Genomic DNA, 140,237 nt, shown 5'->3' with positions numbered 1-140,237 from the left:
GAAAATTCTCCCTTTCATGAACCCAGAAAGATAAAGCTGTTTTTGTCACGATCTCTCAATAAAGCACATGGACCTTTTGCCTTGGGTAAAAACCACTTAAAATGCTTCTTGCGAAGTTTAGAGGGGTTGTTTCCTGTTTCGGTTCATGCTTTTTACAAACAAAATGCTAAGACAGGCATCGTTTTGGCCTCCCCTCCAAGGTGCAGCCATCTCATAGTAGAGCCAGGTCATGAAGCTGGGATGTGAATCCTGCCCCTGGCTCGGGGCCCAAAGAGTGTGGCCAAGAGCGATCACATCATCACCTCTCACTCTCCTTATCTGCCCCACACAGGCCTCAAAGAGATAAAGTCGCCCTTGAAAGGACTTGGAATGGGTGACTGACATCATAGCAGGACAAAGAATTACTATTCAGTTATGGAAAGACAGGTGAATCAAGTTGAAATTTGGCCATTGCATTTCAGTGAAGCAGGTAAGTTATCAGTCCTTCTGAACAACAAGCATGGCCAGAAATCTTTCCTTTAATACAAAAGCAATTTCCAATACCGGGAAGTGGCACTATGGCTCAAGTGGTAGAGTGCTAGCCTTGAGCAAAAGCAGCTCAGGAACAGAACCCAGCCTTGAGGTCAAGCCCCAGGACTGGCAAAAAGAAAAAGAAGTGAGAACCAGGTGCTACCTTCTGGACGCTGTGGACTCAGGCCAGGCTTGGTCTGCTTCTGTGCTGCAAAGCTGAAAACAGGTCATCACCTGTCTCCTGAAGTCCCAGTAGGAGGGAGATGGCTTTTGATGGCTCTGTGGGGTGGGAGAGCTTTTGTTTGCTGATCACTGGAAAGGGCTATTGAGCCTCTAAGTAAAAGCTACTTTGATGCCAGGGGCACTGGCTTTATCTTCACTAAAGTAAATAAAACAATCCTTCTTCTATCATTATCATCAAGATGACCAAAGGCAAAATCTGATCTGGGCAGGAAAAATCAGTGTGTAGGGGGCATAATGCTTCAAGACAGGCAGTGAACTAGAGTGTTAGGGCTGTACGACAACATTCAGAACCAGCCTGAGCAGAAAACATCTGCAGACACTGTCCAAAACAACCACAAGAAAGTAGAGCTGGAAGCCAAGCAAGCATGTGGATCCAGCATGAGGCCCCAAGTTCAAACCCTAGAACCAAGAACAGCAACAACAAAAAGTGGATTCCCAGCTCCACCCATGTTCATACCATTACATTGAAAATGATGCATCCAGGATAGACACGGTACAAAGTTAAAGAGAAAAGGATGCTATCAAGGACGATGACATCTCCTGGATAGAGGAGGCAAATACCTGGCTCTTCCAGGAGTCCTCCTTGGGCCTGAGAGCTGGTCCTGTGCTGTGGGGTCAGACCAGAGGTCTTCCTAGGTCTGCTGGTGATGCCTGTGTCTGTCAAATTAGAGAAAAATTGGTATGGTCCATACTTTTGGGTATAGAAATACAAGGGAAGTGGCTAGGAGTTTGACCTAGTGACAGAGTGCTTACCAAGCAAGGTACTACATACATAGAAAAAGCCAGAAGTGGTACTGTGGCTCAAGTAGTAGAGCTCTAGTATTAAGAAAGCCCAAAGACAGTGCTTAGGCCTTGAGTTCAAGCCCCAGGACTGGCAAAAGAAGAAAAAAGAAAAGAAATACAAGAGAAAAGGGAGATGTGTGAGCATTCTCCCCACCTCAGGTCCTCAGCCCCTTTCCCACACAGCCTGTGACCCTGGCTGTGTCAGCAGAAGACCCCCCCAGCAGACCTGAAGCCCACCCCGCCCAGTGACTCCCTCCAGGAGAGATGGGCACTGCCTCTCCCCAGACCTGGAAGAGCACCTCCCACCACTAGTCCCGGGTACAGAAATCCACCCGGAGCGGGACAGAATCCATGTGTCTCCCTCTCCCAAGAAACCTCCTGATAATTCTCCTTCTGTGCGTGGGCCTTGGGGATGGCTGCTTACAGGGGGGATGTTTTAACCAGGTATGCTAACTAAGCTCAGGGAGCAGTTAGTAGAAAACCAGATTCAGGTTCCCAGTGCATGGGCCTTGAACATTCTGCCCCACTCATCTCTGACATGTGACCAGGGCGGGGCATGCCAGTCAAAGAAGTCTGTTAGATGCCCTCAGGCTAGCTTCAGATCAATCCGTCGTTGTAGCTATGGAAGAGGGACAGCAGTTCAGTTGCTTCCAGGAAACAGAGCAGCCTTGGTTGTCCAACATTATAGCTCCTGATACCCTGCACCACTGCCCCAGAAAATCAGGCCCCAGTGGGCTGGGGCAGGCCATGAGCACAGGGCAGGCAGGCCAAGTGCAACCACCCAGACAGCGTGGCCAATCGCCTCTGTCATTGGACTGCTTGGTTATAAATCTGCCCTTGTCAGAGCCAGCTAGTGACCTCACCCTGGCCCTCGTCTCAGCATCATGGAAATGGCCTAGAGAGAGCTGCAGAGTCACGTCCTCCCCAGTGTCTCCAAGAGAGCTCACGACTGCGAGATGAAATGCAATGAGACGACTGCAGAATCTCAACACAAATTCCAACCCAGCTAACGTGAACTTCCAGGGCACAGGATCACAGGTTGACATGCCATGCTTGCCCTGCGAACCCACAGATGTCAACAGGCCTCTTGCCCATGGAGGAGATATGGGGGCACCCTCCCCCACCCCAAGCACACTGCCTGCCACTGCATTTAACCCTGGGAAGTCAAACAACTCCCAACCCAAACAGACATAAAACCAATGGCTCCCCAACTGTTTGGTCTAACTCTTTGCTTAACCCCAAATTTGGTTTCCCAAAATTCTTCCCTCCCCTAACACAGCTTCTGGGAAACTAAATATTGTTTTCGCTGAGACTGGTTCTGAATAAATACCGTCATTCAAGACTCTTATCATGTTCCAAATAAACATGGAAGAGCCAGCAGCCAGTGTCTAAATCCTGCCTTATTGTTTTAAAAACAGAATTTATAGACTTTGATGCTCCATCCCCATCTTGGCCTGAATCTGCTGAGATGGCTCAGCTGATTTTCCTCTGCAAGTAGAGACAGAGGAGGAGAACTAGAGGTGAGGATGGTGAAACACCGTGCTGCAGCCACTGGAGAGGCAAGTGGATGTTCTTTAGCTGGGTGTGCTCTGAGCAAGGAGCTGGACATTACCTCAGTTGCTGTGCTTAGAGTCACAGGACACCAAGCAGGAAGTGCGGGGAGGATAGGAAGTCCCACCTTAGCCTGGCAGACAGCAGGTGCTGATTGGCTAAAGTAAAAGTGGGTATGGAAATGTTAGAGGTGGATACACAACTTGTGGTGGTCCTGAAGCTAGGATGTTTGGGAAGATCCAGGTTTTGGATGGAGATCTTTTCTAAATAAAGAAAGCAAAGGCTAGTTCCATTCGCCACTGTTTACCTCATGTATCAGTGGATGGGCTGGTCAGCCTTCCATTCCTATAACAAATACCTGCCGAAGCCAACTTATAACGTGGAAACGTTTCTGTGGCTCTGTCTTCCATCCACGTCTGGTTGTCTCTATTGCTGTGGACCTGTTGCAGTGGAGCAGATGGTAATAGATGGGAGAGAGAGAGGCTGCTCTCCTCCCAAAGAGGTGTCAGTCCCACACAGAGCAACACTTCCAAGTGTGGAAGGATGGCAACACTGCATTGCAAGGCAACCACTTCAGGGAACCCCAAAAAGGTTCTCCATCTTCATCATATCTGCAGCTGATAAGGCAGGCAGGCACCTGCAAGGGGGAACACACACACACACACACACACACACACACACACACACACACACACACACACACAGCCCTCTCTCCTCTCTGAACTGGCTTCTCTGCTGCATGGACCTATAAACTCTGAGTGGTCCAGAGAGGGAGCTAGCTAACCCTCCAGGGAGGGAGGATTCTATCAGCATCTACAGACAGAGCTCGAGCTACTATCAAATGAGAAACAATGGCTTCCACATGCTGGCATCGAAGCAAGAGGAAACAGGCATGCCTGCTGGGCAGTGCTGAGCACAGTGCCAGGGGGATGGCAGGGGAAACTCATCACCTACATGAAAAGAAGACTTTTTCAGGACATGGCCTCTGAACCCAGGTGACATAGCCAGGGGAAGATTTGACCCCAAGTAGGTGAGGAAAAGACTTGAGAACTCATCAGAACATGCTGGATGAGCCTGGGATAAGCTGCATTCAACAAGATCAGGTCATCAGGGCCAAGCGTGAGCCTGGCCAGTCTTGGGCAACTCTGACCTTTCATCGGAATTGGGAAACTCCCTGGATCTACTCCAACAAAATGAGAAGAGGCTGTGGAAGCAGACCTAGGCCTGTGGGCACGGGGGAGAGGCCACTGTCCAACAAGGAGAGGGACTTTCAGGGTTTCTTGAGCATCTCGTTCTGTTAAAGTTGCCCTGTTCCTGATTTCACCAACATTAAACCTACTTGCTCATTTTCTGTCACTGCATAGCTAAGCTAGGGTCTCATGCTTTTTCCCTGGTCAGCCTTAGACCTCAATCCTCCTACTTCTATTACCCCAATGGCTGGGTTATCTAAAAAAAAAAAATAGTATGCATAGCCCGTGACTGGCTACCCAATCTTTTTTTTAGAATGAAGAAGCATATTGACCCAGAACCAACTCTACTCACAGAAGGGGCCTTTTGACTGCAGTTCTAAGTGCAGGTCAAAATCTCCTGGGGAGCTTTCCAAAAGGCGGAAGGTGGGTGCCCCCCACCCTAGTCCTCTCTAATGCAGCCTCTGGAGAAGTTTTTGGAGCCCTTGAAATCCCACTGTGGCACAAGGCACAGCAGGGACGCTGGGCTGGACATGGCCAGCTGGTGCAGGCAGGAGACCCTATTCGAAAAATGAACTGATAGGACTGGGCAGAATGGCTCACATGGTAGAGTAGTTCACTAGCAAGGCCCTGGGTTCAATACTGTGTACTCCTAAATAATAAACAGACAAAAATACAACTCTGCAAACCAGTGTCATCTATCTATTCATAAAGTCTCCATTTCTAAATGAGCTTTGAGGCAAACACAAGCGGCCTAAGCGTGAACTAAGGAACAAGGTAAAGAGCCCCCAGGCCTCCTTCCTCTTGAATGGTAGTCCAGTACCTCGGACGAAGTGAAGAGCCAGAGCAGGGCTTCCCACATAGAAGCACAGTTGGCAAGCCATGGGACTGGGTCTGTCACTGGTCCCTTTCCCCACCACTCTGAAGACATGAGCCTCAGACAGGATAGTACCTCCAGAGGAAAGGCAGAACTACACCCTTTCTGTAGGTCACATCACATGTAGAGGCCAGTAGAGTAACCAGCCCCATGATACAGTAAAAAGCCTAGAGAAACCACCTTTGCCATGAGAAGTCCAGTCACATTTGGTCAGACTGCTGTTTTAACAGAGAAAGGTCATTGAGCTCAACCACAGCCAACGGCACTTTGTATCCAGTGCCTCCTGGGTTCCTTGCTACGTCTGCCCACACCCTTATTAGCAGTGAAGCATCATTCCATGGCAAGGCCATATCACCCATTTTTGCCTGCCGTCAGCCCTGTGCCCACAGGAACAACATGGCTTCTTGTACAGTGCCTTCAGGGTCCCCTCAGTTCACGCAGCCCCATCCTGGGCCTGAGCCTGCCTATGGGGATAGCAACCCAGATGAGTCCCAGGACCCTGAGCCACCAGGGCTCAGTTATTGTTCCAACTCGAAAACTCCAATGAGCTTCCAAAGTCACTCACTGTACAGAGAAAACTTCTATAGATAAGACTGAGTTGGAGTTAATGTCATAAACATAACACCCATGTCTATATCTTTCCACAAAGTTGGAATTTATTGGATAACAGTAAATCCCCGAGTTATGTCAATTCTATTGACTTGAGTTCACCAGGTACCGCAGGTTCTTTTCTTCAGTTTACTTTGTTATTATAGAGGTAATGTCCAGAGGGGCTCCATTTACATGAGTCAGGTAATAAGTACATTTCCTTTCCTACAGTGCCACCTGTTCCCTCACTTTCCCAGTCTCTGCCACCCATCTCCATCCTCAGGTACATAGTTCACTTTCCTTGGTGTCCATTGAGCTCCCCTGTTGCACGTCTCACCCTTTTCCCCTCAAATTCTGTGTCCTTCCCCCACCCACCCACAGATGTACATGTGAGTACACTGTATATAAGGTAAAGAATACAGAATCATCCGAAAAAGGAAAACACAAATGAAAGTACTTTGTTTCCATATCTTAGCAGTTCATTTCAGTATGTATATTATTTCATATGAATATGGAGAGGTACTTGGGCATTGCACCTTTGTGTTTCTCTCCTAAGATTATCCAAGGTCTTACTGTATGTGAGCATGTAGCATCCTGTGTAATTAGTCATATCTCAGTGTGTTTCAGGTCTAACATCCACATATCAGAGAGAACATAGGCCATTTATCTCTCTGATATTAGCTTACCTCATTTAACATGATTCGTTTTAGTTCCATCCATTTCCCTGCGAATGTCATTATTTTATTCTTTCTAAAGGCTGAATTGTAAATTACTTTATTCTGATCTTGTTTTTGTTTCTTTATTTTTATTTTCCAGTTGTGGGACTTGAACTCTGGACCTGGGCACTGTCCCTGAGCTCTCTTCAGCTCAAAGCAAAGACCCTACCCCTAGAGCCACAGCACAACTTCCTGTTTTCTGGTGGTTAATTGGAGATAAGAGTCTCACGTTAGGACTTTAGTGCTGCGGCTGGCTTTGAACCGAGATTCTCAGATCTCAGCCTCATGAATAGCTAGGATTACAGACGTGAGCTACTGTGCCATACTTATTCTTATCTTAATGACTAATATTCACTCTCAGATCACTGATAAAATATATAGCTTACACAAAGGCTGGGAAATGGTTGGAAAGGCTTCAGGGCTATGCTAGAGAGCTGATATGCTCAAGGGAGGTCTCTGCAGGGGACCAGATAACGTTTCACCAACTGTGGGCCCAGAGCAGAGTAGATGAATGCAAGGCCAGGTGTGGCAGGCAGTTTCCTGTCAGTTGCGAGTGGCTTGTGTGCTGTGGACAGGAAAGACTGCTTGAGCTGGAGCTGAGGGGCAGGCAGGTGGAGCTCCTCCCTCAACAGGCGCATGAGGAATGGCTGGTGATAGGTCTGTGTGCTCCCCCACCTCAGTCTCGGGTGGTCTTTCCTTTGTCATCTCAGGCATGGTTGGTAAGTACAAGTGTCTGGGGATTCTGATGTGATTCCATGTATCCACAGGTAGGACCAAATGTTTCTTGTCACAAATAAATGACCAGGTTGTGACTCATGGTAGGTATGCTGGCAGATGTGGTTGCTTACTTGCATAAACAAGATAGGGATAAGTCTATTACAGCTCTCAAAATGGAATAACTCAACATGGAGCAGTTACTAGGGCAAGGCCTTGCCAGAAAGCTGCCACTCTGTATGCCATAGAATAACTCAGAGCAAGCCCAGCCTGATATCCTCAGTCAAGGAAGAAAACACAAATGAGAGAAAAGGGAAAAGCTACCCACCAGTTCACATGCAACTGCTATCCTCTGCTCCCCATGGCTGGAGCTACTGGAAAGGGGCAGTGCTGCCTCTCTCCGCTGTGGGCTTCAGAGTCACTGACGGAGGACACACCCAGGGCCTGATGGGCTTTCTCTGCCACTGTGGACCAAGAGCAAATAAGGCCATAAACCTGGGAACACAAATGTCACTGAGCCCAAGTGTTGTGTCTCCCAAGACTACGAGGAGGAAGATATGTCTAGGTACTTCGTTTTTACTTATGTATTTTTTACTGGACTAAGTTGTTCTTATTTCACCTTAATCACAGAAAATGTGTGGTAAAACAAAGACCTGACCCTGTGCTTGAGCACGGGGAGGTGCTCAGGAAAACACGGCCTGTAGTGGGACCCGAGGGGAAGTGTGTTTATACACACATCCTCTTTTTCTACTGCAGAAAGACTAAGACATGCATGTGTCCTGAGCTCTGTGTTCAGTTGCAGAACTTGACCTGAAATATGGAAGTTTCGAGGTACTTACAGGGCCTGAAAAGGAAGAAGGGAGCCAATTTGAGCACAGAATAAAAATACCATCTGGGCTTCGGTGACAGTGAGTAATACAGCTGGCTCTTCTGAGCTCAGGCAATTTTTATGTGGAGAGCTGATTTTATTTAAAGTTGCCTGTTGAATAACAAGAGATGAGAGATTCCAGTTTGCACACGTTACCCTCCTCAAGTGTGAGATGCTCCTGGCATCTGGTAAACTCTGGTAGATCTAATCGAGGTGTCTCCTCTCCACACCAGCACATGACATCTCTGTCTGGAGCTGGTAGACCTGTGGACCCAGATCAGAGCGGGTGGAGAGGGGTGGAAACAGAGGCATTGTAGGTCACATGCTCTGCATTTTCTCAAAATGTTTGCAGTCTTCACTCAGGAGTAGTGGGCAGCTGTGCAGAGTGCTGGCCTCAGTCAGTTTTGGCTGCTGGCACTGTGCACAGGCTGGGTGACTTAACAGGAAACTGTCGAGAATTCTGTAGGCTGCAAGTCTGAGGTCCGTGTGCCTGCAGGTTGGGTGTCTGCAGGTGAGGGCTGCTTCCTGGCTCATCAATGGCACCTCCCCAACTGTGTGCAGTGTGAGAGCTCTTGGTTTTCTAGGCAGTTGTCCTGGGCTGAGGGTTCTATCCATGACCTAGTCAGCCCCCAAAGGTAGAATGTGGGGGACATGGGCCTGCAACTGCCCCAGATCTTGTGACTCATGGTTCTAGGTGAGCTGAGGCCGTGTGCCTCCCTGCGGCCCTGCCTGGGGTGGGTGTCTTGGATGGGATTTGGGGCAGAAGTTACTTGGGGTATCCCCAGATTGCCCTATCCAGGTTGAGAGGAACAAGAAGATTCTGTCAGTGTCTTCCTCAGGAGTCAGCACAGGGGGTTCCACGAAGCAAAGTGTGAGTCTTGGTCACCACCTGGCTGTAGAGGGCAAACAGTCTGGCAGGGTCTTCTTTGTGGCTCTGGTGGATGTGGAGACCGGTGGTGTGGTTTGGATTTCCATCATGGGTACCTGTGAGCCAAGAGGTTGTTGGACTATTACCTTGGAGAGATGATTTTGAATAATGGCTCCATCAGTCCTGGTGTGCACAAATGTGGACCTCTGTTGAGCTGCCCAGGGGTCCATGATTGTGCCTCACCACGGAGGTAGGACCTGTGCATGAAAATTGGTGATGGAGGTGATCTCCAACTGTCTTAGTGGCTAAATTTATCATGGAGGGAGGGCATTGGAGAGGATACTGCTCATCTCAAAGCCAGGACACAAAGGAAAAAGGGGTAGGGATCTCAGTCTCCATATCCTTTTTCCCCCCCAAGGCCACGCCCCCAGTGATCTCACTTCCTCTCAGTCAAGCACCATCTCTGAAAGGCTCTACCTTCTCCCAACACCCCATAGGCAGGGGCTAGGCCTTCAATAGTGGGCCTTTGAAGATACTTCTGATTCAGCTATCCTTTGAAAGCCCTATTTAAAACTCTGCATTGCAACACATTAGCTACAGGTTCAGGAGGTCCAATTTGTCCATTTGCAATTAGCAAACAGCCTTCCATTGTAATTTATTACATCAGAGTATTTATGCCCAATTTTGCATCTTTTATAGCAATGAGAACTAAAGTGGGGAAGTTTTCTGGAAGGCTAAAGTGAGACAAACACTTGTTTCCCTTGTTTAGTTACTTTCTCACACTGTATAGGAAGCAAGGCTTAAATTTAGTGACATTCTCAGATGTGGTCTGAGCTCTAGCTTTGCTTGTCTATGAGAGCTTTGTCAATTGAAACATTTTAACACAGAGTAAATTTGGGTTTGTGTGTAAAGGCCCAGTTCATGCTATTATATCCTTGCTATAAAAATGTTAGTATAAAAACTAGTATATAAACTTTCATGTTCCTAATTGGAGCTTCACTGAAATTTGGTTTTAGTGGCATATATACAATTTATCTGTTTAGCATATACAATGTCTGGGTTTTCTTCTCCCCTCCAAGGATTTGTTTTTCAGTGGGTAAGATGTTGTCTTTGTCATTTTATTAGCATATAGCTAATGTACATATCTCTAAGTACATATAGCTGTACAAAGAGATATGAATATGTAAACAAATTCTGTTATATATTTCTGTCCTTTATTTTAAGAACTAGATTACAAATGAGAGACAGCCAGGAATCCCATCCTCAGATGACTTGAGCTGCCTAACTGACCTGCAACTCAAAGAGAGGCCCAGACAGCCTCTAGCCAGCTATCACCCTAGCTGATACCTCGGCTGTCCACGTCACTACAGCTGGAGGGTGCAGGACAGACCATGTGGCTGAAAGCGCTATGAAGAATAGGAACCCCAGAGCCTGCAAACAGGAGAGGAGGCTGCAGTCTTGAGGTCTGGTGAGGGGTCCTTGGCAGCACCCTAATACAGGGCTCTCTGGAGACCCTGGGTTGGATGGCACAGCGCAGACTCAGAGGCTCAGGTGAGCACTCTCTCCTAATATTTCCTCAACCCCGCTTGGACTCAGCTCACTCAAGCTCCTCTGTGGAAGGAGATGACGGGCTTAGCACAAACAGCCAGCTTCTGCAACCAGTGAGAGATTTGGGAGGTGGCAGGAGAGCAGGCTGGGCCAGAAGAAGGTGCCAGCCCAGGTGATACCATGTCCCACCCTGAAGCAGGCTCTTGAGCTGCTACTTGCTTTAGGCTAGAATCTACCCTCACCAAACTGGATTTAAAATGCACCAGCAGGACAGCTCTTCTCACTGTGGCTAGTCCTGAAGCAGGGACAGGAAAAGCAAGAGTCTTGCCACCACTGGCAAGGCCAGGGGAGCCGTAAGGCCACAGGGGTGCCTGCTCCACTAGGTCTTGGGGTTGATGGTTGTGCCCCGCGATTACTGTGTTCAAATCCACAGGAGATTCCAAGGTGGATAAATATCATAGCTCTGAGCACCCTTGACATTTTACTTTAAAACTATTCACCCAAGCAAGTGACTGCTTTTGCGATTCACAGTTCTGCTTATAGAAATTCTCCAAAGAAAACAAGACAACCAGGAAGCTTGCCAAATGCCTGGTATTCTAACCACCTGGCTTCTAGCGGATGCAGGCAGGACTACAGGCTCAGTGACGAGCCCAGGGTCGGCCACTTGCACCAAGTCACTACAAGCTTTGTTCCCCTGGGTCCCCAACAAAAGTCCAAGAAAGAAAGACTACGGAGGGACAACTCTGAAATCCTGCTGTCGCCTGGGCTCTCAGGAGAACAGAGCTGCTTCACATGCAAAGGCCCTGGGTTCTGTCCCTAGCACTGGCTTCAAAACCATACTAAACCAATGCTAAACCCTCTAGATTGTCTGATTTAGTCACTCGCTTCCAGTGGCATTAAGTCACCAACTTGGGAGGTCACAAAGCTGAGCAATGCATCATTAATCTCACCAGCTCGGTGGTAAACATGGGCCATGTGATAATGGTGGCCTGGGCTCCTTCTCAGAGACTTGAAGGCCACTTTTGTCGAAACCACCCTGTGCTTGGGCTTGTGTAGAAGAGCAACCCCTGGGGCCGGGAGTTTGGCCTAGTGGTTAAAGTGCTTGCCTAGCATGCATGAAGACCTGGGTTCGATTCCTTGGTACCACATATAGAAAAAAGCCAGAAGTGGTGCTGAGGCTCAAGTGGTAGAGCTCTAGCCTTGAGAAAGTCCAAGGACAGTGCTCAGGCCCTGAGCTCAAGCCCAGGACTGGCAAAAAAAAAAAAAAAAAAAAAAGAAGAGCAACCCCTCTGAAGTCAGGGCTGAAAACTCCATTAAATCAGGTAGAAGGCACTGTGATCGGAAGGTGCTTGGAAACAAGAGTGGAAAACAATGCAGGCTTCGACTCTCTGCCTCCCCTGTGCCACAGGCCGTCCTGCTTCTTTGTTCAGTTAATACCCAAGCCCTTCCTCACCCAGGCAGATTCTCATCAGAACATACTGGCATGCTCTATAGTGGGTCAAAGGAACTGGCTGGGGACCAACAGGAGCTTGCGCTTTTGAAGTTCTGAAAGGACTTCGTGCTATGCTTCTTCCATTTTTCTCTTTGAGTTTATAATGGTAGACTAGGGCTCAGTTATGATGCCTTCTTCTTCACGGGTGCTGAGCTCTGGGGCAGGGGGTGAAGTTGGTGAGGTACTCATGGGAGGAGTGGCAGCCCAGTCAAGGTATGGAATACTCCCATGGCCCCCAAAGGCCATTCGCAGCCCTACCTGCCTGTGACCCATCCGCTTTACCTTGTGCGGGAGATCAAGTCAAATTGTACAGTGTACTACTTTGTTTCTAGATCCTTTCCTGGGAGTGATGCTCTTAATGTCACCCATGGAGCCTGGCTTTTCAGATAGACCTTGAGGCTGGGTGTTAAAGCTGTTCTTTGGACAACTGCTTAGGAGGGAGATTGTCAGGCTCTGGGAAATTCCTGGAATTTGCAGCTGAAAGGAGACCATGGCAGTTCTGGTTTCCCTTCTTGCCAATGGTCTGGGTCTGCTCAGTCGCTTTGCCTCCTTGCTGATGTTTGCTATTGGATTTTCATTTTAGCCATCCTGGTATGCCATGGCGTCTCATTACTGCTTTAACGTGCACTGCCGTAATCATGTCAGCACCTTTTTGTGTACATCCTTGCTGTCTGCTCCTCTTCGTTGGTCATGAATCTATTCTGTCATGCCATGTTCTAAGCTGTTAGTGGGATACGTGTGGAAGGCAGTTAGACAAATGCCTGCCATAACCGTGGTCCTTCTCATCATCCTTAGGCCTAGCTCAGCAGGTGCAACAGGACCACTGCCTCCCATGAAGGCCTCAGGAGGACAGCTCTGGCGTGACACACGTGTTGGGAGGTGCACAAAGTCCCCTCGGCAGACGTGGATCTACAGGGTAGCTTCTTCTGCGTTGTGGAATGGGGGAGCCTGCAGCTGTGCATTTAGAACTATCCAGAATCATCAGCGCCCTGCTGCCAGGCCATGGGCAGGCAGAGCCATCCATCTTATCACACTCTGGTGGCAAGAAGGTCTGCTTCCAAAAACGGCTACAGGGAACTCAGGCCTCCCTGCAGTCCCACATCCAGTACCAAGGTGGAGCAGGGAACTCCTCTCACCCAGTGTGAAGATGCAACAGGGACTCATGTTGTTGGGCAGTCCTTCATCCGGGGTGAATTATTCCAGAGCAGGGCTCAGGCCTCAGGCTGGATTCTAGGTCTCCCCCTCCCAGCACCTCATGGTCTTCCCACCCCTCGGACCCCCCACCCCAGGAGGAAGCTGGATATGGCCTATGTAACTCACTCTACCAACCCTGATGTCACACACAGACTGTGCCACGGTGCCAATGACCCATTCATCGGTGTGAACTTGCTCCTCCCTGCTCTGAACTCACCCACAGCAAAGATGCATGGGCAATATCCTGAAACTCGCGCTTCTCTCTTGCTCTCTCCTCCTCCCTCCTTCCCAGTCATCCTGTCTGTCTGTGTTACAGCGGCCCCTCCCTCCTGTTCCTTCATTCTGAGGTCTCTAACAGATGGCTTTTGTTGTCTCACCTGTGGCCCACACGTAGGTGCCACACACCTCACTCCACATGTAAAGCTATCCTGTTCGGGGCTTTCCAGACTGTGGCCGTCTTGAACAAACTAGACAATGGCTCAGACAAGACTCACAAAGATGTCTACATGTACAAACAGGCTTCCCGAGAAACACTCAGCCTCCAGAAGCAGCTGAAGAGGCACATGCGATACATCTACTCTCAGATCACCTTAGCCAGCCATGCTCATGACTGCTCTCCAGAGCCCAGGGCCAACTGTGACAGAACCATGACTGGAGCAGAGGAGTGGTTGCCTAGCAACAACCAGCCAGGCCTAGCCAGGGCCCTAGTGGCACCATTGTGACAGTCTCTATACTGCACATGGCCTGGTCATTAGCCCTGCATAAAATGCCAGGGTGGGCTTCAATGGTGCTTTCCTGGGCCTTTCTCTAAGGGGCTGGGCTGCGGGGACCTCCAGCACTTGGGGCTCTGCTTCCTACACGCTCACTATTGTGCTGGTCACGTGTGTCCCATCCACTGAACCCTTTTTGGTCTCAGCCTGGCTCTCTTGTCTTCACCTGGGTCTTAGACTGTGGTCATGCCCATCAGGTGCACTCACTGGTAGAGGCAGGGGAGCAGCTGTAGCCATGGTCTGGACTCCCGACAGGCAGTCCCACTCAAGTCCCATGCTCACCTCCATCCTGGAGCCACATTTCCACTGAGATGTGACTTCCAGCTTTCCCAGCCCATATCCCAGGTGCTGTGTTCCAGGTGGCGGGGGCCCATTCGACCATGCACCCGGGCAGCTCCCACTGAGACCTCCCGTGACTTGTGCCTTGGGAAGAGGCTTGGACAGCACCATTCCAGAAAGGTGATGTCTGTAAGCAGGTTTTGGAATCTCAGTCAAAAGACAAAAATATGCCTGTAATCCTAGCTCCTCAGGAGGCTGAGATCTGAGGATCCGGGTTCAAAGCCAGCCAGGACACAAAAGGACCTGAGACTCTTTATCTCCAATTAACCTCTAGAAAACGGGAAGTAGGGCTTGGCTCAAGGGTAGGGCCATAGCCTTGAGCTGAAGAGCTCAGGGACCGCGTCCAGGATGAGTTCAAGCCCCATGACCCACCAAAAAAAATACAATTTTGTTTAAATATCTTAACTGGTTTTATTTCCCATTCTAAAATCAAGTAATACTTCAAGGCTTAAAATGGAGTGCATGTCCTAATGAGCCCAACAAAAGAGCTCATTCATGGACAGAAAAGGTCCAGGGAAGAGAGCAGAACAATAATGAAAATATGGTGTGGAATTTGTTACTCCAAAGTTACTTTCCTTGTAAGACAGAATAGGGAGCTAATAGCTGATTAGCCAACAAGAAGTTACTTCTGGTTAGTGTTTTTGTGTAAGGAATAAGGCAGAATTTCATTACTGTGCCAGCTGAAACTGGCCCAGGAGAGTCAGTCTTAACGACTGGGCACTTTTGTTATTTATCTTAATTTCAGGAACAAACAAGTCTCCAAGTGAAGCTTTTTTTTTTTTTGGTCAGTCCTGGGCCTTGAGCTCAGGGCTTGAGCACTGTCCTTGGGCTATCTCAAGGCAAGAGCTCTACCACTTGAGCCACAGCACCACTTCTGGCTTTTTGCTATGCATGTGGTACCGAGGAATTCAACCTGGGTCTTTGTGCATGCTAGGCAAGCACTCTACCATTAGGCCAAACTCCCGGCCAAGTAAAGCTTTTTGATAGAACTATGAATGTCCATTCTCAGGCCTTAAGGTATTTCTTAAGGTATTAATATTCTTTACCTGATACAACTTTCCCCTTGTTTTTATAATACACTTGGTGACAAATAACCAGATAAGTCATCACTTATCCATGCTGTCTACATTTTTGTATGTAGCTAGTTCCATTTGAAACACTGTCTGGTGAAACCATTCTGAAGATTGCTTTAAACCTATTAAAATAGCTGGAGCTGGCCGGGAGTTTGGCCTAGTGGTAGAGTGCTTGCCTAGCATGCATGAAGACCCGGGTTCGAGTCCTCCGTACCACATACATAGAAAAAAGCCGGAAGTGGTGCTGAGGCTCAAGTGGTAGAGCTCTAGCCTTGAGAAAGTCCAAGGACAGTGCTCAGGCCCTGAGCTCAAGCCCAGGACTGGCCAAAAAAAAAAAAAAAAAAAAAAACCAGCTGGTGCTAAGCAGAGAGTGTGAAGTATGCACAAGGCCCTGGGTTTGGGTGCCATCATATTAAGAACAAAAATGCATTCATTGCAGGCCAGTCACATTTTGACATCTGAACACTGGGTAGGCCACCCACAAAACTGGCCAATATAGGACAGGAAAAGCAACTGTAACCCACCTTGCAGCACTGGCCCAGAGAGAAAGATTGTTGGGTTTTACTTTTGAAGATGACAATTGCTGATGAGATGGTGTCGATATTGCCTTGAATCAATACAGTGACATTATCAAATGTATCTTTGGTCTCAGTCCCCATTTCCTGCAACACAGCTGCTAAAGCCCTTGGACTCTTCCAGGGTGATAGCTTTCTGTACGCAGTGAGTGGACAGCTTCCCGGCTGCTCCCTGGTGACTCTAACATGGTGGCTGGTCACTAGGCCCACCGAGGCGGTGTTACAGGCTTCAGACTTTCCACATTAAGGGCCCAGGAGGGGTTGAAGGTTAGTGACCGCCAATGACCAATGTGTTTGTCAATCCTAATTAAACTGATGTTGAACTGAAACCCCTTTGTACAAGTACCTCAAGATAATAACAAAAACATTTAAAAAATGATTGTAGCAGCAAGCCAAATATTTCTTATTTTTTATTGAGTTGAAATTGTGATTCTAACACGTCTACATACAAAACACAAGTGGCATGAAAGGTCTTCATGACTGCATCACGGAAGAATTTAATTTAATAATTAGTTACTTTGGCATTCAACTGTAATGTCCATATGTTAATTTCCCCATGAGCCCCATGATGGAAAAATTTAAAGGTGAGTTTGAAAAAAAATTGAATTTCATTTATCAAGTTCTGTTAAATTGTTACATGTATGTATCTTGCTTAAGTTTCTGTTCATTAATTATATAAAGCAAATTTGGAGGGAAAAAATGATTGTGGCAAAGCCTCCATAACAACTGGAAAGGCTGAGGTGTGGAGTGCTTTCAGATCGCTGGGCACATGGCCTCCTGGAGAAGGGACCACAGAGATGGCATAGGGACTCTGCCCCTTCCCTTCCCCCACCTCACCCTCTTGGTATACCCCTTATAACAAGCTGTAGTGTGTACTGTCAGTCATCGTCAAATACATGGAGTGTGGGGAAGATTGTGGTAACCCCAAATGATAGCCAGTTATGAGAAACACAGGGCACAACTTGGGGCCTGCAATGGCATTAAAGTGGAGGGCAGCTTCGGAGACGGAACAATGAGTCTGCAGGGTCCAATGCTCTTTCCAGGAGCCAGAGATAAATCTGAGGACCCTCCCGCCTCCCAACCCTTCCTCTTCCACCTTCTGCCCTAGAGCCACAGCACAGCTTCTTCATCCCAACCCTCTATACATAGGGGTGCAGGCACAGCCGGCCAGTGCCCTAGGCGTAAGGGCTGCGGTAGCTCTGAAAAGCAAGTTGGATCTCACAGTGATACAAGGCCACTATTCGCCTTGCTCCCCTGGCATGTGCTCCCAGCATCGCATTGGCAAAGTGTAGCCCATCTTTATCATACGGCATGCTCGGGAATGCCTCCCAGTAAGTATCTGAGCATTCTAGACTTATGATAGCCATGGTGTATCAAATGAATTCAACATGTAGACTGTGAAACCACAGGTGACGTCACTGTGGTTCTCCATGGCTGGGCATCACTACCTAACAATTTCCAAAGTGCTGGAACTTTTGGCACCCATCAGCCTGCCTTGGGAAGAAAGCAGAAAAGGAGCAGAACCCCTATTTTTAGAAGTAGTAATTTCACAGATGCCGGGAGCAGACAGAGTACCAGCCCAATTGAGTCACATCTGAAAGAGAGGAAACAATTAAGTCATCTGACCTGGTTTTGGTGAAAGTGCTTCACAACCAAGTATAAGTTCTATAATGTTTCATCAGGTCCTGTCCTAAAACCAATGTACCAGGCCTGACGAGGGGAAACTTCTGATTAGGACGCTTAAAAGTGTCAAGTTTATAGCATAAGCAAGTGCACCACACCTACACATGAGGTACAGTGGCACTTTGGAAATAAATTTTCAGTGCAGTCTGATACCCTACAGCAGAGGGACAGAGGAAGGGCTAACCTCAAGTCCTTGGGTTTAAGAGCAGCAGAAGGCCTTCCTTACCTCAGGCCTCCAAGCTGCTCTGGGGAAGATTCCTTGGCATCTCTTGGCTGTTCGGTATGTGAGTGATGCCACATAGATATGGAAAGGCAAATCCATTCCCACCTTCTGTGCCTTCCCACATCCCTCTCCTTCTGTTTTACATCAATACTTCTCCAAGACATCTTCCCACTGCTACAGGCATAGAGGAAAACTGCACTGTCTGTGGCAAGCGGAGTAGTTGCCCTAAAGACAGACCCTCAACCCCAAACCTGTCATGTGGCATCATACAGGAAAAGAGTCTTTGCAGTCCTGATTAAAGACCCTGAGGTTTTTCCAAGTGGGCCCTGAATGCCTTCTCAAGTGCCCTTGTAGGAGGCAGAAAGGAGACAGGAGAGGCGCCATGGAACCACAGTGTAGAAGTTGGAATGATACCCTGCAGCCAGGGATGGGAACCACCACCAGAAACTGAGGCCAAAGGGGATTTCCCCCTCTGCCTCCATACAGGCACACAACCCCTGCAGCTACCTTGACTTTGGGCTCCAAAACTGTAAAAGAAACTAAATGTGGTACCTCAAGCCTGGAACATCAGCTTCTTGGGAGATTAATATCAGGGGACTGCGATCCGAAGCCCGCTAGGCCATCAACGTTCACTAGACTCCATCTTAATCAATGTCTGGGCGAGGTGGCACATGCCCACCGTCCAACCCCGTCATCTTCAGAGATGCTGGCAGGTGCACATAGCAGGATCACAGCCTGGTCCAGCCGGGGCAAAAAGAGAGACCCTGTGTCAAAAACCACCACACACAAAAGGGCTGGAGATACATGGCTCAAGTGGGAGGACACATGCCCAGCAAGTTCAAGGCCCTGAGTGCAATCTCCAGTGCCATCTAAACAAAACCAACAAAAAACGGGAAGACACAGTTCCCAGTCTTCAGACTCATGTGGGGTAATGCACCTCAGCAGCACAGGAAACAGGTGACATTCCCTCACATCTGCCTCATTTTTCCCCTCAACTCTGATGCTCTACCACTTGAACTTCAGCTCCATTTCCAGCTTCTCTGGTAGTTAACTGGAGGTAAGAGTCTTTTCAACTTCCATGCCTGGGCTGGCTTTGAACGGTGATCCTCAGATCTCAGCCTCCTGAGTGTCTAGGATTATAGGCGTGAACCTGTAATTAGGCTCTCGGTCTAAGTTTTAAAAGGGAAAACCACCCAGACCACAAACTTTTATCTCTGGATTTGTGTTCAGAATAGAATGTTAGGGCTAAGAATGTGATTTTGTGGTAAAGTGCTTGCCTAGCATGCATGAAGCCCTGGGTTCAACTCCTCAATACCACATAAACAGAAAAAGCCAGAAATGGCGCTGTGGTTCCAGTGGTAAAGTGCTAGCCTTGAGCAAAAGGAGCTCAGGGACAGTGCCCAGGCCCTGAATTCAAGCCCTGGGGCTAGCAAAAACAAAATGAAATGAAATGATAGTGAAGAGAATCACAGACGAGTAAAGTATCCACTTAAAATGATGAAAATGCTCTTTTAAACCCTATACAGGCTTGTTCCCCCAATTTAGAGAAAGAATGTTTGCTTGGCACAGAAATGTAGAGTTTTGCAGTGTTGCTAATACCATGGCATCCGACACCAATCATACATAACCCAGTTTCTGAGGGAAAATTCTAACTCACTATGGGGAGCAGCAGGACCAGGACCCAGCCCTAGCAACGAGCCCAAAGCTCTGGGAATACACAGGTTACTAGAGTACTCTGTCTCTGAGCAGTCAGAAAGAGACAGAACAGACGTTACAGGGCCCGAGGGAAGCGGCCTTGGTCAAACAGCAGGCTGGAAGGAGCTGGTGGAAGCACTGGACTGAGGCAGGCAGAGGGCAAAGCCTTGGGCAGCCTCACCTCAAGTGGTTGCAGTATGCCAGCTGGGAGCCACAGATGATCATACCGTATTCAGAAAGAGGGCCTGCGGGGAGCATGCCCCCATGCACTGTGTGCATGCAGGCAGACAGCACCATGAACCCCCTTCATGACGAATGTACACTCACTTGGCTAAAGGAGGATTAGACTGGGAAGGAAAGACTGAAAATCTAAAGCTGGACCATGGCTGTGGGGCTACAGTTTGGCCAGAGATCCTGGAGACCAGGACTGGCAGGAGTGAGTTGAGGAGGACAGACCTCGAGTGCATTTAAGAGGGCAACCAGCAGGGCCTGTGACAACTGAAGGCAGAAATTAAGAGAAATCAAATGTTCAGCTTGGATAGCAAAGCTGATGGAAGGGTCTTTCAATTTGCAAGTAAATAGATTGTTTAAAGGAAGGCAGCGGACAGCTTGCTGAGTGGAGGGCAATGTCTAACGTGGTAGCAAAATGATGAGCATTCTATAGAAATAAAAACATGTGCAGGAGGAGTGCTGGAGATCCTGCCTGGGATGCTATGAAGCACGCAGATCACACAACTAGAATACAGTCAGCTTCTCCTACAAGCCAACACAGGGGTAGGCACACAGCAGGCTGAGGCAGACACAATCCCCACAGGAGGGGATGGCATCCGATCATCAACACCAGAATAAGACTGAGACGGGGCTGGAATGAGATAGAGAAATGGTAGCACCCTGGAACAAACCAGGACTCAGGAAAATGGGACTGGAGTAGGAGGGCATGAAAGCTTCAGGGGAGGAAGCAATACCCTGGAAGCCCAGAGCAGGAGACAGAGCCTTCTTTAGAGAGGTGTCTGAGGAGGGTGGGGGGAACTGGGCCAAACTGTCTGGACTTCTACGTCAGGATCCAGGGAACAGCAAGATCATGCTGGCTGCAAAGTGAGGAGAGAGTGAAAGAAGGCCTGCACTGGAAGAGCCTGGGAGAATAGTTTGAAAGCTGGGGGAGGGGGAGAGGTGCACTGTGGGAGCTTTTGGAAAATAACTGAGCCACCTTCCCAGGAATGGATGGACCTGCCCAGGGTGAGTGCAACCAGAGAGCCAGGGCCACAGCTCTGGAGAAGCACCAAGTGTGAGCATGGGCAGGGGTAGAAGAACCAACATGGGAGACATAGCAGGAGAGAGTCAGGGCACCCAGAGTGATGTAACTGCAAACACCACAAGACAGAGGTCAACTGAAAGATTGAGGTTTCTGTTGCCTTTGGCAGTTAATTCAGTTTCAGTGAACTGGTGACCCCAGACTTAGAGGAGAGGCCAGCCAGCGGTCATCAAGATATGAAAACAGCAGGTAGGTTCTTCAGGTATGCAGGTAGTGAGTGGGGAATGGAGTGGAGGGAGGCTGTTTTGGGTTTAACAGTAAACTGAAAGACAGAAAAGCTAGCTTCCAGCTCAACACCAGCTTTGTATTTATTTCCTCACTGGCAAAACAGAGTTAACAGGATATAATCGCTGAGCTTCAAACCCAAAGCCCTTTGAAAGACCTAATTACTATGGTTTCTACCTTACATAGGACTCCAGACTATAAAGATATTTTTTTTGAAGTTCTTAAGTAGTTGTAGGAGAAAAGTTGAGATATTTAAGTGTTTAAGACTTACATCCTTCAAGTCAATGAAACTGAAACAACTGACAAGCCATTAATCTGAGGACAAGTTTGTTTCATATCCACCTAACCAATGCAACATTATTTCTCCTCAATCACTTTGTAAATTCCCTAATCATAGTCACAAAAACTCAACCTCTCAAAATTAGAACTGAAAACTTTACACGTGTAAAAAGCATTAAAGCTAATGTAAAACCTAGGCGTTTTTAAGGGTGTGCGCTATGATTTCCGCTTCCAGGAGGCTGCTCTGTCTGGTCCAGGATGTTCTTCCTGAGCTGGCATTTAGCTTTTGGTATTTCTGTCACCTGCTTTCGATAGAAGGTGAAGGAGCTCTGGTGTCTGAGAGACCAGAGACCCGGGATGTAACAGAAAGTGAACGGCACCTTCTCAGAAAGAAAAAAAGAAAAAAGGATTTTGTTGGCGGAAGTGACAATGGGGTGCACACTCAATCCTGAAGGGAGAGGCGCGTTCTTCTTAACCAACTCCGCATCCTGGGGCTCCCACACCCAGACTTCCAGGGCCTGCCCCCACCCCGCGTCCCAGCGCCCCGTCTCGGCCCCCCTCGAGGTCCCCGGGGTCCCGGCCCCCCTCCGGGTCCCCTGGGTCTCGGTCCCTCCTCCGGGTCCCCGCGCCCCACGGGGTCCCAGCCCCCCTCGAGGTCCCCGGGGTCCCGGCCCCCCTCCGGGTCCCCGCCCCCCTCCGGGTCCCCGGGGTCCCAGCCCCCCCTCCAGGTCCCCGGGGTCTCAGCCCCCCTCCAGGTCCCCGGGGTCCCGGCCCCCCTCCGGGTCCCCGCGCCCCACGGGGTCTCAGCCCCAGCCCCCCTCCAGGTCCCCGGGGTCCCAGCCCCCCCTCCAGGTCCCCGGGGTCTCAGCCCCCCTCCGGGTCCCCGCGCCCCACGGGGTCCCAGCCCCTTAGGAAGAGCTTCCGGCCTCCGATGTGTCCCGCCCCGCCAGAAGCCGAGCCCGGGGCGCCGTACCCGGCAGAGCCGCAGCGGCCTCGGCCAGGCGGCAGAGCGGGGACCCCCGGCTCCGCCCCCCCGGCGGCGGCGGCGGCGGCGACCCCCGGCTCCCGTCGAGCCGGCGTGGCCCCGGCCCCGCCCTCCCGGCGCCCGCGGCCCGCGCCCCGCCCCCCGGCGCCCGGCGGCCAATCCCAGCGCCGCGCACGTGACGAGCGCTGCCTGCGATGACCTCATCCCTGGTGTGGGATGACGTCAAATTCAAGATGGATGGAATCACAGCGGCAGCGGCGGCTGCGGCGCGCGCTAGCCGAGTGTGAGCGGAAAGGGGCCCGGCGCCTGCTCCGGGGTTGAAGAAGGGTGAGTAACCGTCACGCCCCTCGCCCTGGGAGAACCGCGGGGCCCTGTCGGGGGCCCCTGCCTCCCCGCAAAACGCGGCCTTCCCTGACGTAACTCTGAGGTGATTTCTCTCTTTTTTCCTCCACCAGCGGGTTACGGGCTCCAGGCGCTTGTGCGCGTGCGCGGCTCCGCGGCTCTCACTGAGCATGCTCAGACTCCCACGTAGCCGGTTGTGGCTTCACAGTGCGCATGCTCTATGCCCGCACTTGGCCTCGCCCTCGCCACTGCGCATGCCCGGCGCCCCGGCCGGCTGCGCCGCGGAACCGGGCGGGCGGTGCGGGGTAGCGGCCGCGCGGGGCCGGGGCGCGCGCCCCTCCGCGAAGCCGTTGCAACGCCTTGAAGGGAAAGAGCGCGCGCCCCCGCCCCAGGCCGGCGTCGTCGGGTCCTCGGGCCGGGGAGGGCGACCCCGAAGCGTGCGCGGACGGCGGTGGAAGGCCGCGGGGACCCCACACCTGCCGTGCCGCGCGCCTGGGCCCCCGAGGCCGGAGCGTGACGGCCCCGCGGCCCTCGACCTTCCCGCCGGGCCCTTCCCGCGGGCGCGCCCGGGCCTCGCAGCGCCTTTGCGTCCTCGGGAGCCCCCCCACCCCCACCCCCGGAGACCCTGAAGACCCCAGGGCTGGCCGCCCTCGATGGGCCAAGCCCCTCCTCGCCCGGGGAGGGCGTGCGGGGCCCGGCGCTGCGCCGAAGAGCTCTGCCAGGCCGGCCTGGCCGCCCCGGCCCCCGGGCCCCTCGGCCCCCAAGCACCTTCAGTGCCGCTCTGCGGAGACCGCCCGGGCCCGTGCTTCCCGTCCCCGAGGCTGTGGGTTCTGAAGGAAGGCGCTCACGCAGCCCGTTGGCAGGGGGTTAGCCAGGTATCTGTGGGCTGCGCGGCCGCGGGGGGCGGGGGGCGGCCGCCGCCGTTCGTATTGACGCTGGGCACCGCTCGCGTCTGCAGCAGTCTGTGGTACTGCACAGTCCCCAGTGCAGTCAGTCAGCGGTGGCTCACGACCATGACCCTGAGTCATCGCTCGGGCTTGGACTATGCTCTGTTCCTTCTAGCTTGGTTAAGTGGAGGAAGATCGTAGGTTCATCCGCTTTGGAAGGTTTCTCATCTCATTGACCACACACACACACACACACTCATTGATCACATACACGCACTCATCTCATTGATCACACACTCACACTCATCTCATTGATCACACACTCACACTCATCTCATTGATCACACACTCACACTCATCTCATTGATCACACACAAAACACTCATCTCATTGATCACACACAAAACACTCATCTCATTGATCACACACTCAACATTCATCTCATTGATCACACACTCAAACTCATCTCATTGATCACTCACACTCATCTCATTGATCACACACACTCATTGGTCACACACACTCATCTCACTGATCACATACACACTCATCACACACACACACACACTCATTGATCACACACACACACACACATACATACATACACCGGCCCCTTACATGCGAGTATTGGTGTTTGAACTCAAGGCCTCGCCTCTGTCCCTTAGCTTTTTTCCCCTTAAAACTGCTGCTCTGCCCCTGAGCTTCCCCTCCACATCCAGCTTTATGCTGGTTAATTGAATGTAAGAATCTTACTGACTTTTCTACACTGGCTGGATTTGAGCCATGATCCTTAGATCTCGACCTCCTGAGTACAGGGCCCAGCTGGAAAAGAAAAAAAAAATTCTCCTAGTAAATCCTGCTTGCACTTCTAATGATTAATAATCACTGAGTTTGACTTTACCCTTAAATGTTGATGTCAGGCAGACAGAAGAAAGTTGAAGTTTACTGCAGAGTAATTTGGGGTTTCATTCTTTTGACACTGTTGAAAGTCCAGTATACTTCATTCTGTGGAAGAAAATAGAAGCCCTTCCCTGAGGAATTTACAGTACTAGTTAGTAGGAATATTAGATGTGCACACTGAGGAAAAAGGAGATGTAGCAGAAATGGGGTTAGGTAAGCCACAAAGTCCCCAGGTAAAGAGGGAGCCGTTTTAGTTGTTCCTCATAACACAGAGAATATGGTTGGCAGTGGTATGAGTGGGCAGATGTTAGGGCTGTTTGAGGGCCGAGTCCACAAGCTGCAGTGACTGGCCAAAATGAAAATTATAAGAGCTTTGTGGCTGAAGAGAGCTGGCTGGCAATACAACAAATTAGGGAAAGTGTGAAGAAATAAGCACATGTGAGGGTGAGATGCCAAGTTGTACGACACAAGTGCTGGGGCGAACATGTGGGATGCACTAGGATGAACAGGTTCTGTTGGCACCTGAGGGGGACAGATGTGGGAGTCCTCATCCAGTCGGCTCGAAATACAAGGTGGCAAGGCCAGGTCTTGAACCCAAGTTCAGTGAGTTCTCTCTGTAGTGGTAGATGCCTGCCGGGGCCTGTACTGGGTGAAAACATGTGCAGATGCGCAGAAATCACCATGGGATTATTGAACACGTTGGAGTATGGTGGTTCAGCCGACTGAGCTTCTGACGGGTCAGAAGCTTTGCAAAAGCACTGATGTTTCAACTGGGTCTTTCTATGCAAGGTAGCCAAATAAAGGAGAAGCAGGAGATAGACTTTCAGGTGGCAGAAGCTGGATGCAGGTTTGCCAGGTGAAGAGTAAGGAGTGCCAATTCAAGAAGGGTGCAGAAGTGAGTCAGGAATCCTGTATACCACTCTACAATTTGAATTTTGCTGTGGGAAGGCATAGAGTATAATATCTAAAGAAGTGCAATGATGATACCAGCTTTATTTACTTAAGGAAAACATGCATAATGTCCCTCCCTGCATTAAATTGGAATAGAAGTTACAAAAAAATGAGTAACATGTTTACTGTTGTACAAACATGTTAAGCATTGTGAAGAGTGCCAAAAGCTGGTAGATGGTCCATCAGTCCTTGAGGAGTTGCAGGCCTGGTGGAGCAGGGGAGATAGGCAGAAAGAGGTGGTGAGTGGACAAGATGTAAATGGTGCCTGCTCTACATAGCAAAGCAAGAGGCATGCTTGTTCTAAGTGGGCGCAGCTGATGACAGTGCATTCGTTTGCTTAGGCTGCTATAATAATGTGCATAGATCATGAGTGACAGTGTCTTGATTCCTCTTCTTTTTTCTTTTTTCTTTTTCTTTTTGTTTCTGTTGGTCACAGGGCTTGAACTCTGGGCCTGTGTGCTGGCCCTGAGCTCTTCAGCTCAAGGCTAGCACTCTACCATAGCACCACTTCTGGTTTTCTAGTGGCTCATTGGAGATAAGAGTCTTGGACTTTATCGGGGGAGGAAAATGGGAAAAATACATGAGAAGGGGTATCAATGTGTGAGAAGTTATCTGGCGAATGTAACTGTAACCCCTCCATACATTACAATAAAAAATTAAATTTTGAAAAAAAAAAGTCTCGGGCTTTAGTGCCAGACTGGCTTTGAACTATGATCCTCTGATCTCAGCTTCCTGAGTAGCTAAGATTAAAGGTGTGAGCCACCAGCCCGGCTGATGCCTCTTCGTTTAAGGGCACTGGTTTTATTAGGTTAGGACACATTTTAACCTGATTTTTTTTATTTTAACTTAGGAACCTCTGTAAAGACTTCATCTCCAAATTTGATTGCTGGGTGTTAGGACTGAGGGACTGGGGCCTGTGAATGGGAGACATTGCCTGGTTCTAACAGACTGCCTGGAGGATTGGAAGTTGAGCTGAGTGAGTTATGAATTTGATGTGGTCCCGGATGCTCACATTGTGTAATGAGAGACTTAAGGTGGGCAGTTTATGTGGTAGGATCAGAGAATCAAAACAGGAAAATAACATGGAAGATAACTGAGGGAAGTTTTAAAGGTCGTTTGGAAACAAGTTTGTGGAGCTTTAATGTTCATAAAGTTTTACATTCTAGCCTGACAGAGAAGCATGTGCATTGATTTAAGCATGGTGGTGGTTGGCTCTGTTTCTCTGCCTGACAGTTCTCTGCCTGTCACATCCATCAAGACTTCGCACGTCATTAGTTATCTTCTTCGTTTGTGCCCTTGATCATCCCTTCATTACCTTCCCAGAAAGTAGGACTGTGTGTTAAGCACTTTGTTTCAGATACATGTAACCATGCCTCACACAGAAGAGGAGTTTAATAAGCTGAAAGTCATAAGAAAGAGAGAGAGTGTGTGTGTGTGTACATGTTGGATGAGTAGTCAATACCTTGTAGAAGCTTAATCTAGCAGTAAAGTATGGGTTTGGAAGGCATGACAGGAAGACTGACTACCAAGTGGAAACATATTCATCATGGTTTTTTAATAGCAGGAACAGAAACAGACCAGCTGACTTGACAAAGGAATTTGTTGTAAATATACCTTGCTTTAAGGAAAAACAAACAGAAAAAAAAAAAACCAAACATGTCTGGAAGGACAAAAAGAAACTAATTTCAGGAATGTATGCAGGAAGCCTGCATTTTCCTGCCTTCACTGTATTAAACTGCTCCTTTTATCTGTTGTCCATCTTAGGACCCTCATTCTAGGGAAGAAAGGTCTGATTGGCCTGACTCAGGTTGTGCCGGTGGCCACCTTTTGTGCTGGTGGGACCAGTGCTCTTCCAGAGCTATTTCAAAAGCTGCTTGCCTAGGCACTAGAAGGACACAGAGGTGTCGTGAGGCCCTGGGCTCAGTGCAGTCTGTTACAGCAGAGTATTCTGCTGGTTGTGGCCTAGAATATACTCTTAAACCAAATCCAGACCAGAGAGACACTGAAAATGTGATGAGTTGGTAACCTGACTCCTCATCCAGTAAGCTGGTCTAACTTGGAAATTTGAGGAGCTTCAGGATGTCTGCTTTCTCACCCAGTAAGTGATGGTGAGACTGAAATGTAGAGCTGACTTCCTGCCACCATCCAGTAGTAAGAGAGCAGCTTGGTGCTAAACTCAGAGGTAAGGGCTTGACTTCAGAGTCACTGGAGGAGTCTTGGGTGTTCAGTAGTTGTCTGCCTAGTGTTACATGTATCTTTACTTTTTCCTGTATCATGCATGGGTAAGGTTATATAAGCAGTGAACGTGAAAGACTCTTCCATGGACTATATTATTTTCTATGAGCTGTTAGTATAATGATTCTCTTGTTTCGAAGCTTCAGGAAATGATATGAAGTACAAACAGTAAGGTAGAGGTTAGAAGAATACGGAATCCAGATGGCAACCCTGTTCATAACCCCACTTGCAGGAGAGTTTCTCGATACTCTGCTGCCCAGAAGCAAGGCTTTTTAAATTCTCCTTCATTGCTTTAAAGAGCTCCAGCTCTCAGGTAGGCTTTTCTGCCATGGCCAGAAAGATACAGCTTCTTCAGCAGTGAGTCAAATGGAGAGGAGCAGTGGAGGAGAGGACCCCTGTGCCGCAGCAGCTTGCATTTGTGCATGAGATGTACAGTCTTAAAAATGTCAGAGCCTGTGACTCTGACGTGCCAGCAAAGTTACTGTATCTGGGTCGGAAAAAAATGTTTTCAGGAGAAAGTATACCCAGCAACAAAATGGCCTGTAGGGTTTTGTTGTTGCTGTTGTTGTTGTTTTTTCAGAGTGCATTTATTTTGTATTAGTTATTTTTATTATCCTAAAGGTGATATACAGAGCAATAACTGTTATTATATAAGTCAGGTAATGAGTACATTTCTAAAATGGCATTCCTTCTCTTGCTCTCTCCCAGTTCCCTGTCCCTACCCACAAGTTGTTTTGTTCATTTTCCACATAGTATCTAGTGAGTGCCACTGCTGCATTTCTCCTCCTTTGTTCCTCCATTTTGGAGTCAGTGAGTTTTAAGGACTCAATCTCCATTCCAACTGCCACTGAGGTCAGCTGGATTATCAGATGATACTCAGCAGTTGCGATTTTCCCTTTTTGTATAATTAGCATTTCACTGTTTTCAGTTAAGTTGCTGAAATCAATAAACAAAATATACTTACTGTGGTTAAAACAGAAAAAGCCAGAATTATCTCTTTGAAGCTAGATTGGGAAGGGGCCATTGTTTCCACAGTGTAATAATAGAAGTAAAATATAAAAGCAAGCACTTCAAGTGAAGAGGAGCAGTCCACAGCACCCAGTCCTTCCACTTTCTCCTTTCGCCAGATCTTTAGAGTCTTCAGGTCCTAGGGAAAACTGATGTTATTCCCTTACAATGCCTCTGTTACACTCTTTTAATGCCTCTGTTAGCCCTCAAGACCCCTGTACTTCTTATCTTACCCTTCAAGCTTATAACCTTATCCTTCTCCTTTGTGTTCTTTGTTCAAGTCAGATAAAAACACCTATCTTGTCTGAATGTTGCACATACTACACTTGTTCTGGAAGTGGCCCCCACCATTCCTGCCTGTTCTCTCCCTACATTTTCTGATTTTTCACCTGCTGTCATCTCACCATCACCTGCACTGCATCTAGACATCTGAGACAGCTGTGTGCTGCCTGTATACTGGACAACAGGTCACCTTGTCCAGTCCCTAGGTGAGATTCCAAGTTCTAGGAACTGGCCATGCTGGTCAAGTTGATACCTCTGTGCTTAGTGGAGTTCCAGCTCTCCTGTGCCCATTCTAGCTCTATAAGCTGGTGGATGCCCAGTCCACACCATCATCATACAATTATTAAGAGGGGCTTGGGGTTCTGTGCTCAGACTCAATACCATCTGTCAGGCATACCACAGGCAAATCACTGGCCTGACATATCTAGCTCAGGTAAGAATTTAGAGATGACTAGAGGCAGTAAGAAGGCAAGGTCAAGAACACTGCTCCAGCCTGGTCTGTTGCTTATCTGAATGGCCTGCATGCTTTGGTTTCCTTGTCTGTAAAATGGGGTGACTCACTTTGGAAGCTGAAATATGAAGATCAGGGTTCAAAGCCAGCCCAAATAAATCCTCAAAACTCTTCTCTCCAGTTAACCATCAAAAAGCCAAAACTGGGTCAGGAGTTTGGCCTAGTGGTAGAGTGCTTGCCTAGCATGAGTGAAGGCCTGGGTTCTATTCCTCAGTATCACATACATAGAAAAAAGCCAGGAGTGGTGCTGAGGCTCAAGTGGTAGAGCTCTAGCCTTGAGAAAGTCCAAGGACAGAGCTCAGGCCCTGAGCTAAAGCCCAGGACTGGCAAAAAAAAAAAAAAAAAAAAAAAAAAAAAGCAGTTAGAAACCAATCATTAACCTTTTGATATAAAATGAAGAAAAAGTCCTTAAGCATCTAAAAAAAAAAAAAGGCAGAACTGGCTCAAGTGGTAGAGTGCCATCCTTGTGGTGTGGGGAGAAGAACAAGAATATGAATGTCATCCCCTAGTAGTAGCACACACAAAAATAAGGCCAGGAGCTTGGCCTAGTGGTAGAGTGCTTGTGTAGCATGCACGAAGACCCAGGTTTGATTCCTCAGTACCACATACATAGAAAAAAGCCAGAAGTGGTGCTGAGGCTCAAGTGGTAGAGCTCTAGCCTTGAGAAAGTCCAAGGACAGTGTTTAGGCCCTGAGTTCAAGCCCCAGGACTGAACAAAAAAAAAAAGTGAAATGCAAACAATAATAGCACCTTAAGGACTGTAATACCAAGTTAGAACGGTGTTTGCTCTTCAGTATGCAGTAGGGTAAGCATGCAAATAGTAGTAATTTGTAAGTATGCAATTAATGTTTAGTAGAGTGGACAATAAATGTAAAGTTATTCTGCGCTGTCATGCACTGTTCCTTTGTCAGGAACTTGTACTCCTCATTTCCACAATTTTGTTCAAGAAGATAGAAGCCTGTGCTTCAAGATCATTGGTAGTAGTTACTGAAATCCAACATAAGGACCAAGAAAGGGTAAAGCAATTTGTAGAGCACACATGGTGTGTGAACTCTTATACTATGCTTTGTGGCCAGGATGTGGACAACCCCATATAGTTTGAGCCTTAATTAACTTAAGGGGTTTTAATTTCCTTTTGTCTTGGTTTAGAGCTCCTAAATAAAACAGACCATAGCAGAGGTCTGTATATGGATGTTTCACTGGGGCATGATTCTACAACATCCAAGAAGGGGAGATGGAGAGGCTGCCCGAAAGTTATACTAATAAACACATGGCTTACGCCTGTAACCCTAACCACGTGGAGGCTGAGATCTGAGGATTGCTGTTTGAAGTCAGCCTGGGACAGGAAAGTCCATGAGTCTCCTATCTGTAATTAGCTACCAAAAAGCTGGAAGTGGAGCTGTGATTCAAGTGGTAAAGTGCTAGCCTTGAGTAAACTCAAGGACAGCACCCAGGCCTAGAGTTCAAGCCCCAGGACTGGCACAAAGATTTTAGGAAAGAAAAACATTTCCTCTGACTCTTAGTCACTCTGTTAGAAATCCTGTTTTCCCTCTGCTGCTTCTACCTGGTCTTGGCCTGCTGGATTAGGGCAGTAGGCTTTTCCTGGTTTTAGTTTGCTCCCTCATCCTGTGCTCTGTGGTCTGTTGTCCACAACATAGAACTGTTATGATCATGGTTAAAATATAACTCTGGCTTTGTCATCCTCTGCTTAGATTCTTCCATTCCCTGCATGGCACCTGTTCCCATCAGCCTATCCAGTCAACCCTCCTTGCTTCTGGGACATCATTGTCCATGACTCTGGATCAGGAGCTCCATTCCTCCTTTCACCTGGGCTCCTGCCTCTACTGTGCTGTTTTCCCATTAGAACCCCTGGGCTTGTCCCTTGCTCCCTCAAGTCTTCTCAAATGTATTTTGTTGAATGAATAAATGGTGTAAGAAGTTTGTGGTACTGCTTGTAATGGTGGCAAGTATTTTTATTTGATTTTTCTTTTTTTTTGCCAGTCTGGGGCTTGAACTCAGGGCCTGAGCACTGTCTTTGGGCTTTCTCAAGGCTAGCACTCTTATCACTTGAGCCACAGCACCACTTCTGGCTTTTTCTATGTATGTGGTATCAAGGAATTGAACCCTGGTCTTCATGCATGCTAGGCAAGCACTCCTAACACTAGGCCATGCTTCCAGCCCATTTCATTTGATTCTCTCAGCAGTGTATGGTGGGAAAGATGCTAATGATCTTGACTCTGGCTCCCAGGGATGGGTGCACGTTTTATCTCATACATCCAAATGTGGTGCGCACTTGCATGTGCAAATATGCCCAAGTGAAACAGGCTTCTCAAGTCCTTACTGCATTTGGTACATTCCTATATTTTTTTACTCTATCCTAGTTTTATCTGTTTGCCTTGCTAGTTTCAAGCCTTCACCAAGAGCCTGGGGTGGAAGTTGCAGGTGTATTAGGAGCCTATGATTTCAGCTATATGTTAACCACTTAATATATTTTAGATTCTATCTCATCTAATTGTTGCTGCAGGTGTAGTTGCCACACCAAGGGGTTTGCACACAGGCTAGCAGCCATTCCAAGGAGGAGCTGCCACCTCAGCTGAGTGTGGCCCCAGTTCTCACTCCCACAAGGCCTCCTTGGCATGGTTTTAGACTTAAAGAGAATTTTGGTGAAACTTTAGTCTAACTTCATATGCTACTGGGGCTTAAACTTTGCGCTTTTCACTGGGCTTTTTAGCTGAAGATTGGCATTCTATCTATCACTTGAGCCGCTGCCACATTGTTGACTTTTTGCTGGCAATTGCAAGTGAGTGGTCTCAAGGAGACTGCTAGGTGAGGTCCAAACCATGACCACAGATCTCAGCCTTCTGAGTAGCCCTAGCTACTCAGCCTGAGCCACCAGTGCCCAGCCAAGCCAGAGGAATTTTTTTCTATCTGTTTTTGAAAGTACAATTCAAAAGATTTTAAGGTAAAGAATGGAAAGGCAAGGAAAGGGAGTTTTGGCCTAGTGGTTAAAGTGCTTGCCTAGCATGCATGAAGACCCGGGTTCGATTCCTCGGTACCACATACATAGGAGAAAAAAAAAAGCCGGAAGTGGTGCTGAAGCTCAAGTGGTAGAGCTCTAGCCTTGAGAAAGTCCAAGGACAGTGCTTAGACCCTGAGCTCAAGCCCAGGACTGGCAAAAAAAAAAAAAAGAATGGAAAGGAAAGTATGAAAAAAGCAAAGAACTAACCTTATGCTTCTCAGCTTTGTTAAACACTTTGATTTTGTAATTATCAAATTATTTTCTCTTTGCAAATTACGTTTCATCCCTTGTCAACATTTACATTGTGCTTACGTGTGTGTGTGTGTGTGTGTGTGTGTGTGTGTGTGTGTGTGTGTGTAGTAAAAGTGATGGAGAATCACAGATCTAAGAATTGGAATAATCTCTTACGTGGTATTCTCTGAACACAAAGTGTAGCTAAGCATCAAATGCGTAAAGACCCTAAGAAACAAACCCTCATTTTCAAATCTCACTTCTGCATCTACTTGCCATGGACTAGCAACCTTTTGATAGTATAAAAATAATTGTAATTGTTCTCTGGTTTCTGATATTCTCCAATTTTAGTGGCTACAGAAGCCATTTTTCCATGTTCTGTAAACAGAGTTGTTGAGATACCCTGTGGAACTGCCCCAGAGGAGCTCTCCCTCACCACCGAGCCCTTTCTCAGGATCTTAGTGATGGCCTCGCCTTCTCTCTTGCAGATAAGCCAAGCGATGGAGGGACTCCTGCATTACATCAACCCAGCACATGCCATCTCTCTGCTCAGTGCCCTCAACGAGGAGCGCCTCAAGGGACAGCTGTGTGACGTGCTCCTGATTGTTGGGGACCAGAAGTTTCGAGCTCATAAGAATGTCTTGGCCGCCAGCAGCGAGTACTTCCAGAGCTTATTCACAAATAAGGAAAATGAGTCACAAACTGTCTTTCAGCTTGACTTCTGTGAGCCAGATGCTTTTGATAATGTGTTGAACTACATTTACTCCTCTTCCCTATTTGTGGAGAAGGGCAGCCTGGCCGCGGTGCAGGAGCTGGGCTATAGCCTTGGTATCTCCTTCCTAACCAACATTGTCTCCAAAGCCCCCCAGGCCCCCTTCCCAGTATGTCCCAACAGAAAGCGGGTGTTGGTAAGTGAGGACGATGAGACCAGCTCCCAGAAGAGGAGTGTCATTGTGTGTCAGGGTAGAAGCGAAGCACAGGGGAAAGCCAGCAGTCAGAATCCCCCCGACCAGAGCCCAGCCCCCCGGCCTGCACCCAGCACTGTAGTCAAGACCAGCACCAGCAGGCCATACGCTGCTAAGGCAGTGGAGCCCCTTCACAGCCTGGCCCTCACTGACAAGAACTGGCCCAAAGAGCCTGCTGCCGGGTATACAAAGTCTCTTGAGCATTCGGGATCCTCGGATGATCCTAGTAGAAGCAGTTTGGTGAAAAGAAATGCAGTATTACCCTCCAAGCCTGCTTCAGACAGAGATGCCGTGGACGATAAGCCCGGGGCAAGCAGTCAGCTTCCAAAGGGAAGAGCTATAGAGATGGCTTTGAAAAGGCCACGGCCACCAGTTCTGTCTCTTCGTAGCTCCTCAGAAACTCCCTATCTGTTGAAAGAATCTAACAAAGGAGGTGGTCAAGGGGAGGACAGAAACCTGTTGTACTACTCCAAGTTGGGCCTTGTTATCCCCTCCAGTGGGTCTGCCTCTGCAAACCAAAGCATTGACAGGAGCGGCCCACTGGTGAAGAGCCTCCTCAGACGGTCGCTGTCCATGGACAGCCAGGTTCCTGTCTACTCGCCCGCCATAGATCTGAAATCACCCCAGGGATCACCCTCAGTGTCAAACAATGCACCAGGGAATGTGTTCTGTGCTATAGCTCAAAAGTCAGCTTTAAAAGACTGTACCGAAAAGCCAGCCCTAGATGACAGGCCTCAAGTGCTGCAACCACATCGCCTCAGGTCCTTCAGTGCTTCTCAGTCCACAGACAGGGAGGGCGCCTCCCCTGTGACCGTGACCGTGGCCGAGGTACGCGTCAAGACAGAGCCCAGCAGCCCACTGTCGGACCCGGCAGACATCATCAGGGTGACGGTGGGGGATGGGGCGGCGGCTGCGAGAGACCTGCCTGTGAAAACAGAGGAGGACCCCAAGGACATGAGCAGACTGCCCGCCAAGAGGAGGTTCCAGGCGGACAGAAGGTCACCCTTCAAGAAGGCCAGGGCAGAGGAGCGCGGGCCTCCCGTCTCAGGGGACAGCTGTGAGGAGAACACCAGCCCTCCTGCCCTTGACGGCAATTTCCCCGATTCTCACTTAAACAAGGAGGAGTTTGGTGAGTTGGAGGGGACGAGACCAAATAAAAAGTTTAAATGCAAACATTGCCTTAAGATCTTTAGATCAACCGCGGGTCTTCACCGCCATGCTAACATGTACCATAATCCCGAGAAGCCCTACGCCTGTGACATCTGTCACAAGCGCTTTCATACCAACTTCAAAGTGTGGACCCATTGTCAGACCCAGCACGGCATAGTGAAGAACCCGTCGCCAGCCTCTAGCTCCTATGCAGTGTTGGATGAGAAATTCCAGAGAAAGCTGATTGACATAGTAAGAGAGAGGGAGATTAAGAAGGCCCTGATCATTAAGCTGAGGCGCAGCAAGCCTGGCTGCCAGGGCCCCGCTAGCTGCCCAGCACAGCAAGTCATCAAGAGGAACTTGCGCTCCCGAGCCAAAGGGGCGTACATTTGTTCTTACTGTGGAAAGGCCTACCGCTTTCTCTCTCAGTTTAAGCAGCACATAAAAATGCACCCGGGAGAAAGACCCCTCGGAGTAAAAGTTGCTAAGCCAAAAGAGCGTGTTCCTCTGACAGGTGCGGTAGAGAGCAAGGAGGTTTACCCGTGCCGCCTCTGTAATGCTAAGCTCTCTTCTCTTCTAGAGCAAGGCAGCCACGAGCGCTTGTGCCGGAACACCACCGTTTGCCCTTACTGCAGCCTCAGGTTCTTCTCGCCCGCGCTGAAGCAGGAGCACGAGGACAGGTGTGAGTACAAGAAGCTGACCTGCCTGGAGTGCATGCGGACCTTCAAGTCCTCCTTCAGCATCTGGCGGCACCAGGTGGAAGTGCACAACCAGAATAGCATGGCCCCCGTCGAGAACGTCTCCCTGCCCTCCCAGGACCACAACGGCGAAGTGCCGGCAGCACCCCGGCCCCCACCCCCGCCCCCGCCCCCACCCCCGCCCGAGCCTAACAAGGTAAACCACGTTGCCACACCAAAAGAGGACACTGCATTCAGTGACTCTTCAGAGCAAGTGAACTTCGATTCAGAGGATTCCACTTGCCTCCCTGAAGACTTGAGTCTGTCTAAGCAGCTGAAAATCCACGTCAAAGAGGAGCCCGTGGAGGAAGCCGAAGAGGATGTGCCCGAGGCCAGCTCAGTGCCCAAGGAGGCGGGCCCCAAGGAAGCAGGCCCCAGCAAGGAGGCCGGCCTGTGGCCCTGTGAGAAGTGCGGGAAGATGTTCACAGCCCACCGGCAGCTGGAGCGGCACCAGGAGCTGCTGTGCTCCGTGAAGCCCTTCATCTGCCACGTGTGCCACAAGGCTTTCCGAACCAACTTCCGCCTCTGGAGTCATTTCCAGTCCCACATGTCTCAGGCCACAGAGGAGCCCGTGCAGAAGGAGGCCGAGGTGTGCCCGGTGCCCACAAACTCCCCCTCACCACCTCCCCTGCCTCCCCCACCACCTCTGCCCAAGATCCAGCCCCTGGAGCCTGATAGCCCCACAGGCCTGCCCGAGAACCCCATCCCGGCCACGGAGAAGCTGTTTACACCGCAGGAGTCGGACACCCTCTTTTACCATGCCCCGCCCCTCTCAGCAATCACATTCAAAAGACAGTTCATGTGCAAGCTCTGCCACAGGACGTTCAAGACCGCCTTCAGCCTCTGGAGTCACGAGCAGACCCACAACTGAAGGACCCACACTCTTAACCGCGGGAGGCCCCAACTTACTTATGGACTGTGTCCTAAGACGCTGAGGATTTTTTTTTTATAAAAGAATAATAAAGGTTGGGAAATTGTTATGCTTGAATTTAGGTTTGAGATAAACTGATATTGGTTAGAAATGTCCTCACTAGGCTTTAGAAGTAAATTTGGGAATGTTGAAGTTTGGACCTCACAGCAGCAGGGGCTTGATTTTAGTACTGTTGAACTTTGACTGAACATCATGGGTTCCAGGGTGGCAGTGTAATCCTTTCATTGAGGTTTTTGCTGTGGAAGTATTCCTTCTTTGGGTTATTCAGACACCTAGGCTCCAGCAAATCTTAGCCATGTTCTTAAGGCCAAAAATGCACCAGGACGAAACAGAACCGTTTGCAGTATTGACTTAGATCCTAGACTACCTTAGCAATAAAAAGATACACCTCAACTCTAGCAAATTATCCTGACACTTGAGAAAGACAAATATTTGGTTTTTTGTGGTCACGTAGAACTTTGTTTTTGTATGAAAATTGTGAGATTTAAACGAGCAATAGTCACACTTAGATTTTTATAAAATAACTTGCTCTCAGTATAATGAGTGATGGTCTCAGCTTGGAACCACGACTTAGGTGATTTTCTTTCCAGGGTCCTCACAGCAGCTTACAGGAGGTTCGGTAGTGGCAGGAGTTCCAACGCCTCCACCGTGGTAGGTGAATTCTGAAGGACTGCAGATGTTTGATCTCTGCTTATGTCATCACAACTTGATGACCTGACTGTGATTGGGACAAAACACCATGCTAGAAAAAGGCATTCCTTTGAATTTGAGATTAGGGTAATAGGCAAGGTTTAGGTAGACCACAAGCAGTGCAGCTAGGTCAGGTCTAGACCAGCAGAGACCAGGAGCAGAAGGAATGACCTCTTGCAGCCTCAGTCCACTTGCCAAGACACTGTATACCATAAAACCCAAGATACCTGTGTTGATATATATATATATATGTATATGTATATTATACACACATACATACATATATATATATATATGATTTTAATGCCTCTCTATCCTTTTGAAGACTTCTGTAAGGTGCCCTGGAGTCTGCTCACAGCAGAGTGAGCCAGCTCGGATCACTACTTACTGCTCACACATATGCAGTGGAAACCATGAAGGGTCCCAGATTCGTTTTTGCTACTTATTTGGGTCTATAGTGTCCGGGCTTCTTTTCTTCCTTTTCTAGAAGTTGTAACGAAGAACCTTTCAATAGGTGTTATCTAGAATTTACTGAAGTGTTTTCAAAAGGTAAAACTTACTTGGTTTGTGAGGGGATAGTTGGCATATAAAAAGTTACTGAAACTGCAGAGGCCTTCTAAGATGGTGAGAGATTTGAGTTTTTTGCAAACTGTTATTTCAGGTTTTAAAAGTCAGCTACTGTGACTGAGAACTTTTTTTTTTTTTAAGTTTGCACTCCAGCAGAAAAGCTCATTGCTTTCTATACCAGCACCTCACCCCAGTGGAGGAAAGGTTTTGCTAATATGGAGACATCTTAGTAAAACACTGACTGGCTTTAATATGAAGTTTTGCCTTTTACAATTTCACTTGAAAAACAGAGAGTTCCCCCTCCCCCAGTACTTGAGTAGTTATCCTTTCTGTTTGTGAACACAATGGAAATGGGAAGATGGAATTGAGTTACAGCTCTGATCTGCCTCTTCATATTTTCTTGAAATCTACATTTTAGAGATAACACATAAGTAAGTATATGCCTTTAGACGCAAGGCCCATCAGACGACCCTGTACACTGCCTCCCTTCCACCACTCACCCCGTTTCTTATGAATACCTGAGTGCGCCATGTGTGGTAAGCCTGTCCCCCACTTGTCCCAGCCACATGACTGTGAGTGTCTGAAAATGTCATATACGTACCATCTTGGAACTCGAACCTTTATGCTACAGTTTTGAAGATTTTTGAAATCATATTGCTAATCAGTAAAAACTATTTTTGATTTAGAAAGCTCTGCATATCTGTTAAGAGTTTTAAATTTACCAGTATTTTGTCCTGTTCACTGTTTTTGTCTAGGCAAGAAATAAAAAGATTTCAAATAAAATTTTGAACCAAAAACATTTATAATGCAGTTCTGGTTTTTCTATTGCTTTTTATACTGTACCTTATAAGCATTAGGCTGAGAGAGTTTATTTTGGTGGTCAAAAAAAAATATGCTTCCACTCATGTAACTATTTTAAATGGTAAGAAGTAAAATAATGAAAGACATTTATTGCTTTATTTAGTAAGCAGTTTTCTAAAAGAGTGTTTATCTCAGCCAGTGGGCAAATATTTAGTGTAAAATAAGTTGGTCTTACATTGTTGCCAATCTTTAGATAGTAAAAATATTCTTGTAAATGTTTTTCTGATTGTAATTAATTTTTGCAAATGTAGAGAACCCATTCCTTGTAAGTATTCAGGATGCCTGCTTTTTTATGCAGTTATGGAAAGAATGTAAAATGTTTAATATATTCTTTGTTAATCTGAGAACTAGCTATTAAATCATTTTCTTTATGTGGGGGAAGGAAAGAGTAATATAGAATTTTTTTTTTACCAGTAAGCAATGGAGGTAACAAATACTGTGTTTTATAGTATCTCAAGATTTATAGAGTATTTAGCTTTAAAACTTGGTATGCATTTGTAAAACTCATTGATAGTGTGTGAATTGCATTTGAGTGGAGATTGTTGTTCTCTCAGTTTTCTGTTTTAGAAAGTCATTGATAACCTTCTCTTTGTAAAGCTTTGCCCAGCACTTACCTGGTGATCAGAGTCCATGTATGGCCCCTGTGGTGCTACTTGAGAATAGCTGTGAGGTGAGAGGTGGTCTGGGCTTCCAGGCCGCTTGCATGGTCAGGGAAAGGAGGAGTAGAACTCTTGGGCCTGAAGCTAGTCTTCTCTCCAGTTGGGGTGCTATGCAGATGCACACATGTGTACAACTGTAATCTGGAATTTTAAAAAGTGAAATACGCGCATTTATTGTACACTAATAATTGTCATTCCTAACAGATTTCTTCATAAATTTCATCCAGTTAACTTATTAGAATATTTGTCCATTTCTGGTGGCTCACTGAGGTGTTTTGTTTTGTTTTTTTGCAATAATTGTGCAATGCATTATTGATTTTTGGATAATGCTTTTCCACATTTTTTATTGTGTTCTTCAACACTGACTACTTAAACTCTTAAATTTTAAGAATACACTTTCAGCTGGGTGGTGGTTTACCTTTGTAGTCCCGGCTACTCTGGAGACTAGTAGCTTGAATGCAGGCACTGACGATGAGCCTGTACAACACAATGAGTCCCTGCCTCAAGGAAAAAAAATGGATTTTCTTCTTGTGGCTTTAGCACTTTAAACAGTTCAATGTTTGCATAATTTTTAATGTGTTCCTCTAGAGTAAATCTGTGAGTTTCCCAGGTGGGGGAAAATACTGCTGTAATTTTCTCTGAGGAAGTGAAGTCGTCGGTTAGGCTCTGCAGACTAGTGTAAGGTGTTGTCAGTTTTCCTTCAGAGGCAGGGTGTTTTACTGTCAATCCTTGAAATAACTACATTCAGTACTCTTAGTTATTTGTTAATGCTCTCTGAATTTCCACAGTTATTCTTGATTGATACTAATTCTCAAAAGTTGCCAATTTGTTACTGGCATCAATCCAAAATGATCTTGTTTTTTACTGACTGCTTGTTTAAAGGTGAACAAGTGAGTGGTGGTGATTGTGTACTTGTTTTGTTCCAGATGCCTTTGCCAAGCAAATCCATTTTTTTTAGGAATAAGGTTTTTTTGGACAGAAAATTCATAGTAAATTAGAATACCTAATGTTAATCCATTGCTTACTTGTATTCAATTCTATTGTCTGTTTACTTTGTTTAAATCTTGACTAAGAATGATTGGAGACAATAAATTTGTACTGTATTTTGCTTTGTGTCCTGTTGGTCTTGTGTTTTGCGTGTTGATCTCAACACAGAGAGAAAGCCCTTCTTGGGAAAGGGATGGGAGTGGCCACTGAGGAATCATAGGAGATTGTTATTTTTCCCAAGTTGCAAGTTGCTTCTGGTGTTTGTTAAAGCCTTGGTTATTTGGGCATGGAAAATAGATGATCATGAAAACCAGACAAGCAGTGATCTTTGTCCACATTTGTCAGTCCTGTTCATACTAGTTTTCAAAACCAACTTTGTCTCTCAAAAGTGGTTGTGTGTTGGAGAGAACCTTTAAATGCATTTAAGGAAGCATTTTAAGCACTGAATAGTTCATTTAAAGGCTTCAGCATTGTAACATTTTGCATTCTGATGAGAGGCTCTTGATATGTTTATGAGGGAGGTATTCCCCTTTTTATCAGATTGGCTTTCCCTGTAACTGGGAGCTGAGTTAGGTATTTGAGCAACCTGGCAGAAACCCAGGCACTGTAAGGGAGAGAAGGGGAATCTGCACCCACTACAAGAGCTGATGGATCAATGCCTCTTGTTCTCTAGTACAGCCTCCTTGCTGGTTAGAGATGGGAGTGCTGGGGACTTTTCTGCCCAGTCTGAACTTCCGTTCTCGAATCTCAGCCTCCTGACTAGTAGGTAGGATTACAGGCTGGAGCAATGCACTGATGATACAATGTTTAAAGTCTTCCTCCTGCTTTCATCCGACTGTTCACTTTGCTAGCAAAGACTATTTAAAACTCTTTCCTTCCTTATAGTAAAGCAATAGGTTTTCTACTTTGGGTTTCTTGGGCCTCAGCTCCCTTTTCCTTGCTGTTCTAGTTGCTCAGGGCTCAGAGTGTACATCCCTACCTTCTAACCTACCCTCAGGTGAGGATATGCTCTGAGCCCCTCCCTCCCTGCCAGCCCTGCTCTGGTTCTCAGTTCTGTGAGGAAAATGCATTGTGATTATTTGTGCTTTGTCAGGTATCTTTAAACAGAATAAGAAACCAATTCTTTAGATTTCCTAGTCTCCTTAGGGTGTGGACATCAACCTTGTGGTGGTCCAATGGCACAGAACTCTGAGTGTGTGTGTGTGTGTGTGTGTGTGTGTGTGTGTGTGTGTGTGTGCAGCAAAATACCCACTTTGACAACTTTGAAAAGTATTTTTAGCCAGGAACCAATGGCTCATGCCTGTAATCCTAGCTGCTCGGGAGGCTGAGGTCTGAGGATGACAAATCAAAGCCAGTCTGGGCATGAAAGTACAAGTGCATGAGACTCTTTATCTCCAGTTAACCACTAGAAAACTAGAACTGGTGCTATGGCTTAAAGTTAGCCTTGAGCTGAATTGTTCAGGAACAGTGCCCAGGCCCAGAGTTCAAGCTCGGCAAAAAAGAAAGTATCTTTTTCTGTGCAGAGAATTCTAGATTGACAATTCAAAGATAATTGGACCTCTGCCTCTAGCTTAAATAATTTCTAGTAAGAAACCTGCTCTCTGGACTTTGCTCCTCTGTACATAATGTGTCTTTTTTCCTCTGGCTGCTTTTAAACTTTGTTACTGGTTTTATGCAATCTGACTGTGACCTTTTATATGATGTCATTTCCATGCTGTGTGTACTCTTGCGTGTGCATGAATGCACTTGGGTTTATTTAGCTTGGATTTTTTTTAAGGTTATAAAGCTTTTAATGCAAAGTTAAATAGTTTTAGCTATTATTTCTTTAAATACTTCTTTTTCTTTCCTGTTCCTTTTTTCTATTCCTTCGAAGATTCAATTATGTTTTGCATATATTGTCTATCTATATCTATAACAGTGATCTTGTCCAACAGATAGATCACTGTTAGATTTCTCTCCTTTTCTTCTATTTGATTTAGAGTAAATGGTAAAGTTTGTATAGATGTCTTCCTGTGCACTAACCTTCCCCCTCCCCTGCAACTTTCATCTTCCACAACCACAGCTACTGTGTTCTATCTCCAACATAGTTTAAGGTTTTTTTTTGGGGGGGGGAGTGTTTGTTTTTCTATGTCTGGAAGTCTGCTTTGGATCATCTCCGCTTTGTTCAACAAATTCTGTGTTTCTGCTAGGCCTTGTCCTCTGAGTCTAGCTGTGATAACCTCCAATGCCCTTTACCATATCCTCCATAATGTGTTCTGTGTCCTTGTTCTCTTTCCACCGGTTTCAGTCTCTCATTCCAGGTACCATTTCATTGCCTCTTGGCATTTCTGGTGATCTCTATTTGGATAGCGGGCATTGTGGATTTTATTTGTTGAGTACTGCTTATTTTGTCCATCCTTATAAATTTGCCAGAGTTTTGCTTGGGGGTATGATTACCTTACTTGAAAATGATTATCTTTCTGGGGGTTTGTTTTTAAATGCTATTTAGTAAGGTCAGAGCAGCATTTAGTCAATGGTTAATTTTATTCATTTACAGAGACAGACACATCCCCGCCCAGGACCCTGGGACTCATTCTGAGCAGGAGCTGTCTCCCTGGATGCTTCTGGGTGGTTTCTACCAGTCTCAGGAAGTTTCCTCTCATGCTGAAGAGCAGAGAGACTTCTTTTAAGATGTGTAAGTTGTCTGCCCGCTCTCTGCCTCTTCCCACTCTCCACCTTTCATGCGGCTGGCACCCACCAGTGTGAGAGCCCTGGCTACCTCGTCCCCCTGTGCCCTCACTCTCCACCTCCTCAAAGCCAGGGACGCTGCTGGTGTGTCTCGTCTCCCACTGTTCTTTAAAACGTCACTCTTGATTTAGTCCAAGGAAGTGGGCTCACACCTGTAATCCTACTATTCTGGAGACAAGATCTGAGGATTGTGGTTCAAAGTGCTAAGCAGGAAAGTTTGTGAGACTCATCCTCTAGTTACCCACTAGAAAACCAGAAGTGGTGCTATGGCTCAAAGTGGTAGAAATTTAGTTTTGAGCAAAATTGCTCAGGGATGGTATCTGGCCCTGAGGTCAAGCCCAGAAACAAAAACGTGGCAAGTAGAGCTGTGTCTCAAGTAATAAGGTGCTAGTCTTGAGCAAAAAGTTCAGGAACAGTGCTCAGGCCCTGAGTTCAACTCCCGTAGAAACAGAAATAAAATAAATGGCCCAATGAATATGGTTGTGGGAGGGGGAAGAGAAAACAAAGCCAGTCAGATTGGTATTGTATCTGTTGTGATAAACACATAAAAGAAACAAAAAATATCTTGGGCTGGGAGTTTGACCTACTGGTAGAGTGCTTGCCTAGCATGCATGAAGCCATGGGTTTGATTCCCTGGTACCATATCCTCAGAAAAAGCCAGAAGTATTGCTGTGGCTCAAGTGGTAGAGCTCTAGCCTTGAGAAAGCCCAAGGACAGTGCCCAGGCCCTGAATTCAAGCCCCAGGACTGGCAAAAGAAAAAAAAAGTTTATTTATTTGTAGGTCATGGGGCTTAAAGTTGGCCTGGACATTGTCCCTGAGCTCTTCAGCTCAAGGCTACCACCCTATCCTTGAGCCAAGTCCCACTCCCCATTTTCTAGAGGTTAATTGGAGACAAGGTCTCCAGTTCTTGGGCATGGGCTGGCTCTGAACCTTGATCCTCAGATCTCAGCTTCCTGAGTAGCTAGGATTACAGGTGTGAGCCACCGCACCCCGCAATATCTTTAATTTAAAAAAAAATCACATTCTCACATAATTTTGTTGTCTCTTACAGATGAGAAATCCAGTCTCTGTTACTCCATGTGGGCCACAAATCAAACAGAAATGCAGGATTTCATTGCTGATAGGTAAGCTACCATGTCCTAAAGCACCACGCCCTGGATGTGCAGGGACACTCTGACAAGCTCCAAGCAGCTTATATGAGAAGTGGTTTAGTAGAGGTGTGGATTTTTCCATGAACTTGGAAAAAAAATCACATAAAACTCTCACTTGGTCCAAAATCGATTCACATCCCCTCTCCTCAACTCAGCCACCCCCCCCCCGACTCCCCTCCTCAACTCAGCCACAGTCCAGTTCCAACAGCCTGTGGTAACTTCACCATCATCTTGCCATGGAGGAGACCGTGATGGGAGAGGGCAGAATGGAGCCGGCCTGTGCACAATCACAGTGCCGTGACCTTACCAAAGGAAGCTAGTAAGACTGGGCAATTCCCTACACCCTGGAAGCTCCAGGAGCCTCACTGTAAATCCCTACACTGACAGAGCATTCCAGCCTGTCGTCAGCTGATTCTTTGAGGTCCTGGGGGCAAGGGTGCATCTCACAGGAGGGATGTCCACCACTTCTCTACATCCTCAGTGACAGAGGTGACCTGCAGCTAAGGGTTGGCATGTGGAACTCTTCCTCTCACGAGGTGAGGACACAGGTGCCAAGGGGCCACTTCTGCCTTTTGATCCTCGGAAACATGCTCGTGGGGAAGGAGACCGAGCTTTTGCTCTGAGACGCTCAGTGATGACTTAGTTCTGTGTTCTGGCCACTGAAGTTAAGCTCCAAGTTGATTTCAGAGCAGTTATCTCTGTCCACCAGATCAAAGACAAGAGTGTCGAACAATGCAGAGAGTGTATGTCGTTTTTGTACAATTTCTTGGAAAGGTGAAAGAGCAGAGTTCAAAGTATCACACTGGCCTGCCCTTCATTTATAGCAGAATAACTTACACACACAGCTGTGCTATCTGAGAGGCCTGAGCTCTGCCAGCTTATAACAGACATGCTGTGTTAGAAATACCAGTGAAATGCCCCACTCCGAGTTTTCAGTGAGAGAGTACAGTATGGTCACGGTCACCAAGAAGAGCCTTGGGATGCAGGCTTCCTAAAAGGCTTCCATAGAAACTCATTTGTTTCAAGTGACAATGTGAGAGCATTAGCAAAGCTCAAAACTAGTCTCATGTCCAGTGCTGGTGGCTCCCACCTGTAATCCTAGCTACTTTGGAGGCTGAGATCTGAGGATCAGAGTTCAAAGCCAGTTGGGGCAAGAAAGTCCACTGGACTCATCTCAAAGTAACCACAAAAACCTGTGAATAGATCTGTGGCTCAAGCGCTAGAGCACTAGCCTTGAATAAAACAGCTCAGGGACAGTACCCACACCTAAGACTGCCACACAAAACAAAACAGTCTCAGAATTTATACAACTCAGAAATTTTCTTCTTTGGAATAATCGTATCTCCAATGTAGCATAAGACACAGAGCTAGGAGCAGTTTGTATCCCCAATAAGTGGCGTGTGTGTATGTGTGTGATTGTAACAACGAAAAGAGGGCTACAGTATGACTTTGGGGGACACATTAGAGGAACTTTTTACCCCCTGAAATCACGTATTTAAATTATATGTTATGACTGCATTTATACATTTATTTGTTAAAACCTGGGCCCCCATCCTAGGTTGTAAAAGGACTGCCTCTCTGGGCCTCTCCAGGCCTCTTGAGTCTCCTCCAAGCCTCCTGAGCCAGTCTCGGGTAAACACACTTTGTGCTGACTTTGCCAGTCACAAATAGTGGATATTCCCAGGCCCCTTGCAGTCCATTGGAAGCAAAGCTGGGGCTCAACTACAAAAAGGGGTGCATTCCCAGCCCCACTTTTGGCCTACATTGAGCCTTAGTCAGGGATGAGGGACCCTTCTTGGGTAGTACTAACAGTGAACAGAAAAGAAGTTTCTCATGGGCCAAGACTGTTATGCCAGTAAGCATACCAGCTGTGCCCTTGCTTGGCACCTGGACACTTGGATTTCAGGGCTCCTCAGAATCACTGACGATAGCAGCGCTCTGTGCCTGAGAACTGTTCAGACTATGCAAACAAATTGTTGAGACTCTAATCTTCAATAAACCAGCAAAAAGCCAGAAGCAGAGGCATGTCTTAAGTGGTAGAGTGCAGAAAATAACAGTGAGAGCTTGAGTCCCTGAGTTCAAGCCTCAGTACTGATTCTGAGGAATGAGTGAATGAATGAATGAGTGAGTGAGTGAGTGAGTGAATTCCAGAAATGTGCCCCTTTTGTAGTACTTACTAAGCTGGTTCCTAATTGGAGACACTGTTCTCTGTCTCACTTGGCCTTGACTCCTGTGCCCCCGTGATGCTGGTGAATAACCAGATCTCTGCAGTAGCTTCTGTGGGAAGCCAGATCAGAGCCCAGGAGAGGCAGAGCAAGGGATACATGCCAAAAAGGTATGTTGTGAAGCTGTTTGTGCTGTGGGGAGCGGGGCCTCCCTCCCAGGGACCCTCCGAGGAAGCATCTCTGCACTGGCAAACAGGAGGCAGGCATTTGTCATTTTTCCTTCATCTCCTGCCACTGGCTGGTCTAGGTCTGCCCTAGGGGGATACTGTCCTGTCATTTCAAGTGGAGGTTCAACCCCAGGCAGAGGCAGTAGAGAAACTAAGGCAGGAGGTGGCAGACACAAGGTATGGTAGAGGCACAGGTGCCAGGGCCCAGCTGTGAAGAACCTGTGCCAGAGAGAGGCTGAGGCCTCCAGGTAGGTCAGGAGATACCAGGCGAGGCCTCAGGCAGATGACAGCACTTCTCAGGTGTGACCAGAATGGGGACACTGCAGGCCACCAACTGTGACTTAGGGCATGACGAAGGACTCTGTGAGGGAAACAAGGAGCAAGTCAGTTCCGAAATCAGGAAGGATCACGGCAGGACACAGCAGCTGGCAGGGAGTGGCAACACCACTCGTCTGGTCAGCCTTGGCTGGCCAGCTGACCTGTTCTCCATGTCTCTCATGCCTTCCACACTGATGTCCATTCTGGACGAAGTCACATAGATGCTGATCAAATTTGTGGATAGAATAAAAGAAGGAGCACTAGAAGGAAAGCTAGGAGAATATCAAATATCTCAGAGGCAAAGCTTAACTTGGGAAGAAAGAGAACTTAGTAGGGAGCCAGGAAAAGACTCTACAAATGGAGTGGGATGTAGGGAACGGGAGGGGCAGGGAGCTAAGACCCTGAGGTCTATTGAACTATGCACAGTCTAGAGCAGAAGAGCAGCAATTCTGCGTGTGTGTGTGTGTGTGTGTGTGTGTGTGTGTGTGTGTGTGTGTGTGTGCATACACATGTGCGTGCATGTGGGGCTTTAACTCACACCTGGGTGTTGTCCCTAAGCTCTCTCTGCTCAAAACAGGTGCCATAGCTCCACTTCCACCTTTTTGAATTTTGAATTCTTTCCTGAATTTTATTTTCATAACAACCCTGAGGTTTTTGTTTGTACATTTACTTCTTTTTCTGCACCTCCAGAGGTAATTCCCTTCTTATCAGGGGCTCTATTGATGTCCTAACTTAAATTCAAGTCACAATAATTGAAAGTATCAGAACCAGATCTATAGTGGCAGCCACGGAGTCCAGTGTCTGGAGGCAGCCTGAGGTCGCCTAGCACCATGACACGGCAGGTTAAAGCAAGGACACTGATGTGGGCTAGTGTAGAAGTTTAGTACACATGTTGAAATCAAAAGTAAATAACAGTCCCGGATGGGGGATGGGGGGCTTAAACTCAGGGCCTTGGCACTGTCCTTAGCTGTTTCCTCTTAAGGCTAGCATTCTAGCATTTGGGGCACATTTCTACTTCTGGTGGTCAATTGCCTAGCCTGGCTTCAAACCTTAAGCTTCAGATCTCAGCTTCCTGAGCAGTGAAGATTAAACCCATGAGCCACCAGTGCCCAGCTTCATCTGTACATTTAACATTTTTAAGTTACTATAAAAGTGATATCAGAAGAGTTAGAGTTACATAAGTCAAGTAAAGAGTACAATTCTTGCTTGAGCTCAGGGCCTGAGCACTGTCCTTGGACTTTCTCAAGGCTAGAGCTCTACCACTTGAGCCTCAGCACCACTTCCAGCTTTTTTCTATGTATGTGGCACCAAGGAATCGAACCCGGGTCTTCGTGAATGCTAGGCAAGCACTTTAACCACTAGGCCAAACTCCTGGCCCCGAGTACAATTCTTTTTATGCAATGTCACCTCTTCTCATGCTCTCTCCCAGTTTTCCCCTCCCATACTCACCCACAGTTGTATAGTTCATTTTGAACATAGTGTCTAGTTAGTACCTTGCTACATTTATTCACCCTTTCCCCCTCCATTTTAGTGTCCATATGTATGTATATATGTATGTATATATATGTGTATATATGTATACATGTATATACATGTATATATATATATATATATATTTTGCCGATCCTAGGGCTTGAACTCAAGACCTGAGCACTGTCCTTGGGCTTTCCTCAAGGCTTAGCACTCTACCACTTGAGCCACAGCACCACTTCTTTTTTTTTTTTCATTGTAATGTATAAAGAGGTTACAGTTACATTCACCAGATAGTAGGTGCATTACTTCTCATACATTGATACCCCTTCTCCTGTTTTTGTCCCCATTTCCCTTCCCCCACCCCTCCTAGTCATCTTGTTTCCCCCCTTCCCTTTCCTATTTCAAATAAACATATATATAATATACCAGATACAGTAACAATATGAGATTAACCAAAGGGCAACAAAAGAGAAGAGAAATAACATAGTACAATAAGAACAACAATCACACAAGATAAAGCTCTTATTTCTATATCCTGGAGATCCTTTCGTTTATCCTCATCCTATATGACCTTATGTATCTAGGTTTTGAGCTATTGAAGTCCTTTGCTGGGAGAGTCCTGGGTGTGTACTCATTATTACAAATGAGGGAAACCATTGAGCCTATGCTCCTTCTACAGCACCACTTCTGGCTTTTCTATGTATGTGGCACCAAGGAAGGGAGTTTGGCCTAGTGGTACTGTGCTTGCCTAGCATGCACGAAGACCCGGGTTCAATTCCTTGGTACCACATACATAGAAAAAAGCCGAAAATGGTGCTGAGGCTCAAGTGGTAGAGCTCTAGCCTTGAGAAAGTCCAAAGACAGTGCTCATGCCCTGAGCTTAAGCCCAGAACTGGCCAAAAAAAAAAAAAGTCCTCAAAGCAACAGATTTGGGGGATGGAGCCTTACGAGGTGGTGAGACATGGGGGCTGGCCGCTCCCCTGTGCAGGTGCAGAGGGAGTGGGCTATTTATGGTGGTGGGGGTTCATTATTAGGTAAGTTCAAGCACATCTCATGCACAGCACGGAGCTTGAGGCTGGCCACCAGAGCCTTGGGAGGGAAAAGAAAGCAGACAGCAGAACCCATTTCCAAAGATGGCAGAGCCAGGTGGAGAGCAAGTGCCAGGCTTCCCATCCACAAAGGCATGGCTGACTCATGCTGCCTGACCAACCTTTCAGCATGCTGCATTCTGACCTTAGACCTCAGCCTCCAGAACTGTGGCTGTAAATGTCTGGAGTTGTTGGGTGCTGTGGCTTCCGTTGGTCATTCTCGCCATTCAGGAGGTCAAGATTGAGATCAGCCTAGGCAAAAACACTGGCAAGACCCCCATTTCAATCAATGTAAAGCTTGGTACAGAACCCCGTGCCCAGGATATCCCAGTACAGACAGCAATGACGGACCAGCCCAGTCATAAACACCATGCACAGACATGAGACCCTATCTGAAAAACAATGAAAGCAAAAAGGGCAGGGGCATGGATGCCTCAAGTGGTAGAGCACCTGGTGGTTGGAAAGTACAAGGTGCTGAGTGCAAACCCCAATACTGCCAAGGAAAAGACCTATTGTAAGGGAATCGATATTTGTGAAGTAATGCACCTTCTATCTGGTGAATATAATGTAACCCTTCTATTACTTACAATAAAAATATATGAAAACAAAAAAACCCAAAAAGATCTATTGTTTGTCACATACTCAGTGACTGCCAGTCAGTGTCCTTGACCTTGTCCTTTGTCCTTGGCAGTTCCTGATACCTCCTGCTCTAGCTTCCCCCTTGCTCAGTGTGAGTCTTGTTCCTACCTTCTCAGTGTTTGTTCATCGGCTTCTGGGGTCTTACACCTCCTGCTCCTCAGTGACCAGAGACCACCAGGCCTACCCCACCTTCTCTGCCCAGAGCAGTAAGGATGCAAGACCCCAGAAATCACGTTGTCTATCTTTGTCTTATTCCATCTGTGGGGCGGAGGGGCGGCACACGGGGGTAGAGGGAGGGAGCCTTGAGACTTCCCTTTTACTCATGAGGCTGAGCATGCATTTTTGTAAGGCTGCTGGCTAGATTCTGTGCAGTCTCTGGGTGGGTGGGAAAGTACAGTCCTCAGGTTATTTTGCCCAGCGTCCTATTGGACATACAGCTATCAGGTCCACACAATGCCAGTAAAAAAACAATAGTGGCACAGTGTTTTATATAAAATGTCACAATGTGCTTTGGCACACTCTCTCTAGAGTCATTGACCACCTTCTTCCTATCACCTGGGTCTCCATGACCTACAGGACCAATCTAGATGAAGAAGCCCACACCACTTCCCTCTTGAGAGGCCTGGCTTTGTTCTGGTTGCTCCATAACTCAAAGGGAGTCTGGAAGACAGATGGGAAAGAAGAGGTGAAGGTCTTAATAGGGTCTTCCTCTGCAGGGCACCCCCTGCTGGCCTTTCTGAGGGTGACTCTGGGCAGTGATGCTCCAGAAGGCTCAGCCTGCTCTCAAGTACTCACAACACAGCCACACCTCCTGCTCAATGCACCTGGGAAGATGCCCAAGGGTACCATTCCAGAAATCTGCACCCGAGCTCTTCTCCTTTGCACGAGAGCATAGGGCATAGAGCATCATACTGACTGACAGCAGGTTTGGAATGAAGGCTCATGCAGGGAAACTCAGATTCCAGGGCTGGCTGCTCCAGGTCTCTCAGCTCCGCCCACATTCCTTGATGAGGCGGAAATTCCCTCGCTTGCCTGCTGTGGGAATTACTGCAAAGCACTAGCAAATTGGTATTTACCTAACCAGTGAAACTGTTCCCTTTGTCTTATTCTTTGGAAAAGCATAGAATACATGGTATTGTTTGTAATTAATGTATTAATCACTTGTAGGTAAATGGGAACTTCCTGGTTGTTTGGAAAAGAACTTTAATAGTAGCTGCTGCTGCTTTTCTCCTTCTCCCGCTCCTCCTCCACTCTCCTCCCCTTGTTTCCCCCACCACCACTTTTCCTCCTCCTCCTCCTCTCTTCCTTCTCCCTAGTATTAGGGCTTGAACTCAAGGCCCGGGTGCTATCCCTTAGCTTTTTCTCTCAAGGTCCTACACTTGAGCCACAGCTCACTTACAGTTTTTTTTTAATTAAAGATAAGAATCTCATGGATTTTCCTGCCTGGGCTGGCTTTGGACTGTGATCTTCAGATCTCAGCTTCCTGAATAGCTAGGATTACAAGTGTGAGCTACCAGCCCCTGGCTAGGTTTTGGTTTTTGGAGATAGGGTCTTACTAGGTAGCCTGGATTGGCCTTGATAGCTTCATCCTCCTACCTTTCCCTCCTGAAGGCTGGGATGACAGGAATACACCACCATTCCCAGCTTTACCTTTAACTCTTAAAGAGAATATATGTCCCTTCAGACCTGTGTTAATTCTGTTTATAAGGCTTTAAAAATAGCCCCATGGAAAACTTCAGGCCAGAGCATGGGTAAAGCATTAGTGACAAGAAATTTGCATGGTCTGGGAATGAAAGATGCTACTCTATGTCCTACCCTGGGTGCTTAGCCTGGTTAATCCAGCCTGTGGGGCTAGGGCCTCTCTAGCAGAAATCATAGCCAATAAATGGAGGAATGAAGTCAAGCTGGGGCTTTTTGTTTGTTTGTTTTTTGCCAGTCCTGGGGTTTGAACTCAGGGCCTGAATACTGTCCTTGGACTTGCCTCAAGGCTAGCGCTCTACTACTTAAGCCACAGAATCACATCTGGCTTTTCTACGTATATAGTAGTGAATTGAACCAGGGCCTTCGTGCATGCTAGGCAAGCACTCTACCACTAAGCCAAACTCCTGGCCCTGTTTTGTTTTATTTTTTTAATTTAAATTTTATTATCAGGGTGATATATAGTGGGGTTAGCTGTTTCATTTTGAAGCCAGGACAGATCAGCATTTTTTTTTTCTGCAGATGATTACTCTATCCCTTCTAGCTTTTTTAAAAACAGCATTTTTATCTTTAAGAAGCTGTATAGTTTATGAATACAATGTGTCTTGATAATTGTCACCCCTTTCAACTTTCTCCCCTATCCCTGTCCTACCCACCTCTTCCCTCACTCTTTTAAAAACGTCATCAATAAGGTATTGCACGGAAGGGTTACCACTTCCTAGGTCAGGCAGTGACCTCATTCATTTTGCACAATGTCCCTGTTCCTTTGCTTTCCCCCAGTTTTCTCCTTCCAGTTCTTAATATTTCTAAATAGAATGCACTTGCTTTTAGCTTTATAAAAGGAGCTGCCATTTTCTTGCTAGGTGGCCTTGAGTAGATCCCTCACTCTCTGGATTCAGTTTCCTCTTGGTGTGTGTATATGCATGTGTCACATATGTGTCAGGACATACTGGAACTTGAACCCAGGACCTGGACACTGTCTCGTAGTTTTTCATTCAGGACTAACAGTCTACCACTTGAGTCATTGCTCCAGTTCTGGCTTTTTGTTAGTTAAATGGAACAAAGTATCTCAAAGACTTTCCTGCCGGGGCTGGCTTTGAACCCCAATCCTCAGATATCAGCCTCCTGAGTAACTTGGATTACAGACATAAGTTGGTGGCTAGCTTTCCTCATTTTTAAAGTGGGGGTGATTCAAATCCCAGCATGGCTCCAGGTAATAATAATAAATAAAATGAGACAAGTAAAATGAAGACAGCCCAGCACTTGACAACGTGTCTGATGGTGTAGGTACTTAGTACATATGGTCTTCTCTTCTGGGAATGCCTGCCAGGGGCCTGCTGTGCCTGTACACCTGTAGGGACATGGAGTGGTCCTGGTAGAAGGGGCTCACTTCAGGTCACCCCACTCCTGATGGCAGTGCCTGCAAGGACAGCTGGCCTCTCTCTTCCTCCTCCCTCTGGTGCTTCCTTAGTTATGCGGGTAATTATCATTTGCTTCCTCTCAGGAAAGGTGGCAGAGGAAGGAATGCAAGTACTAGGCAGTGACCTGCAGGGGTCTGATGGGGGTGACCTCTGCTGGGCTGGCTGGCTGCCTGTGTACAGGCTTGACAGGAAACTGCCATGCAGGATGCAGGAGGCTGGGGCCAAATGTCATCATGGCCTGGAGGGTGGCCCTCTGTAGCACAGCCAGGGGTTCTGCGGAGAGGGAATTCTTAGGAGTAAAGTGGAGGCCCAGGGAGGGGAATCTGCTAGACAGGTGTCATATTTGAAGCCTGGAAAGTGACCTCCCCGCCCTAGGCGAGTCCACTCAGGCAGAGCAGTGGGAAAGGCTTGTAAAGAGGACAAGAAACTTAAACCACTTCAGAGTGACCAGGAAACTTTGATACTGTGAGACTAGAAACTTTGCCTTTCTCCTGGTAGTTTTTGTTTTGTTTTTTGGGTCATGGGGCTTGAACTCAGCCTGGCCCCTGTCACTGAGTCTCAAAGCTACTGCCCTACCCTTGAGTCAAGCCCCACTTCCCTTTTTCTAGAGGTTAATTGGAGATAAAAGTCTCAGGTCCTTTTGTGCCCAGGCTGGCTTTGAACCTTGGTCCTCAGATCTCAGCCTCCTGAGTAGCTAGGATTACAGGTGTGAGCCGCTGCTCCGCATCTGGCTTCTCCTGGAACTTTAAGATAATTATATTGGAAAGTGTAACAAAAGTCCCTGCTTTTTGTTTTCATTTTGATGAAGTATGTTTAAAAATCTGTAAGATTATCAGGGATAAGGGATATTCTCACTTGAATAACTATAATTTTTTTCTAGGCAGGACAGATAGCAGACATATTCACTTCTGGAACCACCACATCACGCCAGCTCCTGGCCTTGGTGGGGAAGGAGAGTGGCACTGAGGTAAATACTTCCAGCCTGGCTGCACAGGGGTAGAAATGGCACTGAGACCAGGCGACTCAGTAGAAAGTACCTGCAGCAGATCTGGTCCACATGAGGGGCAAGAAAAAAATGTTTTAAAATGTAAACAGAATGTGGGATCTTTGCCATAAGCTCTGGGAGTTGCTTCCTGTGAAGAAAGTGGAGGGGGATTCAGAAGGCAGCTTTTAGTGTGTGTGTGTGTGTGTGTGTGTGTGTGCGCGCACGCACATTCTCGTGTCTATGTGCCAGTATTTTGGGAGTAGAACTCATGGCCTTGCATGCTTGTTTAGCTTTTTCATTCAAAGTTGGTGTTCTACCAGTTGAGCCATACCTCTATTCCAGATTCTTGTTGGTTAATTGGAGATAAAAGATCATGGACTTTTCAGCCTGGGTAGGTTCAGACTTGAGCCTTAGATCTCAGCCTCCTGAGTAGGTAGGATTACAGGCGGGAGCCACAATGCCCAGCTAAAAAGCAGCTTTTGTATCTCCATTCTGTCAAGAGCTTAACCCAGGACTGCGTACAGCTCTGATATGGGTGCAGAGGCACATGCTCCGACAGACAGCATGGATAGCTCAGGCTATGATCAGCTTGGGACTTTTTCATCTGAGAGTGGGCAGTGCTACGTCCCGTGGGCTCCTCCTGTTGCCCCTAGAGCTCCAGCCCACTCTGGCCAAGCTCAACCTGAGCACAGTGAGAGAATCTACAGTCAGAAGGTTTTCCTTCAAAGACTGAATAAACCTAACAAATAGCTCAGAAGAATGGGATGGAGAACTCAACCCACCTGAAGGTGAGGGTAATGCCCTTCCTGGGCACAGCTGCAGTCTGGCTTCCCACATCAAGGGAAGGGTGCAGAAGAGCACAGGGAGCAGTCAATGTCACCACGGGGAGCGGGGGGGGGGGGGCAGTGAAGTGCCACTCTTCTGTGTGTATGAGGACAAATAAGACTGACTCCAAGGATTGACAAATAGGATAGATCAAGCAGGAATAAAAGTAGCCTATTTTTTCTTTTAATTAAATTTTACTGTAAATGTGATGTCCAGAGTGGTTACAGTTGCATAAGTAAGGCAATGAGTACATTTCTTTTTGAACAGTGTTACCCCTCCCTCACTTTGTGGTACCCCGACTATCTTGGTGGATTACAAGGTGTCCCCCTCCTGTCACACAGGCCACCTAGCCTATGCGATCCCTCATTTCCCTTCAGTTTGTTTCTACAAGCAAATGTTGTCATCCTGTGTGCCTACATGTTGGCATTCCCTATGTACAAACATATGGAGATGTGACAAATTCCAGACTCGGGCTTAGTTGTTAGTTCACAGTTTACTGCAAGTCTGTAAATGTGCCACTGGGGTGAGCAGCCTCTGAGGCATGTGGAAGGAGGAACAAGACCCGTCCTGCCAGTTGCACAGGCTGGGTGCCTGGCCTCCGCCCACAGAGAGAGATCCTGTGAAGGCTGGTGTAGACGTGAACTCACGTGGAGACAGGTGGACACGGGCCTGCACTTCTAGTTACCCCAGATGTGCTGGCAGCAAGTCCAGGAGGACTTGAATTATTCAACTAGTTAGAGCTAGCTACTGATAGGAAATAATTAATTTTTCCCCTCCAGATGAGAAGGGATTTCTTTTGTTTTTACGTGAACGAACTCGGATGTAATCAAAGTAAAGGAGCAATTCACTAAAAGAGCAATTCCTGCATGAACACCCAGGGAGCATCCGGACTGTCCTTATTTGTATGGTCCAACAACAAATCTGCAGAGCAAGGCTGGTCCCCTGCTAGCTGGCCCCCTCAACCCGATTCCACCTCTGCCAGCACCTGCTCTGCCCCCTCGAAGTCTGCCTAGCTGTCTCCCAAATCCTTGCCCAGGATGGACCCTTGAATGCCGGGTCAGGAAAATACACAGCTAGGTGAACCTTGCAGACAGGGGGAGGCTGAATGCCCAACTGCAGGGTCAAACCCACTAACGCAGCCACAGGTACACAGTGAGCCAGTCCTGGGCCCTGGAGGAGCTCTGGCATTTCTCTGCAGGGTGTGAGGAAGGAGAGTGTCACGCATCGCACCATCATCACACAACCATGCGCACACACCCTGTGCCATTCCCACATACACTGCACCACACTGCACCACACCGGGCGAGAAGGGGCTGGGCTTGGCTGAGCCCCTGCTGGGACCTGGCAGAGGACTTGGGCCGGGTCCACGGCCCCGCGGCCCCCGCGTTCCCCGCTGGGTCACAGGAGCCTGAGGATTTCCAAGGACGTCCACTGTTCTGTCGGAGGGAAAATGACACTTCCAGGAATCGCCCTTGAGCTGTGCCAGGCCCACACTCGTGCCTGCACCGCGCTCGGGCGCACTCCGGTCCCCGGGAGCCACTGGGCTCTGGCTGATGGGTCCCCACCACTGCGCAGCCCGTGGGCCCCGGGCGAGCAGCGGCCTGGCGCTCCTCTCCAAAGGAGGCGCGGGACGCGCGAGGCCTTTAAGGGGGCGGAGGGCGTCCCGCCGGCCGGCCGCGTCCAGTCCGGGCGCTCCCCGGCCCCGCCCCGGCCGCGCCCCGCCCCGCCTCCCCGGGCGCCCCGCCCCGCCGGGGCCTCCTTCAGCCACTGCCCGGCGGCGGGCGGGACGCCCGGGCTGGCGCGCGAGGAGGAAGCGCGCCCCGGCTGCGCCCCGAGAACTTCCCAGACGCGCGGGTCCGGAGCGCCCGCCGCCCCGCCGCTCCCGCGTCCGGGCGTCCCAGGTGTGCGGGGATTGGGGCGCGGAGCTGGGCCGTGGCCGCCGCGTGCGCGGCCCGGCGTTTCCTCGGAACGCGCCCCGCCCAGCCTCGGGCCTTGGGGCTCCGCGCCGGGCTGGGCTCCGGCCCGCCGCGCCCCCTCCGGCCCCCGGCCGGCCGCCAGCGGATGTCCTGAGCCCGCCGCCCGCAGGCTTCGCTCCCCGGCCCGGGGGCTGCGCGGGGAAGTTGGAGCCGGCTTGGCCGGGTATGCGCCGTCGCCATGGGCCGGCTGGGGTGGTGGCTCGGTGAGGTGCAGTGGTTCGCCTTGGTGTCGCTCTTCGTCGCCGCCCTGGTCACGGTGGGCCTGTACCTGGTCCAGTGGGCTCTGGCCAGGGCCCGAGCTCCGGCCCGGCCGCAGGCGGAGCCCGGCCAGGCGCAGCGCCCCGAGCCGGACGCGCTGCTCTCCTGGATCCTGACGCTGGACAGCTGGAGGAGCCAGTGGCAGGCGGCCTGGGTGGCCGCCCTGAACGGCGAGGCCCGGAGGAAAGGGGTGAGTTTCTGGCGAGCCTCGGAGCTCTGGGTGGGGGCGGGGGGCGGCTGATGCAGGTGGGGACCCTCGGGGCCGAACTCTCCGGAGGCGCCCCGCTGCCCCCGCCAGCCAGCCCGCCGGGGGCTGGGGAAGGTGGAGGACCCCATGGGGTTCCAGGACAAAGTCAGGAGCCGCGACCGGGCTTCTCAAGGCAGAGTTGCTGGGGGACGCTCAGAGAGGCCACCCCCTCCCTTCCCTTCCTCCCCCCCCCCCCCCCGTCTGCCCAGCCTCCCTTCCTGGCCACTCCGTGTGTGCGTGGGACACTTTCTGATCTTGCACCTGATAAATGAGTAACTGTGACCCAAATATGCTTCCGTCTCTAATCAAGCCGAACTCTGCCAGGCGTTTATTTCAAAAAGGCTTGCTTTTCTGGGCATGTAAAAATAGTACCCATTTGTGTGAGGGCCAGCCACTCGGCCAGCCATTTTGATGAGGGTTTAGGCTTCTATGTCATCTCTGAGTCAGCACAAGACCATTTTACAGGTGGGGAAACTGAGGCCTAGAGAAGTTAAGGCCACACAGCCTGTGGGGCGAGCCTGGGTATGAACTCAGCTGCTTTGACTTGAGACCCTGGGGCTTGTTGCTGACTCTTGTGCCTCACACTCCTTGTTTCTTTCATCGTTTATTGCTGGTGACTTATTTTTTACTTTTATGACATTTTAGCTTAATGACAAACTCTTGGCGTCTGCTATTTGGAGGTATTCCGAGGTATTTGGGTTTAAGGCATAAGCATCTTCTAGCACTGCAGCTGCTTCTTGCCTTATGGTGCCCCCCCCCCCGCCCCCCTTGTTGAACCGCTGGGAGACCCTGCGGAGAAGTCTGGGGCTGCTGGCCTTGGAGACAGCCAGTGCCCCCAGGCTAGACCATCAGCCTTCAGAATATACCACAGCAGGCTCGCAGTCTGGTCTTTGTGCCCTGGCCTTGGCACATGTGACCACAGAGTTTTAAAAAGCCAATGAATCCAACGATCCAATAGACTTTGTTCTGAACCCTTGGAAAAAATAATCATACCTTTTGGTACAGTTGGAGATTTCGGGGTCATCTAGCTGACATCTATCTCAGTACCTAGAATTCAGGTCCAGCAACTGAGAGCTGGACACCAACCAGGGTCAGCAAACACAGGAGCAAACATGGTTTTTCCCCTGTGAAACTGCTGTTCTGGATCTGACTGTCACAGGTCTTACTTCTGTGCTGAGCTGACTCGGGGCTGGTAGCCTGAGTGGATGCGGGTCTTGTTCACATTCCCTGCAGAGTACCAGCAAAGTCCTGAGCCAAACGCTCCTGAGGGAATCTTACGCCCAAAGGCCGTACCCATCCTCTCTATAAATTTAGGGGTGGTTGGCGTCATGTCCAGTCATTTCCTGACTGGCTTCCAAAAAGCTGACCATCTTAGACAAAATATTCCTGGCTTTCCTTGAGCCTGGAGCGTTAGTGAAGAGCGGGACATCTCTGGCCCTGGCATGGGTCTTGCTCGAGGGTTTGGGGTGAAAACCTGTCACCTGAATAACCAGCATCCTCGGGGGTAATGTGGGATGAGGGCTGGGAGAAGTACTCAGGGCGTGGGAGGAGATGTGTTTTTTTGCATTTCTCTGTCCTCTGCTACTGGCCAGGAGTGGAGGTCAGAGATATCACAGCTGTAAGGTACTGAGTTCAGGTTCCAAGCAGCCTGGCATCTCAGAGCAGCCACCGCACGTATGGCCCTACATGGGCTCTGGATATCCGGTAACACTCCCGAGTGTGGCCATGTCCTGTTTTCTTGGCATAGAACCACCCTAACCGGGAGGGGTGGTTGATTTGAATTGAAATGGATGGTTTTGCAGGTAGATAGCATCTCTGTAAGTGGCCTCCCTGCTGTTGACTTGTCCCTTCATTGTGTCCTGGGCCATCTTGTTGTGAGAGTAATGACGAGTAGGGGAGTGGTGCTGGTGTTTGTGCCACTGGGAACTGGGCAGCCACGCCTGCCTACAGGAGTTTCTCCCTGCACCCCCCTCACCTTAATTCCTACTAATCTGAGATTAAGGCTGACACTCCCAGCCTGCACTCTGCACAGAGAGCCACCGCTTAGTGGTCCTCCCCCCCACTGTCCCATCACTGTTCATCGGGGAGGAGGGGACCTTGCAGCCTATCACTAGTGGACAGAGAGACACTCGTAGCTCCATTATAGAATCAGCACTGCAGAGTGGTGTCTTCTATCCACTGGAGGTAGTAACCTCATCCATTTTAGGCTCTACCACAGTTCCGTATTTTAAGATGCTTAGGAACCCCAAACTTCTGGGTGTGTATGCCAGTCCTGATGCTTGAACTCAGGCCCTGCTGGCTAGTTGAACATAGAAGTCGCACAGACTTTTTTAACTATGAGGCTGGCTCTGAACTTTGATCCTCAGATCGCAGCTACCTGAGTAGTTAGGATTATAAATGTAAGCCACATGTTTAGGGTTGGAATCCTCAACTTTTCTGCTAGAGCCACTTCCTGCTCCAGAAGTGGGGCTGAAGCCTGAGCTGGGGGAATTGCGGCAGCTCATCTAGAACTGGGTTGGCTTCCTCAGGATCCATTCACTGGTGGCTGCAGCCACTCTGTCCTGTGGGAACCATGTCCAGCTCCCAGAGCCAAGTGTGTCTTCTGGGGGAGACCCAGCAGGACGGGCCCAAGGGTAAGGTCGTCTAGTCATCTTACACACAAGAGGCTCAGCTCTTTTGGGATCTGAGGACCGAGCTGTGGCTCTGGTACCGATCCCAGGGTCTTCTCTATATTCCAGTGACCAGCAGTTGCAGCAGTGTAAGTTTGGGGTGTCAGAGAGGGTCCCAGATTCCAACCCTCATTCCAGAAAGACTTACATGTTATATGGTGGTGAGGTGTTCAGGTAGGAGAGGAGACCTCTGCAGAGCTGCCAGCCGACTTAGAGATGTGCAGATGTGCAAAGAGCCCAGAGAACCCCCACGCCCGTCCCCCCCTCCTGGTTCACACTTAGAAGCCCTGCTCTGAGGGAGTGTGATTTTCACAAGTCCCTCACGTGCTTTCCACGGGCCGAGTCCAGCCCTGTCCCTTCACACTCGGAGATCCTCCATGGAGGGTCAGAAGCACTGTCTCTCATGGGTCATCACACGGCCAGGTGTTACAAACACCCAGATTCCATCCATGGCCTCACCCGTGCTCACCCAGAGCAGGTCTCAGTGTGTCTCAGCTACCCAGGCCGCCCCAGCTCAGAACCCTCCTGTCATCTCAAGGAGCTGCTCAGGTTTCCCCTTCTGCCTGTGTTTACACGAACTGTACAGAAGAACTGGTGATAATCATCAGTTTCACCAGTGATGGTCCACACCCGCCACCCACCTGGGAGCCCTGCGATTGTTTCCACTGCCTCGCTGGCTCCCAGAGCCTGTGTGCTAGCAGGGGGTGGCATCGCCATAGACCAAGGCCTCCTCCCTGAGCTGATGTTCCTTGTGACAGCGCTGGTCCCTGCGCGAGGGTGGGGTTTCATGACCACGCATACCTGGTTACTCCCCTGAGCCCCGCTGGCAGTGGACCTAATCAAGAGGGTCCCTAAAGCTGTTGGTTACTTTATACTACACACACACACACACACACACACACGCATGCATGCACGCTCATGATTTTTTTCAGTACTCAGGCTTGAATTTAGAGCCTTAGTCCTTTAAGTTTTTTGCTCAAGGATTGGCCTTTTACCACTTGACCGCTCCACCTCTGGCTTTTTGGTGTTTGATTGGAGGTTAGAGTCTCCTAGGCCTTCCTGCCTGAGCTGACTTTGAACTGCCGTCCTCAGATCTCAGCCTCCCGAGTAGCTAGGATTACAGATAGGAGACATTGGCTCCCAGCCAGCCTGGGATTTCTTCAGAATGTTTTGATGAAAGTTAACCAAGGCTGTGTGACAATATGCAGTCTTGGTGGGAACAGGATACTGTGTGACCTTCTTAGAACAGGATACAAATGGCTTTTACTTGTCTGTCATTTTCTACAAACTACATGTAAACAAAACAGAGTTTTCTCCTCACATAATGACCTTTGAGTTGTGCTTACAAAACCCAATGACAGTGACTGAGGTACAGCAAATCCATTGGAGATATTGTGGCAGCTCTTCTGTGTAGGGCCCTGAGTCTGCCCTTCTCAAAGAAGAAACTGAGCAGAGGGGAAGGGGCTTGTAGGGTTGCTAACTCTGTACCCTCCCCTCATACCAGCTCTCTCCTGCTGGGGCCTTCTGCAGGTGGTTGTGCCTCCATTTCTTGTGATGCTTGTCTGCTTTCTCCTTATTTACCTTCTCTAAGTCTTTTAGCTCTCAGCCCAAAGGTCCCTGACTCCTGCTGGGCTGCACTGACCGACGGTGGCCCCCTGCGCTTCTCCCCTAGCTGGCACCTGGTGGTTATTTGTGCTTCCTGCCTTGTGTACCAGGGCAGAGCTCCAGTCCCAGCACCCAGTGCACAGCTGGCTTGGAACAGGCCCTGGTGAACAGCAGGGTGAGAGGGACAGGCCTGGCGGAGGGGCCGTGCACATCGGACGTCTGGACCCTAGCCCTCTGGCCTGGCAGAACAAGCTGTGTAATGGGCTTTGTTTTTCACTTCTGAAGAGTCAACATGAAAGGAGCTGGCCTGTAACTTTGCAGATGTCCCCGGAAAGCCCAGCATCAGTGCTCTCAGCACTCAGCCCTGCTCCCAACAAGACAGGGATTCAGGAGAGTGCGTGGAGGGTCACTGCCAACCAGAATTCAGCCAAAGCTCACTGTGTCTCCCGCTGGCCCGCTGCAGGATGCTGAGGAGAAAGGAGACTTCTTTAGCCACCTGAGAGCTGTGTAAGGCAGCCCTTGAGGGGGCTGCAGGGGTTCAAATCCAGAACTTGCTAGCTTCACAAGCCTGGCAAGTCCTGACTCTGTGAATGGGGTGACTTGGCTTCGATCCAGGAAGCAGAGTGTGATCCCAGAAGGATGAGAGGAGCCTTGTGTGGGCCTTCCAACAAAATGTCTGACATATAATGAATTTGAAAGGTGGGCTGCTCTTTGCAAAAGTCTCCTTGGTAAACTTTTTGTTTTACATCGGCAGAAAAGTTGAAAAATAATTCAAGAATATCTACATACTCTTCACCAACCTTCTAGCATCACAACTCAATGGTTAGAACCAAGAATTAACCTTGGTACAATGTTACCGTAATTCATATTAGAGAAATTAGCATCATACAGTTCAAGAAGTTAACTCTGGTACAGTGTTGCTGTAATTCACAACCCCATGAAATTAACATTTTAATGGAGCACAGACGTTAACATTGTCAGGGCACCTTTAATAATAGACTGGAATGGAAGCCCTCAGGAGTCTAGGAGACATGCATTTGGTAATTGGTAGCTCCAGAGTCTGGGTTCTTCTTTACCTTGTGTTTTATGACCTCGATGGGGCTTGAACTCAGAGCCTAGATACTGTCCATTTGCCTCTTGACTGAAAGCTGGTGCTCCAGCACTTGAGCCACGCCTCCACTTCTGGCTTTTGGCTGGTTAATTCAGAGGTAAGAGTCTTAGGGACTTTCCTGCACAGCTTAGAGCCAGGATCCTCAGGTTGCAGCCTCCTGAGTAGCTAGGGTTACAGACATGAGCCACCAGTGTCTAGCCGCTGATCATTATTTTGATGAATGCCCCTCCATTTTTTGAGTGCTTCTCCCCCGTTGAACTGAGGGTACCCAGCTGCAGCAGTGGCACCCCTGTAAATGCAGAGCCCGTGGTGCTGGGGTGACTTGCAGCCAGGAAGTTAGACAAGGTGCTGTCTGGCAGGCTTTTCCTCATGCTTTGCCTGCTGCTTCTCCCCCATATTGAATGCTTGTTATAGGAAGCCGCTTTGGGACTACGATCCCTTCTGCTCCTTGGTGAACTTCGGGTTGTTGGTGTATCGTCCACAGAGACTTCCCTGGAGTGTGTTTAGGGATGGATTTTCCTTCTGCTCTCCTACATTTGTCATCCTGTAAGAAGAAGCAGTTATTTCTCCTTTGATATTTTTAACTGGTTATTTACATCAATGTAGATTCATGAATATTTGTTTTATTCTGTGGTTTGTAATCTAATCCCATGGCAATTTATCGCTTCGAATGCTCTCATGTGAGCTTGAGACAGTATATCCTTCTCTCAACATGCATGGTTTGCATTCCGCTTCTTGCTTGAAGTTTGTCCTGTGTTTTTCCCCTCCTCTGGCCCCAGATCCAGCCATTCCTCTGAGCACCCTTGATTGCAGCTTTTGGACAGGAGTCTGCGATCTGGGCGTGCTCATTTGCTTGGCTCTTGTTCCTTCTGGATGCTTCTGTGGACGGGGCACAGCTGTGCATGTACTCGTGTCTGTTTTCCTGTCTTTAGCTTCTGAGCAATGACTATAGGTTCTTTTCTTCCTGCTAGGTACGTTGTCGACCAATGCAGCCGTACCAAGAACCTCTTAGCCTTCTCTTTTTCTCATTTTTAACTTTCTGGTCCCAGAGAAGACATTGGAATGAAGACACGGGGGTGTGATACTGTTTTCTTTTTTGATCAGTCTTAGTTTATGCTGGTGGTTTCCGGATCATGGAGCCACCCTCATCCTGTCAGCACTTACTGTGCATTTTCACTGTCTGTGTATAGTCGGAACTTTGTTTCCTGAAGCTTTCTAGGCCAGACCTGTCATCCCAGCCCCTTCAGGGCAGTTATGTTATTTATTCGTCGTGTCAGGCTCATGTGTTAGTGTTGGTTTCTCTCTGGTGTTTTCTTTCTAACACTGTTTTTTAATAGCAGGACTAGGGCCTGCACTCAGGACTTGGGTATTGTGCCTTACCCTTTTCACTCAAGGCTAACACTCTGCCATGTGAGCCACAGCGCCACTTCCAGACTTTTGCTGGTTATTCAGAGAGAAGAATCTCACAGACTTCGCTGCCAGGCTTTGAACCATGTTCCTTAGATCACAGCCTCTTGGTAGCTAGGTTTACAGGCATGAGCCACCACCGCTTAACTTATCCCTTTTTTTTTTCGCCCGTCATGGGACTTAAACTCTGGGTTTGGGCACTGGCCCTGAGCTCTTCAGCTCAAGGCTAGTGCTCTACCATTTGAGCCACAATGCTACTTCCAGTCTTCTTGTGGTTAATTGGAGATAAGAGTCTCATGGACTTTCCTGCCCGGACTTGCTTCGAACTGAGATCCTCAGATCTCAGCCTCCTGAGTAGCTAGGATTATAGGTGTGAGCCACCAGCACCTGGCTGAATGCTTTGGTTTTTTGTGCCTGGCCTCTGCACTTGGAGACTTTTTGCTCAAGGCTAGCACTCTGCCATTTGACCCATGACACCACTTCCAGCTTTTTCTTGTATGTGGTACCTAGGAATTGATCCCAAGGCTTCTTGCATGCTAGGCAAGCACTCTGCCATTAGGCCACACTCCTGGTTTCTGTCTTTAAATGTAATAATTTACACCATGCCTCATGCTCAGTCCCCAGCACTGATGGCCACAATGGCTTACACTGTAGTCCTGCATTCTTGTGAGGGTGACATTGGGGTGCTTGCCGTCCTAGACCAGTGGGGCAGAAGAGTTTTCAAAGCTCCTTCCCAACAGAGTTGTGTGTGGTGATGTGTGGCTGTGTCTGTCATGCTAGCTACAGCAGGCGAATTGTGCCTGGGCTCACACCTTGGCAGGAAGCAGGACCTGTCTTAAAATGAGCCAGCAAGACACGGGGCTCAAGGCATGACTCAGTGCTAGAATGTGTACCTAGAGAGCAGAAGCCCTGAGTTCAAACCTCACTACTGCCAAAATACTACTACTGCTAATACATTTGCGAGTAAAACATTGCATGTTTTAAGCAGAGGCCGGCCAGGTTGAGAGGTGCATCTGCGCTGCTCACAACAGGCACTGCACAATTTGCTGGCCTAATAGCTGGTGCCTGACACTGGCTCTGTGCTGGGTGCTTCCCTCTGAGCCACAGAGGCACTTCAGACAGTTCTGTCTGTCCTCTCCGGGAGCCTCTGGCCCGCAGCCCCCACCAGAACAAACTCCAGCCAGGGGCGATGCCACAAGAACAGCCAGAAACTGATTTCATCCACCTCGGTGCTGGATTTCATGACATGTGGGGGTGAGGTTAGGAGCACATAAATCAAAGTGGTCCTCGCCGTTAGGCCCGCCTTGGTGATTGGGAATTCCCCAGACGCCACGGGTGGTTACCTCATTGCTGGCTCTGCACTCTGCTGACCCCACAGCTTGGCACGGCTTGTGCTGTCTCTGCCCCCCACCCTTGGCCACCTCTCATCCCTGGGACTAACTCACCACCAAGACCCTGGAGTGGAGCCCACAGAGGCGAAGGTGTGGCCCGCATCCTTACCCATCCTCAGAAGGTGTGTCAGGAAAGGATTCTGAAAGATTTTTAGCTCTGAGCCGTCTTGCTTCCATGTTTGGAAGCCTCTGTGGAAAGCTCATGTTTAGAAGATTGGCTACTGCAACCCTCACTTGCTCTTTTATAAAGGGTTCATCTTATTGTCTGTGGCCATATTAATCTCATTTTTTTAATGTGTGTATTAGAAGTAGGGCTGAACTCAAGGCCTCACATTTTTACTTGGCTTTTCACTCCAGGCTGGCACTTGAGCAATGAATGTACGTCTAGCGCTTTGCTGGTCTATTAGAGATTGAATGTCTTGGATGAAATTTCCTGCCTGGGCTGGCTTTGAACTATGCTTTTCAGATCTTAACCTTCTGAGTACCTAGGATTAAAGATAAGAGCCACTATGTCTTTCGGAGATTTTTTTTTTTTTTTTTTTACTTGCAAGAACCAAAATGGACACAAGGTAATTTAAGCTATGGGAAGCCTTTTTTTTTTTTTCTTTTTTCTTTTGGTGGCTCTTGGGGCTTGAACTTGACCTAGGCTTTGTCCCTGAGCTCTTCAGCTCAAGGCTACCACCCTACCCTTGAGCCAAGTCCCACTTCCCATTTTCTAGAGGCTAATTGGAGATAAGAATCTCAGGTTTGGGGCCGGGAGTTTGGCCTAGTGGTAGAGTGCTTGCCTAGTATGCACGAAGACCCAGGCTCGATTCCTCGGTACCACATACATAGAAAAAAGCCAGAAGTGGTGCTGAGGCTCAAGTGGTAGAGCTCTAGCCTTGAGAAAATCCAGGGACAGTGCTCAGGCCCTGAGCTCAAGCCCAGGACTGGCAAAAAAAAAAAAAAAAGAATCTCAGGTTCTTTTGTGCCCGGTCTGGCTTGATCCTCAGATCTCAGCCTCCTGAGTAGCTTGGATTACAAGGGTGAGCCTCTGTGCCCGGCTCTATGGGAAGCCTTTACCAGGAGGAGCTGAGGTATAAACGGGGCTGGTGGTGGTGGTCTTGAACTATGAGGCCAGAGGGTAGAAGCCAGACAGCTCAGGAGAGGCAAGACCCTGGGGGTTCTTCCCACCCCTTGCCTGGGCAGTGGGAGAAGAGATGGGGCAGTTGATAAGTCACAGTGTCACAGCAGCCTCACGCAGCAGGGAAAGGCCATTCCTCAGACCAGAGGAGCTGACTGCCACAGAAAGGTGGCACCGCTGTGCCGGCCAGCAGCGCTGGCGGTCCCTCAGAGGGTCATGAAGAGCCCGTCAGTTGTGTTCGACTTAGCGTTCCACATACCTCTTCTGCTTTCCTGCTGCGCGTTCTTGGGTTGCTGTTGTTTGCTGTCCTTTCCCCCTGCCCGGGCCTGCCCACCAAGGGCTGCTTCTCAGGGTTGTGACCCTGCTGATATTTCACCGTTGCGGTGACTTCATGTTGGGTTTTCTTAAATGTAGAGTTTTATAGAGTGTAACATTTTTCCAAAGCATACCACTTCTCTTCCAGGACCCTCCGCCACTCTCCTTCCGGCAGGACCCGCAGCCACAGCCCCTGGAGCTGGCGGTTTGGGAAGTGTCCAGCCTGGTAAAGTCGGCAGAGGAGAAGGTGAGCCGGGAGCCAGCATGTCATGGGCGTGCCCTGCCAGACCAGGTCGCCGGCAGGCTGGGATGTTGTGTTTAGGATCACTGAAAATGCAGAACTGGTCAGTGAGTGGACAAATAGACAGACGAAATGGGCTGTGCCCATGGGTAAAAAGAGTATTCGGCCTTTCAGAAGGCAAGCAGCACTGACTGGTACTACGCCATAGTAAACCTTGAAGACATGCCGCCACGTATGATGTCGTGATATGAAATGTCCAGAATATCCAGAATAGGTAAGTCGGTAGATACAGAGAGTGGGTAGAGTTGCAACACAGTGGTAGTCTGGAGTGTGGCAATGAGGACCAACGGGCACAGATTTCTTGTTGGTGAGACAAAATGTTCTACAAGTGGTGGTGGTTGTGAAACCACAGAGACACCAAAGGAATCACAATACAGAACTTAAATGGAAGAGTCAGTGTCGGCGAGCGCTGCTGACGTGGGGTCTCTGATGTGATGTCGCATTTGAACCCTGAAGGAAGTCATAGAGTTCCTGTTACTTCCAGTTCATGGATGAGCCTCATTGCATTCCACAGGTCCTAAGAGAGCTCTGGGCCAAGCCCGGAGAACAGTTTTCTCAAGTTCGAGGGTTACCTTGTCTGTCCCACGTCATTCTTACATGATATTGTTTTAGTATTGCTGTAATTACTAGTTTGCATGGTTGCTCTGACTTTTTCAATTGCCAGATACTCAGGCTATCTACCAAACCCTGCTCTGAGTGTGTGGAACGCCCTGGCCCCTCGGGGCTCCAGATTCTGGTGTGCATTTCCAGTGGACGTGAGGTACCACGCCTCACTTTGGGAGACATCACCTAATATCCTCTGTCAAGTGAAGATAAGACACTGATGCCTCTTCCTAATTAATTTAGTTAGTGGCCAGGCTCTCTGTGTAGACCACCCATCTCTCCCTGGCTTCTATACTTCCATTGAAGTCCTAGCCAGCACCCCCACATGGCCCCCCCATTTGTGTAATTCCTGAGAAAGAATTACGAGCTAGGATGGGGACAGGCCCCCCATCTCCAGGGTTCTGTGGGACAGTGGTGAGCTAGGATGGGGACAGGCCCCCCATCTCCAGGGTTCTGTGGGACAGTGGTGAGCTAGAATGAGGACGGGCCCCCATCTCCAGGGTCTGTCCAACAGTGATACTTGGAGCCAGTGGAAGTGCATGGTGACCTCTGTCTGTGAGTCAGCTGTAGCCAGCCCTCTTTGGACCCTCAACAGATCAGAGCCAGCCCAGCCTGGATGGGGTGCCCTGAACTTTGAGCCATTGCCCTACTGCCCACATAGCATAGATTCCGTGAGGCTGAGGTCAGGTTTAGGATGCCTACTCTGCCACCTCCGGCCAAGTCAGGAGCTGCTGGGACTCTGCTCCTTGCCGGGACTCTAAACTCCTTGCTACCAGCTGTCCTGCAAGTCAAGTCCCTTCTGACCCCAGCTTCTGGCAGCTGTCACCCATCTCCCAGTTACAGGTTTAGTCTCTTCTGATTGGCTGGCACTCAGTCGGGGCGTCTGTTCTGTACCTTGTAGAAGGGGCTCATGGAACTCTGTTTCCTTGCTACGTGCAGTTCACGATTAGAGGGTCTGACTCAAGACCAGCCAAGTGGAAGAGCAGGCAGGGTGGGGCTCTGCCCTTCCAGGGGTGGGGGCAGTGTTTATGTTTAGGCCCACCACCTGGCAAGGGGCTTCATTGCTTTGACTGGACACGACACTGCCCAGTTGGTCATTGGATTTGACCCTGGGTTCAACTCCCTCCAGCTGTTTAGAGGTCATCTTGTTAGCACACAAGATGACCCATCACTTGGGAGACACCCAGGGTTTGGGGGCTTGCGTGCCAGGAGCCAGGGACAAAGGTGGAATGTCGCTGGTTGCCGTAGCTCCCCCACGAGGATGGTGCCCTTTTCCAGTCCAGCTTCCGAGCTTGCCTCCGGCTACCTTTTCAGACGTGTACAAGAACGGCCGGGCGCAGCCGGGCTCAGGCTCCAGCGGGCCTGGGCAGGAAAGGCTCTTCCTGGCGGCGTCTCACACAGGAGCCTGGTCTGCCTGGAGCCTGCCGCTGCCTCTGCTAGTCTCAACAGGCAGTGAAGGCGTTTCTTCTTGCCAGACTCCAATTACACTCTTACATAAGGGACAGGGTTCTACCTACGTTCTCTTCCCGCACATCCCGAGAAGAGTCTTTTCTAGAAGGTTCCATCAGAAGACAGCAGCCTCGCTTAGCACTGGAGTGAGTGGCCCTAGAGCCAGCCTGTCCTCTGCAGGGTGCCTGGGCCCTTACAGGCCACACGATTGGTTCTGTGTATCTGACATGCTCTGGCAGAAACTACTGTGACGAGAGAGCTGGAGGCCTGCTACCCCAGACTGACTGCTGAGGGAGTCTGTGTTTTCTGAGCAAATGGGATAAGTGTCTCTGAGTGTCATGTGTGCTCGGAAAACTTGCTGGTGTAAGTAGGGTCCCACCAGGAGGGGTCTGGAGACGTTGTGTAAGCTGCTTACTCCAAGCAGCTTTGGTTGGCTCCATTTCTAAATAAACCAAGGCTCCTACCTGTGTAAGGACCAATTAAAAGTGGTTTTATTTGTTTGGGGTGCTTCTCCTGGGGCTTGAACTCAGGGCCTGGACATTGTCCTGGAGCTTTTTTGCTTCAGGCTGGCATTCTACCACTTAAGCCACAGCTCCATTTGTAGGTTTCTGGCAATTAATTGAGGAGGAGAATCTCACAGACTTTCCTGCCTGGGTTGACATTGAACTGGGATCCGCAGATCTTAGCCTGTGAGTGGGACTTGTGCCCGTCTTCATTCACATGTCTTCTGCCAGAAGATGAATTGTACAGCTTGGAAACTGAGGTGGAAGATGTCAAGAATGAGGCACACAGCTGCCCAGCAGGGTCCATTTTTGCTCTCATCCACTCACTGACGTGCCTGCTGCCCTCTCTGCTGTAAGAGAGACAGGAGGAAGAAAAGAGAAGTCAACAAAGAACTGAAGACACTCGCCATCCCCGTTCCTGTGAAACCATAGCAACCCACAAAGACGTGGACACTCACAGGGATCCCCTGCGATTCAGAGTCCACGGTCTGTGCCGGGGTGTGTGCATCTGTCTCTGCCTGTAGAGACTGTCCTTCCTTCTACCAGCCCCGCGCTGGTCTGGAAGGACAGTGTAGTTCACAGTTGGGCATTTTTGTTTCTCTAGTTACAGTCAGGAAGCTTAGGACTTTATTTTTTTTCTTCATATGAGTTAAATGCCAGGTATTCTATCAACCTGATATTTAAGCTAATATCCTCATGCCAATAGTCTGTGAAACAGTTTTGAACTGGCATCATTTCCCGGGCTGATGGTGGGGGCTCCACAGGGGAATCCTGTCTTCTGAGGTCCAGTGGAGCTGCTGGCTCCTCCCCTCCCCTCCTTTCCCCTCCCCTCCTTTCCTCTCCCCCTTTTCCCCTCCCCTCCCTTCCCCTGCCCTCCCCTCTACTCCCCTGCCCTGCCCTCCTCTCCTCCCTTCCCTTCCCTTCCCAGGAACTATGCCTCCTAAAAAGTCAGCACCTGCTGGCTGGTTGGCTGGGGTCAGCCTTTTGGCACAGGCTGACTCTGGAAGGATGCAGGGTGAAAGGATCCTTGGGGGTTCCAAGGTTTGGTGTGGTTCTTGGAATATATAACATTAGGGGTAGGTGACAGTAACCTGGCCCTGAATAGGAAGTGCTAACTGCCAGTCCAGAAAAGACCCAGTCCCGTTCCCCCCCCATCCATTTAGAGGAAAATCTCTTTCCCTCCCCCATCCCTCCCTCCGCTCTCTCTCGCTCCCTCCCTCCCTCCCTCCTCCCCTTTCTCCTACAGAGTCCATAAATGAAAATAGCACATTCCCTAACATCTTTTTAAGATATAAATTGCCCACATTAAGCCACATACCATATGCATAGTACCTCCTTGTAGTGTCACTGAAAAGCTGCCCTGTTCATTTCATAGTATCCCAGCCAGGGAGGGGATGGCAAGCACAGAAAGGGACACTTCAGGGGCAGGGGGTTGGGGGGAAGTAGCCTGTTGGTGCAGACATACCCATCTACCTAGCATGCCTTGAGGTTGGCTGCCATCTTGTTTCTGACTTTTTTTTTGGCGGGGGTTGCGGGGGGAACCCTGGGGCTTGAGCTCGGGGTCTGAGCACTGTCCTTGAGCTTTCTCAAGGCTAGAGCTCTACCACTTGAGCCACAGCACCACTTCCAGCTTTTTCTGTGTATGTTGTACTGAGGAATCAAATCCAGAGCTTTGTGCACGCTAGGCAAGCACTCTACCACTAGGCCACACTCGGGGTCCCGTTTCTGATATTTTTTATTTCAGCCACATGTGATGACTTTGCTGTCAAATGGGGCAAACTTTGTAGATGTTCTGATAGTATTTAGCTCTAGTAGATTTTACTTTTTAAAATTGAGGATTCAGGGCCGGGAGTTTGGCCTCGTGGTTAAAGTGCTTGCCTAGCATGCACGAAGACCCGGGTTCGATTCCTCGGTACCACATACCTAGAAAAAAAGCCAGAAGTGGTGCGGAGGCTCAAGTGGTAGAGCTCTAGCCTTGAGAAAGTCCAAGGACAGTGCTCAGGCCCTGAGCTCAAGCCCAGGACTGGCTAAAAAAAAAAGAGTGAATTTAAAATTGAGGATTCATGTCCTGTTCTTATTGTCTGAGCATATTTACTGAGGTGAGCATAGGTTGCAGAACCAGGAAAGATATCTAATTGGGAGCCACAGATGATTAGTTCTTACATAGTGTGACTTAAGAAAAAGCATTCCACCACTTAACTCTTTAAGATGCATTTTCCCAGCGTGTTCCTAGTTCCTTTGGAGATAAAGGGAATTAAATCACTTCCATTTCTCTAGATTCTAAGAGAATGAGCTGAGGCCACTGTACCACACACTTAATTGACGAAGAAAGTGAAAGAGAGCCATGGGGCTTGCAGGTGTTAGGGATCTTGCTGGTTGGCTAGCAAGACCAAAACTTGGGACTCAGCCTGAAGTCCCAACGGTTGGGTTCCATGTGCAAAGAAACGGATGAATTCCAAGAAAAAAGGGAGATGTGAATGAGAAAGCACATGTGGCTTCTCGAGTTTAAGGCCTTGCAGCTGGAGGGAGGGCAGAGAGGAATGGCAGCTCCCCTGTCTGCTCCAGCAAGGAACTTGGGCTTGGTGCTCTCCTTCAAAGCTGTGTGCTCTCATCTGTAGGCAGTATCCTGCTCCTTTCCCTGGGGCAAACCATCCCCTTCCACCACAGCTTGGGTGGGGGGCCCTCCTCTACGGAAGGAACCGAGCAGACTGGGAATCCCAGATTAGCCTTCTGCTGATTTGGAAATGAATGGTATATAACATTTAGGATCCTTGCTTCCCTTATGGGAGAAACATTAAAGAAGGAAGCAGGTCCCTGGCTGGTGGTTTAGCCGGGTGGGGGAGAAGGATTTGTTCCTGGTCTCAGCTCTGTGGAGCCCTGATGGTGGGGACTCTCCTGCCCTGGCCTCCAGATACCTGGACCCTGCTGGAGGTGACTTTCCAAAGAGCCAACACTGGTATCTGGCATTTTAGATGGTGACGCTTAAAACCAAGTCAAATTGTCCTTCAGCACCTCCTTATAACCCACACTTCTGGAAGGCTCCCGGGAAAGCAAGAACATTTCACAGGCAGAGTTGGGCTGGGGGAAGTCTAGTCCTGGCTGGGGTCTGTCATTTGTAGGTATTGAGGTTGGCAGTGGCTCTTGGTATTCTGCTGGCCCCTCAGGGAGAAGACCCTGTCTGACAGTGAAGCCTTGGTCTGCGTGGCCGGGAGAAGTTAATCCTCCCTGTGGATAACACCTTAATACACTAAAAGAAGCTTACTTGGTTTTTAAACCTCTTTTTCATTTGTGCTTGTCCATTTGCAAATGGGACATTCTTGCTCTCAGGCATCAAGGCAGAGTTGTTCTGGCAAAGAGCTGGGCCCTGATGGCTGTCCCCTGTCAGGACAGTGGAAGAGGTTTCTTGGGGTGCAGCCACATGTTGAGGTGGTTTTGCATGGTTTTTTAGTGAGTTTCCCTGCTGAGTACCGAAGGTGGCTGGCTTTGTTATTCAGAGAATGAGAGTGGGCCCTGGTGGCACACGCCTGTAATCCTAGCTACTCTGCAGGCTGAGATCTGAGAATCGGGGTTCAAAGCCAACCCACATAGAGAGAAAGTCCATTTAACTAGCAATTAACTACATCAGGAAGTAGAGCTGTGACTTGAGTGGTCGAGTGTTAGCCTTGAGTGAAAAAAGCTCAAGGAGAGCATCCAGACCTTGAGTTCAAGCCCCGAGTCTGGCACAGAGGAAAAACAAAGTGAGAGCCCATAGGGAAGGGGGAACCACCCCTACCCGGGGGACTGGAAGAATGAGAGCCAAGCCTGTCCTCCTGGCTTTACTGGTGTGTCTTGAGAGGTTGGCTATCACAGGCTTTGCAGTATGGTATGTAGGCCTGAAGTTTTAAAGTCTTTTTATTTGAGTTCTTTATTGACTTATTTATTTGCTTCCTTTTAACTAAGTGCTTGAGTGTTCTGTGTTTTCAGAGAATGAGTGATGGGAAGCATTCTGTCCTGGAAATCAAAGCTGCTTATAGGAAAGTCAAGGCACAAACTAAGTCTTCCCCTACACCCCTGCCAGCATGCCAGTACTGAGTCTTGAACTCAGGACCTTGCTTGGTTTTTTTCTATTCAAGGCTGGAACACTAACACTTGAACCACACGTCTACTTCAAGCATTTTGCTGGTTAATTGGAGATAAGAGCCTCAGATTTGTCCGTCTAAGCTAGCTTCAAACCTTAGTTCTCAGATCTCAGCCTAATGAATCCCTAAGATTACAGGCATGAACGGTCAGCACCTAGCCCAAGACGTTTTCTGAGTTAAGTTGAAATTCATTTGAAGATTCCCAAGACATGACTGTCAATATCTGTTTCGTTGTGGCTTGACTTTTCAGCAGTAAGAGGCCTGGGCCTGGGTTGAGGGATAGTCACTGGTCCCATAGGTGCCTGGAGCTCATGTGGCCTTAAAAATCTATATCTCCGATGGAATTGTTTATAGAGCATTTATTTTTAACCTGAATAGGTGACACTCCTTATCCAAACATGTTTTGTTCCAACACTTTGTGAACTGGGAGATGATGAATGTACAGCATGGGTTCTGACAGCATGGGCAAATAGGAGTTGCACAACTTTCTGCCAGGATGGGAGAGAGGCAAGATTTTCTGAGCACCCCAGGCTCCGTTCCTGGATGCCAGATGCTTCCATGCCAGGGCTCGGTGCTGGTGGGGTGGGCTGGAGTTGGAGAGGTGGGTAGAGGGGACAGAGCTGGATGTGGGCTGTGGGTGGGTGAGTGGGTGTGGGAAGTCAGGGATGAGAAAGGAAAAGGCAAAGGGCCTAGCCCTGAACTTTGTGTCATAGCCCGCCTTGGCAAAGTAATTATTTTGATAATCTTTCCTCTTAGTATTTTCGATTCTGATAAATCCACCAGAGATTTAAAGAATTTTCTCTTCCTCCCTAAGTGAATTCCCAGCAGCAGGGTCAGCTGACGGGCTGGGGAAAGTGGAAACTCTTCTTGTATCACCCCAGACTCCCTGCCGCTCAGCTTGGAGCAAACCCTTTGGTAGCCCACTATACTGTTTCACTAACCTGCTCTCCAGGGCCCAGCCTGCCTGACCACACGGACAGCACCCACCCGGCCCTGTGCTTGTTGGAATCCTGCCTGAAGATGCTGGGATCATTTTAGAAGATCTATTCCTATGGGGTCCTGTGGCAGAAACTACCCATTTTTCTGGGCCGTGATGGCAAAACAAAACAAAAACCTCTGAATGCTTGATGACCTGTCAGTACTATAGCTTATTAGTTTATTCTTAATATAATTACTTGTCTCTGCCTTTAGATATTTATTTTGGAAAACATTTCACTGTGAAATTCTGTTATTGGTACAGCTATGTAATGCTGCAATCATTTAATATTTCATAGGTGCTTTAAATTACTTCCACATTTATGAAAAACAGTGCTATATTAAAATTATTTAGTCGAAGCAATTTTTTTTAGCTTCTGGGTAAATTTTTTTACTTGTAACACCTGTGACTTATTTTCTTCCTAAGACTTATTTTGAGGAAGAGAAAATTGCTTATGGTTTTTATTCTGCAGGAATAACGACAATGTTTAGAGAAGTTTAGTTCAGCTGCTGTGGAAAAATAATACCAGAATTTTAAAGGAGAAACTGCTCTGCATGTAGAGTGGTCGCAGCTAGATTGTATCAGGGCAGAGTTTAGCTCCTGAGAAACTGATCAGGAAGCAAGGCTTCTAGTTTCCCAGGCCCCCTGATCAAAGGAAAGAAGGAACTCTGAATTCTTATCTAAGTTTGAAACCCTTTGGGTCTTGTCTTTATAAGAAGAAAAGGTCCAGGCTGCACTGTTGGGAAGGCAGATGTTTTCTGTGAGGTCTCACCTGTCGTTGTGCCTTCTCCAGGTGGTGATGTGCCATGTGGTGGGCCAGGCCCTGCAGTTCTTGGTCACCACAGAGTCCACTTCGACTACCAGCCCAGGGCAGCAGCTGTATGATGTGCACCTGTCTCCGTTTCACTTACAGGTAAGACTGAGTAAAGTAGCCAGACCTGGAAAAATGGTTCCCACAAACCTGTCACCCTCTGGTTTCTCTGGTGAGTTAGGGACCATGAATGTCTGAGCTTTTACTAATTACCTATTGTGGCACTATCTTAGAGAGACAGCAGAGCATACAGGCTGGGCATTGCTTCCTTAGTTTTGGGAGAAGTCAACTTAAAAAGAATAACAACACACCAAGCTAGGCATGATGGTGGTACACCTGTAATCTCAGCCACTCAGCAGGCTGAAGCAGGAAGATCACAAGTTTAAAACTAGCCTGGGCAATTTAGGAAGATGACAAGTATCTCAAATTTAAAGCCTGGCACTGGTGGCTCCTCCCTATAATCCTAGCTACTCAGGATGCTGAGATCTGAAGATTGTGATTCAAAGCCAGCTCCGGAAGGAAAGACTGTGAGCCTCTTGTCTCCAATTAACTGAAAAGCCGAAGTGAAATTATGACTGATAGAGTGACAGCCTTGAATGTCAAAGCTACTGAACCATGCCCAAGCCCTGAATTCAAACCCAGGACAGGTACAAAAAGTAAATAAAACTAAGATAAGCAGTGATAAAGTATCTAGCATGTTTCAGTGCTAGATTTACTCTCCAGTACCACACACAAAGAAAAAGAGCCCATACCAATGACTTACATCTGGAATCCTAGCTACTCAGAAAGCTGAGATCTGAGCTTACTCTTCAGAACCTGCCTTGAATGGAAAGTCTGGGAGATTCTTAGCTTCAGTAAACTAATAAAAAGCTGAAAATGGAGCTGTGGCTCAAGTGGTAAAGCTAACATTTAAGACAAAGGCTCACAAGGCAGCACCCAGGCCTTGAGTTCAAGCCCCGGGACTAGTACAAAAGAAAGAGAGAAAAGAAAAGAAAAAAAGACTCCTTATTCTTGTATGCTAAAAAAATTCAGGTTTCTAGCTACTCAGGAGGCTGAGATCTGAGCATCAGGGTTCAAAGCTGGCCCAGGCACTAATGTCCATGAGACTCTCATCTCCATCCAGTTAACCACTAGAAAACTAGAAGTGGCCTTGTGGCTCTAGCGGTAGGATGGTTGCCTCGAGCTGAAGAGCTCAGGGACAGCACCCAGGCCCAGAGTTCAAACCTCATGACCAAAACTAGAGTCCCGTCTTAGTTTCTGTAATAATGCCAGTAGAGTATACACAAGAAGAAAAAGTATCTATACTAGATCCTAAAGATGAGTGGACCATTTTTTTTTTTAAACCAGTCCTGGGCCTTGAACTCAGGCCTTGAGCACTGTTCTTGTGCTTTCTCAAGGCTAGAGCTCTACCACTTGAGCCACAGCACCACTTCTAGCCTTTTTTGTTTTTTTCCTATGTATGTGGTACTGGGGAATCGAACCTGGGTCTTCTTGCATGCTAAGCAAGCGCTCTACCATTAGTCCAAACTCCCAGACCCGTAGAGTGGACCTCTGTCTTTTTTTTTTTTTCTCTCCAGTCCTGGGCTTGAGCTCAGGGCCTGAGCACTGTCCTTGGACTTTCTCAAGGCTAGAGCTCTACCACTTGAGCCTCAGCACCACTTCTGGCTGTTTTCTATGTATGTGGTACCAAGGAATCGAACCTGGGTCTTCGTGCATGCTAGGCAAGCACTCAACCACTAGGCCAAACTCCCGGCCCCATGGACCTCTTTCTTAATGTCCATTGTCCTTAAGATTCGGGGCAATATGCTGGTATAAATAAATTTTTGGTGAGATGTTGAAAATTAAATGCTATCTTTTCTTTGAAGTACTTTTTAAAAATCATGTTACCTTTCTATATAGTATATAGTACATCCATCTAGTTTTAGAGAAAAACACATATATCTATAATAGACAGAGAAATTTCTAGATGCTCACGTTGTCAGGACTGCACGTCTCTTCTGTTAAGCAGAACATTCTCCAAATGCTTCCGTTTAGCCAGTGTTTAGACACTGCACATTTCTGGGCTTGTTGTAGAAGTCACCACTGACTTGACCTCATATTTCATCTCCTCTGTCCTTAAACCTGATTTCTAATGTTGAAGATGAGTTCCCACTACAGGCTTTGCTTTCAGAGGCACCCTTAAAAACATCCAGCTCCCACAGACTTTCTAAGTGGCTTTTGTCTGAACCCTACCCTAGCCCTACCCCTACCCAGTTACTCCTTTTAGGGAGTGGAAGACCTTGTTGAGATCTGACACTACAGGCTTGTCATGTGTTCGTCCCACGTGCACCCCCACAGTTTTGGGGCAACAATGCCTGAAACATTCTTACCCAACATTTTTTTTTTTGCCGGTCCTGGGGCTTGAACTCAAGGCCTGGGCACTGTCCTTGGACACTTTTTGCTCAAGGCTAGAGCTCTGCCACTTGAGCCACAGTGCCACTTCTGGCCTTTTCTGTGTATGTGGTACTGAGGAATCGAATCCAGGGCTTTGTGCATGCTAGGAGAGCACTCTACCACTAGGCCACACTCCCAGCCCTTACCCAACATTTGATGTATGCTTCCAAACTGAGTGGGTCTGGTAGGGTTGCACACAGGCTGGGGGTGTCAACCTGAGTCTATTCATTGCACCCAAGCTTCGGTGCCATGGCAGCGGCAGGTGTGTCAGCATCAGGTGTGTCCGCACAGTCTGGAAGGGCTGTGTGGATCTCCCCTACCCACCCAGCAGGCAGCCACACAGAGTGGACGAAGGTTTCATGTCCCAGCGGGGGGCGGCCTCTGCTGCTGCCTCAGCCTTGTGGTGCATGGAGGTGCTCCCCGCCAGAACCAGTGCCCACACCTGCCCAGTAGAGCCGGGAACACTGTGTAGTTCCTTGTGGCAGTGAAATTAGAGTACACTGTTTCTAGAACTGTCTGCAATTGCAGGGCAGTGGAAGCCTTATTCCCTCCCTGCTTCTGGACACAGCTGAAGCCATGCTTCCCTCCCCCCTCCTTCCCTTCCCCCTCTTCCCTTCCACATCCTCCCCACTACCTGGGATGGGCCTGGGGTGGAGATGTGGCCCAGACGGGGTGCCACCCAGACAGCACAGGAGGCTGTCCCAGAGGCCAGGGCCATGTCTGCAGCCACAGTGACGCTCGCGTCCTGGCTCAATGCTGGGCCAGTCCCCTGAGGTGCAGGACGCCACTCACAAACTGCTTCCAGATCACCATGCTCCTTGGCCTGTGGTGCCTTCCTCCTCCTCCCTCAGCCACAGTGGGGAGAATCTTCCAGCCAGGCCTCTGGGCCCTCTCTGCCATCTTCTTCCATTTTTAAAGGCTTTAGTGACTGCTTTGGGTCACCTGAAGAACCCAGAGGGCAGAGGGCTCTGTCCACCTCAGGGTCCTGGCTGAGTCCTATGCTGTGTCTGCCCGTGCTTAGGCTCCAGCTTTAGTGTGGGCTTCTTCGGGGAGTTCTTCCTCCCCCAAATACATTGGATCAGACGGGGCTTGAGTAGAGATGAGGCTCACGGGGTCCAGGAGGGAAAAGGGCTCCACTGTGTCCAGGCACAGCTCTGGGGAGGTCTGTGTTTGCGACTGGATGGACAGCTGGGCTCCCTCCTCTTCCTCCTGTCTTGGTGAAATGTCCAGAAAGAGAAATGTGAAGCACAGTGAAATGACCCATATCAACAGTGAGCCACCAGAGCTGAGGGAACTGGGGCTGAGGAAGAGGCCAGAAAAGAGTCGAGGTCCTCTTTGCATTTTGAAAGCACACAGGAGGCCAGGAAGGGGGGCTGAGCGTTTGTCTGAGAGTAAGTGAACACAGTGCCAGCACAGGCATGCCTCTGGGGAAGACAGCCGGCCGGCCAGTGACCTTCTGCCTGTTTGTTTTCCTAGCTGGAGTTCCATGTGAAAGAGAAGAGAGAAGACATCCAGATCAGGTGGTCCTTCAACCATGTGCCAGAAACAGCCATTAGGATCCAGCCCCGGGGTCTGAGAGAGGTCAGTCCTTGGTCTCTGCGGTTCTCCCTCCGGGAGAGCTCTGTGCACGTTAGGACAATCTCCAGGGAACTAGGCTGGACTGCCGCAGGCTGTGGCTGGCCTTGGCAGCCCTGGCAGCGCTGGCGTGCCTCCACAGCTGAGAACCACTGCTGGGGCTCATGGCTACACGCCCCTTGGCATTGCCACTGGCTGGTCTCCTCCCCACCTGAGCGTCTCCCTCCTACCCAGAGGCGGACCACAGGCGGCTCTGCTTTTCCTGTTTTTTCTGAAGGATGCTCCCGAGACCAAGGGCAGTTTCTCTGGGTCTTAAGGTTTGAGGGAGAAAACTGAGGAGCAGAACGTGGGCATGGAGGTGGCAGTGAGGAGGCACTGGGTTCACACTGGGGTCCCCCTTGCTGGGAAGTTCAGAAAAGCAGTGATTAAGACTTGGCTTGTCGGGAAGTTGCTTTCTGGAGGCTTTCATGGAATTTTGTTGTAACTTGATTCTGTTTTTAGACTCTAGTTCGGGTACTGAGCTCAGCTGAAATATGTGAATTTAAGCGTGTAATTTCTCCCTTTGGTGGTCCTGGAGATGGAACCTAGCTAGGGCTTCTGAATCTAAGTGTTCTACCATTAAGCCTCATCCCCAGTCCTGTCAGGAAATATTTTAACCTTTATGTCTTCGTATTGTTGTGGTCTTCTTCCGCATAGTGTGTTGCCACTGGTTCATTGCCCTGTTCAGGGGTGTGTCTCCCCTCTCCTCGTTGGTAAATGAAACCAATGAAGTGATGGCTAATGGGGTGAGGTCTGGGGTTGGCTTTTTGGAGTGCTGAAAATGTTGGTAACATCTTGCAGACATTGCAAGTGTACTGCCTGCCAATGGAATGTGCATTGTAAAAAGCTGACACTAGGTCCCATGAATTCACTGGATTTGAAATAAAGGGTGGATTGTCAGGGGTCTGTCTGGTGGGGAGAAGAGGATGGTTCTGTCTGGACTGGACTCCAGGCTCTGCTGCGAATGAGCTGTAGGACCCGGCCTACATTGTGCCCTGGTTCAAGCTGTTGAAAGGATTGATGCATGTAACTATACTAACACATTAATACTTGTAAATACGTAGAACCCAGCCATGGGCCAGACGTTTTGATTCTTACTATTTTAGAGATCCTGGCCAAGAACCAGTTTTAATAAGTGGACTGAGCTGGGCTCGGTGGCTCACGCCTGCAATCCTAGCTACTCAGGAGGCTGAGATATGAGGATCAAAGTTCAAGGCCAGCCTGGGAAGTGGGGCTTGGCTCAAGGGTAGGGCAGTAGCCTTGAGCTGAAGAGCTCAGGGACAGAGCCCAGCCGAGTTCAAGCCACCAAGAAAAAGGGGACTGACTTTGTTATAAGAAGTCTGGTGGAGAAGGAGACCGGCCAGCCAATTCCAGGGGACCGCACAGACTGGCTGCAGACTAACTTCTGAAAGCTCAGGGAACCGGATTGAGTGATAGACCGCCGGGCTCCGAAGCCGGCCTGGGATTCATACTGACTTCAGGGTTGTCTTGAGCTACAGTTCCAGGGATGGCATGGCAAAATACATAAATAGATCCTGCATGACAAAAAATTGTCTTGAGATCTGACCTGTGCCTGAGTGGTGAGCACCCTGCTCAAGCAGTGGCATGGGCTGGTGCCCTGTGACCCCTTCACACGCCCCTCCAGAGCACCAGGACCCTGACTGCTTCTGTGTAGGAGTCCTCGCAGACCCACAGACGCAGCAGCTGAAGGCAACACCGGTTCTCTCCAGAACCTGTGTTCTCAGCCTGGCTGCAGCCCTCTACGGCTTGTGTGTTTATTGGCCAAACGTTGCCGTGTCTGTGGATGACAGAGTGTGGTGTTGGATTTCTCTCTGGCTGAGAGCTGTGCTCAGTGCTTTCCCAGGCCTGTGGAGAGCCGCAGTCCCGGATGAGAGCCAGCTCTGCCCTGGCTGTGGGTAACGTCAGGTCTGCCTGGCGGCAGGTGCCCGGCACGTGGTAACGGATAGATTCTGACTCCCTCCTGGGCCCCGGCTGTGAGACAGACACCATATCTGAAGTCAACCTCAGCTTCTCTTTCTCATCTCCCAGGCCCAGGCTGGGGAGGCAGATACCATATCTGAAGTGCTGAAGGACATCCTGAAGCAGCTGGTCGGCTCTGCCTCTCCGTCCGTGGTTCTGAGCGCCAGGCCCACAGATGTACAGGAAGTTCAGGTAAGTCCAGCTGGTCTTGGGGCCCAGGGCCTGGCTTCTGAGCTCTGCTGGGATACAGCTGCAGTTCTGGGGACTGTGCATTTCCAGAGCTTCCACCTCCATGCTGAAGCCAAGGCTTCACCAAAGGTGCCTGCGAGCCACCAGCCAAGGCCTTTGGAGGAGGGGGTCAGGAGTGAGGCTGAGGCTCCCAGAGTTCCCTGGGCTCAGAGCGGCAGGCACCAACATTGTCTCCCCCCGAGCCATCGTGGTCTCCTGCTTTGCATGGCTCATGGGACAAATGCTAGTTGGTTGGAGAGTTTGGGCTATGTGCGGGGTACCAAGGTCCTGGAAATATGGGACAACATTGTGCCCCTATTTCACTTCTGGGACAGGACAGCAGGGGCGTCCCAGCCCTACAGGGAGGGCTGTCGACATTCACTGGGGCCTCAGTTTTTCTAAGGAGCAGGGCCAGCCACACATCCCCTTAGGTCAGGGGGTGTCCCGGTCCCTTCCAGGAATCCTGTCTTGGGGGATCTTTACAGAGCTGAGGGGCCTGAATAGCCCTGAAGGTCAATGTTGAGATGTGTGAAAGTACACAATTATTTTAGAGTCTATGAATTAGAAACAAAAGGTTCAGGCTGGGTGCAGCTGACTCACGCCTGCCATCCTATTTGAGAGACTGAGACTGGGAGCAAACAGGGCAGGGAAGTCCATCTGAGCACATCCATCATGCCAGCTTTGGAGAGAAGCTTCAAATAATCTATGGATCGCGCTGCCCTCCTGGGCAGGAAGTGAGACTCCACCTCAGAGATGACCAGCACAAAATGAGAGGAGCTGGAGGCATGGCTCAGCAGGAAATCTCCTGCCTCACCAGTGTGAGCCTTCCTGAGTTCAAACCTCCCTGCCATCCTAACTCAATCAGTGAGCACTCCTGTGGAGTTTGGCAATGCTTTAAAATGTATTTTCAGAATACTGTAAGAATAGCATATGTATTGGTCAGGGCTCTTCAGGAAAACCAGTTGTGGGGGAGGATGGCGATTGGAGAGTGAAGAGAGGAGAGAGGAGGCCTTACTCAGACCTTCAGCTGATTGGATGAGGCCCACCCTACTCATGCAGTTTACATCCACGTTGTCCTCCCATGAATCCCCACAATAGAGTTTATAAACGAGCACCTGAGCAGACCTGGCCCAGTGAAGTGGACACCCCAGGCTTGTGCACTGGCACACACACCTGGATTTGAAGGATATTTGTAGTCACTTCCAGCCTTCTCACACCCCCAGCTCATGACTGGTTCAGAACAGCATGTGCCAGGTGGTACCTACAGAACGTGATGTCCCCGGAGGCATTAGGGCCTGTCCCCCTCCAAACTCCTGGTCCAATCAGCACCCAGGAGTGCCACCTGGGCCTCAGCTTGAGTCCAAGGAGGCCTTCTGAGGAATGTTGATACCTGCCCGTGCCCAGTGGGACTGGCTGGTCCAGCACAGGGGTGCAGGCTGCCTCCAGATTCACGATGCCTGCCGTTGGAAACACCTTTATGCCCCTTTGAGGATGGGTGCCTGCCTGGGGCACCCATCTCTGCCCTTTGTGTAGTGCAGAGATTCCCAGAGGAACTGCTGCAAGCAGAATAGGGCTCTGTCTGAAGTAGTCCTGAAGGGCTGGTGGTTGTCCATGCACGATCAGGAGACCTCCTGGCCTGCAGGGGTCCTTGCTGTGCGAGGGTGCCGCTGATCTCCGGCCACAGCTAGAGCCTCTTGGGCTGGTTATGCAGCCTTTTGTGCATGCTTGAGGATCAAAGACTCCCAGGCTGGGGATATGGTTGCAGCCCAATGGTGCCCTGACTTCCTGTGAGACAGGTGTGTTGATACAGAGCTGACCTGGTGCTCAGGTTCCCTGGGCAGGAGTTTGTGCAGACTCTCCCCTGCCAAAGCCCACGGGTGCTTCCTTGGGACCCCTGCCAGCACCGCTCTTTGTTCTTACCTACAGAATCTACGACACACCCCCTCCGCTGCTCAGGAATCCTGCCCGCCCAAACCGCCAAGGGCTCACAAACTAAAACTCCAGGTGAAGAACCTCCGGGCCTCTCTGCCCAGACATCCTGGTGCTTCAGGTGGGTAGGCTCTGGAAGGGACTGCCCCGGGCTCTGAGCCCGCCAGGTCCCGGGGACCTGGAGGCCTCCTGGGCCGCACTGGTTGGGTCTCCAACGCCATCTCTACCTCTGTTGATAGACACCTGAGGGGCATAGTGATGCAAAGTTAAAAGTGCACGCCTGGGTGCTGGGGCCTGGGTGAGGAGGCCCGAGAGCTGGGGCCAGGGTGATGTGGTTGATGACAGCGACACAGATATTCCTCAGTAGATCGGAGAAGATTCTGAATGTGATAGACGCAAAGGAGCCAGAGCTACCTGAGGTGACCCTTGTGCCAGCTGCCCTGCAGGGCCTGCCTGCAGCCAGGACTGGTGGGGATATGAGTCAGTCTGGGCCTGTTGCCATCAAGTTGTGTGTGTGTGTGTGTGTGTGTGTGTGTGTGTCTGTGTCTGTGTCTGTGTGTCTGTGTCTGTGTCTGTGTGTGTGTCTGTGTGTTTGTGCGTGTATGTCTGTGTCTGTGTCTGAGTGTGTGTGTGTGTGTGTGTGTCTGTCTGTCTGTCTGTCTGTCTGCTGATACCTGGCTTAAACTCAGAACCTAGTATTCTTGCTTGACTCTTTTTTGCTCAAGGCTGGCACTCTACCACTTGAGTCACACCTTCCCTCTGGCTCTATACCTGTAAGATTAAAAAGAACCTCGTGGACTTTTGTCCTCCAACTGGCTTCAAAATGTAAATCTCAGCTTTCTGAGTAGCTGGTGTTACAGCTCTGAGTGCCCTCAGAGCCTGGCATCAGGCGCTGAGGTTGAAGGTTTGTAAATGGACTCTCAGAAGTGGGTAGGTCAAATTGTCTAGTTTAGTCTTGCGTATGTATGCACGCAACATCTTAAAGCATCTTGGAGAAGCCAGTATGATGTCGCTGTCTTTGGTTGTAGGTAGCTTTAACCTGGTATGCACCGCCCAGCTGAACGACCCTGCTCAAAGCTTCACCAGTGTCCTAGCAGAAAACACTATTGACCTCACGTGCCAGGAAGAATTCACCTTGTGAGTACCGCCCATGTGCTTGGGGCCACAGCTACTTCTGCTCAAAGCCAGCAGAGTTCGAACCAAAACCCTCCACAGAAAAGAAAGGACAAACTTCTGAAGCATATTAAAGGTAGCTGTAAGTTGAACCTGGATTTCACTTTTTCCTGTGGCTCATGAGGGTATCTAGGGCTCCCCACCCACGGAAGCCACAGGGCAGAGCAGCACGAGCTTTCTGCTGCTTCCAGAGTCCAGGAAGATAAGAAAAGGGAGAATGCAGACCCCTTAGGAATAATAAGGCAAGGATTATAAATCCTGTGTTTTTTTTGGCCGGTTATGGGTCTTAAACTCTGGGCCTGGGCACTGTCTCTGAGCTCTTCGGCAAAAGGCTAGCACTCCACCACTTGATCCACAGCACCACTTCTGGTTTTCTGGTGGTTAATTAGAGGTAAGGGTCTCATGAACTGGACTCTCCTGCCCGGGCTGGCTTTGAACTGCTATCCTCAGATCTCAGCCTCCTGAGTAGCTAGGATTACAGGCCTGAGCCACTGCGCCCGGCTCACTAGTTATGTCTGTGATAGGTTGCTAACCTATCTGGACATGTCCCTGAGTCACCCTCTGCCTGCCTGTGGGCCCTGTAGGCCCTGAGCTCTTGGGCGCGGCGCCTGGCTGTACTCAGGTTTCCTTCATGGCCGTCAAGTCTACCACCTTCCCCATCTTGGCCTCACAAGCAGTGTCACAGGACAGGCAGGCACCACCACAGGCAGATTTGTGATGTCAAATGGTGGTTCTCCCACTCTCAGCCTCGGGAGTGGCTGGGATTACGGACAAAAAGTGTGTGTGTCTGTCTGTCTGTCTGCCTTTTTTTCCCTTTCATACAAAAGAACTCAGAATTACTGGTAGTTAAGAAACGACACATATAACCAAGAAGGAAAGGCTGTGGACAGTCTGGCCGTTCTGCATCTGTCCATGTTAGACCCCTGGGGCCCTGCCTCCAGGAGCTGACCAGCGGGGCTGCCTTCTAGATGAAGACAGGGCTAGACAAGTGCTGTCCCGTGGCAGCCACGGGACAGGTAAAGCGCATGTGTGTGGCCAGGGCAAACGGGGTCTGGATTTAAGTCTTAGTAAACTAACGAGCCATGGAGGAGAACAGATTGAAAGCAGAAGTGCATCGTGTGCTGAAGGTGGCTCGTGGACAGTCCCCTCCCGCCACGTCCCTCCTCTGTGTGTCTTTCTTTTTACTTAAGATGTCATTCGTTTATTACATATCCTTGATTATTCCTGATGGTTTTAGTGGATTTCCTCAGTCATCGCAGGCATCTTGCTACGGCAATTGCTACAGAGCAACATCCTTATTTACAGCCATTTAGTTCTCTGCTCTTTGCCAATTGATAATCAATGCTTACTGGATTCATCGTTTCTAATATTTCATGTTTGTCAAGAAGCTGAGATGAACATCCTACCTATATATTTCTGCATCTTACATAATCATCTCAGAAGAACTATACATTGCTGGCCAAAGGGCAAAGATATTTAGGAGACTTTAAATTATATCTTTTAGAAGTATCCAGAATATTTATTCCAATTTATGCCTCCACTAGATGTTGTCCCCCTCTCCACTGTCAAGACAGCCTCTGGCTATGTGACTGAGTCTGGCTTGGAACTCACTGCAGTTGACATGGTTCTCCTGAATTAGCCTCCTGATTTACTGTCGTTACAGACACATGCCACTGTGCCCAGCTCTCCTCTCCTCTCCAATTCCAGACTCTGAAGTGAAAACCTACCTCTCTCCAGAAGTTTCTGGCCATTGAAGGTTCTTGCCTCTGTATTTCCGGTTTGGAAACTTTCACTAGTTTCCTAAGGAACTGTTCCTATTTTCACTAGCAACTCATAAACTACTTTGATGTGTGTACCACACATACACAGGACATTTTCTTCTGTTATCGCTTATAACTGCTTATTGTTTAAACATTAAAAAGTGATTTCTCTTTTTATAGTGGGTACATTACAGAATTATTACTCCTACTACTTTCTAATCGCTTGTCTATCTTACATTCATTATTAGCTCTAAGAGCTTTGGTCCATGTCTTTGAGGTTCAATAACAGCTGCTCCAAGAAATCATTTGCTTTGTCCCTTTCTTTCTGGTTTTTTCCATGCCATTAATGGGGTTTGAACTCTGTCAGGCTTGGGTGTTGTCCCTTAACTGAAGGTACTCTGCCACTTTAGTCACAGCTCCACTTCGGGTGTTTTTGGGGGGTTTTTTTTTTGGTTAATTGGAGTTAAGAGTCAGACTTTCTTTCCTTTGTTGGCTTTGAACCACCATCCTCAGATCTAGCTAGGATTACAGATATGAGCCACCAGCACTCTTTCTTTCTCTCTGATCTCTTTTTCTCCTGTACCAGGCACTGAGCCAAGGGGCAGGGCCCAACTTCTTTTCTCATTGCTGTTTTAGTTCTTAGAGCAAAGCAAAGAACGTTTCTTTCCTTTTTTTAAACTTTAGTTGGCTGTCACTGGCATTTACCACTGATAGTTGTTCTAGACCAGTGTCCTTCCAGTTGTACCATACGCTCCCAGTCTTTACATTTTTTTTTTTAATTTTATTAAATAAGTATTTGTAAATTTTGTTCTAACTAAGTCTTTATTTTTAAATTTTTGTGCCAGTCCTGGGGCCTGCACTCAGGGCCTGGGTGCTGTCCTTGAGACTGGTAGTCTATCACTTGAGCCACAGTTCCACTTCTGGCTTATTTGTGGAGACAAGAGTCACATAGACTTTCCTGTCTGGCCTGGCTCTGAACCATTATCCTTAGCTCTCAGCCTCCTGAGTAGCTAAGATTACAAACGCAAGCTACCAGCACGCAGCTCTAATTATTTATTATTATTTTTTTGCCAGTCCTGGGGCTTAAGCTCAGTGTTAGGGTCCGTGATCAAAGGAACGAGGCTGACACAAAAGTGGAAGTTGGAAGTTAAGTTAAACAGAGTTTTATTCCGCCCCTAGCATCAAGAATCATACTGACCGGTCAGGGCCTCCTCTAAGATGTGAGTGAGAGAGCGACCCCGCCTGATCTTACAGGCTACTTTTATAGGCCCCAGCCGTGTGGTTGGGTTGGCCATACACAGGTGGCCAATGGAATTCAACATGGTTGACTGATGGCTGGTGCAACCACTGACACCTTTGCTGTTTGAACGGACCTATCCTCTTGGTGGGCTTCTGGCACCCTGCTCTGACAACAAAGGAAAGGGAGGGAGTTTCCTGGCAGGCCAAGGGGGGTAAGGTGGGGAGGAATTGGGGAAGTCCCTTTCATTCCCCCCTCATTTTGGAAAATGAGTCAAATCTTTGACTCTTCCTCCCACCCTATGTTCTCCTGTCATAAGGGCCATATTGAGTCCTCAGCACTGGTCTTTAACCACCCCAATTCTCCTTTGTACAAATGATCATTATACTGTTTACAATGCAGGGGCCAAGAGCAACATTAGTAAAGCTAAGGATTCTGCAATTGCAGATATTTGGGATGTCATCATGGAGACCAGCTGGATAAGCTTTTATACACCATCCTTGCGACCCCTGCTTCTCTCGTGCTCAAGTCTCCTTTTATATCTGCCAGGTTATCTTTCATCAGTCTATCATGGTTTGTCCAAAGTGACATTCTCATGCTGTCTCCATCTGGGAGTGATGAATCCAGTAGCTCTTTCCTGCTCCTTTCACAGTGGAGACCTGGGTATCACAGTGCAGGTACACTTGAGTGCCAGGCTGTTAGAAACCAGATGATGAACATGTCCCCAATCAACCTGTAAGCCCTGTAAGAACTGCATTGAATCATGGTTAACACTATCAGCTAGTTCAACTTCCCCAAGTTTTAGGGGAAGGTCTCCCTCCGACGGGGAGAACTTTACATGTGGAGAGTTCCCATTATTAGGACATGCTTCATACCATCTGCTACATGCTCATACTCTCTGGATCTGTCGTCCTCCCTTTTTAGAACATGTAAGACAATTCCTTTCAGATCCTTTCTTTTCTGGAATAATCCATTTCTTTAAAAATTCCTTTCCCAAGGTTTCTTTACTGCCCTTTCTCTTCATTTGACCATAGCCCTCATTCACATTTAGCACCTCTCACCCCTAGACTTCTCATCACAGGGTGAGGAATTCCCCTCACTAAGCCATAGACACCAAGATGGCTATGACTGCAAAAGGCTAGGGGCAGCCTCACTTTATTTTCTCTCCCATGACCTAGGGGACTTTGAACTTAGTACAGATACAGTGTCCCACCACCAAGGGTTTAGTTCCAGTCAGGAAGCAGCTGTAGAGTTGTGGAGCCAGGCTGGACAGGATGTATAGCAGCAGCTTTGTCTCTCGCAGCAGCTCCAACAGAACATCACACCTCCTAAGTTGCCTCAAAATTCCTGCATACTGGATAAAGAAGCTTAACCTAAGGCCTGACTTTGGTGAACTCTCCCAATGGTCTCCTAATTGCTTTCCCTGAGCACACTTGTTTTTGCAGGCTGGCACCCCATTGGTTTTTAGGGCGGTATAGGGTTGAGATTTTGAAGTAGTAACCAGATTTCCTTTAAATGAGGATAGGATTCTCTAGACAGGTATAGAAGACTTGAACCTGTAGCCATTCCCCACAAGTGCAGTCTCCACTCTTGCACATCTGTTACTACTCTTTCCATACCTCTAATTTATCCTGTCTCACTTTCCAAAAGTGACTCTGGTCCCTTCATCTTAAGGGGAGTTGATGGGCGAAGATCCATCCTCTATAACTTCTTCAAGCTGACTCAGGGGCGTTGTCTCTGTACTAAACCAGGGACCTTAAAAAGCTTAGCCTATTTTACCAAGGAGTTGCCAGGATTAGCTATCAGGAACAATGATTTGCTCTAAACTAGAGATCATTTAACAACTGCACAGACCCTCTTTGGCTACAATAGTTTAGCTTACTTAGCACCCATTTGCAAAGGCATTTTCCTGATTTTCTGGGAAGCTTAACTATATGCTTCAGTTGCCACTGTAGGCCTAGACAGATCAGTAGGGACACAGCCTCAGGTCCACAAACTTCTTTCCTGAATTTGTGGCTGGTATCAATTCAAAATTCACTCAGTTAGGGCTTTGAGCAACCATGGGGTTCAGGATTGTAAATTACCCACTATTACAGATGACTGACAAGTTCCTGCCCAGTTATGGAGTAAATGAACATGCACATTAGTAAGGCATGCTTACAAACTATTCTATGACCTCCCGGATCTATTAATATTGAATGGCCAAGCACAAGTGACTCTAGGATCTGACACCATCTCTGCCATCCAAGCAGAGGGTTTCTGCATCTGGATGCTTAATTTTTTTTGTCCCAGTAGTGTCTCTCCACACAGGGATGAACATCCCATTGGCATTTCACTTTGTTGGTTGCTGGATTTGAACTCAGGGCCTGGGCACTGTCCCTCAGCTCTCCAGCTCAAGGCTAGCACTCTGCCACTTTGAGCTCCAAAGAAACTGTCTCAATAGCACTCTGCTGCCAGATTAGACACCACAGTCTCACAGGGACCTTGCTTTGCCCAGGCTGGCTCAGAACTGCGGCTTTCAGATCAATGAGTCCTACAAAGGCCACTTTATTCCAATTAGAAGCAACAAGGTAGTCAACTCTGAAATAGTCTCTAAGCATGATCTTACCTGGAACTTGGCGAGGGCCAAAATTACATCTGAATGAGGATCTGCTGTCCTTCTCCATGGACCTGCTGGAGATTGCTATAAAGTAACTTACAAGAGGGCTGGGAGTTTGGCCTAGTGGTTAAAGTGCTTGCTAGCATGCATGAAGACCGGGATTCGATTCCTTGGTACCACATACATACAAAAAAGCTCGAAGTGGTGCTGAGGCTCAAGTGGTAGAGCTCTAGCCTTGAGAAAGTCTAAGGACAGTGCTCAGGCCCTGAGCTCAGGCCCAGGAGTGGCAAAAAAAAAAAAAAATCTAAGAAAGTAACTTACAAGAGTAAGCTGAAATAGCAATTAAGCAACCATTTTGGTAGTCCTAATTTTCCTTGTTTTCTTTTTTGAAATAAACCTTTAGGGCAACTTTACTTTTGTTCAGAAACCCATTTCTAATTTTCTTTAAAACTTTTACTGATATTTGCTTAAACATTTTAGCGTTTATTTGCATTTGAAAAACCTTTATGGGCTCAAGGCACTTCCTTACCTCCAGGCTTCCTAGGGCTCAAGGAACGCCCTTTGCCTTCAGGTCTCCTTTTAGAAGAGGCAGGTTTGTTTGTCTGTTTGTTTTTGTTTCCTGCAATTTAGGTTACTGCCTAGAACTCCAATAACAGTTTAAACTCAAACAAGTTTTTCCTCAATGCAAGAATTACATCAGTGCGCCAAAGGTCTAAGTCTGGACTTAGTTTCCTTCTTTTTCTAAAATACGTCCAATTGCAATCCAGTAGCATGAAACCAAATCATATGGAGATAAACTTTTAAACATTCCTTTAAAATACTAATCGCATTCCCCACATTTTACCATCAGATTTTCAGTGTCAGTCTGCAAGGAAAAAGGACGAAGATGTGGATCTTAGTCCATCTGTTTAGTGCACAGCTTTCATGCCAGCTTCCAGAGCTGCACTTTTGCCAGTTCACCTCTTACCCCCAAAGATGGTCATACAGGACTATCCTAAGTTTTCCCGTTCTTTCTGTTTGCATTTGATTACCTAAACAGTTTTAAAAGACAGGCAAAGTTTCTGACATTGGTAAACAAATTTACATTTAAATCTCTAATACATATCTCCAAACTTTAACTTAAGGAAATAAATTCCAAATTCCCTAACACCTCTGGGCTAAACAGGACACAATGTTTACAATGTAAACAGCTCTATGCATTACAATACCAGATTTTTAAAATGCAGATTTCAGGATCTTTAGAAAAATACTTTTTACCAGTTCCTCTTTAAAACAATGCAGTGATCCTTTGAGATGTTTGAACTTCTCAAACCTAATGATTTTCTTGAAGTTTAGACTTAGATTTACCCAATTGCATTTCAAGTTTAAACTCACCCATTGTTTTCTACAGCATGCTGACAATTTAACCTTGAACATGTTCACTCACTCATTCACACACATTCATACTCAAAGATCTTAAAGCGCGCAAAATTAATATCGGCCGTTCGTTTTCCAGAAGCTTTAGTGTCAAGAGAGTTTTGCCAATCTTACTCTTGCAGGTGAGAACCAGGTTCAAAAAAACTTTTACAAGGCAATTTAGTTGAAATTATTATTTGGTGGGAGTCTTCCAGTGCCAGCCCACCTTCTAGGCCATCTCACATGACAGTCTATAGGACCAAATTTAAAGCTGGGGGAACCAAGACTGATGCCTGTGTCCAGCCACCAATTGTCTCCAGATTGTGCATCTGAGTGGGAGGAGCCATACCAGGCCCCCAGGAATTTCCAAATGGCTAGAGGCAAAGACACAGAAAACAGGAACACATTAGGACTGGTACAGATTTCAAGAACAGGACCAGACAATCACGTTAGGGAACCATACAACAGAGGCAGAGAAACAGAGACCTTTTAAGTGAACCCAAATTTTCTCTTTAGAACCTTTAAAACATTGCAAAATCAAGTCTAGGGGAAGATCCTCCGTGGATGCTGCATGGTTCATCTCTTTATATGCACCAAACACAAAACTTTGGGGAGGGACAGATAAGGAGTGGGGGGGTGGGTCGAGTTCTCCAAGTCAGACTCCCCTTTCTCCTTTTCTGATCCTGAAGATGTGACCTGCTTTAAAGGGAGAGAAACAGTTTTTGTTAAGCAGGGGAAGGTTCCTTCGGTGGTCATCCTGTAAAGAAAGTGGTCCATGTCAGCTGGCAGAACATTTTAAGTTTTCCTGGGTAAACTTTGTCACTTGACTGGGCGACCTTGTCTCGGAAGTCCCTGAAACGTTGTAGGATAAGGTTTAGGGGCATTGCGAGCTCCTTACTCCCTGTATGACCCATTTTCCTATCAGACGGTAAAGAGAAAGACCCAATAAGGGGTCAGAGGCGGACGATCCTATCAGACGATAAAGAGAAACACAAAAATGGCAACTCCTACAAGACAAAGGACCAGCTCCAAGATGCACAAATACCAAAACGAATACAACTGCTGTACAAACACAAAACTGCAGTAACACAACCGTCGTACCTGGGAGACTCTCGCTCCCTAATCTCCAGATGTCGTGGCCGGGAGACTCGAACTCCCTATTTTTGTGACAACCCTCTTTGTCGTCCCCGGGAGACTCGAACTCCCTATTTTGCAATGACCCTCTGGAGTGATGGGGCGTCCCCGCATCCACTCTGGCCCTGGGGAGCTATACTGCGTCCAGTTTCTCCCCGGTGGGCCACTCCCCTAGAGCTCCCCAACAGAAAGGACAAAACATAAAGACCAAAGACAAAACTAGCGCTCAAGATCTTACCTCCGGAGGTTTTGTTCAAAATTCTGATGCTGGCTCAGTCCTCGTCTTTTGATCCCGGATGAGCCCCCAAATGTTAGGGTCCGTGATCAAAGGAACGAGGCTGACACAAAAGTGGAAGTTGGAAGTTCAGTGAAACAGTTTTATTCCGCCCCTAGCATCAAGAACCATACTGACCGGTCAGGGCCGTCTCTAAGATGTAAGTGAGAGAGCGACCCCGCCTGATCTTATAGGCTACCTTTATAGACACCAGCCATGTGGTTGGGTTGGCCATACACAGGTGGCCAATGGATTTCAACATGGTTGATTGATGGATGGGGCAACCACTGACACCTTTGCTGTTTGAAGGGGCCTATCCTCTTGGTGGGCTTCTGGCACACTGCTCTGACGACAAAGGAAGGAAGGGAGTTTCCTGGCAGGCCAAGGGGGGTAAGGTGGGGAGGAATTGGGGAAGTCCCTTTCAATCAGAGCCTGAGCACTGTCTTTGGGCTCTCTCAAGGCTAGAGCTCTACCACTTAAACCATAGCACCACTCCTGTCTTTTTCTGTGTATGTGGTACCAAGGAATCGAACCTGGGTCTTCATGCATGTTAGGCAAGCACTCTACCACTAAACCAAACACCCGGCCCTTAAGATATTTTTTGCCAGTCCTGGAGCTTGAACTCAGGGCAGAGCATTGTCCTTAGGCTTTCCTCAAAGTTAGCGTTCTACCACTTGAGCCACAGCATCACTTCCAGCTTTTCTATATATGTGGTACCGAGGAATTGAACCCCACTCTTCATGCATGCTAGGCAAACACTCTACCACTAAAAAAATCAAACCTCCCACACACACACACAAAAAAAAAAAACTAGTGAGGAACAGGGCTGGAGGTGTAGCTCTCAGTGGTAGAGAGTTAACCTAGCAAGTTCAAGGTGCTGAGTTCAAACCTCTCAGTGCAATATCCTGAAGAAGCCATGAAGCACTCTGTTTTGATGGATTCCTGGTGTTGTTCCTTTCCTCAGTGAGCTGAATGCCAAGTCCAGGGAGTTACGGCTGCAGATCGCAGAGGACGGGCAGGCCTCTGAAGGTAGGTGCCGTCACACCAGGCACACTCCCCTGCTGAGCTGTCCCCGGCATCCTGGGTGTTTTAGGTCTCCATCAGCATATCAAAATCAGGAAGATGGGTGACCCTCGCTCCGCTTGTCCGGCAGGACAGTCTAGTAACTTGGCTCCCTTCAAGGTACGAGGCAGTTATTTCTAACTAGCTAGTCATGGCCTGCTCAGCAGCAAGAATGCTCTGTCTTCCTGAATTCTAGTCATGAGCTGCTTGTGCTGGCCTGGGATCTGACATTCCCGGAGAGGGTGAAAGGGACTCCCAGGGTGGGAGTTTCCCCCACTACACACACGCACATACACATGCACACATGCACACGGGTAGATTGTGCCTCTTCTCTTGCTCTTTCTTCCCCTACATTTTACAAGATGTATTTCCTAAGTGTATTTTCTCATGCCCATTGCACAGTTAGCATCTTTCCGTTGATACCAGTCCCATTTTCTGATCTACTGTCTCATTCCAGTTTTCAGATGTTCTGAGCATGGCCCCTCTCCTCCACAGGGCGTGGTCACACTGTCACCCCTGACTGTCCTGGGGCTGAGCCGCCCTGTGGCCCGTCAGCCTCTGATGACAGGAATACTTTGCAGGATTCTCTTGGGACACTCCTGGAGCTGTGCTGGAGGTGGCTGTCTGAGGCACCATGGCTACATTTCCTCATCTTCTGCTCCCTAGGTCTGTTGGCAAGCACAGCCGTCCCTCTGGACTTGTTCAGGAAGCAGCCTTCGGGACAGCAGAGCTTCCCGCTGAGCAGCCAGCTGGCCTCCCACAGCAGCAGCAGCACCGAACTGGGTTCGCTCACAGCCGAGGTACGGTCGGGCTCATTCCAGGAGCCTTAGCTCCGGTCTGCAGGGCGTCCTACTGCCCCCGGGAGAGCCTGGGGGGGGGGGGGGCATGGCATCCTGCTGCCCCTGTGGTGGGGGGGCCATGGCGTCCTGCTGTCCGGGGGGGGGGGGTGGCCATGGCGTCCTGCTGTCCGGGGGGGGGGTGGCCATGGCGTCCTGCTGCCCCTGCGGTGTGGGGGGTGGCCATGGCGTCCTGCTGTCCGGGGGGGGGGGTGGCCATGGCGTCCTGCTGCCCCTGTGGTGTGGGGTGGCCATGGCGTCCACACTGGCGCGCACCGTCCACGTGTCCGCGTCCCGCTCGCATGGCCGGGCGCAGCAGCTCTTCTTTTTAAACACTTCTTTGGTTCGTACCTTCCCGAGCTGGGGTCAGCCTTCATGGTCCTGGGCCCTTTCCACCGAGGGCCCCGAGCCTCCCCGGTAACAGGCTTCCCCGCAGTTCTCCTACCTAGAGCCCGGGGAGGGCAAGTCCCAGCCAGCGCCGCCCCCGGTGCCTGCCGCGAAGATAGAGAAGGACCGCACCGTGATGCCCTGCGGCACCGTGGTCACCACCGTCACCGCGGTCAAGTCCAAGCCTCGCTTCGAAGTGGGCAGGGCGTCCCCGCTGAGCTCCGGTGAGACGCGGAGGGCGCGGGAAGTCTGCGCATGCTCGGTGGGGGGGGGGGAAGCTGTCCTGCGGGAAGTGTGCGCATGCTCGGTGGGGGGGGCTGCCCTGCGGGAAGTCTGCGCATGCTCCCTGAAGGCATTTGCCCTGTAGGAAGTCTGCTCTTACGCATAGGCTGCAACTGACGCCCAGGAAGAGCATGCATGCTTCTAGGGTGCACTCATCCTGCGGGAGGCCTGCGCGTGCCGGGGAGGTCTGTGCATGCTCCCTGCGCTGGACACTGCCCAGCACCTCGTGTTGTAAGGTCTCGTGGGCCAGGGAGAATTCACGAGACTCGTGCATGCTGGAGGTTCGATCGGTGGTAGTGTATTCTGAAACACAGGCGCTGGCACGCAAGTAGTGTGATAGAGCCGGTTAGACCCAGTACCCCCGGCGTTCATGTAGGGGCAAAGCGCCGTCTTGGAAAGTCAGCACAGGTATTTGCATGGAGGTTAAGAGTCGTTGATAAGCCAGGTTTGGTGGCAAATGCCTGTAACCCCAGCACTCAGGCTAAAGTTAGCCGGGCTACATATTGAAGCCTTGCTTCAAAAACCAAAACAAATGCTGGGCAACAGATCCATAAGACTCAGATCTCCAGCAAAAAACCAGACGTGGAGCTGTGGCCTTGGTCAATAAGCTCAACACAGCTCCCAGCCCCTGAATGCAATCCCAGGACTGGCACACACCCACCACTGATAAGAAGTCTGATAAGATTTATGTATTCAGATCCACCTGAATTCTGTACCTGGCCCCACAGCCTCAACCTTGAAGAAACCTTCTTATGGTGTCTGATATATTTTTGTTTTATTTGTATAGTTCCTATGCCTGCAAAAACATTACATGACTAGATGCCTGGGTACACACAGGTCAGAAATGCAGTTCTGGTTTCATTTAAATGACTCTAAAGCCTGGATTTCCAAGCCCTACTTTGATCTGAGGCTTGGCTCAGACTGGTGCCCAATACAGGGTCTAGCAGCCTAGTGAATGTCTCCCTCCCAGCCCCCAAAACCCTCCACTCAGTGCTGTTGTACTCTTGGTGCTGACAGAGTCTCCTGTGAGGACACCAGTGAAGGTGAAGGTCATTGAAAAGGACATCTCCATCCAGGCTATCCCGTGCCACAGCATACCCGTCAGCAAGACATTCTCTTCCTCAGACACAGGTAGGGGAGACCTGCTCTTTCCTCTCTCAGGTTCTGTACTCTTCCAAGGAAAGGTAGTAAAGATTTCCAAGTTTGGGAAGAGGTTTCAGGAGTTTGGAAGTGAGGAGGTAGGGGCTGGGAGGGACACTCTCCCAGCTAGTTTGAGAAAGACTTTAACAAGATGTGTAAACACTAACGAGGCATTGCTCTGCAACTTCCTCAACACTGTGTTTCTTGTCTTTAACACATCAGTAACTTTAATGTCATCAGATGAGAGCAGGACCAGAGACAACCCCCGCCCCAGGCACAGCTTCTGTCCTGCTCACCTTTTGCTGCCCACCCACAATGGCCAGCCTTCTGGGTACCAGTTCTCATATTTAGGGTTGGGGGGAAGGGTAAGGCACATCTTTAAAAAGATGTCTTTCTGTTTGTAAATCACAGCAGGGTCTGAATAGAGAACTAACTTCCTGGGTCGTGGAGAGCTGGGGCATCCGCCTTCCTGCAAGTGGGCAGCTTCTTGCTTCTCTCCTTCTGTTCTCTGATCTTATCCCGGTCAGAACTGGGACAAGGCCTTCTCTGGGAGTTTCTGGGGGCAGTCTGTTTTCTCCATGGCACTGCTGCACTTCTCTAGAGGGTTCCATGGCCTATTTGGACACTGCCCTGCTGCCCTCCTGAGAGGACGTAGGCCATGCACCCCTCTGCCTGCAGTGCCCTTTTCCCCCACACCCCACACCTTCCTTCCACACTGCACCAGGCCCTTCTCCTTGACAGAATCCTTTTTTTTTTTTTTTTTTTTTTTTTAAGGATCCTAGCTGGTATTTCATGGTGGAACCAGCTCTTGGGCCCCGGTCTGCTGTGTAGCAGGTTTCCCAGGCTTCCCTGAGAAGCCCGTGACCTCCACCCACCCAAGACTGCTCAGAAACCAGCCTCCCTCCTAGATGGGACTCCCCTGTCCCTCCCACTGGAGCTTTCCTCTAGGCCCTTCTCTCCTCTCGAGAGGGTCAGGGCTGGCTGAACACAACATCAGCTTCTGCCCTCGCTTCCAGGACTAGCCAAGAGATTCCAGATGTCCACAAGTAACAAATAGGAGTCCTGCAGTTTGGTTCACTTGTAGCAGTAACCCTCCCTAGTGCAAGCACCCTGGCCCCAGTGGTCCCTGCTGGGTCTGATTTTACACACAGGGCCCCTGGCTTTCTCTTCCCAGGTCTCCAGGGTTTGGTGTTGGCTCTGTCTTTCAATGCAAGGCAGCCCTCCTGGGGTTTGCCATTCTCTTAGGAGGTGTGTCTGTGGACAGCCAGAAAAAGAGGGATGGAGGGCAAGGACTGTGAGGGTAACAAGCTGGTGCTTTTGCTAAGGCTTAGATGCACCTCCCTCATGTCACTGGCTATGGTGGCCGCTCAGAAACTCCTAAGTCTGCCACTTGGGGATTTAGAGCCCTTCCATTAACAGAGAATAATTTCTGAAATCGCTGGTCATTAGAGATTGAACTCAGCCTCCATTTTCTCTTCCTTACCTCTCCCTTACAAGGTGACAGTTCCTAATCATTGAGTTTGTTTCCTTGGCAACCAGGCCCCATGTTCATTAGCATAAATGGGGTGTGGTTTTAAGAGCTTATGATTCTTAATAAAATGTCCCTGGGTTCCTCAGGACCTGAAGAAAGGCCCGTGTTCCTTCCCCCCGTGCCTGTCAGTGCTCCAGCCAGTGCTCCCTGCCCCGCCCCTTCGTTCCCCTTGAATATGGCCAGAGTTGAGACAGAAAAGGCTCCTTTTAACCTACTGCTCTGACATCTTTTTTTTGGGAGGGGGAGGGTCAGTCCTGGGGCTTGAACTTGGGGCCTGGGTGCTGTCCTCAAGCTTTTTTGCTCAAGAATAGCACTCTACCTTTTGAGCCACAGCACTACTTCTGGGTTGGGTTTTTTTTTTTTGGTGGTTAATTGGAGGTAAAAGTCTCAAGGACTTTCCTGCCTGGACTAGCTTTGAATCGCTACCCTCAGATCTCAGCCTCTTAGAAAGCTAGGATGACAGGTGTGGGCCACCCGTACCCAATCTGATCTGCCATCTTTAACTGCCTTAGCAGAATGCTGTCAGCTACAGGGTAGGCTGTGGCAGTGCTTTTGCCTACCTGGTTGCCTAAATGGAGGGTTTATTTTTTACTTTAAGCAGGAGAATCTGCTCTTAGGGCCTGGAGAATAACAACTCTTCCATTAGTGATAGGTCCACAAAATGTCTACAGAAGATGACAGCCAGTGTGGGTGAAGTGTGACCATTTGTCAGCTGGCTCTTCCTAGCTCTGATTGCCATCCAGTGTTTCAGCACCCTTGGGAGGGAGAAGGAAGAGCTACATGCCTTTTAAAAATGAAAACCTTGGGGCTGGGAGTGGCTTAGTGGTAAAGTGCTTGCCTGACGTGCATGAAGACCCAGCTCAAGTCCTCAGTACCACATATGTAGAAAAATCCAGAAGTGGTGCTGTAGCTCAAGTGGTAGAACTCTAGCCTTGAGAAAAATCCAAGGACAGTGCTCAGGCCCTGAGTTGAAGCCATAGGACTGTCAAAAATAAATCCAAACCTTATAAAATTCTGTAGATTTAGTGATCCTTTACTTTTGTCGTTTTCATCAACCCTGTGGATGGAAACCTCCAACTTGCCTGCGACAAAACCCATGAATCTCATGTGGAGACTTTCATGAGGACCCACCTGGGAGATTGCAGTTGTAGATCAAGCTGGGTCCCAGCTCACTTGTGCGCTGTCAGTTTTACGCCTACAGTTTCATTGACAGCTAGCCACGCGTGTTCATTCCGTGTGAACCCTTGCTGCTTTCACTGCCCAAAGCGTGATGGGTGTGTTGTTTCAGAGACCGATAGCCTGCAAGGCCTGAACTACTCACTCTCCGGCCCATTGCAGAAAGTATTTGCCAGCACTGCTTATAAACCATTTCTCCTGGCCCCCAAGCTTTTCTTTTCGCTGTGAGTGAAGCGCCACCTTTCTCTGGCAGAGCTGTTGGTGTTGAACGGCTCAGACCCAGTGGCTGAAGTTGCCATTCGCCAGCTCAGTGAATCGTCAAAGCTGAAGCTCAAGTCACCTCGGAAGAAAAGTACTATCATCATTTCAGGGATTTCCAAGGTACGTCAGCCCGGTCCTCGCGGCCTGACCACACATCCCATCGACACGCACAATCCTCCTGTCCCAGGATGGCAAATGTTGTCCCTGCAACAAGGCAGATTGGTGGTCTCACGATGGCATACGTCATCCTGTTCCTGAAGGAAATGTGCAAGGTTCGCCCCCGTGGTGCTTTGCGTGTGGATGGGGCGGGGGGTGGATCATTTCATACCACACTCTGCTCCCGGCTCCACCCACATCCCCACTCAGTCTCAGAGAGCTGCCACTGTTTTACCCATTATCCATATCGAAAGCATTTGTTTTTTTAATGCATGTGTATTTCTTTTGTTATCCGAGACAAGGAAAAGTTATTGTCCATAAAGTCCCCACTCCTCTCTTCCTCCAGCTTGTGGTGTCTGTGGGTGTACATTGCTCCCCAGTGGGGCACAGCCAAGCTGCAGGGCAGGCTAGCTCTTGAGACGAAGGGCCACACAGTAAATAGACCTGGGTTCTGTCTGTCTTGACCCTTACACATGTACACTGAGAGGTTTTGTTTGCAGTGAGACAAAGAAATGTTGCACTTGGACTGTCAGTGAAAGGGTGGGCAGGAGAGATACTGACTGAGAACCAACAACAAAATGCCCAAGTTGCCATTGTACCCTTGATGCAAGCTCAAGCCTAGCCTGACTCACCAGGGGCACTGCAGCAGGCAGCAGCAAGCTGGTCTCCGGAAGCACAAGGGTCTCGGTGCTGATTCCAGTCTTGGCTAGATAACAAGGCCGTGGTGACAATCCCCTCTGTACTTTCTCTAGGGCTTCGTTGTCCGTGCATAAACTTGTCCATCTTAGTCAGTCATGTCTCGTCCACCCTACACTTTGTCATTGACACTCAACACATCCCCATCTGGTTGGCCAGCACTGTCCAAGACTCACTGGTGTCAGAGTCAAGAGCAGAGTGGCCACCCCCCACAGCTCTCCTCCCCAGCCACCAAGTTCCCACTGAAGACCCCGACTCCACCCTGTGGGTCCCTTTAGCGCCTGGATGTGTCTGCACAGGAACATAATGTGAAGTATCTACTGATTAGTACCACCTGAAGGCAGCATAGGAATGCTGTAGGGACAACGACGAAAAGACCAAATCCATGATGCCTGTAATCCTAGCATCTCAGGAGATCTGAGAATCCAGGTTTGAAGCCAGCCTAGGCAGGAAAGTCCACGAGACTCATCTCTAATTAACTACCAAAAAGCCAGAAGTGGAGCTGTGGCTCAAGTGGTAGAAACCCCCAATAACTGAATCTGAAACAGCAAAGTTTACACCTACCCTGGGTGACCTGTGCTCTGTCTTTTTTGTAGGAGAAGCTGTCTTGCATTTCCCATTCAGAGCTTCTTGAGCAGGGCTGTTCTGGAGAGAGACAGGAAGAGAGCTCCCTCAGCCTGTGGGCTCCAGTCAGGATTGTACTGTGCATCCAGGCTCTGATTTATTTTAGTGTGTGTGTGTGTGTGTGTGCACATGTGTGCACGTGCCAGCACGTGCCAGTACTTGAGCTTGAACTTGGGGCCTTGACTCTCATCTACTCAAAGCTGATGTTCTACCACTTACATCTCAGCCTCTTAAGTAGTTAGGATGACAGGGTGACCCACCCCAGCATTTATTTTTTTAAACTTTATATTAAAACAGAGATTTTACATCATATTTCAAATGGCACGTTCTACAATCAAGTATTCAAGAAAAAATCTCTATATGCAAACACTGGCACATAAATTTAAGAACATAGTTAAAATTAAGCTGAATCTTTATACACATCAACCTATGTAATGTACCAATATATGTCTATAGAATCTATATTTTATCACAGACCTGTATGTCTATATAGATAATATCTCCAAATTCATGTCAGTGACCTGGAGTACCTGAGTATTGTGTCATCATCGATCTTGTTTAAATCTAATATCCACATATCAAGGAGACCATGCGCCTTTTGTTCCTTTGGTCTTGGCTTATCTCACTCACTGTGATTCGCTCTAGTTCCATCCACTTTCTAGCGAATGCCATTATGTCTTGTCTGGTGGCTATGTAGAGTCCCATTGTGTATGTGTACCACATTTTTTGTATCCATTCATCTACAGTGGGGCATCTGGGTTGTTTCCATCTCTTGGCTATTGTGAAGAACATAATGATGAACATGACTGTCCAGCACCTGTTTTTATAAATAAGATTTTATTAGAACCCTGCCGTGCTTGTTCATATGAGCATATGAACAGCTGCCTTCCGTATACAGCGCCTTCTTGGAGGCCTAGCGATGCCTGCTGGGACTTTGCTATTCCGAGTCAGAGTGTCTTGGATAGTGATTTTTCAGGTGGCTTCCTCCTGCCTGGGCGGCATCCCCTCTTCCCCTGGCTTGGTGTCTGCCATGGCCTTAGCCTCTCATGGTGTGTTCTCCTCCGCAGACCTCACTATCTCAGGACCACGAAGCTTCCCTCATGCTGGACTATGCGGCTTCCATGGATACCGCCAGTCAGGAGGACGCCAGCCCCGAGCCAGCACCCCTAGAGGCAGCAGCCTCTGCCCCGCCCGTGCACGACGGGCCAGCCCAGGCCCCGCCCGAGCCCCAGGAGAATGAACTGGACTCCTGGGACCTGGAGAAGGACTCTCAGGCAGCAGCGTGGCGCAGCCCAGCCCTGCTGGAGACCGAGGGGGATGAGCTGTCAGAGAGCTCCCTGAGCACCTCAGAGCTGGGCGCTGCCAAGAAGCCTAAAGGTACCTGTCCAGGAGCCCTGGCTTCCACTTGGTGGCTTTGCCCTCATCAACCTCCTTCCCTTCCTCCTCCATGAGCCCATGCAGTCTCCACCCCTCCTGTCTATGTGGAGTGTGCAAGCCCCCCCACAAAGCTGCAGAGCATACTGTGTGTGTGTGTGTGTGTGTGTGTGTGTGTGTGTGTGTGTGTGTGTGTGTGTGTGCATCTGCATCGTCTTTCATTTGAGGCTAGTTTACGTTCATGCCAAGAGGTACCTCTGCTGCCTGGCTCACTCCAGAGCCAGCCAAGGTGTTTGAGGGTCACCAGGTCAGGTGTCAAGGTAGCCACAGGCTCTCAGGGGAACCAGGCAGGGGCTGGGGCGTTTGTACCTGCTCAGGTTTTTCTTGCAGCTTGAATCACGCTGAGCCTCACTACTTGGACCTCACAAGATCTACAGGAAAGGAAGGCCCTAGAATAATGGTCGATCAACCTAATATGTCTGTAGTAATGAGCTCCAATTAACCACCAATTTATATATGTGTGTGTCTACATATACACATACATGTAAACACACACATATACATATTTATACGTCTATCTATCTATCTATCTATCTATCTATCTATCTATCTACATGATTCACAAAACAATTTCCTCCTCTCCACTAGTCTTTCCTCCCAAGTGTCCCTGGGTCCTGTCCTCTCTGGTCCCTGGCTGCCCAGAGCCTTTCCTTATCCAGCAGGTGAATGGATGCCTTTGGGGTGTTGGGCTGCCTGGCTGGGCTGGGCTGGACTGGGGCCCCCAGCAGTGACAGGACTGCCTCTCCACAGGGGGGCGGTTCTGTCTTGCCTGGGAGCTTTGCGCTTCTGAGAGGCAGGGCCCAAGCAGCTCACTCACTCTTGGGATGTGACTGCCTCCACCCAAGGTTTTCTATGAGGAAATATTTGGCAGAGGTTTGACTCCATTGTTTTTCATTCCAGGGTTTTCCCGAAGATTCTTGTTGAGCATCTCTTGAGATGTTGGCAGAATTTTAGATGAATCTGTATTGTGGTTTCCAAGTAGTTTTCACAACAAAATCTCTTTGGAAACTAGCACCATGAGGAGTGATTTGTGGGGTTCATGTTGTTTCTGCCTCTCTCTCTCTGTCCAAGTTTTGGGGTATGTGGGCAGGAGAGGGGAAGGGGGGAGCTGCAGACAGGGTCTACTTTGTACCCAGGCTGGCCCTCAAACTCTTAGTTGTCTTGTCCACTTCCATAAAGATTGGGACTGCAAGCGTGCCTTCCATACCCAGATCCCTTCCGTTCCCCCCCTCCCCCCCCACCCCGTCAGTACTGGGGCTTGAACTCAGGGCCTGGGCATTGTCTCTGAGCTTACTCAAGGCTGGTGCTCTGCTACCACTTGAGCCACAACTCCATTTTTGGCTTTTTAGTGGTTAATTGGAGATGAGAATCTCCCAGAATTTTCCTTCTAGATAGCTACGAATCACAATCGTCAGGTCTCAGCCTCCTTAGTAGCTATGATTACAGGAGTGAGCTCCGGGTACCCCAAACCAGTGTTTATTTTCATGTTAGCATGCCACCCGCACCTTCTGTCTTAGCAAGGATTCTGTATGAGGCTTCTGTTTGGAATCCCCTGGAATTTGGCAGGCTGGCTAGAAATCTATGTACTGTAAAGCTACAAGGAAGATTTCAAAAAAAAAATAAGTTCCTGTTTTTGTCTTGAAAAGAATTGGCAACATTGTTCAACACTAAGAATGGACTTGATACCTCTATACTTCACATACAGAAATGCTAAGATAGTAAGTCTTAACATAGTTGCATGGTTTATCACAACAGCATCAGAGGAGGTTTTGAAAAATAACTTAGAAAGGAAAAAAGCCTGCCAAATGACCTGTGTTAGCGTCTTTGCATGTGCATATGTGTCTGTCTGTGCCTGTCTGTGCATGTGTGTGTCTGTGTGTATGCACGTATGAGCATGTGTGGAGGCGTGTACATGTGCGTATGCAATGTGAATGTTCCCAACTCTTACTGTCCTGCATTCTGATGGTGCTCGTGCCTGCTTTTCTTTTTACCTCCTCTGTCTCTGCATCTCGTGCTCCTTCCTTTCACCTAAGAGGATCGCTATGCCTACCAGACTTAATTGCCTACACAGTAAGTTATTTTCTCCTTATATTTTCACGTTGCGTGTCACTGTACTATGAGGAAAGTACGCAGCACACCTGTGACAGTGCACGTCTGAAGTCCCAGGTTGCTGTCTGCACGTCTCTCTGGGGGTGGAATGGGTCCTTGTGGTGCTACGACTGGAGTCACGGTGGAGTGTGCCTCGTCAGGGGCCCTGTCCTGGCAGATGGTACTGCACACTCCACCCATTCATTTGAAATCGAAAGCTCTTTAGAGACAGCCACCTTGGCTTTGGCTGTGGTTTTCTTCTTTTAACATATTTAAAGATATTGGTTTGTTTGTTTTGCTAGTGCTGGTGCTTGAACTCAGTGCTTTGCATTCTCCTTTGGCTTTCCCGCTCCAATTGGCACTCTCCCACTTGAACTACATCTCCACTGCTGGCTTCTTACTGGTTAATCAGAGAAGAGTCCGTGGACTGTTCTGCCCAGGCTTGCTTTCTCACCTCACACCTCAGCCTCCTGAGTAGCTCTTGAGTAGAGCTGGTGCCCAGTTTCAAACATTCTTCACTTAGCTGTTTATAGCCATTTGGGATTGCACAGACAAGCAAGATAGAAATACATGTAACACTGCAGCAGTCATTCAGAAGAAGATTTCTTTCTGCTGGGAATTTTTCTTTTCCTTTTCCTTTTTTTTTGCCAGTCCTGCAACTTGAACTCCTGGGCGCTGTCCTGTCCTTAGACACTTTTTTGCTCAAGGCTAGCAGTCTGCCACTTGAGTCACAGTGCCACTTCTGGCTTCTGTGTATGTGTACCCAGGTTGAGCACTCTACCGAGAGGCCACATTCCCTGCCTGTTGGGAATTTTTCCATATCAGCCTTTGTGTGTGTGTCTGTGTGTGGGTGTGTCTGTGCCTGTGTGTGTCTGTATGTGTGTATCTGTGTCTGTGTCTATGTCTGCGTGTGTGTGGGTGTGTCTGTGTGTGTCTCTATGTGTGTATGTTTTAAACAGTACGTGGGTTTTGAACTCAGTGCCTTCTGCTTGCTAGCAGGGGATTTAACAACGGAAAAGTTCTTTCTCTCCACCTCTACCCCTTGTCTAAACATCTTGGTTATTTTTTTTTTCATTTTATTTTTTATTGTCAAGGTGATGTGTAGAGGGGTTACAGTTACATTCGCCAGATACTAGGTGCATTACTTCTCAGACAAAATCTTGGTTATTTTATACTAACATGAGCCTCATATTTCACACAACTTCACTCTAAATCATATTGTTATTATCTCCATTTTATCTTTTATTAATTTTTCCCTTTTTAGTTTCTAAATTCAAGACCTCCAACACTTGCTTGCTTGTTTTTTTGGTTTTCTTTTTGTTTTTTCTCTATCTTGAGGCTGGCACTCTTATCACTTGGATCCATGTTCCATCTCTGGTCTCTTGCTGGTAAATTGGAAATGAAGAGTCCCTCAGGCTGTCTGCCCAGGCTGCTTCCACCCTCCTCCCTCTGCCCACACCTGGACCTTCTCCACCTGGCCTCTCCCTTCCCAGCCTCCCTCTGCACATGACATTGCTCACTCTTCTGTTGCATGCAAGGGAACTGAGGTGAGGTGTGGCTCTGTGGGAGGGAGCTGAGGTGAGGTATGGATCTGAGGAGGAGCTGAGGTGAGGTGAGGATCTGAGGAGGAGCTGAGGTGAGGTAAGGTGTGGATCTGAGGAGGAGCTGAGGTGAGGTATGGAACTGAGGAGGAGATGAGTGAGGTGAGGAGCTGAGGAGGAGCTGAGGTGAGGTGAGGATCTGAGGAGGAGCTGAGGTGAGGTGAGGATCTGAGGAGGAGCTAAGGTGAGGTGAGGATCTCAGGAGGAGCTGAGGTGAGGTGAGGATCTGAGGGTGAGGTGAGGTGAGGATCTGAGGAGGAGCTGAGGTGAGGTGAGGATCTGAGAAGGAGCTGAGGTGAGGTGAGGATCTGAGGAGGAGCTGAGGTGAGGTGAGGATCTGAGGAGGAGCTGAGGTGAGGTGAGGAGCTGAGGTGAGGTGAGGATCTGAGGAGGAGCTGAGGTGGGGTGAGGATCTGAGGAGGAGGTGAGGTGGGGTGAGGAGCTGAGGTGGGGTGAGGATCTGAGGAGGAGATGAGGTGAGGTGAGGAGCTGAGGTGAGGTGAGGAGCTGAGGTGGCGTGAGGATCTGAGGAGGAGAAGAGGTGAGGTGAGGTGAGGATCTGAGGAGGAGATGAGGTGAGCTGAGGACACGAGGAGGAGCTGAGGTGAGGTGAGGACCCGAGGAGGAGCTGCGGTGAGGTGAGGACCCGAGGAGGAGCTGAGGTGAGGTGAGGATCTGAGGAGGAGCTGAGGTGATGTGAGGATCTGAGGAGGAGCTGAGGTGGGGTGAGGATCTGAGGAGGAGATGAGGTGAGGTGAGGATTCGAAGAGGAGCTGAGGTGAGGTGAGGATCCGAGGGGGAGCTGAGGTGAGGTGAGGATCTGAGGAGGAGCTGAGGTGAGGTGAGGAGCTGAGGAGGAGCTGAGGTGAGGTGAGGATCTGAGGGGGAGCTGAGGTGAGGTGAGGATCTGAGGGGGAGCTGAGGTGAGGTGAGGATCTGAGGAGGAGGTGAGGTGAGGTGAGGATCTGAGGAGGAGGTGAGGTGAGGTGAGGATCTGAGGAGGAGGTGAGGTGAGGTGAGGATCTGAGGAGGAGATGAGGTGAGGTGAGGATCTGAGGAGGAGCTGAGGTGAGGTGAAGATCTGAGGAGGAGCTGAGGTGAGGTGAGGATCTGAGGAGGAGATGAGGTGAGGTGAGGATCTGAGGAGGAGCTGAGGTGAGGTGAAGATCTGAGGAGGAGCTGAGCTGAGGTGAGGATCTGAGGAGGACCTGAGGTGAGGTGAGGTGAGGATCTGAGGAGGAGCTGAGGTGAGGTGAGGACCTGAGGAGGAGCTGAGGTGAGGTGAGGATCTGAGGAGGAGCTGAGGTGAGGTGAGGAGCTGAGGAACTGAGGTGAGGTGAGGATCTGAGGAGGAGATGAGGTGAGGTGAGGATCCGAAGAGGAGCTGAGGTGAGGTGAGGATCTGAGGAGGAGCTGAGGTGAGGTGTGATCTGAGGAGGTGAGGTGAGAGGAGGAGCTGAGGAGGAGCTGAGGTGAGGTGAGGATCTGAGGAGGAGCTGAGATGAGGTGAGGATCTGAGGAGGAGCTGAGGTGAGGTGAGGATCTGAGAGGAGCTGAGGTGAGGTGAGGACCCGAGCAGGAGCTGAGGTGAGGTGAGGATCTGAGGAGGAGATGAGGTAAGGTGAGGATCTGAGGAGGAGCTGAGGTGAGGTAAGGGTCTCAGGAAGAGCTGAGGTGAGGATCTGAGGAGGAGCTGAGGTGAGGTGAGGATCTGAGGAGGAGCTGAGGTGAGGTGAGGATCTGAGGGTGAGGTGAGGTGAGGATCTGAGGAGGAGCTGAGGTGAGGTGAGGATCTGAGGGTGAGGTGAGGTGAGGATCTGAGGAGGAGCTGAGGTGAGGTGAGGATCTGAGGAGGAGCTGAGGTGAGGTGAGGAGCTGAGGTGAGGTGAGGATCTGAGGAGGAGCTGAGTTGGGGTGAGGATCTGAGGAGGAGGTGAGGTGAGGTGAGGAGCTGAGGTGGGGTGAGGATCTGAGGAGGAGATGAGGTGAGGTGAGGTGAGGATCTGAGGAGGAGATGAGGTGAGGTGAGGAGCTGAGGTGGGGTGAGGATCTGAGGAGGAGATGAGGTGAGGTGAGGTGAGGATCTGAGGAGGAGATGAGGTGAGGTGAGGACACGAGGAGGAGCTGAGGTGAGGTGAGGACCCGAGGAGGAGCTGAGGTGAGGTGAGGATCTGAGGCGGAGCTTAGGTGAGGTGAGGATCTGAGGAGGAGGTGAGGTGAGGTGAGGATCTGAGGAGGAGGTGAGGTGAGGTGAGGATCTGAGGAGGAGGTGAGGTGAGGTGAGGATCTGAGGAGGAGATGAGGTGAGGTGAGGACCTGAGGAGGAGCTGAGGTGAGGTGAGGTGAGGATCTGAGGAGGAGATGAGGTGAGGTCAGGTGAGGATCTGAGGAGGAGATAAGGTGAGGTGAGGACCTGAGCAGGAGCTGAGGTGGGGTGAGGATCTGAGGAGGAGCTTAGGTGAGGTGAGGATCTGATGAGCTGAGGTGAGGTGAGGATGTGAGCAGGAGCTGAGGTGAGGTGAGGACCTGAGGAGGAGCTGAGGTGAGGTGAGGATCTGAGGAGGAGCTGTGGTGAGGGTCTGAGGAGGAGCTGAGGTGAGGTGAGGATCTGAGGAGGAGCTGAGTTGAGGTGAGGTGAGGATCTGAAAGGAGATAAGATGAGGTGAGGACCTGAGGAGGAGAAGAGGTGAGGTGAATTGAGGATCTGAGGAGGAGATGAGGTGAGGTGAGGGTCTGAGGAGCAGCTGAGGTGAGGTGAGGATCTGACCAGGACCTGAGGTGAGGTGAGGTGAGGATGTGAGGAGGAGATGAGGTGAGGTGAGGATCTGAGGAGGAACTGAGGTGAGGTGAGGACCTGAGGAGGAGCTGAGGTGAGGTGAGGACCTGAGGAGGAGCTGTGGTGAGGATCTGAGGAGGAGCTGAGGTGAGGTGAGGACCTGAGGAGGAGCTGAGGTGAAGATCTGAGGAGGAGCTGAGGTGAGGTGAGGTGAGGATCTGAAGAGGAGATGAGGTGAGGTGAGGACCTGAGGAGGAGATGAGGTGAGGTGAGGTGAGGATCTGAGGAGGAGCTGAGGTGAGGTGAGTACCTGAGGAGGAGATGAGGTGAGGTGAGGTGAGGATCTGAGGAGGAGATGAGGTGAGGTGAGGACCTGAGGAGGAGATGAGGTGAGGTGAGGTGAGGATCTGAAGAGGAGATGAGGTGAGGTGAGGATCTGAGGAGGAGCTGAGGTGAGGTGAGGTGAGGATCTGAAGAGGAGATGAGGTGAGGTGAGGACCTGAGGAGGAGCTGAGGTTGGGTGAGGATCTGAAGAGGAGCTGAGGTGAGGTGAGGATCTGAGGAGCTGAGGTGAGGTGAGGATCTGAGGAGCTGTGGTGAGGTGAGGTGAGGATCTGAGGAGGAGCTTAGGTGAGGTGAGGTGAGGATCTGAGGAAGAGCTGAGGTGAGGTGAGGATCTGAGGAGGAGCTGAGGCGAGGTGAAGATCTGAGGAGGAGCTGAGGTGAGGTGAGGATCTGAGGAGGAGCTGAGCTGAGGTGAGTATCTGAGGAGGAGCTGAGGTGAGGTGAGGATCTGAGGAGGAGCTGAGCTGAGCTGAGGTGAGGATCTGAGGAGGAGCTGAGCTGAGGTGAGGATCTGAGGAGGAGATGAGCTGAGGTGAGGATCTGAGGAGGAGATGAGGTGAGGTGAGGATCTGAGGAGGAGCTGAGGTGAGGTGAGCAGCTGAGCTGAGGTGAGGTGAGGATCTGAGGTGGAGCTGAGCTGAGGTGAGGATCTGAGGAGGAGCTGAGCTGAGGTGAGGATCTGAGGAGGAGCTGAGGTGAGGTGAGGATCTGAGGAGGAGCTGAGCTGAGCTGAGGTGAGGATCTGAGGAGGAGCTGAGCTGAGGTGAGGATCTGAGGAGGAGATGAGCTGAGGTGAGGATCTGAGGAGGAGATGAGGTGAGGTGAGGATCTGAGGAGGAGCTGAGGTGAGATGAGGATCTGAGGAGGAGCTGAGGTGAGATGAGGTGAGGATCTGAGGAGGAGATGAGGTGAGGTGAGTATCTGAGGAGGAGCTGAGGTGAGGTGAGGACCTGAGGAGGAGCTGAGGTGAGGTGAGGACCTGAGGAGGAGCTGTGGTGAGGATCTGAGGAGGAGCTGAGGTGAGATGAGGATCTGAGGAGGAGCTGAGGTGAGGTGAGTATCTGAGGAGGAGCTGAGGTGAGGTGAGGATCTGAGGAGGAGCTGAGGTGAGGTGAGGATCTGAGGAGGTGGTGAGGTGAGGTGAGGATCTGAGGAGGAGCTGAGGTGAGGTGAGGATCTGAGGAGGAGCTGAGGTGGGGTGAGGATCTGAGGAGGAGCTGAGGTGAGGTGAGGACCTGAGGAGGAGCTGAGGTGAGGTGAGGATCTGAGGAGGAGCTGAGGTGAGGTTAGGTGAGGATCTGAGGAGAAGATGAGGTGAGGTGAGGATCTGAGGAGCTGAGGTGAGGTGAGGATGTGAGGAGGAGATGAGGTGAGGTGAGGATCTGAGGAGGAACTGAGGTGAGGTGAGGACCTGAGGAGGAGCTGAGGTGAGGTGAGGACCTGAGGAGGAGCTGTGGTGAGGATCTGAGGAGGAGCTGAGGTGAGGTGAGGACCTGAGGAGGAGCTGAGGTGAAGATCTGAGGAGGAGCTGAGGTGAGGTGAGGTGAGGATCTGAAGAGGAGATGAGGTGAGGTGAGGACCTGAGGAGGAGATGAGGTGAGGTGAGGTGAGGATCTGAGGAGGAGCTGAGGTGAGGTGAGTACCTGAGGAGGATATGAGGTGAGGTGAGGTGAGGATCTGAGGAGGAGATGAGGTGAGGTGAGGACCTGAGGAGGAGATGAGGTGAGGTGAGGTGAGGATCTGAAGAGGAGATGAGGTGAGGTGAGGATCTGAGGAGGAGCTGAGGTGAGGTGAGGTGAGGATCTGAAGAGGAGATGAGGTGAGGTGAGGACCTGAGGAGGAGCTGAGGTTGGGTGAGGATCTGAAGAGGAGCTGAGGTGAGGTGAGGATCTGAGGAGCTGAGGTGAGGTGAGGATCTGAGGAGCTGAGGTGAGGTGAGGATCTGAGGAGCTGTGGTGAGGTGAGGTGAGGATCTGAGGAGGAGCTTAGGTGAGGTGAGGTGAGGATCTGAGGAAGAGCTGAGGTGAGGTGAGGATCTGAGGAGGAGCTGAGGCGAGGTGAAGATCTGAGGAGGAGCTGAGGTGAGGTGAGGATCTGAGGAGGAGCTGAGCTGAGGTGAGTATCTGAGGAGGAGCTGAGGTGAGGTGAGGATCTGAGGAGGAGCTGAGCTGAGCTGAGGTGAGGATCTGAGGAGGAGCTGAGCTGAGGTGAGGATCTGAGGAGGAGATGAGCTGAGGTGAGGATCTGAGGAGGAGATGAGGTGAGGTGAGGATCTGAGGAGGAGCTGAGGTGAGGTGAGCAGCTGAGCTGAGGTGAGGTGAGGATCTGAGGTGGAGCTGAGCTGAGGTGAGGATCTGAGGAGGAGCTGAGCTGAGGTGAGGATCTGAGGAGGAGCTGAGGTGAGGTGAGGATCTGAGGAGGAGCTGAGCTGAGCTGAGGTGAGGATCTGAGGAGGAGCTGAGCTGAGGTGAGGATCTGAGGAGGAGATGAGCTGAGGTGAGGATCTGAGGAGGAGATGAGGTGAGGTGAGGATCTGAGGAGGAGCTGAGGTGAGATGAGGATCTGAGGAGGAGCTGAGGTGAGATGAGGTGAGGATCTGAGGAGGAGATGAGGTGAGGTGAGTATCTGAGGAGGAGCTGAGGTGAGGTGAGGACCTGAGGAGGAGCTGAGGTGAGGTGAGGACCTGAGGAGGAGCTGTGGTGAGGATCTGAGGAGGAGCTGAGGTGAGATGAGGATCTGAGGAGGAGCTGAGGTGAGGTGAGTATCTGAGGAGGAGCTGAGGTGAGGTGAGGATCTGAGGAGGAGCTGAGGTGAGGTGAGGATCTGAGGAGGTGGTGAGGTGAGGTGAGGATCTGAGGAGGAGCTGAGGTGAGGTGAGGATCTGAGGAGGAGCTGAGGTGGGGTGAGGATCTGAGGAGGAGCTGAGGTGAGGTGAGGACCTGAGGAGGAGCTGAGGTGAGGTGAGGATCTGAGGAGGAGCTGAGGTGAGGTTAGGTGAGGATCTGAGGAGAAGATGAGGTGAGGTGAGGATCTGAGGAGCTGAGGTGAGGTGAGGATCTGAGGAGGAACTGAGGTGAGGTGAGGATCTGAGGAGGAGCTGGGCTGAGGTGAGGAACTGAGGAGGAGATGAGGTGAGGTGAGGATGTGAGGAGGAGCTGAGGTGAGGTGAGTATCTGAGGAGGACCTGAGGTGAGGTGAGGTGAGGATCTGAGGAGAAGATGAGGTGAGTTGAGGATCTGAGGAGCTGAGGTGAGGTGAGGATCTGAGGAGGAGCTGAGGTGAGGTGAGGATCTGAGGAGGAGATGAGGTGAGGTGAGGATCTGAGGAGGAGCTGAGGTGAGGTGAAGATCTGAGGAGGAGCTGAGCTGAGGTGAGGATCTGAGGAGGACCTGAGGTGAGGTGAGGTGAGGATCTGAGGAGGAGCTGAGGTGAGGTGAGGACCTGAGGAGGAGCTGAGGTGAGGTGAGGATCTGAGGAGGAGCTGAGGTGAGGTGAGGAGCTGAGGAACTGAGGTGAGGTGAGGATCTGAGGAGGAGATGAGGTGAGGTGAGGATCCGAAGAGGAGCTGAGGTGAGGTGAGGATCTGAGGAGGAGCTGAGGTGAGGTGTGATCTGAGGAGGTGAGGTGAGAGGAGGAGCTGAGGAGGAGCTGAGGTGAGGTGAGGATCTGAGGAGGAGCTGAGATGAGGTGAGGATCTGAGGAGGAGCTGACGTGAGGTGAGGATCTGAGAGGAGCTGAGGTGAGGTGAGGACCCGAGCAGGAGCTGAGGTGAGGTGAGGATCTGAGGAGGAGATGAGGTAAGGTGAGGATCTGAGGAGGAGCTGAGGTGAGGTGAGGTGAGGTGAGGTGAGGTGTGGATCTGAGGAGGAGCTGAGGTGAGGTATGGATCTGAGGAGGAGATGAGTGAGGTGAGAATCTGAGGAGGAGCTGAGGTGAGGTAAGGGTCTCAGGAAGAGCTGAGGTGAGGATCTGAGGAGGAGCTGAGGTGAGGTGAGGATCTGAGGAGGAGCTGAGGTGAGGTGAGGATCTGAGGGTGAGGTGAGGTGAGGATCTGAGGAGGAGCTGAGGTGAGGTGAGGATCTGAGGGTGAGGTGAGGTGAGGATCTGAGGAGGAGCTGAGGTGAGGTGAGGATCTGAGGAGGAGCTGAGGTGAGGTGAGGAGCTGAGGTGAGGTGAGGATCTGAGGAGGAGCTGAGTTGGGGTGAGGATCTGAGGAGGAGGTGAGGTGAGGTGAGGAGCTGAGGTGGGGTGAGGATCTGAGGAGGAGATGAGGTGAGGTGAGGTGAGGATCTGAGGAGGAGATGAGGTGAGGTGAGGAGCTGAGGTGGGGTGAGGATCTGAGGAGGAGATGAGGTGAGGTGAGGTGAGGATCTGAGGAGGAGATGAGGTGAGGTGAGGACACGAGGAGGAGCTGAGGTGAGGTGAGGACCCGAGGAGGAGCTGAGGTGAGGTGAGGATCTGAGGCGGAGCTTAGGTGAGGTGAGGATCTGAGGAGGAGGTGAGGTGAGGTGAGGATCTGAGGAGGAGGTGAGGTGAGGTGAGGATCTGAGGAGGAGGTGAGGTGAGGTGAGGATCTGAGGAGGAGATGAGGTGAGGTGAGGACCTGAGGAGGAGCTGAGGTGAGGTGAGGTGAGGATCTGAGGAGGAGATGAGGTGAGGTCAGGTGAGGATCTGAGGAGGAGATAAGGTGAGGTGAGGACCTGAGCAGGAGCTGAGGTGGGGTGAGGATCTGAGGAGGAGCTTAGGTGAGGTGAGGATCTGATGAGCTGAGGTGAGGTGAGGATGTGAGCAGGAGCTGAGGTGAGGTGAGGACCTGAGGAGGAGCTGAGGTGAGGTGAGGATCTGAGGAGGAGCTGTGGTGAGGGTCTGAGGAGGAGCTGAGGTGAGGTGAGGATCTGAGGAGGAGCTGAGTTGAGGTGAGGTGAGGATCTGAAAGGAGATAAGATGAGGTGAGGACCTGAGGAGGAGAAGAGGTGAGGTGAATTGAGGATCTGAGGAGGAGATGAGGTGAGGTGAGGGTCTGAGGAGCAGCTGAGGTGAGGTGAGGATCTGACCAGGACCTGAGGTGAGGTGAGGTGAGGATGTGAGGAGGAGATGAGGTGAGGTGAGGATCTGAGGAGGAACTGAGGTGAGGTGAGGACCTGAGGAGGAGCTGAGGTGAGGTGAGGACCTGAGGAGGAGCTGTGGTGAGGATCTGAGGAGGAGCTGAGGTGAGGTGAGGACCTGAGGAGGAGCTGAGGTGAAGATCTGAGGAGGAGCTGAGGTGAGGTGAGGTGAGGATCTGAAGAGGAGATGAGGTGAGGTGAGGACCTGAGGAGGAGATGAGGTGAGGTGAGGTGAGGATCTGAGGAGGAGCTGAGGTGAGGTGAGTACCTGAGGAGGAGATGAGGTGAGGTGAGGTGAGGATCTGAGGAGGAGATGAGGTGAGGTGAGGACCTGAGGAGGAGATGAGGTGAGGTGAGGTGAGGATCTGAAGAGGAGATGAGGTGAGGTGAGGATCTGAGGAGGAGCTGAGGTGAGGTGAGGTGAGGATCTGAAGAGGAGATGAGGTGAGGTGAGGACCTGAGGAGGAGCTGAGGTTGGGTGAGGATCTGAAGAGGAGCTGAGGTGAGGTGAGGATCTGAGGAGCTGAGGTGAGGTGAGGATCTGAGGAGCTGTGGTGAGGTGAGGTGAGGATCTGAGGAGGAGCTTAGGTGAGGTGAGGTGAGGATCTGAGGAAGAGCTGAGGTGAGGTGAGGATCTGAGGAGGAGCTGAGGCGAGGTGAAGATCTGAGGAGGAGCTGAGGTGAGGTGAGGATCTGAGGAGGAGCTGAGCTGAGGTGAGTATCTGAGGAGGAGCTGAGGTGAGGTGAGGATCTGAGGAGGAGCTGAGCTGAGCTGAGGTGAGGATCTGAGGAGGAGCTGAGCTGAGGTGAGGATCTGAGGAGGAGATGAGCTGAGGTGAGGATCTGAGGAGGAGATGAGGTGAGGTGAGGATCTGAGGAGGAGCTGAGGTGAGGTGAGCAGCTGAGCTGAGGTGAGGTGAGGATCTGAGGTGGAGCTGAGCTGAGGTGAGGATCTGAGGAGGAGCTGAGCTGAGGTGAGGATCTGAGGAGGAGCTGAGGTGAGGTGAGGATCTGAGGAGGAGCTGAGCTGAGCTGAGGTGAGGATCTGAGGAGGAGCTGAGCTGAGGTGAGGATCTGAGGAGGAGATGAGCTGAGGTGAGGATCTGAGGAGGAGATGAGGTGAGGTGAGGATCTGAGGAGGAGCTGAGGTGAGATGAGGATCTGAGGAGGAGCTGAGGTGAGATGAGGTGAGGATCTGAGGAGGAGATGAGGTGAGGTGAGTATCTGAGGAGGAGCTGAGGTGAGGTGAGGACCTGAGGAGGAGCTGAGGTGAGGTGAGGACCTGAGGAGGAGCTGTGGTGAGGATCTGAGGAGGAGCTGAGGTGAGATGAGGATCTGAGGAGGAGCTGAGGTGAGGTGAGTATCTGAGGAGGAGCTGAGGTGAGGTGAGGATCTGAGGAGGAGCTGAGGTGAGGTGAGGATCTGAGGAGGTGGTGAGGTGAGGTGAGGATCTGAGGAGGAGCTGAGGTGAGGTGAGGATCTGAGGAGGAGCTGAGGTGGGGTGAGGATCTGAGGAGGAGCTGAGGTGAGGTGAGGACCTGAGGAGGAGCTGAGGTGAGGTGAGGATCTGAGGAGGAGCTGAGGTGAGGTTAGGTGAGGATCTGAGGAGAAGATGAGGTGAGGTGAGGATCTGAGGAGCTGAGGTGAGGTGAGGATCTGAGGAGGAACTGAGGTGAGGTGAGGATCTGAGGAGGAGCTGGGCTGAGGTGAGGAACTGAGGAGGAGATGAGGTGAGGTGAGGATGTGAGGAGGAGCTGAGGTGAGGTGAGTATCTGAGGAGGACCTGAGGTGAGGTGAGGTGAGGATCTGAGGAGAAGATGAGGTGAGTTGAGGATCTGAGGAGCTGAGGTGAGGTGAGGATCTGAGGAGGAACTGAGGTGAGGTGAGGATCTGAGGAGGAGCTGGGCTGAGGTAAGGATCTGAGGAGGAGATGAGGTGAGGTGAGGATGTGAGGAGGAGCTGAGGTGAGGTGAGTATCTGAGGAGGAACTGAGCTGAGTTGAGGTGAGGATCTGAGGAGGAGCTGAGCTGAGTTGAGGTGAGGATCTGAGGAGGAGCTGAGCTGAGGTGAGGATCTGAGGAGGAGATGAGGTGAGGTGAGGATCTGAGGAGGAGATGAGGTGAGGTGAGGATCTGAGGAGGAGCTGAGGTGGAGTGAGGAGCTGAGCTAAGGTGAGGTGAGGAACTGCGGAGGAGCTGAGCTGAGGTGAGGACCTTAGGAGGAGCTGAGGTGAGATGAGGATCTGAGGAGCAGCTGAGGTGAGGTGAGGTGAGGATCTGAAGAGGAGATGAGGTGAGGTGAGGACCTGAGGAGGAGATGAGGTGAGGTGAGGTGAGGATCTGAGGAGGAGCTGAGGTGAGGTGAGGATCTGAGGAGGAGCTGAGGTGAGGTGAGGATCTGAGGAGGAGCTGGGCTGAGGTGAGGATCTGAGGAGGAGCTGAGGTGAAGTGAGGATCTGAGGAGGAGATGAGGTGAGGTGAGGATCTGAGGAGGAGCTGAGCTGAGGTGAGGATCTGAGGAGAAGCTGAGGTGAAGTGAGGATCTGAGGAGGAGCTGAGGTGAGGTGAGGATCTGAGGAGGAGCTGAGCTGAGCTGAGGTGAGGATCTGAGGAGGAGCTGAGCTGAGGTGAGGATCTGAGGAGGAGATGAGTTGAGGTGAGGATCTGAGGAGGAGCTGAGGTGAGGTGAGGATCTGAGGAGGAGCTGAGGTGAGGTGAGGATCTGAGGAGGAGCTGAGCTGAGCTGAGGTGAGGATCTGAGGAGGAGCTGAGCTGAGGTGATGACCTGAGGAGGAGCTGAGGTGAGGTGAGGTGAGGATCTGAGGAGGAGATGAGGTGAGGTGAGGATCTGAGGAGGAGCTGAGCTGAGCTGAGGTGAGGATCTGAGGAGGAGCTGAGCTGAGGTGAGGATCTGAGGAGGAGATGAGGTGAGGTGAGGATCTGAGGAGGAGCTGAGGTGAGGTGAGAATCTGAGGAGGAGCTGACGTGAGGTGAGGATCTGAGGAGGAGCTGAGCTGAGGTGATGACCTGAGGAGGAGCTGAGGTGAGGTGAGGTGAGGATCTGAGGAGGAGCTGAGGTGAGGTGAGGATCTGAGGAGGAGCTGAGGTGAGGTGAGGTGAGGATCCCAAGAGGAGATGAGGTGAGGTCAGGTGAGGATCCCAAGAGGAGATGAGGTGAGGTGAGGACCTGAGTAGGAGCTGAGGTGGGGTGAGGATCTGAGGAGGAGCTGAGGTGAGGTGAGGATCTGAGGAGGAGCTGAGGTGGAGTGAGGAACTGCGGAGGAGCTGAGCTGAGGTGAGGTCCTGAGGAGGAGCTGAGGTGAGGTGAGGATCTGAGGAGGAGATGAGATGAAGTGAGGATCCAAAGAGAAGGTGAGGTGAGGTGAGGATCTGAGGAGGAGGTGAGGTGAGGTGAGGATCTGAGGAGGAGGTGAGGTGAGGTGAGGATCTGAGGAGGAGATGAGGTGAGGTGAGGATCTGAGGAGGAGCTGAGGTGAGGTGAAGATCTGAGGAGGAGCTGAGGTGAGGTGAGGATCTGAGGAGGAGATGAGGTGAGGTGAGGATCTGAGGAGGAGCTGAGGTGAGGTGAAGATCTGAGGAGGAGCTGAGCTGAGGTGAGGATCTGAGGAGGACCTGAGGTGAGGTGAGGTGAGGATCTGAGGAGGAGCTGAGGTGAGGTGAGGACCTGAGGAGGAGCTGAGGTGAGGTGAGGATCTGAGGAGGAGCTGAGGTGAGGTGAGGAGCTGAGGAACTGAGGTGAGGTGAGGATCTGAGGAGGAGATGAGGTGAGGTGAGGATCCGAAGAGGAGCTGAGGTGAGGTGAGGATCTGAGGAGGAGCTGAGGTGAGGTGTGATCTGAGGAGGTGAGGTGAGAGGAGGAGCTGAGGAGGAGCTGAGGTGAGGTGAGGATCTGAGGAGGAGCTGAGATGAGGTGAGCATCTGAGGAGGAGCTGACGTGAGGTGAGGATCTGAGAGGAGCTGAGGTGAGGTGAGGACCCGAGCAGGAGCTGAGGTGAGGTGAGGATCTGAGGAGGAGATGAGGTAAGGTGAGGATCTGAGGAGGAGCTGAGGTGAGGTGAGGTGAGGTGAGGTGAGGTGTGGATCTGAGGAGGAGCTGAGGTGAGGTATGGATCTGAGGAGGAGATGAGTGAGGTGAGAATCTGAGGAGGAGCTGAGGTGAGGTAAGGGTCTCAGGAAGAGCTGAGGTGAGGATCTGAGGAGGAGCTGAGGTGAGGTGAGGATCTGAGGAGGAGCTGAGGTGAGGTGAGATTCTGAGGGTGAGGTGAGGTGAGGATCTGAGGAGGAGCTGAGGTGAGGTGAGGATCTGAGGGTGAGGTGAGGTGAGGATCTGAGGAGGAGCTGAGGTGAGGTGAGGATCTGAGGAGGAGCTGAGGTGAGGTGAGGAGCTGAGGTGAGGTGAGGATCTGAGGAGGAGCTGAGTTGGGGTGAGGATCTGAGGAGGAGGTGAGGTGAGGTGAGGAGCTGAGGTGGGGTGAGGATCTGAGGAGGAGATGAGGTGAGGTGAGGTGAGGATCTGAGGAGGAGATGAGGTGAGGTGAGGAGCTGAGGTGGGGTGAGGATCTGAGGAGGAGATGAGGTGAGGTGAGGTGAGGATCTGAGGAGGAGATGAGGTGAGGTGAGGACACGAGGAGGAGCTGAGGTGAGGTGAGGACCCGAAGAGGAGCTGAGGTGAGGTGAGGATCTGAGGCGGAGCTTAGGTGAGGTGAGGATCTGAGGAGGAGGTGAGGTGAGGTGAGGATCTGAGGAGGAGGTGAGGTGAGGTGAGGATCTGAGGAGGAGGTGAGGTGAGGTGAGGATCTGAGGAGGAGATGAGGTGAGGTGAGGACCTGAGGAGGAGCTGAGGTGAGGTGAGGTGAGGATCTGAGGAGGAGATGAGGTGAGGTCAGGTGAGGATCTGAGGAGGAGATAAGGTGAGGTGAGGACCTGAGCAGGAGCTGAGGTGGGGTGAGGATCTGAGGAGGAGCTTAGGTGAGGTGAGGATCTGATGAGCTGAGGTGAGGTGAGGATGTGAGCAGGAGCTGAGGTGAGGTGAGGACCTGAGGAGGAGCTGAGGTGAGGTGAGGATCTGAGGAGGAGCTGTGGTGAGGGTCTGAGGAGGAGCTGAGGTGAGGTGAGGATCTGAGGAGGAGCTGAGTTGAGGTGAGGTGAGGATCTGAAAGGAGATAAGATGAGGTGAGGACCTGAGGAGGAGAAGAGGTGAGGTGAATTGAGGATCTGAGGAGGAGATGAGGTGAGGTGAGGGTCTGAGGAGCAGCTGAGGTGAGGTGAGGATCTGACCAGGACCTGAGGTGAGGTGAGGTGAGGATGTGAGGAGGAGATGAGGTGAGGTGAGGATCTGAGGAGGAACTGAGGTGAGGTGAGGACCTGAGGAGGAGCTGAGGTGAGGTGAGGACCTGAGGAGGAGCTGTGGTGAGGATCTGAGGAGGAGCTGAGGTGAGGTGAGGACCTGAGGAGGAGCTGAGGTGAAGATCTGAGGAGGAGCTGAGGTGAGGTGAGGTGAGGATCTGAAGAGGAGATGAGGTGAGGTGAGGACCTGAGGAGGAGATGAGGTGAGGTGAGGTGAGGATCTGAGGAGGAGCTGAGGTGAGGTGAGTACCTGAGGAGGAGATGAGGTGAGGTGAGGTGAGGATCTGAGGAGGAGATGAGGTGAGGTGAGGACCTGAGGAGGAGATGAGGTGAGGTGAGGTGAGGATCTGAAGAGGAGATGAGGTGAGGTGAGGATCTGAGGAGGAGCTGAGGTGAGGTGAGGTGAGGATCTGAAGAGGAGATGAGGTGAGGTGAGGACCTGAGGAGGAGCTGAGGTTGGGTGAGGATCTGAAGAGGAGCTGAGGTGAGGTGAGGATCTGAGGAGCTGAGGTGAGGTGAGGATCTGAGGAGCTGTGGTGAGGTGAGGTGAGGATCTGAGGAGGAGCTTAGGTGAGGTGAGGTGAGGATCTGAGGAAGAGCTGAGGTGAGGTGAGGATCTGAGGAGGAGCTGAGGCGAGGTGAAGATCTGAGGAGGAGCTGAGGTGAGGTGAGGATCTGAGGAGGAGCTGAGCTGAGGTGAGTATCTGAGGAGGAGCTGAGGTGAGGTGAGGATCTGAGGAGGAGCTGAGCTGAGCTGAGGTGAGGATCTGAGGAGGAGCTGAGCTGAGGTGAGGATCTGAGGAGGAGATGAGCTGAGGTGAGGATCTGAGGAGGAGATGAGGTGAGGTGAGGATCTGAGGAGGAGCTGAGGTGAGGTGAGCAGCTGAGCTGAGGTGAGGTGAGGATCTGAGGTGGAGCTGAGCTGAGGTGAGGATCTGAGGAGGAGCTGAGCTGAGGTGAGGATCTGAGGAGGAGCTGAGGTGAGGTGAGGATCTGAGGAGGAGCTGAGCTGAGCTGAGGTGAGGATCTGAGGAGGAGCTGAGCTGAGGTGAGGATCTGAGGAGGAGATGAGCTGAGGTGAGGATCTGAGGAGGAGATGAGGTGAGGTGAGGATCTGAGGAGGAGCTGAGGTGAGATGAGGATCTGAGGAGGAGCTGAGGTGAGATGAGGTGAGGATCTGAGGAGGAGATGAGGTGAGGTGAGGATCTGAGGAGGAGCTGAGGTGAGGTGAGGACCTGAGGAGGAGCTGAGGTGAGGTGAGGACCTGAGGAGGAGCTGTGGTGAGGATCTGAGGAGGAGCTGAGGTGAGATGAGGATCTGAGGAGGAGCTGAGGTGAGGTGAGTATCTGAGGAGGAGCTGAGGTGAGGTGAGGATCTGAGGAGGAGCTGAGGTGAGGTGAGGATCTGAGGAGGTGGTGAGGTGAGGTGAGGATCTGAGGAGGAGCTGAGGTGAGGTGAGGATCTGAGGAGGAGCTGAGGTGGGGTGAGGATCTGAGGAGGAGCTGAGGTGAGGTGAGGACCTGAGGAGGAGCTGAGGTGAGGTGAGGATCTGAGGAGGAGCTGAGGTGAGGTTAGGTGAGGATCTGAGGAGAAGATGAGGTGAGGTGAGGATCTGAGGAGCTGAGGTGAGGTGAGGATCTGAGGAGGAACTGAGGTGAGGTGAGGATCTGAGGAGGAGCTGGGCTGAGGTGAGGAACTGAGGAGGAGATGAGGTGAGGTGAGGATGTGAGGAGGAGCTGAGGTGAGGTGAGTATCTGAGGAGGACCTGAGGTGAGGTGAGGTGAGGATCTGAGGAGAAGATGAGGTGAGTTGAGGATCTGAGGAGCTCAGGTGAGGTGAGGATCTGAGGAGGAACTGAGGTGAGGTGAGGATCTGAGGAGGAGCTGGGCTGAGGTGAGGATCTGAGGAGGAGATGAGGTGAGGTGAGGATGTGAGGAGGAGCTGAGGTGAGGTGAGTATCTGAGGAGGAACTGAGCTGAGTTGAGGTGAGGATCTGAGGAGGAGCTGAGCTGAGTTGAGGTGAGGATCTGAGGAGGAGCTGAGCTGAGGTGAGGATCTGAGGAGGAGATGAGGTGAGGTGAGGATCTGAGGAGGAGATGAGGTGAGGTGAGGATCTGAGGAGGAGCTGAGGTGGAGTGAGGAGCTGAGCTAAGGTGAGGTGAGGAACTGCGGAGGAGCTGAGCTGAGGTGAGGACCTTAGGAGGAGCTGAGGTGAGATGAGGATCTGAGGAGCAGCTGAGGTGAGGTGAGGTGAGGATCTGAAGAGGAGATGAGGTGAGGTGAGGACCTGAGGAGGAGATGAGGTGAGGTGAGGTGAGGATCTGAGGAGGAGCTGAGGTGAGGTGAGGATCTGAGGAGGAGCTGAGGTGAGGTGAGGATCTGAGGAGGAGCTGGGCTGAGGTGAGGATCTGAGGAGGAGCTGAGGTGAAGTGAGGATCTGAGGAGGAGATGAGGTGAGGTGAGGATCTGAGGAGGAGCTGAGGTGAGGATCTGAGGAGAAGCTGAGGTGAAGTGAGGATCTGAGGAGGAGCTGAGGTGAGGTGAGGATCTGAGGAGGAGCTGAGCTGAGCTGAGGTGAGGATCTGAGGAGGAGCTGAGCTGAGGTGAGGATCTGAGGAGGAGATGAGTTGAGGTGAGGATCTGAGGAGGAGCTGAGGTGAGGTGAGGATCTGAGGAGGAGCTGAGGTGAGGTGAGGATCTGAGGAGGAGCTGAGCTGAGCTGAGGTGAGGATCTGAGGAGGAGCTGAGCTGAGGTGATGATCTGAGGAGGAGCTGAGGTGAGGTGAGGTGAGGATCTGAGGAGGAGATGAGGTGAGGTGAGGATCTGAGGAGGAGCTGAGCTGAGCTGAGGTGAGGATCTGAGGAGGAGCTGAGCTGAGGTGAGGATCTGAGGAGGAGATGAGGTGAGGTGAGGATCTGAGGAGGAGCTGAGGTGAGGTGAGGATCTGAGGAGGAGCTGACGTGAGGTGAGGATCTGAGGAGGAGCTGAGCTGAGGTGATGACCTGAGGAGGAGCTGAGGTGAGGTGAGGTGAGGATCTGAGGAGGAGCTGAGGTGAGGTGAGGATCTGAGGAGGAGCTGAGGTGAGGTGAGGTGAGGATCTGAGGAGGAGATGAGGTGAGGTCAGGTGAGGATCCCAAGAGGAGATGAGGTGAGGTGAGGACCTGAGTAGGAGCTGAGGTGGGGTGAGGATCTGAGGAGGAGCTGAGGTGAGGTGAGGATCTGAGGAGGAGCTGAGGTGGAGTGAGGAACTGCGGAGGAGCTGAGCTGAGGTGAGGTCCTGAGGAGGAGCTGAGGTGAGGTGAGGATCTGAGGAGGAGATGAGATGAAGTGAGGATCCAAAGAGAAGGTGAGGTGAGGTGAGGATTTGAGGAGGAGCTGCGGTGAGGTGAGGATCTGAGGAGGAGCTGAGGTGAGGTGAGGATCTGAGGAGGAGATGAGGTGAGGTGAGGATCTGAGGAGGAGCTGAGCTGAGGTGAGGATCTGAGGAGGAGCTGAGTTGAGGTGAGGTGAGGATCTGAAAGGAGATGAGATGAGGTGAGGACCTGAGGAGGAGAAGAGGTGAGGTGAATTGAGGATCTGAGGAGGAGATGAGGTGAGGTGAGGATCTGAGGAGCAGCTGAGGTGAGGTGAGGATCTGAGGAGGACCTGAGGTGAGGTGAGGTGAGGATCTGAGTAGGAGATGAGGTGAGGTGAGGATCTGAGGAGGACCTGAGGTGGGGTGAGTATGTGAGGAGGAGCTGAGGTGAGGTGAGGACCTGAGGAGGAGCTGAGGTAAGGTGAGGATCTGAGGAGGAGCTGAGGTGAGGTTAGGTGAGGATCTGAGGACAAGATGAGGTCAGGTGAGGATCTGAGGAGGAGCTGAGGTGAGGTGAGGATCTGAGGAGGAGCTGAAGTGAGGTGAGGATCTGAGGAGGAGCTGAGCTGAGGTGAGGATCTGAGGAGGAGCTGAGGTGAGGTGAGGATCTGAGGAGGAGCTGAGGTGAGGTGAGGATCTGAGGAGGAGCTGAGGTGAGGTGAGGACCTGAGGAGGAGCTGAGGTGAGGTGAGGACCTGAGGAGGAGCTGTGGTGAGGATCTGAGGAGGAGCTGAGGTGAGATGAGGATCTGAGGAGGAGCTGAGGTGAGGATCTGAGGAGGAGCAGAGGTGTGGTGAGGTGAGGATCTGAAGAGGAGATGAGGTGAGGTAAGGACCTGAGGAGGAGATGAGGTGAGGTGAGGTGAGGATCTGAGGAGGAGCTGAGGTGAGGTGAGGACCTGAAGAGGAGATGATGTGAAGTGAGGTGAGGATCTGAGGAGGAGATGAGGTGAGGTGAGGATCTGAGGAGGAGCTGAGGTGAGGTGAGGTGAGGATCTGAAGAGGAGATGAGGTGAGGTGAGGACCTGAGGAGGAGCTGAGGTTGGGTGAGGATCTGAGGAGGAGCTGAGGTGAGGTGAGGATCTGAGGAGCTGTGGTGAGGTGAGGTGAGGATCTGAGGAGGAGCTGAGGTGAGGTGAGGTGAGGTGAGGATCTGAGGAAGAGCTGAGGTGAGGTGAGGATCTGAGGAGGAGCTGAGGTGAGGTGGAGATCTGAGGAGGAGCTGAGCTGAGGTGAGGATCTGAGGAGGAGCTGAGCTGAGGTGAGGATCTGAGGAGGAGATGAGGTGAGGTGAGGATCTGAGGAGTAGATGAGGTGAGGTGAGGATCTGAGGAGGAGATGAGGTGAGGTGAGGATCTGAGGAGGAGCTGAGGTGAGGAGCTGAGCTGAGGTGAGGACCTGAGGAGGAGCTGAGGTGAGGTGAGGTGAGGATCTGAGGAGGAGATGAGGTGAGGTGAGGATCTGAGTAGGAGCTGAGGTGGGGTGAGGATCTGAGGAGGAGCTGAGGTGAGGTGAGTATCTGAGGAGGAGCTGAGGTGGAGTGAGGATCTGAGGAGGAGCTGAGGTGAGGTGAGGACCTGAGGAGGAACTGAGGTGAGGTGAGGATCAGAGGAGGAGCTGAGGTGAGGTGAGGATCTGAGGAGGAGTTGAGGTGCGGTGAGGATCTGAGGAGGAGCTGGGCTGAGGTGAGGATCTGAGGAGGAGCTGAGGTGAGGTGAGTATCTGAGGAGGAGCTGAGGTGAGGTGAGGATCTGAGGAGGAGCTGAGGTGAGGTGAGGATCTGAGGAGGAGGTGAGGTGAGGTGAGGATCTGAGGAGGAGCTGAGGTGAGGTGAGGATCTGAGGAGGAGCTGAGGTGGGGTGAGGATCTGAGGAGGAGCTGAGGTGAGGTGAGGATCTGAGGAGCTGAGGTGAGGTGAGGATCTGAGGAGCTGTGGTGAGGTGAGGTGAGGATCTGAGGAGGAGCTGAGGTGAGGTGAGGTGAGGATCTGAGGAAGAGCTGAGGTGAGGTGAGGATCTGAGGAGGAGCTGAGGTGAGGTGAAGATCTGAGGAGGAGCTGAGCTGAGGTGAGGATCTGAGGAGGAGCTGAGCTGAGGTGAGGATCTGAGGAGGACATGAGGTGAGGTGAGGATCTGAGGAGGAGATGAGGTGAGGTGAGGATCTGAGGAGGAGATGAGGTGAGGTGAGGATGTGAGGAGGAGCTGAGGTGAGGAGCTGAGCTGAGGTGAGGACCTGAGGAGGAGCTGAGGTGTGGTGAGGTGAGGATCTGAGGAGGAGCTGAGGTGAGGTGAGGATCTGAGGAGGAGCTGAGGTGAGGTGAGTATCTGAGGAGGAGCTGAGGTGGAGTGAGGATCTGAGGAGGAGCTGAGGTGAGGTGAGGACCTGAGGAGGAACTGAGATGAGGTGAGGATCTGAGGAGGAGCTGAGGTGAGGTGAGGATCTGAGGAGGAGTTGAGGTGCGGTAAGGATCTGAGGAGGAGCTGGGCTGAGGTGAGGATCTGAGGAGGAGCTGAGGTGAGGTGAGTATCTGAGGAGGAGCTGAGGTGAGGTGAGGATCTGAGGAGGAGCTGAGGTGAGGTGAGGATCTGAGGAGGAGGTGAGGTGAGGTGAGGATCTGAGGAGGAGCTGAGGTGAGGTGAGGATCTGAGGAGGAGCTGAGGTGGGGTGAGGATCTGAGGAGGAGCTGAGGTGAGGTGAGGACCTGAGGAGGAGCTGAGGTGAGGTGAGGATCTGAGGAGGAGCTGAGGTGAGGTTAGGTGAGGATCTGAGGAGAAGATGAGGTGAGGTGAGGATCTGAGGAGCTGAGGTGAGGTGAGGATCTGAGGAGGAACTGAGGTGAGGTGAGGATCTGAGGAGGAGCTGGGCTGAGGTGAGGATCTGAGGAGGAGATGAGGTGGGGTGAGGATGTGAGGAGGAACTGAGCTGAGCTGAGGTGAGGATCTGAGGAGGAGCTGAGCTGAGCTGAGGTGAGGATCTGAGGAGGAGATGAGCTGAGGTAAGGATCTGAGGAGGAGATGAGGTGAGGTGAGGATCTGAGGAGCAGATGAGGTGAGGTGAGGATCTGAGGAGGAGCTGAGGTGGAGTGAGGAGCTGAGCTAAGGTGAGGTGAGGACCTGCGGAGGAGCTGAGCTGAGGTGAGGACCTGAGGAGGAGCTGAGGTGAGATGAGGATCTGAGGAGAAGCTGAGGTGAGGTGAGGTGAGGATCTGAAGAGGAGATGAGGTGAGGTGAGGACCTGAGGAGGAGTTGAGGTGAGGTGAAGATCTGAGGAGGAGCTGGGCTGAGGTGAGGATCTGAGGAGGAGCTGAGGTGAAGTGAGGATCTGAGGAGGAGCTGAGGTGAGGTGAGGATCTGAGGAGGAGCTGAGGTGAGGTGAGGATCTGAGGAGGAGCTGGGCTGAGGTGAGGATCTGAGGAGGAGCTGAGGTGAAGTGAGGATCTGAGGAGGAGCTGAGGTGAGGTGAGGAGCTGAGGAGGAGCTGAGCTGAGGTGAGGATCTGAGGAGGAGCTGAGCTGAGGTGAGGATCTGAGGAGGAACTGAGCTGAGGTGAGTATCTGAGGAGGAGGTGAGGTGAGGATCTGAGGAGGAGCTGAGCTGAGCTGGTTGAGGATCTGAAGAGGAGCTGAGCTGAGGTGAGGATCTGAGGAGGAGATGAGATGAGGTGAGGTGAGGATCTGAGGAGGAGCTGAGGTGAGGTGAGGATCTGAGCAGGAGCTGAGGTGAGGTGAGGATCTGAGGAAGAGCTGAGGTGAGGTGAGGAGCTGAGCTGAGGTGAGGTGAGGATCTGAGGAGGAGCTGAGCTGAGGTGATGACCTGAGGAGGAGCTGAGGTGAGGTGAGGTGAGGATCTGAGGAGGAGATGAGGTGAGGTGAGGTTCTGAGGAGGAGCTGAGGTGAGGTGAGGATCTGAGGAGGAGCTGAGGTGAGGTGAGGTGAGGATCTTAGGAGGAGATGAGGTGAGGTCAGGTGAGGATCTCAGGAGGAGATGAGGTGAGGTGAGGACCTGAGTAGGAGCTGAGGTGGGGTGAGGATCTGAGGAGGAGCTTAGGTGAGGTGAGGACCTGAGGAGGAGCTGAGGTGAGGTGAGGATCTGAGGAGGAGCTGAGGTGGAGTGCGGATCTGAGGAGGAGCTGAGGTGAGGTGAGGAGCTGAGGTGAGGTGAGGAACTGCGGAGGAGCTGAGCTGAGGTGAGGTCCTGAGGAGGAGCTGAGGTGAGGTGAGGATCTGAGGAGGAGATGAGATGAAGTGAGGATCCGAAGAGGAGGTGAGGTGAGGTGAGGATCTGAGGAGGAGCTGCGGTGAGGTGAGGATCTGAGGAGGAGCTGAGCTGAGGTGAGGATCTGAGGAGGAGCTGAGTTGAGGTGAGGTGAGCATCTGAAAGGAGATGAGGTGAGGTGAGGATCTGAGGAGCAGCTGAGGTGAGGTGAGGATCTGAGGAGGACCTGAGGTGAGGTGAGGACCTGAGGAGGAGCTGTGGTGAGGATCTGAGGAGGAGCTGAGGTGAGGATCTGAGGAGGAGCAGAGGTGTGGTGAGGTGAGGATCTGAAGAGGAGATGAGGTGAGGTGAGGACCTGAGGAGGAGATGAGGTGAGGTGAGGTGAGGATCTGAGGAGGAGCTGAGGTGAGGTGAGGTGAGGATCTGAAGAGGAGATGAGGTGAGGTGAGGACCTGAGGAGGAGCTGAGGTTGGGTGAGGATCTGAGGAGGAGCTGAGGTGAGGTGAGGATCTGAGGAGCTGAGGTGAGGTGAGGATCTGAGGAGCTGTGATGAGTTAAGGTGAGGATCTGAGGAGGAGCTGAGGTGAGGTGAGGTGAGGTGAGGATCTGAGGAAGAGCTGAGGTGAGGTGAGGATCTGAGGAGGAGCTGAGGTGAGGTGAGGATCTGAGGAGGAGCTGAGCTGAGGTGAGGACCTGAGGAGGAGCTGAGCTGAGGTGAGGATCTGAGGAGGAGCTGAGGTGAGGTGAGGATCTGAGGAGGAGCTGAGGTGAGATGAGGACCTGAGGAGGAGCTGAGGTGAGGTGAGGTGAGGATCTGAGGAGAAGATGAGGTAAGGTGAGGAGCTGAGGTGAGGTGAGGATCTGAGGAGGAGCTGGGCTGAGGTGAGGATCTGAGGAGGAGCTGAGGTGAGGTGAGGATCTGAGGAGGAGCTGGGCTGAGGTGAGGATCTGAGGAGGAGCTGAGGTGAGGTGAGGATCTGAGGAGGAGCTGAGCTGAGGTGAGTGTCTGAGGAGGAGTTGAGGTGAGGTGAGGATCTGAGGAGGAGCTGAGCTGAGCTGAGGTGAGGATCTGAGGAGGAGCTGAGCTGAGGTGAGGATCTGAGGAGGAGATGAGGTGAGGTGAGGATCTGAGGAGGAGATGAGGTGAGGTGAGGATCTGAGGAGGAGATGAGGTGAGGTGAGGATCTGAGGAGGAGATGAGGTGAGGTGAGGATCTGAGGAGGAGCTGAGGTGAGGAGCTGAGCTGAGGTGAGGACCTGAGGAGGAGCTGAGGTGAGGTGAGGTGAGGATCTGAGGAGGAGCTGAGGTGAGGTGAGTATCTGAGGAGGAGCTGAGGTGGAGTGAGGATCTGAGGAGGAGCTGAGCTGAGCTGAGGTGAGGATCTGAGGAGGAGCTGAGCTGAGGTGAGGATCTGAGGAGGAGGTGAGGTGAGGTGAGGATCTGAGGAGGAGATGAGTTGAGGTGAGGATCTGAGGAGGAGCTGAGGTGAGGTGAGGAGCTGAGCTGAGGTGAGGTGAGGATCTGAGGTGGAGCTGAGCTGAGGTGAGGACCTGAGGAGGAGCTGAGGTGAGATGAGGATCTGAGGAGGAGCTGAGGTGAGGTGAGGTGAGGATCTGTGGAGGAGATGAGGTGAGGTGAGGATCTGAGGAGGAGCTGAGGTTAGGTGAGGACCTGAGGAGGAGCTGAGGTGAGGTGAGGACCTGAGGAGGAGCTGTGGTGAGGTTCTGAGGAGGACCTGAGGTGAGATGAGGATCTGAGGAGGAGGTGAGGTGAGGTGAGGATCTGAGGAGGAGCTGAGGTGAGGTGAGGATCTGAGGAGGAGCTGAGGTGAGGTGAGGATCTGAGGAGGAGCTGAGGTGTGGTGAGGATCTGAGGAGGAGCTGAGGTGAGGTGAGGACCTGAGGAGGAGCTGAGGTGAGGTGAGGATCTGAGGAGGAGCTGAAGTGAGGTTAGGTGAGGATCTGAGGAGAAGATGAGGTGAGGTGAGGATGTGAGGAGGAGCTGAGCTGAGGTGAGGATCTGAGGAGGAGCTGAGCTGAGCTGAGGTGAGGATGTGAAGAGGAGCTGAGCTGAGGTGAGGATCTGAGGAGGAGCTGAGCTGAGGTGAGGATCTGAGGAGGAGCTGAGCTGAGGTGAGGATCTGAGGAGGAGATGAGGTGAGGTGAGGATCTAAGGAGGAGATGAGGTGAGGTGAGGATCTGAGGAGGAGCTGAGGTGAGGTGAGGAGCTGAGGTGAGGTGAGGTGAGGAACTGCGGAGGAGCTGAGCTGAGGTGAGGACCTGAGGAGGAGCTGAGGTGAGATGAGGATCTGAGGAGGAGCTGAGGTGAGGTTAGGTGAGGATCTTAGGAGAAAATGAGGTGAGGTGAGGATCTGAGGAGCGGAGGTGAGGTGAGGAACTGAGGAGGAGCTGAGGTGAGGTGAGGATCTGAGGAGGAGCTGGGATGAGGTGAGGATCTGAAGAGGAGTTGAGGTGAGGTGAGGACCTGAGGAGGAGATGAGGTGAGGTGAGGTGAGGATCTGAGGAGGAGCTGGGCTGAGGTGAGGATCTGAGGAGGAGCTGAGCTGAGGTGAGGATCTGAGGAGGAGCTGAGCTGAGGTGAGGATCTGAGGAGGTGCTGAGCGGAGGTGAGTATCTGAGGAGGAGCTGAGGTGAGGTGAGGATCTGAGGAGGAGCTGAGCTGAGGTGAGGATCTGAGGAGGAGCTGAGCTGAGGTGAGGATCTGAGGAGGAGATGAGGTGAGGTGAGGATCTGAGGAGGAGATGAGGTGAGGTGAGGATCTGAGGAGGAGCTGAGGTGAGGTGAGGAGCTGAGCTGAGGTGAGGTGAGGATCTGAGGTGGAGCTGAGCTGAGGTGAGGACCTGAGGAGGAGCTGAGGTGAGTTGAGGATCTGAGGAGGAGCTGAGGTGAGGTGAGGTGAGGATCTGAGGAGGAGATGAGGTGAGGTGAGGATCTGAGGAGGAGCTGAGGTGAGGTGAGGACCTGAGGAGGAGCTGAGGTGAGGTGAGGACCTGAGGAGGAGCTGTGGTGAGGATCTGAGGACGAGCTGAGGTGAGATGAGGATCTGAGGAGGAGCTGAGGTGAGGTGAGGATCTGAGGAGGAGCTGAGGTGAGGATCTGAGGAGGAGCTGAGGTGAGGTGAGGATCTGAGGAGGAGCTGAGGTGAGGTGAGGATCTGAGGAGGAGCTGAGGTGAGGTGAGGATCTGAGGAGGAGCTGAGGTGAGGTGAGGATCTGAGGAGGAGCTGAGCTGAGGTGAGGATCTGAGGAGGAGCTGAGCTGAGGTGAGGTGAGGATCTGAGGAGCTGAGGTGAGATGAGGATCTGAGGAGGAGCTGAGGTGGGGTGAGTATCTGAGGAGGAGCTGAGGTGAGGTGAGGACCTGAGGAGGAGCTGAGGTGAGGTGAGGATCTGAGGAGGAGCTGAGGTGAGGTTAGGTGAGGATCTGAGGACAAGATGAGGTGAAGTGAGGATCTGAGGAGCTAAGGTGAGGTGAGGATCTGAGGAGGAGCTGAAGTGAGGTGAGGATCTGAGGAGGAGCTGGGCTGAGGTGAGGATCTGAGGAGGAGATGAGGTGAGGTGAGGATGTGAGGAGGAGCTGAGCTGAGGTGAGGATGTGAGGAGGAGCTCAGCTGAGCTGAGGTGAGGATCTGAGGAGGAGGTGAGCTGAGGTGAGGATCTGAGGAGGAGCTGAGGTGAGGTGAGGATCTGAGGAGGAGCTGAGGTGAGATGAGGATCTGAGGAGGAGCTGAGGTGAGGTGAGGTGAGGATCTGAGGAGAAGATGAGGTGAGGTGAGGATCTGAGGAGCTGAGGTGAGGTGAGGATCTGAGGAGGAGCTGAGGTGAGGTGAGGATCTGAGGAGGAGCTGAGGTGGGGTGAGGATCTGAGGAGGAGCTGAGGTGAGGTGAGGACCTGGGGAGGAGCTGAGGTGAGGTGAGGATCTGAGGAGGAGCTGAGGTGAGGTTAGGTGAGGATCTGAGGAGAAGATGAGGTGAGGTGAGTATCTGAGGAGCTGAGGTGAGGTGAGGATCTGAGGAGGAGCTGGGCTGAGGTGAGGATCTGAGGAGGAGATGAGGTGAGGTGAGGATCTGGGGAGGAGCTGAGCTGAGATGAGGATCTGGGGAGGAGCTGAGGTGAGGTGAGGATCTGAGGAGGAGCTGAGGTGAGGTGAGGAGCTGAGCTGAGGTGAGGTGAGGAACTGCGGAGTAGCTGAGCTGAGTTGAGGACCTGAGGAGGAGCTGAGGTGAGATGAGGATCTGAGGAGGAGCTGAGGTGAGGTGAGGTGAGGATCTGAGGAGGAGCTGAGGTGAGGTGAGGACCTGAGTAGGAGATGAGGTGAGGTGAGGTGAGGTTCTGAGGAGGAGCTGAGGTGAGGTGAGGACCTGAGGAGGAGATGAGGTGAGGTGAGGTGAGGATCTGAGGAGGAGCTGAGGTGAGGTGAGGACCTGAGGAGGAGATGAGGTGAGGTGAGGTGAGGATCTGAAGAGGAGATGAGGTGAGGTGAGGACCTGAGGAGGAGCTGAGTTTGGGTGAGGATCTGAGGAGGAGCTGAGGTGAGGTGAGGATCTGAGGAGCTGAGGTGAGGTGAGGTGAGGATCTGAGGAGGAGCTGAGGTGAGGTGAGGTGAGGTGTGGATCTGAGGAAGAGGTGAGGTGAGGATCTGAGGATGAGCTGAGGTGAGGTGAGGTGAGGATCTGAGGAGGACCTGAGGTGAGGTGAGGTGAGGATCTGAGGAGGAGATGAGGTGAGGTGAGGATCTGAAGAGGAGCTGAGGTGAGGTGAGGACCTGAGGAGGAGCTGAGGTGAGGTGAGGACCTTAGGAGGAGCTGTGGTGAGGATCTGAGGAGGAGCTGAGGTGAGATGAGGATCTGAGGAGGAGCTGAGGTGAGGATCTGAGGAGGAGCTGAGGTGAGGTGAGGTGAGGATCTGAAGAGGAGATGAGGTGAGATGAGGACCTGAGGAGGAGATGAGGTGTGGTGAGGTGAGGATCTGAGGAGGAGCTGAGGTGAGGTGAGGACCTGAGGAGGAGATGAGGTGAGGTGAGGTGAGGATCTGAGGAGGAGCTGAGGTGAGGTGAGGACCTGAGGAGGAGATGAGGTGAGGTGAGGTGAGGATCTGAAGAGGAGATGAGGTGAGGTGAAGACCTGAGGAGGAGCTAAGGTTGGGTGAGGATCTGAGGAGGAGCTGAGGTGAGGTGAGGATCTGAGGAGCTGAGGTGAGGTGAGGTGAGGATCTGAGGAGGAGCTGAGGTGAGGTGAGGTGAGGTGAGGATCTGAGGAAGAGCTGAGGTGAGGTGAGGATCTGAGGAGGAGCTGAGGTGAGGTGAAGATCTGAGGAGGAGCTGAGGTGAGGTGAGGATCTGAGGAGGAGCTGAGCTGAGGTGAGGACCTGAGGAGGAGCTGAGCTGAGGTGAGGACCTGAGGAGGAGCTGAGCTGAGGTGAGGATCTGAGGAGGAGGTGAGGTGAGGATCTGAGGAGGAGCTGAGGTGAGGTGAGGTGAGGATCTGAGGAGAAGATGAGGTGAGGTGAGGATCTGAGGAGCTGAGGTGAGGTGAGGATCTGAGGAGGAGCTGAGGTGAGGTGAGGATCTGAGGAGGAGCTGGGCTGAGGTGAGGATCTGAGGAGGAGCTGAGCTGTGGTGACGATCTGAGGAGGAGCTGAGGTGAGGTGAGGATCTGAGGAGGAGCTGAGCTGTGGTGACGATCTGAGGAGGAGCTGGGCTGAGGTGAGGATCTGAGGAGGAGCTGAGCTGAGGTGAGGATCTGAGGAGGAGCTGAGGTGAGGTGAGGATCTGGGGAGGAGCTGATCTGAGGTGAGGATCTGGGGAGGAGCTGAGGTGAGGTGAGGATCTGAGGAGGAGCTGAGGTGAGGTGAGGATCTGAGGAGGAACTGAGCTGAGGTGAGGATTTGAGGAGGAGCTGAGGTGAGGTGAGGATCTGAGGAGGAGCTGAGCTGAGGTGAGGATCTGAGGAGGAGCTGAGCTGAGGTGAGGATCTCAGGAGGAGTTGAGCTGAGGTGAGGATCTGAGGAGGAGCTGAGCTGAGCTGAGGTGAGGATCTGAGGAGGAGCCGAGCTGAGGTGAGGATCTGAGGAGGAGCTGAGCTGAGGTCAGGTGCGTCCTTAGGGGAATCTCCGTGTGGATCTGGTCTCATGTGGTGCAGAGGAGGTGATGTGCCCTCAGTGACTGGGTCCTGGACTTGTGCATCTGCCATCTGCCTCCGGTTCTGTGAACCCCAAGTCACAGGCTGTCTCCTTCCACGCAGCCCTTGCCTCTGTCTGTGAGTTGTAGAGAATCAGGGACCTGCAGGGTATTGTGGGGAACTGGCAGTCACGTGCCCAGCAGAGAAAGCAAGACATTATCTCAAAACATCACCAAGGAACCCAGGGGTGTCGTCTCAAATGGAGAACTGCCAGCCCGGCAAGCCGGAGACCCCCGTGCAGACCCCAGAACCCCGAAACGTTCGTTTCTGATGTGGACTGGATCCCTCCTCCCGTCGTCCCTGCTCCTCTGATGCTGATGGAGCAGGAAGCTCAGCCTCCCGCTCCATGGCCAGCCTGAGCTAGTATCGGCGCAGGCAGTGTGAGCTCCTCACCAGGGCTGCCAGCCCCTCGTTTCTCCCCTTTCTGCCCCCCCCCCCCCCCCCCGGTCCTCCCTGCCCTGACTGCCCGACATCCATTTTGCAGGAGGAATGCTAAGGAAAGGGGCCAAGCTGTTCTTCCGCCGGCGGCACCAGCATAAAGACCCTGGCATGAGCCAGTCCCACAATGACCTCGTGTTCCTGCAGCAGCCCGAGGGGGGCCGGAGAAAGGGGGCCACTCTCACCCGACTCCTCAACCGGAAGCTGCTCTCCAGGCACAGAAGCAAGACCACCATGAACGGCAGCCCCAGGGAGCCCTGCACGTAGCTGCTCCTCACGTGGATCTGGGGACCTGAGCGCCCCGCCAGGCCAGGTAGCCCAGGCCAGGCCACGGGTCAGATGTCTGCTTGGGTGGCTTGGTTGTTTCCAACCTCCTGTCTTTTAAAGGGAAAAGGTAGCCTGCCACCTCCTCCAGGAGGCTTCCCCAAAGCGGACTGGCCAATGCCGGCAGCCCCCCTGCCCAGTGGTACCTGCCACCTGGGCTTGGGCCATTCGGGCCTGAGCGATGGGTGGAGGCTGTGTGCGGGGAGGGGTGCAGAGATGCGGCACTGGGGCAGTGCTGTGGGGTCCCCGCTGCATCCTGAGGTGCAGGTGTCTGTGAGACCCGGTCACCTGTGCTGACTTGCTGCTTAGAATTAAAGAGCGGACCTGGCAGCCAGGACAGGATGGCACAACCCAGGAGGGCTCCTTTGCGGAGGCAGTGCTTATGTCAGGGACGGAGAGGCTTCCACAGTGCAGGAAGGCATTTGCCTTACCTTGGAAACGTCTGCACACACTAAGCAAGTCTTCTCTTGAGTTTACCAGGAGCCCACTCGCCGGGGCTCCCCTGCAGATGCCCACGTGAGTTCTGCGACCTTCTCTCTCACACCAGAGGCCCTGCTCACACCTGTGGTACAACCGTAGGGTGGATGTCCTCTACAGCAAGCCCGTGCGGGACCTCAGGAGTGGCCGTGAGCAACCACGCATAAAACGCACACACACGCGTGCGTGCACACACACACACACACACACATACACGCACACACGCACGCACAGGTCTCTCTAAATATTGCCATCAGCCAAACCAAGTACTTCAGAGTAATGGAGGACATGCGTTGACTCTCAGGTACCACCTTGTCTTAGGGATGCTTCGAACCCATGGGCCATGTGATTCTCATTCTGATTCCTTCAGAATTCTACTGTGAACGTGCTGCAGGCCATGTTCAAGGCAACCCTTGCTTCTGGTCTCCATGATGAGATGACGAGCTTGGCACACAGCTCGAATGTGATGCCATGCGGCTGCTTGTGAGACAGATGTCCCTCCAACGAGCCTGGAGAGACCACCATGAAAACACGACTCTGGTGGATGTGAAAGTTACTCTTTACAACAGGCACTTTTATTCATCCTTCATCACATCCATCATAGGCAGTAGAGCCATCAATGAGCAAAACCCTTCAGGGAAGCCAGAATTACTATTTTTTTTCTTTTCTGTTTTTGAGGGTAAGATTGGAAAGCTACCTTAGGAATTTTACCTTCTGATAAATGTGAGACATTATTGCCAGGGATATCAGGATACCTTTTATTCCTGGTTCTCGGGAGGCTGGGGCAAGAGGATTTTGAGTTTGGGGCCAGCCTGAGCTGAAAAAGGGAAATTTTTAAGTGTTCCTGGGATTGTCAAGTGACTCTGAATTGATTTTTTTGTTTTTGTTTTTTGCCAGTCCTGGGGCTTGAACTCAGGGCCTGAGCACTGTCCTTGAGCATTCTCAAAGCTAGAGCTCTACCACTTGAGCCAAAGCACCACTTCCAGCTTTTTTTCTGTGTATGTGGTACTGAAGAATTGAACCCAGGTCTTCACACATGCTAGGCAAGCACTCTACCACTAGGCCAAACTCCAACTCCCATCCCTAATCTTTTTTTTTCTTTTTCTTTTGGTCAGTTATGGGCTTGAACTCTGGGCCTGGGTATTGTCCTTGAGCTCTTCAGCCCAAGGCTACCGCCCTATCCCTTGAAAAACAATGCCACTTTTTTTTTAAATAGGTAAGTTCAATTTATTCACGTGTGAGGTATCAGAATTTAAGGGTGTACTTTCTCACTCTCAATACCAAACAAAGGGCCAGGAGTTTGGCCTACTGGTAGAGTGCTTGCCTAGCATGCACAAAGACCTGGGTTCAATTCCTTGATTCTACATACATAGAAAAAGCCAGAAGTGGTGCTGTGGCTCAAGTGGTAGAGCTTAACCTTGAGAAAACCCAAGGACAGTGCTCAGGCCCTGAGTTCAAGCCCCAGGACTGGCAAAAAAAAAAAAATGCTTTTAATCACCCTGTTCTCATGGTTCCCAGCTTGATGGTGGCTAGGGCTCTGTCTTTCCTCTGGTTTCACTGGCAGAGTTCCCACCAAGCACACAACACTAACACAGCAGGGGTGGGGGTGGCGGCAGGAGCCTCAGGCCGCGGGGGGGGGGGGGGGGACCACACTGAAGCTCCAGCTGCTTGTGCAGGTCTGCTTTTTCATGGTGCAGGGGATTTGTGCAAGAGTGAGTGTCACTCAGGGTGAGGACGAATGGAGCATATGCGTCAGATGCTCACGCTCACGTGCTCCTCACCTTTAATCCTTACCTCTGATACAAGCTGTAAGTGGTGTGTGTCCTGTGAGAAATTGTGAAGGGTGATAGTTCAAAGGTGTTTGCTCACGAACACTAATGTAGGTGTGGTTTGTAGCTCTGGAGACTGGTGTTCAGGTTGTGTGCGGGCCACGTGTCCCTTCCACTCTGCTTAAGGTTGTGCCGTGTCCTGTGGAACAGAGCTTTAAGGGTGTGTGTGTGTGTGAGAGTGTAGCAGTAAAAAAGATCTTGTTCCAACTGCAACCCCGCTGTGGGAAGTGGACTTGGATGGAGCACTTTATTTTAATCAAGTTTAAGTTCAAACCCAGCCCTGAGGCCTCGGCGCCTCCCCGGCCAGCTGCCGCTGACTGAGGATGACCCACGCTCCTGTGCACCTTGTGCCGGGCTGGCTGCATGTGTAACAAAGACTTGCAGACTTTCTAAGCTGAAGGGGAAGCACAGCCATGGGCCGTTGCCCCCAGTGGGTGTTTTCAGGGCAAATCCACTCAGGGCGTGCAATCTGGAGCCTTCTGGAGGCGGGGGCCTGTCAGGTGGGGACGGGTCTCGGCACCTGCCCCTGCCGTGCTGCCCACCTCCCTGTGCTGACCAGCCTGGCCAACACGTGATTTCCCAAGCCACCTAAGGACAAGGGCGAGGACACCATCTGATCCTGAGAAGCGAACGGCCACGCAGGCCCATGCTCACAGCCCCTCCTGCGCGCAAGGCTGCTTAGAACACAGCAGGTTGCTGGTGCACACGGACACGTGGCCTTGCAGCTGTGCTTTTCTCCCCCGATGTCAGGTCAAGCCCGGATTTCCAAAAGGGAAGAAAGCCAGAGTTGTGCCCATGCGAGGAAAGGTTTGGGTGGATACCGTATGCCCGGCGCCCATCTCCCTGACTGTAATTATACTCCTTGCCAGCACTTTAGAGATGGGGACGCCCTGCCCTGCGCAGGCTCAGGAGAGGGGGCTGGACTGTGAACCTTGTCTGAGAGGAATAAACGTACACGTGCAACACCCCACACGGAGTCGGTTTTTGTTGAGTCTGGTGTTACCCTGAGCGTCTCCAGGGTCTCTGCTTCTCACTTAGCTGTGACTTGCTTTATCCTTTGGGAAAGGACTGTTTGTTTGTTTGTTTTTTTTAATGCCAGACCTGGGCTAGCGTTGAAGGCTGCATGCTCTAGCTTGGCTGGTGCTGTACCAGTTAGGCCACACCCCAATGTCTAGTTTTTGGTGGTTTGAACCAGGGCCAGGCTTGGGGTTCAGATCACCATAGGAAGCATTTCTAGAGCCTTCTGGGTGTGAGGAACTGGGGGTTCTGCGAGCCGGGGCTGGCGTGGCCCAGAGCTTCGAGTGGCCTGTGGTGGGGGCACATCTGGGAGGGAGATGGCAGGTGAGGATGAAGGGGACACGGGTTCCTGGGGCGAAGGCAGGAGAGAGTTAACTGCCAGGGCCCTGCTATCCGTGTCCTCTCCAGCAGGTGGCCTGGGTGGGTGCCACAGAGGCAGGTGCCAGCTCAGCCTGGGTGTGACGGGATCTGTGCACACGGCCCTGACAATAGTTCCAGCAGGCAGGGTGACAGTGGAGCCTCCACGTCACAGGCGTGCATGACACCACCTGCTGTCCTTCTGTGGTCATCGGCACATGTCTGAGGATCTGGAGACCCCCGCCCTGCTCCCACACCTGCCTCCTCCACATCATGCAGGCACACCTGCTGTCTGCCCGCCTGCCAGACTGCGTGGCCCGGCACTGTCAAACCTTCGGGTCTCCCGGGAGCAGAGCGCTTCACACAGCACTGTGTCCTCGGCCGCGTCCAGCGTGGAGGCGCCCGGCTCCCACTCCACACCTGCCCTCATACTGGGGGCACCAAGATTGTCCCGTGGAAACTGAACCAACGCGAACCACATTTAAATTTCCCCATCTAAGCCAAGAGCATCATTCAAAAGTTGCACATTGCATTAGTGATTCTCAGTGTAAAAACAAAAATGGCTCAAAACAGCACACCCTGCCCCCATCTCTGGAGTTTGGGATAATGACCTGGGGGACACACAGGCTGTGTGGTGACAGGAGGAAGGGGCTGAAGTCTCTGGTTACTTCCGGTCATCTGCTTTTTCTGTAATCAGTCACTTTTTCCTCTAAGCATGTGTGCATCCAGACAAACCCAAAAAATGAGACCTGGCCTTGGAAACGTGTTTGAAAGTTGGGAGGAGGGAGAGGGACAGAAGGAGGGCTGGGGGTGGGACGTGATGGCTCCCTAGGATCTGGTAGGCGAAAGGTGGGATGGGGTGACATTGTATAGCATGGCTGCACGCTGTGCTGGCCATGGCCCACCCAGCCCGTCCCTTCTGATGGTGCTCAGCTAGTCCTGACGTGGCACATGGGCCATCGCGGGTGGTGGTGCCAACCCTAAGATGAACTCCTGGGTATGTATGGAGTTGCTAGGTCAGAAGCATCTGGGATTCCTGCGGCTGTTCAGATTCCCCGGATCACGTGGGTTAGCCTAGATCAAGGGTTAGCGCTAAGGAGCAGCACCCAGGCCGGCTTCAGTACGGGGGAGGGGGAGGAATGGACAGATGCCCTGGAAGAGCCGGCTCTGTGCACAATGCAAACACCTCTCCCCGTGGGGCAGGCTCCTCCACAGCAGACCTGTGCTGTCTGTGAGTCCGAGGCTCCATGGAGGCAGACACCACTGAAGAAAAACTGCATGCTCAGATTCCGTTCACGACTGCACTGAAGACCCCCCAACTTTCCATACCTCATTACCATCTTCATGAGGGAAGCTCTCTCCCTTGTTTGGGGAGGTTGATTTCACCAAGGGTAGGGAGAACACTCAGACCCCCACACACTCCAAACTGCCAGGAGTTCTTCCACCAGCCCATCAGCCAGCTGCAGCGCACAGCCCGTCACTGGGCACGGCTGCTTCTGACGCTGCTTTTGCGTGTTCCTGGTGTGTGTGGTAGTTGAGGACAGGTGAAGATGGTCATGCAGTGGTGGTGGGGTGGCTGGGGGAGGGTTCTGGGGTGGTTCTGGGGTGGTTCTG

The 140,237-nt window shown here is 50.9% G+C and overlaps 2 protein-coding genes across 4 annotated transcripts; both read left to right on the top strand.

The window, feature by feature from the left end:
• The first annotated feature begins 22,525 nt into the window (after positions 1-22,525).
• Zbtb21 (zinc finger and BTB domain containing 21) lies at positions 22,526-36,503 on the top strand. Of its 3 annotated transcripts, XM_090349636.1 has the most exons (3): positions 23,275-23,515; positions 33,153-34,758; positions 35,359-36,503. In XM_090349636.1, the coding sequence occupies exons 1-3, from the start codon at positions 23,294-23,296 to the stop codon at positions 36,384-36,386; spliced, it is 2,856 nt and encodes a 951-aa protein (XP_090205762.1). In that variant the 5' UTR covers positions 23,275-23,293; the 3' UTR covers positions 36,387-36,503. The 3 variants fall into 3 exon arrangements, with proteins under 3 accessions (XP_090205754.1, XP_090205743.1, XP_090205762.1); XM_090349628.1 differs by lacking the exon at positions 23,275-23,515 and adding an exon at positions 22,526-22,625 and having other exon boundaries at positions 33,153-36,503; XM_090349617.1 differs by having other exon boundaries at positions 23,273-23,515; positions 33,153-36,503.
• Positions 36,504-57,002: 20,499 nt separating this feature from the next.
• C2cd2 (C2 calcium dependent domain containing 2) lies at positions 57,003-137,050 on the top strand. Its single transcript, XM_090349603.1, has 14 exons — positions 57,003-57,352; positions 67,179-67,277; positions 75,774-75,893; positions 79,701-79,805; positions 81,888-82,010; positions 83,973-84,096; positions 85,004-85,112; positions 94,512-94,576; positions 95,276-95,409; positions 95,882-96,056; positions 97,132-97,245; positions 100,215-100,342; positions 102,766-103,075; positions 134,666-137,050. Exons 1-14 carry the CDS (start codon positions 57,083-57,085, stop codon positions 134,884-134,886), a joined length of 2,097 nt encoding a protein of 698 aa, XP_090205729.1. The 5' UTR covers positions 57,003-57,082; the 3' UTR covers positions 134,887-137,050.
• Positions 137,051-140,237: the final 3,187 nt, after the last annotated feature.

This window comes from Megascapheus bottae, chromosome 1, assembly GCF_031878675.1.
Source record: "Megascapheus bottae isolate mThoBot1 chromosome 1, mThoBot2.hap1, whole genome shotgun sequence".
Lineage (NCBI taxonomy): Eukaryota > Metazoa > Chordata > Mammalia > Rodentia > Geomyidae > Megascapheus > Megascapheus bottae.
Note: the sequence above shows the minus strand (reverse complement) of the source record. Positions and strands in the feature narration are given on the sequence as shown.

What these genes read in the sequence shown, in the direction of transcription:
- Zbtb21 (XM_090349617.1), top strand. Translation starts at nt 23,294, where the DNA reads ATGGGCCAAGCCCCTCCTCGCCCGGGGAGGGCGTGCGGGGCCCGGCGC. An exon ending in GTTGGCAGGGGGTTAGCCAG is followed by an intron (nt 23,516 to 33,152) that starts GTATCTGTGGGC and finishes TCTCTCTTGCAG; the next exon opens with ATAAGCCAAGCGATGGAGGG.
- C2cd2 (XM_090349603.1), top strand. Translation starts at nt 57,083, where the DNA reads ATGGGCCGGCTGGGGTGGTGGCTCGGTGAGGTGCAGTGGTTCGCCTTG. An exon ending in TGTCTCCGTTTCACTTACAG is followed by an intron (nt 75,894 to 79,700) that starts GTAAGACTGAGT and finishes TTGTTTTCCTAG; the next exon opens with CTGGAGTTCCATGTGAAAGA. An exon ending in AGCCCCGGGGTCTGAGAGAG is followed by an intron (nt 79,806 to 81,887) that starts GTCAGTCCTTGG and finishes CTCATCTCCCAG; the next exon opens with GCCCAGGCTGGGGAGGCAGA.